At 44.8% G+C, this 144,179-nt stretch overlaps 2 protein-coding genes and 1 pseudogene across 2 annotated transcripts in view; 2 read left to right on the forward strand and 1 right to left on the reverse strand.

Moving 5' to 3' along the window:
• Positions 1-54,803: 54,803 nt before the first annotated feature.
• Positions 54,804-54,888, reverse strand: LOC141146438 (U2 spliceosomal RNA; annotated as a pseudogene).
• A 4,492-nt stretch (positions 54,889-59,380) lies between these two features.
• On the forward strand, positions 59,381-116,393 carry MTDH (metadherin). Its single transcript, XM_073632016.1, has 12 exons — positions 59,381-59,967; positions 84,076-84,177; positions 86,579-86,663; positions 96,095-96,244; positions 96,902-97,117; positions 97,325-97,414; positions 100,697-100,795; positions 103,398-103,522; positions 105,626-105,745; positions 109,999-110,109; positions 114,925-115,078; positions 115,976-116,393. Exons 1-12 carry the CDS (start codon positions 59,602-59,604, stop codon positions 116,044-116,046), a joined length of 1,689 nt encoding a protein of 562 aa, XP_073488117.1. The 5' UTR covers positions 59,381-59,601; the 3' UTR covers positions 116,047-116,393.
• Positions 116,394-141,962: 25,569 nt separating this feature from the next.
• Positions 141,963-144,179, forward strand: part of LOC141146148 (uncharacterized) — a 2,404-nt gene continuing 187 nt past the window's right edge. The window contains exons 1-4 of the mRNA XM_073632897.1: positions 141,963-142,373; positions 142,530-142,653; positions 143,620-143,969; positions 144,137-144,179. The exon at positions 144,137-144,179 is cut by the window's right edge and continues 187 nt beyond it. Of these exons, the coding sequence (XP_073488998.1) occupies positions 142,074-142,373; positions 142,530-142,653; positions 143,620-143,969; positions 144,137-144,179 (817 nt within the window). The 5' untranslated portion in view covers positions 141,963-142,073. The remainder of the gene's footprint in view (positions 142,374-142,529; positions 142,654-143,619; positions 143,970-144,136) is intronic.

Here is a 144,179-nt window from a genome sequence, read left to right on the forward strand (position 1 = left end):
AAGACATCTCCAACAGATCTCTTCATTGTCAGTATTGAATTTGTACATACCGTATATACTCGAGTATAAGTCGAATTTTTCAGCACATTTTTTTGTGCTGAAAGTGCCCCCCTCGACTTATACTCGAGTCAAGCACTTTTCTGCAGCAAAAAAATTCATTTTCCGAACCGACTTTGGGGCCCTAGCACTAAGTGGCCCCGAGATACGGGGCCCCAAATTCGGTTCAGAAAATGTCGTTCTCTGCTGCAGAAAACTGCTTGACATTTTCTGAACCGACTTTGGGGCCCCATATCTCAGGGCCACTTGGTGCTAGGAACCCCAAATTTGGTGTGCAAACCCAGTGGAACTGGTACCATAACATATCCAAAGGTGGGGTTTCTAGCACTAAGTGGCTCCGAGATATGGGGCCCCAAATTCGGTCAACTGTGTCCATCTGCAGCAATGTCATTTCGGGGACCCTTTGGGTTCAGAGACCCCAAATTTTGGCTGCAGCTAGGGGGCATCTAGGAACCCTTAACTACCGAGTTTGAAGTTTGGGGGACCTATGGCTGCAAAAGGGCACAGTGAGGCTGCAAATGGGCATTGTTGACCCTCTTTTTCCACTTACAGTAGCTGTGCATTTCTCACCCTCGTCTTATACTCGGGTCAATAAGTTTTTCCCAGTTTTTTGTGGTAAATTAGGGCCTCGACTTATACTCGGATCGACTTATACTCGAGTATATAAGGTAACTACCGGGCATCGGTACCATCTAACAATAAATAAGTATTTTCTTTCTTGATGTTTAGGTGATCATTTGATACCTGAGATAATTTGTGTTAAAAAAAAAAAAAAAAAAGATTTTTCCCAGTCCGACTGAGAAATTAACATTTCTAGTTAATTTTCCCATTAAGTTAAAGCGGAGTTCCCCTCAAAAGTGGAACTTCTGCTTATCTGTCTCCTCCCCCAGATTTGGCACCTTTCAGGGGGGAGGGGGGAACGGGTACCAATTAGAAAGCACAGCACGTTTCACACATGCGCAGTAGGGAGCCGGCTGTGAAGCCGAAAGAAATGGCAGCGGCTGGACCCGACAGCCGATCTGAAGATCAGCTTGGGGGGGCCAACATCGCGGGCTCCCTGGATAGATAAGTGTCCACATATAATACAAGTCAGCAGCTGCAGTATTTGTAGCTGCTGACTTTTAATTTTTCGTGTGGGGGGGCTTTGATCCCCTTATCGGTATTTCCACCATATCTGTCTTTTAGGGGTGGTTGTGTACACTTTTTTCTGTGTTCAGCTTTGTATAGCTTAATAAACTTTTTTGTAGTTTACTCTGTTTGGTGTGCCTTGGTCATTTAGTTTTTTATTTTTCATTTTTCCTTTATACATTTTTTTGATCACACCCCCTTTAATATATGTGGTGAGTACTACTATATTTCTATTCTGACGGGATTCCCATTCTTTCATATTTTTCGGGGGCTGGATCTCGCCGTTAACTAATCCCGAAAGGATTTGCCCCCTTAATGACCAGGCCATTTTCTTGCTATACGGCACTGCGTCGCTTTAACTGACAATTGCGCAGTCGTGCGATGTTGTACCCAAACAAAATTTATGTCCTTTTTTTTCCCACAAATAGAGCTTTCTTTTGGTTGTATTTGCGTTTTTTATAGTTTGCGCTATAAACAAAAAAAAAGACCGACAATTTTGAAAAAAAACAATATTTTTTACTTTTTGCTAGAATACATATCCAAAATAAAAAAAGAAAAAGAAAAAAAACCAAAAACACATTTTTTCATCAGTTTAGGCCAATATGTATTCTTCTACATATTTTTTGGGGAAAAAAAATCGCAATAAGTGTATATTGATTGGTTTACGCAAAGGTTATAGCGTCTACAAAATAGGGGATAGATTTATGACATTTTTATTTTTTTTTACTAGTAATGGCGACGATCTGCAATTTTTATCGGGACCTCGACATTGCGGCAGACAGATCTGACACTTTTGACACTTTTTTTTGGCACCAGTGACATTTATACAGTGATCAGAGCTAAAAATAGCCAATTACTGTATAAATGTCATTGGCAGGGAAGGGGTTAACACTAGGGGGCGATCAAGGAGTTAAGTGTGTCCTAGGGAAGTGTGTAACTGTGGGGGCAGTGTGCTGACTGGGAGCAGAGAGACATCGCTGTTCCTAATCACTAGGAATATGCAGATCTCTCTCCTCTCCCTGTCAGAAGGGAGATCTGTCCTGTCTCTCTCAGGAGCGATCGCGGGTGCCCGGCGGACATTGCGGACGCCGGCCACTCACATCGGCTCCTACGTCACACGAAGGCTATTTAAAGAGCCAGCTACGGAGATTTGCGCAGGAGAGCCAACCTGCCGCCGTATAACAATGGCGGCTGGTCGGCTAGTGGTTAAATATGTTAATTCTACGTGGCGATTCTTAGGCATCAAATATTTTTATACACTAGATAGGACATGGGTTGGTCTTTGCTCCTGTAATATTAGACAATCAAATTCTGTTAAAGGTCTATCCAGTGGAGTCATGTAACAAGGAGTGAATATGTGTATAAGTTGATGATATTGCAACCATTTGGATCCAAACTCGGGACCCCAAAAGGGCCAATGGGGGGGAGTTTGTCATCTACCAGAGTCTGGACAATTCTTACATCCTCATAACTATGCCATTTAAGAAAAAACGAGGCTTCTGCTGCCGGTGGAAATTCTGGATTCGAAAATAAAAAGGTGTCATAGGCGCAATCTGAGTCGATAGAAACTTTTATTTTCAGTAGCAGGTCCCACACTTTCAATGTTAACCACTTGCTGCCCGCCATATAGCAAAATGACTGCGGCAAAGTGGTTGTGATATCCTGACCGGACGTCATATGACATGATCAGGATAACACAGCTGGCGCTTGCCCGTGGGGGCACGCAGCATGGCGATTGGAGGTGCTGTGTGTCAGTCTGATACACTACAACTCTGATCGTGGTATGGAGCCTCTGAACCAGGCTTTCCTCGGTTCACGCTGACAGGGAGAGCCGATCAGCGGCTCTCCCTTTCAGTGGAGGGGTCTGTGATGATAATCAGCACATTGATTATCAGCACAGCCCCCATCAAAAGGTGCCCATCAGCTGCCAATCAGTGCCCAACACCTGCCAGCCTGTCCCCATAAAAAACACCTGTCAGTGCCCACAACAGTGCCAATCATTGCCCAAAAAAGTGCCAATCAGTGCCCCATCAGTAATGCTTGTCAGTGCCCCATCAAAGTGCCAATCAGTGCCACTCGGTAATGCCTGTCAATAGCTCCTCATCAGAGCCGCCTATCAGTGCCCATCAGTTTTTTTTTGTTTTTGTTTTTTTAATTGTCGGCCTTTTTTTGTTTATAGCGCAAAATGCTCAAATTACCACCACCACCAACTACCACCCTCAAATATGGATTTCTTCAGAATAACAAAAGACATCTCCTGATTTGGTGATTCTGCTACATTTTCTGACGTAAAATGATACTGGGAGATCGGTTTGGATATCCTGATCTGGAGGATTGACTGGATGAGCCATTAAGGGATACCACGCTAGGCTATCTGTGAATCTGCGGGAGGATCTAAACCCCGGTTATCTATCTATGCCATTTACCCCTCTAGGGGTAATAGGAGCTGGTGAGTGGGGACCCTTAAGAGGGAGCACAAGAGTCACCTGATCTTCTGAGCACTGTGGTCACTTTGGAGTCCTTGGCAACTTGTACAGCAACTTTGCACATGACTTATGCGGGACTATTATTATGGCTATTTTTTTTCTGCTGGTTTTTATACACACACACACACACACACACACACACACACACATATAATATTTTTGGTTGACATTTTGGTTTACATTGTTATCTTCTGAGTTTATGGTGTTTTTCGCAGATGGGATTTTATTATCCCTTGGACATTAATGCCGCGTCGGAATGAACTGATGGTTTTTTCGACGGAGTTCCTCTGAAACGGACTTGCCTACACATGATCACACCAAAGTCCGATCGTTTAGAACGCGATGACGTACGACGGGACTAGAAAAAGGAAGTTCAATAGCCAGTAGCCAATAGCTGCCCTTGCGTCGTTTTTGGTCCCTCGGAATAGCATACAGACGAACGGTTTTCCCAATAGGGATTGATTCCGTCGGAAAGATTTAAAACGTGTTCTATTTCTAGGTCCGTCAGAATTTTCGAAAGAGAAAGTCCGATGAAGCCCACACACGATCGGAATGTCCGATGGGCCCACACACGATCGGAATGTCCGATGGAGTGATTCCGTCGGACCTTTTCTACCGGAAAGTCCGGTCGTGTGTACGCGGCATCAGGGTTAATCATATAACCGTTGTTTTTTTTTTGGTGTGGGCACTATTGCACTTTACATGCTATATTATCATATGTGATTCTAACTACAATTAATATCACTTGTAGAGCACATTAGTTTTTGGGTGGTACACCACTGTTGAATATATAGAAAGTGGTTAAATTATTATCCCTCTCTAATCTAGGGTAGCGCCACTCACCCCGTTTCTTTTTATTACTTTTTAGGTTTGCCGTTGTGTCTTTCCATTTTCGGATGATGGATTGAACAGTGCTCTGTGAGATGTTCAAAGCTCGGATTTTTTTTTTTAACCTAACCCTGCTTTAAACTTCTTCACAAATTTATCCCTGATCTGTCTGGTGTGTTCATTGGCCTTCATGATACGGTCTGTTCACTATGTTTTTCTAACAAACCATTGAGGGCTTCACAAGACTAATTAGGTGACTTCTGAAGGCAATTGGTTCCACTAGATTTTAGTTAGGGGTATCTGAGTAAAGGGGGCTGAATACAAATGCACGCCACACTTTTCACATATTTATTTGTAAAACATTTTGAAAAACTTTTATCGTTTTTCTTCCACTTCGCAATTATGTGCCACTTTGTGTTGGTCTATCACATAAAATCCCAATTAAATACATTTATGTTTTTTGATTGCAACATGACAAAATGTGGAAAATTTCAAGGGGTGTGAATACTTTTTCAAGGCACTGTAGTTCCTGAAGTTTAGTCAAATCTCATGGGATACATAGTTGCCAACAGTCCCGATTTTCCGGGACAATCCCGATTTTGGGACCCTCGTCCCGATTGGAGAGTGTCCCGAATCGGGATTTTCCATAAGGAAAATCGGGAATGTTGTTTTTTTTTTGTTTTTTTGGAGCAGCGGGCTCCAGCAAAATGGCGGCCGGCGCCGCCGCTCTATCTGCCTCTAGTGTTGAGTGGAGAGGGGAAGGGGGCTCGATCCGTGCAGCCAATGAAGCGGCTTCTTTGGCTGCACGGCCCCTCCCCTCTCCACTGAAGCGAGCAGAAGACACGGCGCCGGCGCCGTGTCTTCCTGAAAGTTCCCCAGCCCCGTACTGCGCAAGTGCTGCGCCTGCGCAGTACAGGGGGTCCGCCATTGCCGAGGGGAACTTTCTCGGCAGAACAACGGCCGCTCCTCCACTGAGCGGGGGCCGGGCTGCATTGAGGGGGGGAGGCTGCACTAACTGAGGGGGAGCTGCACTGAGGGGGGCTGCAATAACTGAGGGGGGGCTGCACTGAGGGGGGCTGCACTAACTGAGGGGGGCTGCACTGAGGGGGGGCTGCACTAACTGAGGGGGGGCTGCACTGAGGGGGAGGCTGCACTAACTGAGGGGAGGCTGCACTGAGGGGGGCTGCACTAACTGAGGGGGGGCTGCACTGAGGGGGGGAGGCTGCACTAACTGAGGGGGGCTGCACTGAGGGGGGCTGCACTAACTGAAGGGGGGCTGCACTGAGGGGGGCTGCATTAACTGAGGGGGGGCTGCATTAACTGAGGGGGGCTGCACTGAGGGGGGCTGCACTAACTGAGGGGGGCTGCACTAACTGAGGGGGGGCTGCACTAACTGAGGGGGGGCTGCACTGAGGGGGTGGAGGCTGCACTAACTGAGGGGGGGCTGCACTGGCGGGGGCACCTGATGCAAGGACAGACTCTGGCGGGGGCACCTGATGCAAGGACAGACTCTGGCGGGGGCACCTGATGCAAGGACAGACTCTGGCGGGGGCACCTGATGCAAGGACAGACTCTGGCGGGGGCACCTGATGCAAGGACAGACTCTGCTGGGGGCACCTGATGCAAGGACAGACTCTGCTGGTGGCAGGCGACGTGGCTAGTGACACACTCATGGATCCCACTGATTCGGCATTATGGTGAGTTGAATGATTTAATTTTATATTACAATGTAATAATAGAAATAATGCGCTTCAATCATCCTGACACCATAACAACCATGGTGCCAGGATGATTGAAGCGTTAACACCAGGTGTTTGGAGTATCTTTATCTGCTGATTGTTAAACTTTCTAGAATACACATATTTCTATTGTTGTGTAGGATCTGGGGCTGCTGTCCCGTCATTCCTCTCTCCCCCTCTCCCTCTCCCCCTTTCCCTCTCCCTCTCCATCCCTCATTCATCTCAGACTCTAACCACACCCTCTTGAGCCACGCCAATTTAAGCCACGTCCACTTTCATGCAAGCCACACCCACTTTTCGTGCAAGCCACGCCCACTTTTCATGCAAGCCACTCCCACTTTCCACGTAAGCCACGCCCATTTTTCGCCGCGGCGCGCTTCACGTGCCGCAACTATTATTTTTTACTAGACCACACCTACAAACGAATGCCCCGCCTCCTAATTATTGATCGGCTCCGCCTACAGCCAAAAAAGTGTCCCACATATTTTTTTTTCAATGTTGGCAACTATGGGGATATATCCCTAAATATTTAATGGCTGCTTTTTGCCATCTTAAAGAAACATCTTTTAAAGAAGATATTGAGTTTTAATTGGTAATGAAATATTTAAAGCTTCAGATTTATCATAATTAACTTTAAAATGACTCACTGCTCCAAAACAGTTACATTCTAGAATAAGGTTTGTTATGGTCACTACTGGGTTAGTAATATACAACAGCAAGTCGTCAACGTAGATTGAAATTTTATATTCTTTTTCCTTATCCCGGATCCCTTTAATATCCATATTATTACGAACGACTGAGGTCAAATGTTCTATTACTAACACATACTGTACAACAAAGGGAATAAAGGACATCCCTGTCAGGTACCATTTCAAATCATTATAGGGTCTGAAAGAATTCAATTTTTAAGTACTCTAGCTCTCAGGTTATAGTAAAAAGCCATAATTTTCTGAAGTTGAAGGCCTATTCCCAATTGCTTCAGGGTCTCTTCAAGAAAACACCATCCCACCCTGTTAAATACCTTTTTGGCATCTATCGAAAGAAGACAGGATGGGATGGAGTGTTTCTGAGCATATTCCATTAATATCCATTCAACGTATTATCTATAGCCTCTCAACTCATTGTAAAACCTACTTGATCTAAATGAATATGGCAAAATAGGCTTAAGTCTATTTGCAATCATTTTGGATTTCTAGATATTAGGTATTTTCCAGTACTGTGCTCTCCGTCCAAAGGTTGTTAGTCACAGATGATAAAAAAAAAGAATCCCAAAAAATAAATTACTTCATTGACCTAACAGAAATTAACTATATCTGTATCAGTTGAAAGGTTACCATTCTAACAAACTTTCAAACCAGGGTTTCTAAACCAGGGTTCCTCCAGAGGTTGTTAGGGGTTCCTTGAGCAATGAGAAATTTCTGGCTCTCAGATAAGTTCCCACTGACACCATTGATCTTTTTAGCTATCTGTAAGGGGGTCATTCTTCCCAATGACCACATGCGTAAGAAACATTTTCCCACTGACCATCACACTAATGTATCATGAGTTGTAGATATTGTCATTTTTAGCAGGGGTTCCCTGAGACTTTCCTGAGTGAAGGCAAAGCATTCTTTGATTGGATGAGATGGAGGCAGTGACATCATGATCTCCACCTTGTTGATTCAGAGAACACTTTGCATTAATTGAGAAAATACAAAGTGTTCCCTGAATGGCTCCCATTGCAAGTTAGCGACCTCCTGTATTCAGTAAGCAGTAGGACAGCTGTTCGGCACTGAGCCCAGAAGCTACCGGCAATCACCGTAGGAGCAGTGCGTACTACAGTGATTTCTAGTCTCCACAAGGATCCCATAGGCAGCGTTGGGACAAGGAATGGGCAAGAGGGACAGCCCCACATCCCTGCTCCAACATGCCCACTTTCCGCCCCATCCACCCTTGGACACAAAAACACGTGGTGCTTGTGCAACTATCTTTTAGCTGGTAGAAAGCAGGCAATTGGCCACACATGTGCAGTGCAAATTCCATGCCAACCATGGACAGCTGGAGCAAGGGGGCAGAGAATAGGTGCATGGCCGTAACCCATTCTACAACATGTATTAGGAGAAGGGGAAGGGGTGCATTCTTCCCTAAACACTGGATGAACCTGTCCCGCACTGCCCACAGGTATGGTTCTTACATACTTACATTAGTCCAAGCTGGACATATGTAACAATGAAAACATTGCCATACCTAACCTTCGATTTATGTGCAAATTTGTATAAGTAGCAAATGACAGCTGGAATCTGATTGGTTCCCATGCACAATATAGACACCAGTTGGGTCCAGTGCCCATAAAATTATATAAAAATTCATTGGGTTAGTTCACCATTACAAAAAAACTTCCTATGTGGATAAGGAGTGTCTGTAGATAAAAACAAATTGTACAGCTCTGACCAAAATTGAATAATTCCCTTGCTATAGGTGTAGGCCATTTACTGTACATACCTCATGAAGCCTGACTGGAAAACTCCCTCGATGTTGCTAAAGGAGGCCTAGCTATTACTATTCACCTCCACCATCATAGGCGTGAGCTCTCAAACTCTGAGCTCAGAGCTACTACATCAGAGGAGAGGAAGTGTATGTGAAGGGGTATGAATCAGACAAAGAGCTCACGCCTCTGATGTGAAGATGAACAGTCATAGACGTGGTTTTATACGTTTGACATGTGAGCGCAACTTTTCATTTTTATTGAATCTTTACTATCTTACAATATCACACTATTTGGAGCATCTTTTCCATTTTATGTCCGGTTTTGGCTTTCGTTTGAGGACAAGCTTTACAAATATAAGGGAGCTGATCACTTGTGGATGGATTTGATACTACTGCCCGTGGTGGTGCGGTTTTGTTTACCTTTCTTGAAGGATCATTCCTGTCTTTGTGATGCCGGGTCTGCTATGTTAAAGGAAGCACTTGTAGATCACTCTTATTAGGGGGTCACATCTGTTCCGGTAAGCAGAACATGAGAGTGGATGGTGTCACCTTGGCTATCTTGAAGATTCTTACTTCCGTCACGGCTTGTGGGACTATAAATCTTTATTTTCGTCCTATATATTTGGGCTGTTTCAGTTATTTTTTGGTCACACATTTATAACCTTTTATGCAGTTTAGTATACTGATGTTTATTTTAACCACTTCATCTCCAGAAGGTTTACTCCTTCATGACCAGGCCATTTTTTGGCATACAGCACTGCATTATTTAACCGCTTCGGTCCCGGAAGATTTTACCCCCTTCCTAAACAGAGCACTTTTTGCAATTCGCACTGCGTCGCTTTAACTGACAATTGCGCGCCCTGTGCCTGGGGATTGATCGGTTTTGGATCGAATCCGATCGCCACGCGCAGTATAGCTACGATGCTTCGCGCAGCCAGTATAACTGCAGCGGTTGGTCCAGAACTGGTTAAACTGACAATTGCGCAGTTGTGCGACGTTGCTCCCAAACAAAATTGATGTCCTTTTTTTTCCACAAATAGAGCTTTCTTTTGGTGGTATTTGATCACCTCTGCGGTTTTTATTTTTTGTGCTATAAACAAAAAAAAGAGTGACAATTTTGAAAAAAAAACGCAATATTTTTTACTTTTCGCTATAATAAAATATCCCTCAAAAATGTATTTAAAAAAACTATTTTTTCCCTCAGTTTAGGCCGATATGTATTCTTCTACATATTTTTGGTTAAAAAAAAAAAAATCTTAATAAGCGTATATTGGTTTGCGCAAAAGTTATCAAGTCTACAAAATTGAGAATAGATTTATGGCATTTTTATTATTAATTTTTTTATTAATAATGCCAGCGATCTGCGATTTTTAATTGGGACTGCGACATTATGGCGGACACATCGGACACTTTTGACACTATTTTGGGACCATTGTCATTTATACAGCGATCAGTGCTATATAAGTGTACTGATTACTGTGTAAATGACACTGGCAGGGAAGGGGTTAACCACCAGGGGGCGATGAAGGGGTTAAGTGTGTCCTAGTATCCTAGGGAGTGATTCTAACTGTGGGGGGTGTGGGCTTCAACTCACATGACAGCGATCACTGCTCTCGATGACAGGGAGCAGAGATCTCTGTCATGACACAAGCCAGAACGGGGAAATGCCTTGTTTACATAGGCACTTTCCCTTTCTGCAGCTCTGTGACACAATCGCCGGGAGACCGGCGGACATCGCACCAAGGAGAGCCCAGGCCCACACCAACAACAAGCTTATTATTACCTCATTCAAGGTAATCGCCTTCTGGCATCCATACAAACGTGTATTGAGGGGATACCAGTGGTATATCAGAGTGACTTGACGTTGTTCCTCTGGCCCCCCTCCCCTATTTTCATTTTATTATAGGCCTGATATTCTGCCTTTTGGTGTTGTTGGAGTCTCTTATTGAAGCTAGTGGTTTGTTACCACTATTAGGCACTTTCCATGTCCTTGAACTTCATGAGATTAGTTGGGTAGGGATATTTTCCGATTTCTACTCATATAAAGATATAGCCTATTTTTGGGGGGCTGACCCCTACAGATTTGGTTCCTATACTAGATCAAGTGTGTTTTTTTTTTTCCTTTTCTCTACAGCGATATCAATCGCTCTGGGATATACGTGGGGACGTTTGAGGGGCCGTTTTGGGGCGCCCTTTGTGAGTGACATCCTGTTGGGTTTTTGATGTGCTTCACGTGCAGTCTTCTCTCCCTGGACCGAAAAGCTGGAGCAACCTCCCCCATTCTCCGTAAAAATGCCTACCTACAAGCAGCTTCCTAGGTAAATTCCTTTGGGAGGCTGTTTGTGTTTCCATCAGGCAAGTTCGGAGGATGAACCTACAACAAAACCTTGTCATCTTGGAGAGTAAATGTCATCCAGAAAACCTACAGTGCGGTCAGGTACACACCGCTCCTAAAGTGCTACAAAGATGCTGCTTGCAGGACTTTTTTTGCCGTCCTGCCAGCGCAGCGCTCCAGTGTGAAAGCACTCGGGCTTTCACCCTGGGACCGCAGATGAGACATTTTTCAGGCGCTTTACAGGTGCTATTTTTAGCGCTAAAGCGACTGAAAAACGTCTCCAGTGTGAAAGGGGTCTTATTGAAAATTAGATTACAGGGCCATTAAGTGGTGGATGCATGGATTATTGTTCAAGAATGAGAAGGTTGTTTAGTGCCACTTTTAGAATCATGCTTGTGCAGTATTTGCAAATAAACCAAATATAAATTGTGCCAGCTCAGGGTACAGTCATGTGGATTTTAAACCACACTGATTTCCTCTTGAGCTGTCAATGAGGAAGTCAACAGATTTAGGCTCGGTTCACACCTATGCGTTTTTAATGCTTTTTTACAGAAACACACTGCAGTTCATTTAACATGCTTTCCTATGGGACACGTTCACATCTAAACAGTGATTTTTTTTGCTTTTTTGGTTCAATACATGTCAGTGGACAACCTGCAGAAAAGCATGTAGTGTGTCTTTGCCACGATTTAAGTTTAGTTTCACATCTATGCGGCTGTGATTGATGCTTTTTTTCCAGCACGTTTTTTGGTGCCTTTTTAAACATGGCATTTGTTTTTGCATGCAGTTTTCATGCATTTTGTGTTTTGCTGTTTTGTTTTTTTCTCTTTAACACACTGTGTATAGCTGGTTGCTAAGGAGCAGGCCGGGAATCTGGCCGTTGCATCGTTAACAACCGATGAGTCATCAGCTGTCAGCGGGAGTGAATGTAAAAAATATTGGGAAAAAAAATGGCATGGGGTCCCTCCAAAATCCATACCAGACTCTTATCCAAGCATGCAGCCTGGCAGGTCAGGAAAGGGAGGGGATGAGTGAGTCACACCAGGCCCATACCCTCAACATGGGGCAGGTGCTTTGGGGCAGGGAGGGCCCCAAAGCACCTTGTCCCCATGTTGATGGGGACAAGGGCCTCTTCCCCACAACCCTGGGCTGTAATTGTGGGGCTCTACAGGCGGGTGCTTATCAGAATCCGGAAGCCCCCTTTAACAAGGAGGCCCCCAGATCCCAGCCCCCCCTATGTAAATGAGTATGGGGTACGTAGTACCCCTACCCATTCACCAAAAAAGTGTAAAAGAAAATAAAGACAGTACAGGAGTTTTTGACAAGCCCTTATTTAAAAAAAAAAAAACTATGTCCCCCGATGTAGATCCATCATCAATGACGACATACGCCACCACTGCCAGTGTTCCTTCAGATATGGCGACCCGTCAGAATGTGTAACAGAAGTGACATTCTTTTATAATTCAACATGTAAACAGTCCGATGGATTTCCAAATACTGTATTTTACCATATATGCTCCATTTCCTTTTAAAAATAACTGAAATGCTAAACTCCGGTGGGTGTAACAAAATGTCCGCTTGCCCCCTTCTCGTTGTATCGTTACTGTGGAGGAGTGCGGGGTGTAGCAAGATGGCGGCGATGGAACATCACTTCCGTTGCCAATTCAGATAGTCCTACCCCATTTGATTGAGCTTATCCTGCACTTACCATCGGCCTTCAGACGGCTCCCCTATTGGGTGGAGGTTCCATGTTTTCTGGAGAGCTATGCGAATCCCGGAACTTCAGCTCGATTCCTACTGCTGAGGAATGGAGCTACCCCGTTTGGAGTGACCATCTTCCTGCCAACCCTTAATCCTGAGGCGTTCAGCCTATACAAGCCTGACTGACCCACTACCGCTGGTAAGTGGGTCCACCCTATTCGGTAAGAGTACCCATCTACATTCTTTTGACAGAAGATTTCCCTATTTCAACAGCCTCACAGCCAGATTTTTTGTTCGTATCATCACCAAATTTTATTGAGGACTCACAAGTCACGTATTAGATGGACACACTTCCTTAGGAGTTTTATGTTTATCTGAATTTCACATTCACCGATTCATCCTGCTCACACATGTGAACATTGGACTTACATTCTGCATGGTTATAATACATGTTTATATGTTTTCACATATTTATTGTTTCAGTTTATTGCTGTCATATTGTTAGACTTAGCGCTACACTTTGGTTTTTTCACAATTCTGATGAGTCGCCTAATCTGACAGAAAACACTGGACCTGCCACCGCCGGAAATCACGGAGCTGGTTATAATAACTTCCAGGACTCTCCTTGCATGCTTAAGCCTGTTCTGACATTTGTTGCTTACAAGTTAAAATCCGTATTTTTTGCTAGAAAATTACTTAGAACCCCCCAAACTATATATTATATACATATTTTTAGAAGAGACCCTAGAGAATAAAATGGTGATTGTTGCAATACTTTTATGTCACATGGTATTTGCGCAGTGGTCTTTCAAACGCACTTTTTGGGGAAAAAAAGATACTTTCATGAATAAAAAGAAAACGAAACAGTAAAGTTGGCCCAATTTTTTTGTATAATGTAAAAGATGATGTTACACTGAGTAAATAGATACCTAACATGTCATGCTTTGAGATCGTGCACGCTCGTGGAATGGTGACAAACTATGTTACCTAAATATCTCCATAGGCGACACTTTAAAAAAATGTAACAGTTACCAGGTTAAAGTTACAGAGGAGGTCTTTTGCTAGAATTATTGCTCTCACTCTAACGATCATGGCCAAACCTCACATGTGTGATTTGAACACCGTTTACATATGCAGGCGTGACTTATGTATGCGGTTTCTTTGCTGCGGGGCGCTTTAAAAAACATTTTTTTCTTTTTTTTTATATTGTCACTTTAAAAAAAAAAATTCTGATCAATTTTATTGCTATCACAAGGAATGTAAACATAGCAAGACAGCATGGATCTCTCCGTATACAGCACAATTCATGAGTCTCTCTGTATACAGCACAATTAATTAATCTCCCTGTATACAGTACATGGATCTCTTTACAACACAGTACAGTGCAGTCATCTATCTATATACAATGCATGACTCTCTATATACACCCTCTATAGCTGGTGGTATTCTGCATTGTTACTGTATTGCTGGGATTTATAGTCCTCTTTAAAGTTTCTATTTCCACCTCTCGTTAAATGCACACATTTTCTGCTAAATCTCAGCATATAAACAAGTAAAAATAAAACCTTCCAAATTGTGCTTTCCCCCAATGGGATATTAGGGTTAGTCACTCCTTGATTTCTACCTCCCTGAACTGCATAGCAGAGCTCACCACTCATCTCTCTGCACACCACCCAAAGAGATTCTATGGCTGCCCCACACAGCAGGGAGCTATGATGGAAATTCAGTCACAGTGACCCCTGTGGTGGGATGACTATTGCACAACACAGTTGAACCAGAACTTGCAGCAGACTTGCAGAATGTTTGCAAAGAAAGTTGATCTGGAGTCATGCAATGCAGACTTGCTGAAATTGTGCAACAAACTTGTGAAGCCTGGCAAGTCTAGCAAGAGCTTAGCAAGTCGTTATCAAACTTTGCAGCTCAATTACTTGCTATCTGGGAGGTGGTGACAGGTACTCTTTATGGAGGGATCGGGGGTCTAAAAGACCCCAAATCCCTCCTTTGCAATTCAAAGTATTCAGATCAGATTCTGAATACTGTATTTTTTTTTTTCAATCGGCACCAATGGCAAACCGGAAGTGACATTGTGACGTAGGAGATTAGAACAAAGCCATTTCCAGCTTCGTTCCAGTCTTAGCCTAGCTGGGGGAAGTGCCGGAGCATGGATCAGGTCTCCCGGTGGGACGGGCAGGTGGGATGGGAAGGTGGCAAGAGAGGGGGTTCCCTTCCCGCTCCTTTAGAAAACCAGCTGAGCAGCTTTTAGCCACATCGGTTGTTATCCCTAAAGAGCCGACCGCCCACTCTGAAAAATGGTACTGGGTGATGCCAGCAGCTACAGGCATTGCCCTGTTTTAACCCCTTCAAGCCGAGGCTGCATATATGCATACGGTCGGCGCTAAGGGGTTAAGATGGCCACTGCACTACATCCGGCAGCAGCATTGATTGGCTGAGTGCACATGGCTGTTAAAGAGATATATATTGGCATGCACGCCAGTACCACATGACCCATTGATAACGTCCCATTGGACGAAACACATCGCGGTGAAGATTTTGGTGCTGACGTCATGCCGCTGCACAATTCCGGGTTGGCAGTGACTTTTTATGTGATTTTATTGATTCACTTACTTATATTTGTTACATGTTCCTTTTAACATTAAATACTTCACCATTGGAATATTTCTCCGGCTCGCGGTGAGCTTTATTCATTCATAGTTGGAGGCTTTCTAAAGGAGAAGTCTTTGGAGTCCAGATGTTGCAATGTTCCTTTTTTGATCATCATGTTTTGGGTGTTTATGCTGCTGTGATGGCAGCTACTTGCTTTGGAGAGTTTGCAATTCACTTCTCTCATCGGTGGTGGGAGATAACTGAAGCACTCCTAAGAAGAACTGCCTCATGAGCACTGGTGCTATTGTTTTACATTTGTCACATTATTGGACACTATAATGGGATTTCACCCTTATATTTTGGACTTTAATTGTCATTCATTATATGTTTCTGATTTACATGATGTATATGTAACTTTTGAGGCCCTGCACTTTTATTTTAGACATTTCCACAAAGGCACAGATATACTGCTTTTTTTGTGTAAGCAACCTTACCAGGTTTATTTTTTCACAGCTCAGATATCACTTTGTACATTCATTTCAATGGAATGCCCTGCCTGTCTTTTCCAAAAAAAAAAAAAAAAAAGGTGCATGCACCTTTTCAAGAATGTGACCGCAGGGAAATCACATGGTCTTTTTCACCATGCAATTTCTCTGCTGTTCCTGCACCTGCTCTGCAATTTTATATGCGTAGGGGGTGCCATTCTGAATGAATGGCAACCCACCCCTGTGCGTTTCCGCAGAGCAATGGGTTTTCGGGTGTCGGGGAATCCCTGCACACAGAAGTGTGAACCTAGGGTATACCGTATTTATCGGCGTATAACACACACTTTTTTCCCCTTAAAATCAGGGGAAAGTCGCAGGTGCGTGTTATACGCCGATCCCCTGCGATCCCGAACCTACTCGGCTAGGTTCGGATAGCTCCGCTCGGGACTACGAGTGGAGCCGAAAGTGAACGAGAGCCGCCTGAAAGAGCCGAGGACCGGCTCGGTGTATTTCGGCGCCGGCGGCGCCATTTTCAAATCGCGGTCGGCGATTTTAAAGCTCAGGACAGGGGATCGAAGGCTGCACTGGGAAAGGCTGCACTGGGGAAGGCTGCACTGGGGAAGGCTGCACTGACATGGCTGCACTGACATGGCTGTACTGACAAGGCTGCACTAACAAGGCTGCACTGAGAAGGCTGCACTGACATGGCTGCACTAACAAGGCTGCACTGGGGAAGGCTGCACTGACATGGCTGCACTGAGAAGGCTGCAATGATGGGCATTTAAATGTAAGTTTTTTTTCCTTCAACTTCCCTCCTAAAATTTTTTTTTTCCTTAAAATTCCCTCCTAAATTGGGGTGCGTGTTATACGCCGGTGCGTGTTATACGCCGATAAATACGGTATTTACAGGAACCTACAGTAGTCTGCTAGCCTAGTATACTCCAAATTGCTCTTTTCATTTGAAGGGAATAGAACTCTTTGGCATGTATTTCCCTATGGTGGGAGGATTCTTGAAAACAAGATCCCGCACATGAGGGAATGGAGCTATCTATTTAAAAGGGGAATACCAGATGCAGAACAATCTTTGATAGCGAATGGGCAAAGCTGATAGTTTCTGACGCCCACAAAGAAATAAAACCTTTCATCAATGTTCATGATTTTTTGTGCAACTGTCACAAAGCAGCCCTTATACAGTAGTACCGATGGAACTGTTGGCCCTACCTGTGCTACAAATACTGTAGCTGCTGACTTCAAATAAAAGGGCACTTACCTGCCCAGGGATCCAGTGCTGTCCTCACCCGTGTTGGTTCTTCGCCAGTCTTAGGGTCCCCGGCATTGCTATATGCAGTGGGAAGCCGACTGTAAAGCCAGAAAGAGTCACAATCGGCTTCCCACTGCGCATGCGTGAGTCACGCTGCATTGTGTGAATGGCCCCACAGTCTTCTGGGACCTGTGACATGTCCCAAAACACCCATGGGGCAGGGAGGAGGGAGCTGAACTTCTGCTTGGATCGCCTAGGCAGGTACCTGCTCCCAAAAAAAAAAAATATCCAAAAGTTGAAAAGGAGGGCAGGAGGAAGTACAAAAGTGGAGCTTCCCCTTTTGGGTGAAAATCCACTTTAACCTGAAGAATCGCACCTCAAAGTTTATGATACACCGATGGAAATTCAGCCAGTCCCACTTCCGGCAGCCTGTCACAATCTATGAGAGGCTGACAGCTGCTGTGTCTGGATGGAGCTGGACGGTGCACCCAGCAGTATTTACACTAAGAGCCGTTTCCCACTGCTAGCACTCGGGCATCGGCCGCAAAGCGCCGCTATTTTTAGCGTAGTTTTTGCAGCGCTTTTCGGATGCTAGCGGGGTGATTTTAACCCCCGCTAGTGGCCGAATAAAGGGTTAAAAGGTTCGGCGGCACTGCCTATTGATTTCAATGGGCAGGGGCGCTTAGTAGCGGTGTATACACCGCTCCTAAAGCACCTCAAAGAAGCTGCTTGCAGGACTTTTTTTGACATCCTGCCAGCGCAGTGCCCCAGCGTGGAAGCACTCGGGCTTTCATACTGGAATTGCAGATGAGGCTTTTTTCAGGCGCTATTTTTAGCGCTAAAGCGACAGTGTGAAAGTGCCCTAAGGGCAGCATGCGCCCAGGGATGAATGGTTAGAATGCAGACAGTTTGTATTCTGAGCATCCGTCTCTAAGTACCACTGGATGCTCCATCCAGTCCCAGCAGCTGTCAGCATCCCATAGAGTTTGATAGGCAGAGGGGCTGTGCTGCATTAACACGCGCACGTTATGTCGTATAGTAACAACTCCCTCTCTTCCATTCATTTCTATGGACTGCCAAAGCACCAAAAGAATCCAATAATCGGACATGCCCCAGTGTTTCCAGTGTAGCACACCACTACACCCAGTACTGTACATGGAAAGGTGCATTGTCCTGCCATTGAAAATGAAAGCATGTAAGTTGGTAAACACTGGTTTATACTATTTATCCCAAGATACATCACTTATACATTGCCTGTAACTTCACATATCTCCCTCTTATGCAACCCTGGTTTTTGGCACGGCTGAAATATTCAATGTTTTATTCTATAATTCAAAATAAATGAAAAAGATTTAATTAAAAAAAAAATCATTAAGGGCCACACTGATGCACTTAAAAAAGCAGTTTGTGTGTTTGCAAAATGCATATCGCATTTCTAGTGTGTTTGCAACGTGTTTTTTCATGTGTTTTCTGGATTTATGACTCCCAGCATGCACCTGAAACATGGACATGTATTTGGACAGGTGTATTTTTGGTGGGTTCCCATTGAAATACAGTGGAAGGTGCCCTATTATGGGCTTTTCAAAAGCACACCAAAGATGCTGCACACTGATGTTTAGAGTTACATGGGGTTTAAAAGGGATTACTTTCCATGCGTTTTTGTCACGCTGGAAGCCAGGGTGTGTTTAAGCCCGGAAGTGTGAAAGGACCCTAAGGGCTTGCGCCTATATCGGTAATGTGTGTTACTACATAAGCATTTAATGAGCATTAAAAATGCTCCCCCAAACGCCTTATGCACATTTACAGCGTGGTTGACAAGTGTTTTTGTCATGGTAAAACCGTACCACAAAAGCCTAAAATAGCTGGTTGTTAAGGAGCGAGCCAGAAAGCTGGCCACTGCGTCCTTAACAACCAATGAGTCTTCAGCTGTCAGCAAGGTTCCTCACTGACAGCTGAATGTCAAAAAAAAAAAATTTGCTAGCAATAAAAAAAATGGGGGGGGAATGGCGTGGGGTTCCCCCCATGCCAAATTTGTTTTTAAATGCCGTGGGGGTCCCCCCAAAATCCATACCAGACCCTTATCTGAGGGTCAGGAGAGAGAGGGAATGAGAGCGCACCCCCCCAAACCATACCAGGCCACACGCCCTCAAAATGAGGGTCCTTTGGGGCAGGGGGCCCCACCCCAAAGCACCTTGTCTCCATGTTCATAGGGACAAGGTTCTCTTCCCCACAACCCTGGCTGGTGTTTGTGGGGATCTGCAGGCTTATCGGAATCTTTAACAAGGTGATCCTGGTCCCCCACCTATATGAATGAGTACTCATTCACCAAAAGATATTCACCTTGCATGCAGCCGCTGACGTCAGAGGTGCATGTGCAGTGAAGGTCCGGCGAAGGTCTGCAGACATCTCAACTCTCCTGCGAGTTGTGGGAGTCTCCCAAATTTGGGTGCAGGAGCGCCGGGCGATCTCACGGCTGAGCCTGTCACTCAGCCACAGACAGAGCAGCCCGAGCAGCCAAATGAAGTACGGCCGCTCGGGCTGCTCTGTCTGTGGCTGAGTGACAGGAGGACAGAGCCGAGAGGAGGGGTGGGCGGGGTCTTGTCAGGAGGAGGGGGGGTGTTGGCCCCTATGCTCATTACATGCTGAAGATCTGGCTGTCACAGCGCTCCATGCCCGACACTCGACACCCGACATGGGTGGAGCTGGCAGAGAAAGTTCATCACTCTGCACACAGCAGCACCAATCACCTCCAGCCCATCAGGAACCAGAACTCTCCCCAGGCCAGCCCAAATGCTCTTAAAGGGGTTGTAAAGGTAAAAATTTTTCACCTTAATGCATTCTATGCATTAAGGTGAAAAAACTACTAACAATACCGCCGTCCCCAGCCCCCCCGTTTTACTTACCTGACCCCTCGAAATTCGGCTGCTCGTTCACGTCCTCGATTCCGCTGCTCAGCCTGGCCGCTGATTGGCTACAGTGGATGGATTTGAAGCAGCGCAGCCATTGGCTCGCGCTGCTGTCAATCACATCCAATGAAGCGGCGCGCTGGGGGGCGGGGCCGAGTGATACAGCGAGCGGCTATAGCCGCCGGCTGTATCACGGGAGCGCGCCCGCAATAACTAACCACCATGCGAGGGAGCTCGCATTAAGGTGGTTAATTATTGCGGGGAGGAGCTGAGACAGCCGCCGAGGGACCCCAGAAGAGCAGGTCCGGGGCCACTCTGTGCAGAACGAGCTGCACAGTGAAGGTAAGTATAACATGTTTTTTATTTTTAAAAAATAAAAAAAATACCTTTACAACCCCTTTAAATTAATGCCATGGCAGTTGCCATTAAGGTGCATTGCGAAAATGTATTTGTAGAACAAGCTGGATTAGTGCCAGCAATACTAGATTTGTGAAACTTCCTGTCTGTGTCAGACTGTCCAGCAACTCTGATGAGAACGCAGACCACAATGACTTCTCTGGTTTCCAGGATCATTAGAAATCTTTATTGGACATTTACTGAGGGCTAGGTGTTTGCTTGCCTGTGAGGTTAGGGTCTGCTTGAATTCATTTCAAAGCCTATGATCAGTTGCACTTTTTCTTTAATGTCAATTAGAAATGTCTAAAAATCTCTGCAGTGACTCAGTATAAACATGTTTTTTGGACATCTCTTTATAGCTGCTAATATGTTACAAGAAATCTGTATTTTAGGCTGGCTATGAAACAAACTTTAGCCCCAGAGCGACCCTCTTCCCCTCATAGTAACCATTCCTCCTTCAAAGCCCCTTATTATTTTTATTTATTACTTATATAGTGCTGTCAATTTACACAGCACTTTACATACCCTGTTTCCCCGAAAATAAGACCTAGCGTGATTGTCGTTGATGGCTGCAATATAAGCCCTACCCCCCAAATAAGCCCTAGTTAAAGTCCTTGTAGGTCTTGTTTTCAGGGTAGGGCTTATTTTCGGGGAAACAGGGTATACAGTCCCTGTCCTCAAGGAGCTTACAATCTAATGTCCCTAACTCCAATACTAGGTCCAATTTAGACAGAAGACAATTAACCTTCCAGCATGTCTTTGGATTGTGTGCGAGGAACCCAGAGTACCTGGAGGAAACCCATGCAGGTACAGGGAGAACATGCAAACTCCAAGCAGGTAGTGCCGTAGTTGGGATTGGGATGTCTGACATGCGTACAGATGTAAAACTCAGAACGCAGTCCATATTTGGGGGTTTTAGGTTTGTATGAATGTGCAGGTTTACACAGTTACCGGTGTACATCCTGCAGCTGTATGCAGCACCTGTGGCTCCCGGGTGGGGAAATACACCCAAATGTTCCATTCTATGGCCCTAGGTGGTGGGGTGCTTGAGCCCTCAGTCAACAGAAAGGCAAAACGAACAGTTAGAAAAGATCAGTTTGATGTTTGTAATGTCATCAGAGTTGTGTTATTGCTTTACAAACATTTTTTTTTTTTTTTTGTATTATTTATTTATTTTAAAGGTGGAGTTGGGCTATAAGAAGCAAAGTAGAATGATTGTGAATGGACTGTTTGCTCCCTCTAGTGGATAATCTACAAACAGCTATATTTAAAGTGGTTCTAACAGCAGGAGGTTTTTTTTATTACCACTTGCCTACAGGGCACTTTTACCCCCTTCCTGCCCAGGCCAATTTTAGCTTCCAGCGCTGTCACTCTTTGAATGACAATTGCGTGGTCATGCAACACTGTACCCAAATGAAATTTTTATCATTTTTTTTCACACAAATAGAGCTTTCTTTTGGTGATATTTAATTACTACTGGGTTTTTTATTTTTTGCTAAAAAAAGAAAACGAAAAAAGACAGAAAATTGTGAAAAAACACCATTTCATAGCTTGTTATAAAATTTTGCAAAAGGGTAATTCTCCTTCATTGATGTGCGCTGATGAGGCTGCATTGATGAGACAGCACTGATGGGCACTAATAGGTGGCACTGATGGGCACTGATGAGGCGGCACTGATGGGCACTGATGGGTGGTACTGATAGGTAGCACTCAAGGGCACTGATAGGTAGCACTGGTGGACACTGATAGACACTGGTAGGTGACACTGATAGGCAGCACTGGTAGGTGACACTGATGATGAGGCACTGATTGGCAGCGCTGGTGGGCACTGATAGGTGGCACTGGTGGGCACTGATAGGCAGCACTTATATGCACTGGTAGGTGGCACTGGTGGGCACTGGCAGGTGGCACTGGTGGGCTCTGTTTTGCAGCAGTGGATGTCCGTTTTGCGGAACTGATGTCCCTCTGACAGAAGCCGGTAATCAGATTTTCTCCATACGCTGTCAGAGTGAGGAAAAAAAAAAGCCGTTCTACGACCTTCTGTTTACATCATGTGATCAGCTGTCATTGGCTGACAGCTGATCACATGGTAAGGGGCCAGGATCAGCCCCTTACTCTGATCTGTGATCAGCTGAGTGTCATTGACTCGCTGATCACAGGGCGCGCAGGCAGCTCATGCACAGGAGGACGTACATGGACGCCCTTCCGGCAATTTAGGCCCACGTTGTAGCCGTCTTTCGGCTATAGCACGGGAAGGAAGAGGTTAAAGTGGTTGTAAAGGCTCCAGTTTTTTACCTTCATGCATTATATGCATGAAGGTAAAAAACCTTCTCTGTGCAGCAGCACCCCCCTAATACCTGAGCCCCATTGCGAATCCAGCGATGTGCACGAGAGCCTTGGCTGTCTGGGGACTCTCCCTCATTGGCTGAGACAGCAGCGGGAGCCATTGGCCAATGAGGAGAGCGAGAGGGGGTGGGGCTGTGCCTCCTTGGGTGCCTCCATTCGAAGCTGCTTGCTCAGGGGGCATTTGGCAGAAGGGAGGGGCCAGGAGTGCTGGCGGGGGACCCGAGAAGAGGAGGATCTGGGCTGCTCTATGTAAAACCATTACACAGAGCAGGTAAGTATAACATGTTTGTTAAGTTTATTTTTTTATTTTTAAAATGCCTTTAATATCACTTTAATGCATTCTCATTAAAGTAAAAAACCTTCTGTGCGTACCTCCCTGCATACCTACCTGAGCCCGATTATGCATGTCCCGTTTAGGACAGCCTATTCATTTCAACGGGCTGCCCTATGCGCAAAAAGCATGCGCATGACCTTATTTTTGGTTGTAATGACTGAAGGTTTTTTACCTTCATGCATTCTATGCATGAAGGTAAAAAAAAACTTAAGTGTGCAGCGCCGCCCCCCCCCCCCCCAATACTTACCTAACCCCAATCTCGATCCAGTGATATGCACGAGACCCGAGGCTCTGCCGGGTCTCGCCTGCCTGATTGGCTGAGATGCAGCAGCAAGAGCCAATGCTCCCACTGCTGAGTCGTGCTCTCTGTGTCTTATGGACTCAGAGAGCTGGCTTGGGAGCAAGCACGCAGAGTTCCCCCACAACAAGCACTTTGCTATAGGGGCACTCAGCAAGGGGGAAGGGCCCAGAGCGCCGGCGGGGGGGCCCGGAGAAGAGAAGGATCGGGGCTACTCTGTGCAAAAGTATAACATGTTTGTTATTTTTTTAACCTTTTCTATACAGGGCACTTATACCCCCTTTCTGCCCAGACCAATTTTCTGCTTTCAGTGCTCTCACACTTTGAATGCCAGCACCGTACCCAAACAAAATTTTTAATTTTTTTTCACACTAATAGAGCTGGGTTTTTTATTTGTTGCGATATAAGTGAAAAAAGAGCAAACATTTAAAAAAACACACTTTTTTTTTAGTTTCTATTATAAAACTTTGCAAATAAGTAATTTTTATTCATAAATTTGGGCCAAAATTTATACTGCTACATATCTTTGGTAAAAATAACCCAAATTAGTGGATATTATTTAGTCTGTGTGAAAGTTATAAAGTCTACAAGCTATGGTGCCAGTCATTGAAAATTGATCACACCTGATGCACTGATGGCCTATCTCATTTCTCGAGGCCCTGAAATGTCAGGAAAGTACAAATCACCCCTTTTTGGAAAGTAGACATTGGGAAGAATAGGAAAATTAATTGTATTTATTTTTTTACACAAAATTGCCATAATAACAAGTTGTTTCTCACACACAGCATATGCATACTTCAAATTACACCCCAAAATACATTTTGATACTCCTACCGAGTATGGGGATACCACATGTGGGAGACTTTTTAACAGCCTGGCCACATATAGAGGCCCAACATGCAGGGAGCACTGTCAGGCGTTTTGGGAGCATAAATACACATATAATTTCCTAACGACCTATCACAGTTTTGAAGGCCCTGAAGCACCAGGACTAGGGATGAGCTTCGTGTTCGAGTCGAACCCATGTTCGACTCGAACATCGTCTGTTCGCCCGTTCGCCGAATTGCGAACGATATGGGCCGTTCGCGCCAAATTGATGATTGGCCAAGTATGCACTATGACCCGCATGCTTGGCCAATCACAGCGCCGCCTGAACAGAGAGCCGTAATTGGCCAAAGCCAAGGAGGCTTTGGCCAATTATGGCTCAGGGGATTTAGTACACGCCCCACACTATATAAGGCCGCCTGCACGGCGGCCCTGTGTAGTGTGTGTTCCGGCGTTCACTGAGAGAGAGAGAGAGACAGACAGTGACATTTGATTTGAGTTAGATAGAATAGGCAGAACAGTCAGTCAGTTAGCTGCACTTACAGTGTATTGTGTATTTATATGCATCCCAGGTGTTGCATATATATATATATATACACTGTATTCAGTTTAGCTAGATACGTTCCTGTTATCTTCCTACTGACAGGCAGGCTTGTCTTGTTACAGTATTTACAGCTACCTGAAGAAAATTACTGGTGTTCTTTTGATCCTATTAGTACCACAGTCAGGCAGCTAGACTATTTACAGTTAGTGCAGTGCGTCCTGCTCACAGTGTTCAGCTAGATCCATTCCTGTTATCTTCTTACTGACAGGCAGGCTTGTCTTGTTACAGTATATACAGCTACCTGAAGAAAATTGCTGGTGTTCTTTTGATCCTATTAGTACCACAGTCAGGCAGCTAGACTATTTACAGTTAGTGCAGTGCGTCCTGCTCACAGTGTTCAGCTAGATCCGTTCCTGTTATCTTCTTACTGACAGGCAGGCTTGTCTTGTTACAGTATATACAGCAACCTGAAGAAAATTGCTGATGTTCTTTTGATCCTATTAGTACCACAGTCAGGCAGCTAGACTATTTACAGTTAGTGCAGTGCGTCCTGCTCACAGTGTTCAGCTAAACCTACAAGTTAGTGGGGTGCGTCCTGCTCACAGTGTTCAGCTAAACCTACAAGTTAGTGCAGTGCATCCTGCTCACAGTGTTCAGCTAGATCCGTTCCTGTTATCTTCTTACTGACAGGCAGGCTTGTCTTGTTACAGTATATACAGCAACCTGAAGAAAATTGCTGGTGTTCTTTTGATCCTATTAGTACCACAGTCAGGCAGCTAGACTATTTACAGTTAGTGCAGTGCGTCCTGCTCACAGTGTTCAGCTAAACCTACAAGTTAGTGGGGTGCGTCCTACTCACAGTGTTCAGCTAAACCTACAAGTTAGTGCAGTGCATCCTGCTCACAGTGTTCAGCTAGATCCGTTCCTGTTATCTTCTTACTGACAGGCAGGCTTGTCTTGTTACAGTATATACAGCAACCTGAAGAAAATTGCTGGTGTTCTTTTGATCCTATTAGTACCACAGTCAGGCAGCTAGACTATTTACAGTTAGTGCAGTGCGTCCTGCTCACAGTGTTCAGCTAAACCTACAAGTTAGTGCAGTGCGTCCTGCTCACAGTGTTCAGCTAAACCTACAAGTTAGTGCAGTGCGTCCTGCTCACAGTGTTCAGCTAGATCCGTTCCTGTTATCTTCTTACTGACAGGCAGGCTTGTCTTGTTACAGTATATACAGCTACCTGAAGAAAATTACTGGTGTTTTTTTGATCCTATTAGTACCACAGTCAGGCAGCTAGACTATTTACAGTTAGTGCAGTGCGTCCTGCTCACAGTGTTCAGCTAAACCTACAAGTTAGTGGGGTGCGTCCACCTCACAGTGTTCAGCTAAACCTACAAGTTAGTGCAGTGCGTCCTGCTCACAGTGTTCAGCTAGATACGTTCCTGTTATCTTCTTACTGACAGGCAGGCTTGTCTTGTTACAGTATATACAGCTACCTGAAGAAAATTACTGGTGTTTTTTTGATCCTATTAGTGCCACAGTCAGGCAGCTAGACTATTTACAGTTAGTGCAGTGCGTCCTGTTCACAGTGTTCAGCTAAACCTGCAAGTTAGTGGGGTGCGTCCTGTTCACAGTGTTCAGCTAAACCTACAAGTTAGTGGGGTGCGTCCACCTCACAGTGTTCAGCTAAAGCTACCTGTAGAAGGTTGGTGGTGTTCTCATACTACAGGCAGGCAGTTGATTTTGCTAGCTACAGTATCAGTACATATATATATATATATATATATATATATCCCAGCTTAGTGCAGCTACAGGCCATTAGTATGTCTGGAAGGCCAAGAAGGAGAGGTAGACAGTCACAAGCCAATAAGAGAGGGCAAGCAGGCTCTGTGTCTAGTGCTGGTTAGGGATGAGCCGAACACCCCCCGGTTCGGTTCGCACCAGAACCCGCGAACGGACCGAAAGTTCGCACGAACGTTAGAACCCCATTGACGTCTATGGGACTCGAACGTTCGAAATCAAAAGTGCTCATTTTAAAGGGCTAATTTGCATGGTATTGTCCTAAAAAGGGTTTGGGGACCCGGGTCCTACCCCAGGGGACATGTATCAATGCAAAAAAAATTTTTAAAAACGGCCGTTTTTTCGGGAGCAGTGATTTTAATGATGCTTAAAGTAAAAAAAAAAAAGTGAAATATTCCTTTAAATATCGTACCTGGGGGGTGTCTATAGTATGCCTGTAAAGTGACGCGTGTTTCCCATGTTTAGAACAGTCCCTGCACCAAATGTCATTTTTAAAGGAAAAAATCTCATTTAAAACTGCTTGCGGGTTTAATCTCATGTCGGGTCATGGCAATATGGATGAAAATCAGTGAGACAAACGGCATGGGTACCCCCCAGTCCATTACCAGGCCCTTTGGGTCTTGTATGGATATTAAGGGGAACCCCGCACCCAAATTAAAATAAGGAAAGGTGTGGGGCCACCAGGCCCTATATACTCTGAACAGCAGTATACAGGCGGTGCAAACAAGACAGGGACTGTAGGTTTGTTGTTAAGTAGAATCTGTTTGTAATTTTGAACATTTTTAACGTGTTTAGCTCCAGCCAAAAAATCTTTTCTAAGCTTTTTGGAAAACATAGGGAAGGGTTATCACCCCTGTGACATTTGTTTTGCTGTCTTTCCTCCTCTTCAGAAGATTTCACCTCACTTTTTTGTCCCAATGAAAAATGTTTTTTGAAAATTTGGGTTTTTTTGTGGAACAAGGATTGGAAAGCATCAGTGGAAAGGAGAAATTGTTTTCCCATATTAACTCTTACAGGAGAGAATTTCCCTTCCTAGGGGTAGATTTCATCTCACTTCCTGTTGTCTCCTTCCGTTTGCAAGTAGGAGTCGTTTGTAAGTTAGATGTTTGAAAGTAGGGTCCTGCCCTATATACTCAGCAGAAATTTGGGCCTTAGGTGTTGCTGTGACCACAACACTGTAAGCCCTCACAGGGCCCTGCTGTGAAATATTAGATCAAGAATTGTAATTACATGCCCCTGTTGAACAGGAGCTGAAAAATTAGGCCTTAGGCACTGGTGCTGGTGCCACAACACTGCAACCCCTCACAGACACTCTAGTTGGAACGCAGGAACGAGCCCTGCTGCAAAGTATTGCTTCAAAAATTGTAATTACACGCCCCTGTTAGACAGGGGCAGAAAAATTGGGCCTTAGGCACTGGTGCTGGTGCCACAACACTGCAACCCCTCACAGACACTCTAGTTGGAACGCAGGAACGAGCCCTGCTGCAAAGTATTGCATCAAAAATTGTAATTACACGCCCCTGTTAGACAGGGGCAGAAAAATTGGGCCTTAGGCACTGGTGCTGGTGCCACAACACTGCAACCCCTCACAGACACTCTAGTTGGAACGCAGGAACGAGCCCTGCTGCAAAGTATTGCATCAAAAATTGTAATTACACGCCCCTGTTAGACAGGGGCAGAAAAATTGGGCCTTAGGCACTGGTGCTGGTGCCACAACACTGCAACCCCTCACAGACACTCTAGTTGGAATGCAGGAACGAGCCCTGCTGCAAAGTATTACATCAAAAATTGTAATTACACGCCCCTGTTAGACAGGGGCAGAAAAATTGGGCCTTAGGCACTGGTGGTGGCGCCCAGAACCAAAAATGTTCTTACAAGCTATCAGCGTGATGATTGAGGAGGAAGAGGATAATTACTCAGGGATAGTCACTCAGCATCAGCATAGGCAGTCTTTGAAGGATCTGAGATTTCAAAAAAAATTATTCGGTTACATCAGCATCAGGTGCTTGGTAGCTGGTGGTGATCCAAGACTCATTCATTTTTATGAAGGTCAGCCGATCGACCGAGTCGGTGGACAGACGCACCCTGTGATCGGTTACCACGCCTCCAGCAGCACTGAATGTGCATTCCGAAAGAACGCTGGATGCAGGACAGGCCAGTAGCTCAATTGCATACTGTGCAAGCTCTGGCCAGTGATCCATCCTCAAGACCCAGTAACCCAGAGGATTTTCGGTGGGAAAGGTGTCCAAGTCTGATCTTGCCCCTAGGTATTCCTGCACCATGTAAAACAGACGCTGGCGATGGTTGCTGGAACCGATCATACCTTGGGGCTGCGGACCAAAAAATTGTCTGAACGCATCGGTCAGACAGCCACCTTCTCCACCGCTCCTTCTTTGACTGACCGAAGCCTCAGCAACACGTTGTCCAGAAACAGGAGTTTGTAACCTCCCAGTCTCTGGGAACGTGTTGCACAGACCTTTCTGCAAGGCCTCCCGAAGATGTTTCATCCTCTGCTCCCTCTGCGCTGGCAAGATAAGGTCCGCAACCTTACCCTTGTAACGTGGATCAAGGAGGGTTGCCAGCCAGTATTGGTCCTTCTCCTTGATTCTCCTTCGACATGATACCACAAATACGAGGATCCTTACGCAGGCTTTGCAGGATCAGGGAGGCCATGCAGCGTAGGTTTGCTGAGGCATTCGGTCCGGAGTCCTCTGGGTCACTAAGGACGACATGGTCCGCAGCCACCTCCTCCCAGCCACGTACAAGTCCATGTGTTTCTTGGGACTGATCCCTTAAAGACTGCTGCTGATGCTGAGTGCCAGGCTCCACCTCCATACTGACACAATCTTCCTCCTCCTCTTCCTCCTCCTCCTCGTCCTCTTCCTGTGTGATCGGCGGGCACGCAGGAACACTGTCTGGATAAAGGGGGCCTTGAGAGCTAAGGAAGTCCTCCTCTTCCTGCCTCTGTTCTGCCTCAAGTGCCCTGTCCATTATTCCACGCAGCGTGTGCTCCAACAGGTGGACAAGGGGGACAGTGTCACTGATGCATGCACTGTCACTGCTCACCATCCTCGTGGCCTCCTCGAATGGTGACAGGACAGTGCATGCATCCCTGATCATGGCCCACTGGCGTGGGGAAAAAAAAACAAGCTCCCCTGACCCTGTCCTGGTGCCATAGTCGCACAGGTACTCATTGATGGCCCTCTGCTGCGTGTGCAGCCGCTGCAGCATGGCCAACGTTGAGTTCCACCTGGTGGGCATGTCACAGATTAGGCGGTTCTTGGGCAGGTTAAACTCCTTTTGGAGGTCCGTCAGCCGAGCACTGGCATTATATGACCGGCGGAAATGCACACAGACTTTCCTGGCCTGCCTCAGGACATCCTGTAAGCCCGGGTACCTGCCCAAGAACCGCTGCACCACCAAGTTAAGGACGTGAGCCAAACAGGGCACATGGGTCATTTGTCCCTGTCGGAGGGCAGAGAGGAGGTTGGTGCCATTGTCGCAAACCACCATTCCTGCCTTAAGTTGGCGTGGCGTCAACCACCTCTGAACCTGCCCCTGCAGAGCTGACAGAACCTCTGCCCCAGTGTGGCTCCTGTCCCCCAAGCACACCAGCTCAAGCACCGCATGGCATCTTTTGGCCTGCGTACTTGCGTAGCCCCTTGAACGCCTACGGAGCACCGCTGGTTCCGAGGAAGAGGCCATGGAGGAAGAAGAAGAGGAGGGGGTGGAGGAGAGAGGTGTGTCACAATCAGCATTTTGGAGGCGTGGTGGCGGAACAACCTCCAACACTACTGCACCTTGTCCTGCATCCTTCCCAGCTGCCAGCAGAGTTACCCAATGCGCCGTGAAACTTAGGTAGCGTCCCTGTCCATGCCTGCTGGACCATGAGTCAGCGGTAATATGCACCTTACCGCTGACCGCCCTGTCCAGCGAGGCATGGACATTGCCTTCCACATGCCGGTAGAGAGCCGGAATCGCCTTCCGTGAGAAAAAGTGGCGTTTGGGTACCTGCCACTGAGGAACCGCACATTCCACAAACTCACGGAAGGGGGCAGAGTCTACCAACTGAAAAGGCAGCAGTTGAAGTGCTAGCAATTTTGCCAAGCTAGCATTCAACCGCTGGGCATGTGGATGGCTGGGAGCAAACTTCTTTCGGCGGTGCAGCAGCTGAGGCAGGGAAATTTGCCTGGTACAATCTGACGTCGGTGTACCAAAAGCAGATTGCCCACAAGTACTTGGCTGTGACACACCTAATTCTACACCTTCATTCCTCTCACTGCAGGTCTCAGAGAGGACTGAAGGTCTAGTGGGGTTGGAAATCTCAGCTGATGAGGAGCAAGGAGAGATCCTCTTTGTTCTTTGGTGTGGGTCTTTTAGATACGCTTGCCAACGAACTGCATGGCAGGTCAACATATGTCTGGTCAAGCATGTGGTACCCAAGCGGGAGATGTTTTGGCCACGCGAGATACGCTTGAGACATATGTTGCAAATAGCAGCGGTGCGATCTGATGCACTCGTCTCAAAAAAGGCCCACACCAAAGAACTTTTTGAATAACGCGCAGAGACTGCAGCGCCCTGCACATGTGGAGCTTTGGGGTGTGATGCAGTCAATGTGCTGCCCTTAGGCTGGCCCCTGGAGGGCATCCTGCCTCGTTGGTGATGTGCCGCCGCCTCCTCCTCCTCCTCCTCCTCCTCCTCCTCTCTCCTATCAGGCACCCACGTTGAGTCAGTGACCTCATCATCCCCTCCCTCCTCATCACTGGAGCAAACCTGGCAGTATGCTGCAGCAGGGGGAGCATGACTGCCAGATTGCTGTCCTTCTTGGGCACCCCCTCTGTCCGTGCTCATGTTACTGCCTTCATCGAGCTCAGTATCGTCATCAGAGCCTTCCAAACGCTGGGCATCCTCCTGGAGCATGTACCCAACACTGTGGTCAAACAGTTCGAGGGAATCCTCATGAGGACATGGTGGAGCTAGGGAAGGAGTCACTGATGACATTGAGCTGAGGGAAGAGGCCGCTGCTTTGCCAGACAAAGCACCCTGGGCATGGGTGAGAGAGGATGAGGAGGATGAGGACGGCTTGGTCATCCACTCGACCAAGTCTTCCGCATGTTGCGGCTCAACACGGCCAGCTGCCGAAAAAAAGGCCAAGCGTGTCCCATGGCCACGTGCTGATGAGGATGCACCGTCTCCACGACCAGCACTAGACACAGAGCCTGCTTGCCCTCTCTTATTGGCTTGTGACTGTCTGCCTCTCCTTCTTGGCCTTCCAGACATACTAATGGCCTGTAGCTGCACTAAGCTGGGATAGAACACCTGTAATTTTCTTCAGGTAGCTTTATATACTGTAACCAGACAAGCCTGCCTGTCAGTAGGAAGATAACAGGAACGGATCTAGCTGAACACTGTGAGCAGGACGCACTGTACTAAATGTAAATAGTCTAGCTGCCAGACCGTGGTACTAATAGGATCAAATAGAACACCTGTAATTTTCTTCAGGTAGCTTTATATACTGTAACCAGACAAGCCTGCCTGTCAGTAGGAAGATAACAGGAACGGATCTAGCTGTACACTGTGAGCAGGACGCACTGTACTAAATGTAAATAGTCTAGCTGCCTGACCGTGGTACTAATAGGATCAAATAGAACACCTGTAATTTTCTTCAGGTAGCTTTATATACTGTAACCAGACAAGCCTGCCTGTCAGTAGGAAGATAACAGGAACGGATCTAGCTGAACACTGTGAGCAGGACGCACTGCACTAAATGTAAATAGTCTAGAAGATAACAGGAACGGATCTAGCTGAACACTGTGAGCAGGACGCACTGCACTAAATGTAAATAGCAGGAACGGATCTAGCTGAACACTGTGAGCAGGACGCACTGCACTAAATGTAAATAGCAGGAACGGATCTAGCTGAACACTGTGAGCAGGACGCACTGCACTAAATGTAAATAGCAGGAACGGATCTAGCTGAACACTGTGAGCAGGACGCACTGCACTAAATGTAAATAACAGGAACGGATCTAGCTGAACACTGTGAGCAGGACGCACTGCACTAAATGTAAATAGCAGGAACGGATCTAGCTGAACACTGTGAGCAGGACGCACTGCACTAAATGTAAATAGTCTAGAAGATAACAGGAACGGATCTAGCTGAACACTGTGAGCAGGACGCACTGCACTAAATGTAAATAGCAGGAACGGATCTAGCTGAACACTGTGAGCAGGACGCACTGCATTAAATGTAAATAGTCTAGATAGAAGATAACAGGAACGGATCTAGCTAAACTGAATACAGTGTATATATATATATATGCAACACCTGGGATGCATATATATACACAATACACTGTAAGTGCAGCTAACTGACTGACTGTTCTGCCTAATCTATTTAACTCAAATCAAATGACACTGTCTCTCTCTCTCTCTATCTCTCAGCACACCGGAACACACACTACACAGGGCCGCCGTGCAGGCGGCCTTATATAGTGTGGGGTGTGTACTAAATCCCCTGAGCCATAATTGGCCAAAGCCACCCTGGCTTTGGCCAATTACAGCTCTCTCTACTGACGGCGCTGTGATTGGCCAAGCAGGCGGGTCATAGTGCATGCTTGGCCAATCATCAGCCAGCAATGCACTGCGATGCCGCAGTGAATTATGGGCCGTGACGCGCCACACGAATTTAGCGCGAACGGCCCATAACGTTCGCAATTCGGCGAACGATCGAACAGCCGATGTTCGAGTCGAACATGGGTTCGACTCGAACACGAAGCTCATCCCTAGTGCTGGTCGTGGAGACGGTGCATCCTCATCAGCACGTGGCCGTGGGACACGATTGGCCTTTTTTTTCGGCAGCTGGCCGTGTTGAGCCGCAACATGCGGAAGACTTGGTCGAGTGGATGACCAAGCCGTCCTCATCCTCCTCATCCTCTCTCACCCATGCCCAGGGTACTTTGTCTGGCAAAGCAGCGGCCTCTTCCCTCGGCTCAATGTCATCAGTGACTCCTTCCCTAGCCCCACCATGTCCTCCTGAGGAGTCCCTCGAACTGTTTGACCACAGTGTTGGGTACATGCTCCAGGAGGATGCCCAGCGTTTGGAAGGCTCTGATGATGATACTGAGCTCGATGAAGGCAGTAACATGAGCACGGACAGAGGGGGTGCCCAAGAAGGACAGCAATCTGGCAGTCATGCTCCCGCTGCTGCAGCATACTGCCAGGTTTGCTCCAGTGATGAGGAGGGAGGGGATGATGAGGTCACTGACTCAACGTGGGTGCCTGATAGGAGAGAGGAGGAGGAGGAGGAGGTGGCACATCATAAGGGCAGCACATTGACTGCATCACACCCCAAAGCTCCACATGTGCAGGGCGCTGCAGTCTCTGCGCGTTATTCAAAAAGTTCTTTGGTGTGGGCCTTTTTTGAGACGAGTGCATCAGATCGCACCGCTGCTATTTGCAACATATGTCTCAAGCGTATCTCGCGTGGCCAAAACATCTCCCGCTTGGGTACCACATGCTTGACCAGACATATGTTGACCTGCCATGCAGTTCGTTGGCAAGCGTATCTAAAAGACCCACACCAAAGAACAAAGAGGACCTCTCCTTGCTCCTCATCAGCTGAGATTTCCAACCCCACTATACCTTCCGTCCTCTCTGAGACCTGCACTGAGAGGAATGCAGGTGTAGAATTAGGTGTGTCACAGCCAAGTACTTGTGGGCAATCTGCTTTTGGTACACCGACGTCAGATTGTACCAGGCAAATTTCCCTGCCCCAGCTGCTGCACCGCCGAAAGAAGTTTGCTCCCAGCCATCCACATGCCCAGCGGTTGAATGCTAGCTTGGCAAAATTGCTAGCACTTCAACTGCTGCCTTTTCAGTTGGTAGACTCTGCCCCCTTCCGTGAGTTTGTGGAATGTGCGGTTCCTCAGTGGCAGGTACCCAAACGCCACTTTTTCTCACGGAAGGCGATTCCGGCTCTCTACCGGCATGTGGAAGGCAATGTCCATGCCTCGCTGGACAGGGCGGTCAGCGGTAAGGTGCATATTACCGCTGACTCATGGTCCAGCAGGCATGGACAGGGACGTTACCTAAGTTTCACCGCGCATTGGGTGACTCTGCTGGCAGCTGGGAAGGATGCAGGACAAGGTGCAGTAGTGTTGGAGGTTGTTCCGCCACCACGCCTCCAAAATGCTAATGATTGTGACACACCTCTCTCCTCCACCCCCTCCTCTTCTTCTTCCTCCATGGCCTCTTCCTGTGCTTTGTCCTTGGAACCAGCGGTGCTCCGTAGCCGTTCAAGGGGCTACGCAAGTACGCAGGCCAAAAGATGCCATGCGGTGCTTGAGCTGGTGTGCTTGGGGGACAGGAGCCACACTGGGGCAGAGGTTCTGTCAGCTCTGCAGGGGCAGGTTCAGAGGTGGTTGACGCCACACCAACTTAAGGCTGGAATGGTGGTTTGCGACAATGGCACCAACCTCCTCTCTGCCCTCCGACAGGGACAAATGACCCATGTGCCCTGTTTGGCTCACGTCCTTAACTTGGTGGTGCAGCGGTTCTTGGGCAGGTACCCAGGCTTACAGGATGTCCTGAGGCAGGCCAGGAAAGTCTGTGTGCATTTCCGCCGGTCATATAATGCCAGTGCTCGGCTAACGGACCTCCAAAAAGGAGTTTAACCTGCCCAAGAACCGTCTAATCTGTGACATGCCCACCAGGTGGAACTCAACGTTGGCCATGCTGCAGCGGCTGCACACGCAGCAGAGGGCCATCAATGAGTACCTGTGCGACTATGGCACCAGGACAGGGTCAGGGGAGCTTGGTTTTTTTTCCCCACGCCAGTGGGCCATGATCAGGGATGCATGCACTGTCCTGTCACCATTTGAGGAGGCCACGAGGATGGTGAGCAGTGACAGTGCATGCATCAGTGACACTGTCCCCCTTGTCCACCTGTTGGAGCACACGCTGCGTGGAATAATGGACAGGGCACTTGAGGCAGAACAGAGGCAGGAAGAGGAGGACTTCCTTAGCTCTCAAGGCCCCCTTTATCCAGACAGTGTTCCTGCGTGCCCGCCGATCACACAGGAAGAGGACGAGGAGGAGGAGGAAGAGGAGGAGGAAGATTGTGTCAGTATGGAGGTGGAGCCTGGCACTCAGCATCAGCAGCAGTCTTTAAGGGATCAGTCCCAAGAAACACATGGACTTGTACGTGGCTGGGAGGAGGTGGCTGCGGACCATGTCGTCCTTAGTGACCCAGAGGACTCCGGACCGAATGCCTCAGCAAACCTACGCTGCATGGCCTCCCTGATCCTGCAAAGCCTGCGTAAGGATCCTCGTATTTGTGGTATCATGTCGAAGGAGAATCAAGGAGAAGGACCAATACTGGCTGGCAACCCTCCTTGATCCACGTTACAAGGGTAAGGTTGCGGACCTTATCTTGCCAGCGCAGAGGGAGCAGAGGATGAAACATCTTCGGGAGGCCTTGCAGAAAGGTCTGTGCAACGCGTTCCCAGAGACTGGGAGGTTACAAATTCCTGTTTCTGGACAACGTGTTGCTGAGGCTTCGGTCAGTCAAAGAAGGAGCGGTGGAGAAGGTGGCCGTCTGACTGATGCGTTCAGACAATTTTTTGGTCCGCAGCGCCAAGGTATGATCGGTTCCAGCAACCATAGCCAGCGTCTCTTTTACATGGTGCAGGAATACCTAGGGGCAAGATCAGACTTGGACACCTTTCCCACCGAAAATCCTCTGGGTTACTGGGTCTTGAGGATGGATCACTGGCCAGAGCTTGCACAGTATGCAATTGAGCTACTGGCCTGTCCTGCATCCAGCGTTCTTTCGGAACGCACATTCAGTGCTGCTGGAGGCGTGGTAACCGATCACAGGGTGCGTCTGTCCACCGACTCGGTCGATCGACTGACCTTCATAAAAATGAATGAGTCTTGGATCACCACCAGCTACCAAGCACCTGATGCTGATGTAACCGAATAATTTTTTTTGAAATCTCAGATCCCTTCAAAGACTGCCTATGCTGATGCTGAGTGACTATCCCTGAGTAATTATCCTCTTCCTCCTCAATCATCACGCTGATAGCTTGTAAGAACATTTTTGGTTCTGGGCGCCACCACCAGTGCCTAAGGCACAATTTTTCTGCCCCTGTTTCACAGGGGCGTGTAATTACAATTTTTGATGCAATACTTTGCAGCAGGGCTCGTTCCTGCGTTCCAACTAGAGTGTCTGTGAGGGGTTGCAGTGTTGTGGCACCAGCACCAGTGCCTAAGGCCCAATTTTTCTGCCCCTGTTTAACAGGGGCGTGTAATTACAATTTTTGATGCAATACTTTGCAGCAGGGCTCCTTCCTGCGTTCCAACTAAAGTGTCTGTGAGGGGTTGCAGTGTTGTGGCACCAGCACCACCACCACCACCACCACAGGCCCAATTTTTCTGCCCCTGTTCAACGGGGGCATGTAATTACAATTCTTGATCTAATATTTCACAGCAGGGCCCATTTCTGCACCCACCAAGAGCGAGTGAGGACTTACAGTGTTGTGGCACCAGCACCACCACCACCACCACCAAAGGCCCAGTTTTTCTGCCCCTGTTCAACAGGGGCATGTAATTACAATTCTTTATCTAATATTTCACAGCAGGGCCCTGTGAGGGCTTACGTTGTTGTGGCCACAACAACACCTAAGGCCCACATTTCTGCTGAGTATATAGGGCAGGCCCCTACTTTCAAACATCTAACTTACAAACGACTCCTACTTGCAAACAGAAGGAGACAACAGGAAGTGAGATGAAATCTACCCCTAGGAAGGGAAATTCTCTCCTGTAAGAGTTAAGATGGGAAAAACATTTCTCCTTTCCACTGATGCTTTCCAATCCTTGTTCCACAAAAAAACCCAAATTCTCAAAAAACATTTGTCATTGGGGACAAAAAGTGAGGTGAAATCTTCTAAAGAGGAGGAAAGACAGAAAAACAAATGTCACAGGGGTGATAACCCTTCCCTATGTTTTCCAAAAAGCTTAAAAAAGATATTTTGGCTGGAGCTAAACACGTTAAAAATGTACCCGTTCAAAATGACAAACAGATTCTACTTAACAACAAACCTACAGTCCCTGTCTTGTTTGCACCGCCTATATACTGCTGTTCAGAGTATATAGGGCCTGGTGGCCCCACACCTTTCCTCATTTTAATTTGGGTGCGGGGTTCCCCTTAATATCCATACAAGACCCAAAGGGCCTGGTAATGGACTGGGGGGTACCGTTTGTCTCACTGATTTTCATCCATATTGCCAGGACCCGACATTACATTAAACCCGCAAGCAGTTTTAAATGAGATTTTTTCCTTTAAAAATGACATTTGGTGCAGGGACTGTTCTAAACACGGGAAACACGCGCCACTTTACAGGCATACTATAGACACCCCCCAGGTACGATATTTAAAGGAATATTTCACTTTTTTTTTTTTTTTTTACTTTAAGCATCATTAAAATCACTGCTCCCGAAAAAACGGCCGATTTTAAAAGTTTTTTTTGCATTGATACATTCCCCTGGGGTAGGACCCGGGTCCCCAAACCCTTTTTAGGACAATACCATGCAAATTAGCCTTTAAAGTGAGCACTTTTGATTTCGAACGTTCGAGTCCCATAGACGTCAATGGGGTTCTAACATTCGTGCGAACTTTCGGTCCGTTCGCAGGTTCTGGTGCGAACCGAACCGGGGGGTGTTCGGCTCATCCCTAACCAGGACAATGAAAATGCCGACAAAATGACCCAATTTTGGAAAGCAAACACCCGACGTATATTCTATGAGGCATAATGAGTCTTTGGAACATGTCATTTTGTTTCACAAGTTTTTGGAAAATGTGGAAAGAAAATGAAAACTTATTTTTTTTTACACAAAGTTGTCAATTAATAAGATATTTCTAACACATAGCATGTATATAGCAAAAATTACACCCCAAAATACATTCTGCTACTTGTCCCAAGTATGGCGATACCTCATGTGTGAGACGTTTACACATCCTGGCCACATACAGAGGTCCAACATGCAGGGAGCACCATCAGGTGTTCTAGGAGCAGAAATTACATATCTAATTTCCTGACAACCTATCACACTTTTGAAGGTCCTGGAGCACCAGGACAGTGAAATTACCCACAAAATGACCCCATTTTGGAACGCAAACACCCCAACATATATATTCTATGAGGCATGGGCTGGGTTACTCAGATGGGTTGGTGACGGGTACCCTGATGGGCTGGTGACAGGTCCTCTTTACTACTGGGAGCAATCAGTGTGTATTGGTATGTACTGTAGGCAGTAACTAGCTGTTACCACAACCTTCTCCTCACACACGATCGGTGTGCGAGAAGGAGAACCCGGTAACAGCTAGTTACTGTGGCTTGTTTACATTCTGTGACCGGCTGTGATTGGACACATCTGGTCATGTGGTAAAGAGACAATTTCACTGGCTATTTACCCCGATCGGGGATGGGCTGTGTCAGCGTGACATGCCTTATCCCCGATTGCTACTCTGCGTGCCCCTGGGAGCGTGCATGAGCAGATGCATGAAGACAGTGCATGTGACCGGCTTTGATTGGACACAGCCGGTCATGTGGTAAAGAGCCATTATTACTTGCTCTTTACACTGATCAGGGATGGGCTATGTCCAGAGGGACACGCCTCATCCCCGATCGCCGCACTGCACGCCCCCGGGGGCGTGCGAGAGCGGGCGGACGTCATATGACAATAAACAAGGACATAGAACATAAACAGCGTCCGGACGCAAATTAAATTGGTGTCAGCCTTGTCGTCCACCATGGAAATAAATCGGCAGATGCTGGATAAGGCTCCAAGGCTGACATCAATCCGTGAGGTGAATGAGTGGAGCTCTAGGGAGGGGGATGGAGGACTGGGAATAGCAGGAAAAGGTTGTGAAGTAATCACAGGGTGTCCGGGGGGGCTCAGAGTAGGCACCAGCTGGTGGAGGTGCCTTACCGGTGTCTGCAGACTATCGGAACCGGACAGCACAAAGTGAAGGGTAAAATTAGCAAAGTTCAGTGCTGTGTGAATGTATATCACCAATACAGCAATATTGCAAGAAGTAGCCTGTGGTCCGGAATGTCCTGAGCTGAGCGTATTCTCAGAGAGCCGGAAACGGTGAGCTGTCTGTAAAGTGCACAACTGGCATGAAAAAATAATTGTATCAAAAAGTGAAAACAGCCATGGTACATTACCACCCCCGGTAATAGATGGATGCCGTTATCTGCTTCTAAAGCTGGCATCTTCCTGTGTCAATGTCCTGCCGTCATGAAGTCACAACACTATAGGGCGGTATCTGAAGAGGAAGCACTACATGTGGAGTGCAGGTGGGCTGACATGTATGAGGAAGCATGTATCGATCAGCCATCCAGGTATAGAGCCTCGTCTGTGTCCTTCTCTGATCTCCCTGAGTGCCGAGCACTCCAGTTCAGATGAAGCTACACACCCCCAAATGTGAAACGCGTTGACGTCATGTCCGCCCGGACGCCACGCTTAGACGCTATTCCCTATTGGTGTTTGTGAGCTCGTCACTCCATGGGAGGAGGTTGATCACATGACCGTTCGGCACTCACCATTCCCGGCTCTCTGAGAATACGCTCAGCTCAGGACATTCCGGACCACAGGCTACTCCTTGCAATATTGCTGTATTGGTGATATACATTCACACAGCACTGAACTTTGCTAATTTTGCCCCTCACTTTGTGCTGTCCGGTTCCGATAGTCTGCAGACACCGGTAAGGCACCCCCACCAGCTGGTGCCGACTCTGAGCCCCCCCAGACACCCTGTGATTACTTCACGACCTTTTCCTGCTGTTCCCAGTCCTCCATCCCCCTCCCTCGAGCTCCACTCATTCACCTCAGGGATTGATGTCAGCCTTGGAGCCTCATCCAGCATCTGCTGATTTATTTCCATGGTGGACGACAAGGCTGACACCAATTTAATTTGGGTCTGGATGCTGTTTATGTTCTATGTCCTTGTTTATTGTTGTTTTGTTCCCCCTGTTGTCTGTGGTCGCGACAGACCAGCCTCTTTAGGTGGTCGGCGACATTTTACTAGGAACAGTACTATATTGGGTCTCTACCCTTTTACCTGTAATTTGTGTTTATGCCAATAAATTTTCACTTTTGATATATACACCTGTATTTTGTCCTTCCGTTAGCCCCTCTTTTCTCAGTCCCCTCCTGTTTGGGATACTTTTTGCATGGTCTTTTTTGGGGTTGAAGCGCAATTACTGCGACTTATTTAGGCATATACCACCCACATAGGAGACAAGCCTCTTTTTTCTTATGTATTTTTGTAAAGGACGTCATATGACGCCTGTCCAGGGAAAGACAGTGTTCCCGCCAGCGTCATTTTACTATGACCCAGTAAGTAGGTGGTTAAATTTAGAATCACTTTGACTTTGTTACCATGCATTGTGGTACATGAAAAACAGGTAAGTTAGCAAAGTATGTTAGGGTGTAATTAAGATTTAATGACACTGCCGTGTGCAGAAAGTTTTTTGTGCGTTGCAGGAACACGCGTGATTTTGTACACATTCCCACAAATGGGAACCCAGCTTTGGACAACTTCACTGCTTCTATAGAAAACCCTATAGTAAGGATGAATTGCTCCACATTAGCTGGTAACTACATCGATCAGTGGGAAGTTATTTACTGCTTGTTAGGAATATTAAAGCTTATCTAAACCCAAAAGCAAACATTTTATATTTTGCAACTTAAAATGGTTATAAAGGCCTAAGGTTTTATACCTTAATGCATTCTCTGCATTAGGGTGAATAACTTTCTGTGTTCAGGGCCCCTCCCCCAATCTCAATCCAGCGCTGTGCATGAGAGCAGCGTTTCTCTCCTCTCTCTCCTTCCTCAGAACATGGAGGCAGCTCCTGCTGCTGTCAGTCAAAACCTGGTAGGAGAGAGCAGGGGATGGGTCTGAGCCGCATTGTGTGTGTCAATGGACACACAGAGCCCCGCTCTGGGTCAAGCCTGCATGAGTTCCCCCTATAGCAAGTGGCTTGCTATCAGGACACTTGGAAGGGGGCAAAATAGCCAGAAGCGCCTTGGGGGTCCCCAGAAGTAAAGGATCGGGGCTACTCTGTGCAATACCATTGTACAGAGCAGGTAAGTATGACATGTTTGTTTACAATCACTTTACAAGTCCTTAGATGTGGTTGCTGCACAGGGACTGTGCAGAGATTTTTGTCTACATCACTGCTTGTTGCTTTAGGGATGGAGGTTTATGGACTGGGTTGGCAGTGTTCCCCTGCCACCCGAGTGGGAATTTTCACAGTAACCGGGAGGGTGATGTGCCACGTCTGGTTCCTGTGTGTTTTTTCTGGATGCATGGTTTTGCTGCGCATGTGACCATGCAGCACAGCGGCGCGGTGTCACCGTTTTGGGAATATGATGTGGACCTTTTTGTTGGTCCCGGGCCATTTTTGTGTCTGACACCCGGGAGCTGCGATGCACTCTGGGTGTCCCCTCACTTCCCCCCTCCTCCTGTTTGCCCTGTTTGGGACAGGGGGAGTGCACTGTTAGGTGGGGTGGGCGGGCACCCACGGCGCATCGGCGCCACACTCCCTGCCTCATGTTTGACGTCCTATGTGGCGTCATGACACTGAGACAGGAGTTTTTTCCATCTTAGCCGGTCAGGTGGGGAATAGGGGCGTTCCTAACAGACGGCGTCTGCCAGCTGTGTCTGAGCCCCACCCCTTGTCGTGCTTGTTGTGACGCTGGTTGGGGGTTTGGCGTGCACGTGTGTGGGCTGTATATATATTGACCCCCCTGCCACAGTCTGGGCTGTTATGGACAAGATATGCTACACTTCATTACAGCGCTCCCTTTGGGGCACATGTAAGTCATGATTAGGTAATTTTTCTTTTTGCTAGCCAGTTTCCCCCCTTCTTACTTGTTTTACCTTAGCAAATGGAATTGTCTCTGCAGTTATGTACATATATTTTTTACACCAGACTTTACCATGTTTTGAGTGTGATTATACTTCCACTCTAACTTTTTGCTATCTGCACAGACGTCCATTTTGCAACATTGTTTTAGTTAGAGATCCACTCCTCTTCTCCTTTTTCTTTCATTTATTTTATTCAGTATATATTTATCTATTTACCTTTTCTTTTTTTTTTTTTTTTCTAGCATGACTGACATATTTATTATGTCCTTTTCATTCATGGCAGTAATTACTGGCGCATTATTATCTTTTTTACCATGAATATCAGCAGCCTGGGCTTTGGGACCAGGGGTGGCTTATGTGCATTCCACCTGCACGCTACCCCAGAAATACCTCAGCTCCCGGGTCAGACATCCTCCTGGACCCTGGTACCACACTCGCCATACTTTTTATTACATGTAATGCCCCGTACACACGGTCGGATTTTCCGATGGACAATGTCCGATCGGAGCGTGTTGTCGGAAATTCCGACCGTGTGTGGGCGCCATCGGACATTTTCCATCGGATTTTCCTACACACAAAGTTGGACAGCAGGAGATAAAATTTTCCGACAACAAAATCCGATCGCGTCAATTCCGACCGTGTGTGGCCTGTTCCGACGCACAAAGTGCCACGCATGCTCAGAAGAAATTCCGACACGGGACAGCTCGTTCTGGTAAACTTAGCGTTCGTAATGGATACAGCACTTTCGTCACGCTGCAATGTTCAAAATGGTTTAATACAGCGCACTTTCTTCTTCTTTATAATGTGACAAGAATTCAGTCGTTTTGATGCTCATATTCACACACACTTCTCACAAACTTTTTTCGTTACTATTTATCGGGATTCCCTCAATATATTTTGATTTCTCACATCTGACAACATATTTTTTTTTTTTTGTTTTTTTACTTTAATGTAGAATCTTTTTTTGTGTTTCTCTTTTTATTTTTTGGTGATTTTGATTTGTACTCCCGAAAATGTTTGTGTGTTTTTTGTGACAAGTTCCCACAACACCATTGATATGTTGTTCTATTTAATCTGTAGGAGGAGATTGTTTGGTGTTGTTGTCCCTTGTTAATTTCACATTGTACTTTAGAAATGTACCTGAATCGTCACCAACAAACTGTCCTTTTTGGATGAAAACACACACAGGAGAGTAGAATTTACCGAAAAATATTTTATTAAGGGGTCACAACTATAAACAAAGAGGGAGGCAACGCTGGAGAAACTGCAGAAGTGGGCGAAGCCTTGGACCCCCGGGGCAGACATCAATTATTTAAAAGCAAAATTGGTGGCCTGAGGAGTCCTTATCTAAGGGAGTGCAGTGTGGTCCAGAAGTCCCAGAGATCCGGAAAGCAGCAGATGACATCTGTGTCCCCAGGCTGTGGTCATACAAGAGACTGCAGCTTTTGTCAGACCAGACTGAACCCAGGGCCATCACTCTTTGGTCTTCCTTCCACGCTTCCTTACAGGCTTTGGCTGTGGTGGTGGAGTTGTGGCAGCAGGAGGAGGAGGAGGAGGAGGATCGTCCCTCTCCATGACATCCGTCTTGTGTGTCAGTTCCCCACTCTCCCCCTTACGTAGGACTTTATAAATCAGGTCCTCAGAAATCTTGCGTTGGCCCTCCTGCATGCCCTGCAATTTGGTGGCAGCCATGCAGGCAAAGGCCTCTTCAGGACTGGGGAAGGCTCTGAGGGACGCCGAAGCCTCCTGGATCAGCCTGTACGCTGAATCCTGCACAGGACTGGGAGTGGCCTTCCTGGCCCTTTTATATGGCAGGTGGAGGGGAGGGACCTGAGACTCAGTCAGGCTGCGACTGGTCCCTGGCTTCTCTTGGCTGACACTTAGCCCCGCCTCCTCCTGGCTGCCACTAATCCCCGCCTCCTCCTGGCTGACACTAATAATCCCCGCCTCCTCCTGGCTGCCACATTCCACAGCCTCCTCCTGGCTGAGGTCTTCCTGTGTATGAAAAAGGGACATAGTTTTAGTATTGTTTTCATCAATCACACACAATTTTCACCTCCTGACTGCTGCAAATTCAATGTTAACAAATATAACAGACTATCCTTCTGAGCTCAGCATTTTGCATTCTTGTCCCAATTTTGGGTGCCCACTACTGTCTATTGATATGTAAAACACTTTTTTCAAGCAGCAATTAGTGTTCAATAATAACATCTAGTAAACATCATTTATTTATTGACCAGAAATCTGTAGAAGAATGCTATACCTGACTCAAGCTGGGCTCCTCCACTTCTTCCTGGCTGGAAGGCCCAGGTTGGACATCGGAAACCTCAGCTGGTATGGAAGGAAGTGTGGAAGGAAGATCCGCAGTCTCTCATAGTACCACAGTCTGGGGACATAAACGTCATCTGCTGCAGCTCCGGACCTCTGGGAATCTGTGACCTTCTTGCGCTCCCTAAGATAAGTGCTCCTCAGGCCACCAATTTTAGCTTTCAAATAGGGGATGGTTGCTGTGGGGACCACCGGCTTCACCAACTCCAGCAGTTTCTCCAGCGCTGCCTGCCTCTTCTGTTTGTGATTATAGTGGGGGTGTCTGACCTGCCACAGACAGGGCAGCTCTCTGTACATGTCAATAAACAGGGGCAGGAAATTGTGGTCGTTGAACCCATCCATTTTCTCTGCAAGACACAACACAAGACAAACCCTAATGTCAGGCCAAACTCCCCTAATCTTGTTACAATATAGGCTTCCATTTCGAAGCAGTATAGGCCCAAGTTTAGCTCCTACCTTCGTTAGCACGATCGGCGTCTCCGATGCTCCTTCCTCCGCTCACAGATCGTACGTAAGACGCGCGCGTTACGATTTATACACACTGCGCATGCGTATAACTCCGCCCGCCCCTGACGTTCTTTCTATTCTATTCCCCGCCCCTTTTCGTTCGGCGCAGTGGAGGAAGAGCACATGGCGGATAGACAGCAGGATCGTGCTAATTACAGCAACGAGGAGGAGGAGGAAAGGCCGGAGCCTGAAACGTCCCGATCCAGAAGGAGATTAAAGGACTCAAATATGTCCTTTGGGGAGATGTTGGAGATGGTGGACATCCTGAAGAAGGCCGACTATGATGGAAAGTATGGGCCTTACCCCAACCCCAATGTCCGAAAGGCCAAGATCATGGCGAAAGTGGTCAGGAGTCTGCACCGGAAATTCGGGGTACGACGATCGAAAGATCAGCTCAGGAAGCGGTGGTCGGACCTGAAATTACGAGAACATGAGCAGTACAGAAAGATCCGGAGAGTGCTGCAAAAAAGTAAGTAGTTGTGCTGTGTTCCTATTGTTCTTGTGTTTATTACGTTCGTGCTGCTCCATGTGCTTTTAGGAACTGTTGTACAGTTTAAAATGGCAACTTTCATGTTCATGGGCACATTATTCGTTCGGATCACACATTTTTTTTTCGGACTATAAAATACCATTGTTTAGCCCATATGCATTTGGCCACCATTTTGAGGCCCTATACTTGTCTTCAAAGAATTGGGTTGTGTAGATGGCTTTGTTACTAGAATGAAATGCAAACTAGATTGTGTGTAAGGAGAGGACACTCAGCAGCTGTTTTCACATCTGGACACTGGAGCACTAGTGTGGGACCCCAGAACACCATTTTTATTAGGGGGGCCACACAGGTGCTCCAGTGTATACTATAGGGGGGTCTCCATCTGTGAAGCTTGTACCAAACAGGTAAAGTATTGCAGCTTGACAAAGGACAATAAAAAATATACATCTTGGAACTCTGCTAAAATAGATAATTGTACCCCACTTCCAAGCAATGTTTCATCTTTCTAGTTCTGCCATCAAATATCTGTGTGCTAATTATACCATTTTTGTTTTACATAGGGGAGAAAAGACTCGGAGGACACCCCTCATCCGAGGAGACCACAGACCCCCCTCTGGAAGAAGGGGAAATCCCCCCAACACAAGATGAGCAGGAGGAAGAAGACGTGGTGGAAGTAGTCACCACAACAGGTGAGTGTCTGCGACCACAGGCTCAGATAAGAGATGGATGGCGGCATTTTTTTTAGACATAATTTATTTTGTGTTTCCTCTCTTTTTAGGTGATCGTGAGGTTGTGGATGAAGATCCTTTCACATCAGAAAGTGCCCAGATCCTGATCGGGGAGATCATGGGGTGTAATTTACAATTGGTAATCATCAAGCAAAACATCAATGATGTTATTCCCAAATATAAAAACATCATTGATGTTTTGGGGCGAGTTTAAAGCCCCTCCAAATCACTTTCTTCTTTTGTGTGCTACAATGTGCGAAATGTTTTTGTGATTTTGCACAAAGCCAAATTTGGAGGATGCACACAGTGTGTCAACATGTGCTATCTGCCATCACGGGAGATCAATGGACGTGTTTTGGGGGTGCAACCCCTTCCTCAATTATAAAGTAGCGGTGAGGAAGGGCTTTCTCCCCCAAAACACGTCCCTTGATCCCCCCTGATGGCAGATAGCACATGTTGACATTGGGAAATTTGTGTGCATCTTCCAAATTTGGCTTTTCCAGGGGTGATTTCCCCCCATCTGAACGCAATATCAAACACAGTTCCTAAATACTCATGTCTGATATTGCCTTCCAGTTCTACCAAATGTGAACTTTGTAAGATCAAGATTTGTGTCTTTCTTGTGGGTTTTACACAGGCCTGTTTTCTATAAAATGGACATTTTGATTTTGGATAATGACACCACAAAAATTGTTATACAACAAACATGTTGGTTTGTCAGAAAAACCTTTGGTAAATGCACATGTGATTGTGCAGGTATTAAAAAGATTGTTCATCAAGAATGTGTGGATTATTGTCTCAACGCTACAACACTTTTGGGGTGATGTAATTGTTGTTTTATGAGAAAATGGGGGTAATTTCCTAAGGGGAAATCCACTTTGCACTACAAGTGCAGTTTCAGTGCAGTTGCAAGAGCACTTGTAGTGAAAAGTGTCTTTGCATTTAGTAAATAACAGCCAACAGTGCTTTGTATAAGGTTACACAATCACGACATTTTCTGGACTCCACACATTTCTGTCAGGGTCAGCTCAAACAAACACAAGCAGTAAATGTCCACAAAGAAGAGCCTGGGGGGAGATGCCTGTCGAGAACTTGAGGTCCTGCAGACTTCTCCCTGTGGCCAAATACCGCAAGGTAGCGACCAACCTCTGCTCCGGAGTGATGACTTGCCTCATGCAGGTATCCTGACTGCTGATATAGGGGGTCAGCGAAGCCAACAAACGGTGAAATACGGGGTCCGTCATCCGGAGAAAGTTCCTGAAATCATCAGGATTATTCTCACGGATCTCACAGAGCAAAGGCATATGAGAGAACTGGTCACGCTGAAGCAACCAATTCTTGGTCCATGAACTCCTCCCCACCCTGTTCATGGACTGGACTTGTGTCAAGGTCAGGACCCCAACACCAAGCCCCCGCACAGCACGAACTCCACGAGGAGTACGCATACGAAACATGGCTAGAAAACGGTCGGCTGCTCAGAACGAAGTAACAGAACGCACTGAAGAACAGCAAGGCCTGTGAAGAGCGACCTGAAAAACAGCAACAAGCGGACAAGATCGCACAGAAAACTCCGATACGAACTGACTGCACGCACTGAAGAGCAAATCCAAACCCACAAGCACAAACTGAACGGCAGAAAACGATCTGAAAGCCACGAGTCTGAAAAAGCGCGAATCGTCTCTCACCAAACTTTTACTAACACGAGATTAGCAAAAGGAGCCCAAAGGGTGCCGCGCTTGGTTCTGAACAGGCCTTTTCTAGTCTCGTCGTACGTGGTGTACGTGACCGCGTGGTTGTCGATCGGAAATTCCGACAACTTTGTGCGACCGTGTGTAGGCAAAACAAGTTTGAGCCAACATCCGTCGGAAAAAATCCGAGGATTTTGTTGTCGGAATGTCCGAACAAAGTCCGACCGTGTGTATGGGGCATAAGTACTCAGGGTGGGCTTTTCTGCCCTCCCCTAGTATGACTAGATTTACCCAGACTAATTGCACCTTATGATTTTTTCTAGATGTCCCTGTGTTATCGCCCCTGATGAGTGTCCTTCACACGAAACGCGTCGGGCATTGTGGGATGCATATTTATGTTCTTTGTATACCTCCACTCCAGAACCATTCCAATTGTAGTATGATTGTACTGTCACACCTTATTCCCGGTGAAAGTGCTGCTGTAACATCACATGTACATATATGAAATTTTCTGTTTTGTCTGTACAATTTATTAATGGCTACCACTATATGGCACCAAGTGGGTATATATTTGATGTACTCTTGATGTCTGTATTACGTTTGCACATACATATGTGCTTGTAAATACTTTATGGAATGATATTTATTGCAATGTCTTTTATATATGTGGTTTATACCGATATGATTGTGCATTTCATTACGATCAATCAATAAATATGTTTTTATCCAGTCATTTCCACAGTGTCCATAACCTCATTTTAAAGTCCCAACTTTCCCATTTTTAGTCTCGAATTTAGGGATGGAGGCACACCACATATGTGCCTCATTTAAAGTCCCAATCCCCCCCCCCCCGCTACATCACTAAAGGAGCATTTTGCCTTACCCTACAGGTAGCCTCCTCCTGAGCCCTTCACATAGCATCCTCCTGAGCCCTTTATGTAGCATCCTCCTGAACGTCACAGCCAGCAGTAGCTACAGTGAGCTCCGTCCCTACACAGACATGCAAAGTTTTGCTTTTGGAACTTAGAGAGCGTCCAGCTTGACCTTATATCCCTATGGAGATACCAGGCTTAGTTGACTCTTTATTGCGGTGAGTGCATCACCAAAGGGGTGTTCACGTGGTGGATCGTGATGGTATTCAGGATAAGAATGCTTTAAATGGGACATCGCACTGTACACTTATTTAAGGACTTTTGCATAGAATTTTATTTCACTCATTCATTTGTGTTTGATGTTTTTAGCCCACTGAATGCTATCATATTGCACGGAATGTCTTTGGATATTTTGCTAGCGCTGTTAATGCTGCTATTTTTATGCATATTTCTTTTTTATATGTTGTACTTTTATAATAGCTGCTATAGTGCTTCATTCTTAAATCCTTGGAGCGCTGGGATCAGTTACACTTATTGTTACTGATAATAATAAAATGTAAAATATGTACATCAAGTGTACATTTTATTATTATTATATATAGGGGGTTTCACCACTATTTGCACATTGCAGTTCTGTGATATTTCTTACCTTTTGCAGGGAGGGTGACACCATCACTACTATGTTCTAATACACAGGTTGATTTGCGTCTCTGTTATTATTTTTGTATGTAAGGGGTTTTACCATTATTTGCTTTGCAAATTCTCAAAATATTTTTGCAGAGGGGGTGACACCATCACTACTATTATGTAATACATTGGTTGATTTGAACTGGATATTCATTTATAGGTTTTACCATTGCACTTATAAGTCCATGTGTAGAATTGTATAAAGGAAGTGTAGGGTTGTGCTGCATTTTTTGGCTTTTTATTGGTATAAAGAGGCCAGGACATACTGATCACCATTGTGTGCCATGAAGAAACCGCCACTTGCTGGCCACTCCCACAGGTGTGCAGTAGCGCGCCGCATTAGAACCCTCACTTGTACCTCAAGCACCACCATAGCACCCAAAAAAACATTGTCTGGAGCCGCCCCTGCCTGGATTGGATTTGAATCTTGGGGCCTCATACTGCCCTCCAAGTTTTTTCTCTGTCTTCTGTTCATAACATTTGGTAGTCATATCCCAAAAATTTCTAAGAAGTATCTTTTTTTTTTTTTTTAATCTCATGGACGAAATGTGAGAAATAATATATATATACAATCATACCATAAACACATAGCACATGGTTATAAAATAGTTTACCGTTTTCCAATTGAAAAATAAATAAATATTTCCCTGGATTTCATTTTAAAACTCTGGTCACCTTATATTAGACCCTGGATGTCTCCTCTGTACTCCACTGCAGCTGATGGAACACACATCATGTTCCATCAGCCACTTCCCTGGACACTAATCTCGGAGAATGACAGCGCCGGTCCAGGAATGACAGCACTGGTGACGTGTCATACATGTCACTTCCTGGTCTGGGCACAGGAGGGGGGCTCAGTGGACGGATGTTTGTTGAGCTTCTGCCGCCCTTGCCAGCGACATCTTTCCGGTGCCTGCAGGTGGAACAGCGGAACGCAGTAAACATGACGAGGTCTGATGGGGGCTGGGTTTTTCTCCATCCCTGGGGCTGCGATGTGCGTCAGTCCGTTCCTCCCCCTCATTTGACGTGGGGGCGGGGTCCGGCCTCCTGCGCCACTGATGTCTCCGACGCTCTATTTCCATCTGTGGCTGTGGGCGGGACAGATGAAAGCACGCTGTATGGCGGCTCCACTGTGTGCAGTGGGGCTCTCTCTTCCCGCCTCCCTCATGCTGTATGGCCAATCAGGCATGACGTTGATGGGGCCCCGCCTCGGACGGGGAGTACAATGTGACCTGGGATGTTTGGTGGTTCATTTGCTTGCTTCATTCACAAGACAGCACATGTAGACCTGAGCGGGCTTACACATAACATGTATAGAACCACAGTGGGGCTATTTCTTCTTCCATTTACATTCTACCGTGAGTTCTGTTTTTTGGCACATTTTATTTTGGTTTCATCACACATTCACTCTCATGTTATCCCCCTGTGGGAATACATAGAGACATTTTTACACTCTTATACTTCCACACCTTCACTAACCAACACCTTATCATTGATATTCTCCCACTTATTTCTCACAGATCACGATGCATGTTACCTGCACACAGACCACATTGGATCATGCTATGACCACCTTGTGGTCCCTTGTCTGCTTTCCCCGGTCCTTGGGGGGTTCCATGTCTCAGCCCCAGGGGAGATATCCCACCCAATATCCCCACTCTCCTGTGCAGACATCGGGTCCAGCCTTGAGGCTGTGCAGTAAGTTATTAACTTATTCTTTTGTCCCTATTTCATTGAAGTATATATTGCTGAAATCTTCTTTTTCCAGAGGACATCTTTAACTATCAATATCTACGTTTCTTTATAGTATATTACATCATTACACTCCTGATGAATGGCTGAAATGCCAAGAAATGCGTTGAGTGATACCAGATGTCAAGCGATATTTGGTTATATTATTCATATTAATATTTTTTCATGTATATTGTTTATACCTATTGTATTGTATGTTATAAGCAGTATTTTTTAGTGTAAAGCAGGCCATACATGGTCGAATTTCGAACAAATTTTCCTTTTCAAAATCAGAAAGTTCGTTTTTTTTGTGATCTGATGGTGCCACCATTGATTTTCGAAATTCGGCCGACCAAGTCTTCAATTTCACCTCATGTTGCTACAGAAAAGAATTTTCGTGGCTGGGAATCTTCTTTTCTCTTCATAAATTTTCTTTGCTTATTACATTTCTCGCACGATTCTCCCATCATTGATTAGAGAATCGTTCTTTTTCAAAAAATTTCCAACATGTCCGATTCCTCAAATTTGATTGCGGCACAAAAAATCGGCCCTTGCTGCAGCCCACTAATGGTGCGAAATTTGTACGAAAATTCTTTGATACGATTTTCCAAAGAAAATTCTTTAGAAATTTGAACAGTGTATGGCCGGCATAAGTCATGTGACTACCTATATACTTGATATAATGTTTCTCTTTAGAATGTGACATGAACTTGTATGTGCAACAATAAATCTTGCATTGTAATTTTTTTCATGTATTGATCCTATTTTGACATGGCATGCCTCATATAAAGTCCCAGCTTGCTTTCCTTTCCCACATGACGAGGGAGCGGCAGATTGGCAGTTGTGGAAGTGATCGGCGGCTTCAAAGTCGCTTGTATCACTTCCACATTGAAAGCTGACAGTTGGCTTTACAAAAGTACACACACTTCCGGCTGGGAGTGTGTTAAAAAACACATGTCTGCAGCACAGTTAAAAATCTGAATTCCAAGAAAAATGTACTGCCCCCCCCTTTTCCTATCATTGTGTCCTGAGGTGGCTGCCTAAGAGGCCCTATGGTGGTGCTGGCCCTGGATGTAGGAGAGCTTACAGGTTCAGGTCTGGTCACTGGCCTGCACTATTCAATAGAAATAAGATAAACCTGTGGTCAAATCCAAATCCATTATATATATAGGTATATATATCTATAGAGATATATATATATATATATAGATATAGATATATATACATATATATCTATAGATATATATATCTATAGATATATATACCTATATATAGAGATATATATATACCGTATTTATCGGCGTATAACACGCACTTTTTTCCCCTTAAAATCAGGGGAAAGTCGCAGGTGCGTGTTATACGATCCCCTGCGATCCCGTGGTGTCAAAACTTCAAAATCGCCAACCGCGATTTGAAAATGGCGCCGCCGGCGCCGAAATACACAGAGCCGGTCCTCGGCTCTTTCCGGCGGCTCTCGTTCATTTTCGGCTCCACTCGTAGTCCCGAGCGGAGCTATCCGAACCTACTCGGCTAGGTTCGGATAGCTCCGCTCGAGACTACGAGTGGAGCCGAAAATGACGAGAGCCGCCGGAAAGAGCCGAGGACCGGCTCTGTGTATTTCGGCGCCGGCGGCGCCATTTTCAAATCGCGGTCGGCGATTTTGAAGCCCAATATGGCAGGGACAGGGGATCGACGGCTGCAATGGGGGAAGGCTGCACTGGGGAAGACTGCACTGACAAGGCTGCACTGGGGAAGGCTGCACTGACAAGGCTGCACTGGGGAAGGCTGCACTGACAAGGCTGCACTGGGGAAGTCTGCACTGACAAGGCTGCACTGGGGAAGGCTGCACTGGGGAAGGCTGCACTGACATGGCTGCACTGACATGGCTGCACTGACAAGGCTGCACTGACAAGGCTGCACTGACATGGCTGCACTGACATGGCTGCACTGGGGCAAGGCTGCACTGAGAAGGCTGCAATGATGGGCATTTAAATGTAAGTTTTTTTCCCTTCAACTGCACAGAGCCCATGGTGGTGGAACACAAGAATTCAGCATCTCTGAGTTGGCTGGCCGGCCATCAGACTCTCCTGTACACCTCCCCGCCTGCTGCTATCTAGCCCATAGAACACAGGATTGGTCAGTGGAGTGCCCAGGGCAATCGTTGCCCAGCATGCATACAGGTAGGTGGCCAACTTTTTTTTTTTTTTTTTTTTTTTTTTAGCCTATGGCGTGCAAAACACACCCCAAAAACTTCACCCGGTGCATAAAAAATGTGCACACACATAAAGAGTGCTCACAAAAAAGTGCCACGGGTACACAGACGTGCCAATTCCCTGATCCCCCGGGGCGTTAGGCTCCTGCGGGGACAAAGGTACTTACAATGGTCTATCTGGCCGAAACCAGACAGACCCCGTTCTCTGGAGGGCCTGCCGAAACAGGACCCACCCAAGTACTAGGTGGGGCTCCCCCGAAGGGAGACCCCATGAGAGAGGGCGAACTAAGCCAAAAGGCCATGTCCACCCCTTCCCAAGACTTTCAGGGCTGGCCCGAGGACCCGCATCCTTACTCGTCACACAGTGAGACAAACGTGACATAAACAAGACGTGACCAGACTACATAGGTTTAAAATAAATAAAAAGTGGGGGAAAAGGATAGTGGAGGAGAGTGAGAAGAAGTGGCCATTGTGTAACACAATGACCAGGCCCTCCGGCCAGGAATAAAAAATTCCTCTGGTCCTAGCCAAAAGGCCCGGCCCAAGAGGCAGGTGCTTAAAAAGCGTGTTATGGTGCAGTGACCTTGGTGCCCAAAATCAAAGTGTCTGCCACACACAGTGATTCTATGGCACCCCTGGCCTGCCACTCCAGGGGCACTACTCCATAGGCTTTCAAGTTCAACCCCGACCCACAGCCCAGACCACAGCAGCCCCCACCACAGGCAGAAAGGCGTGGAGATCCAGAAGCTTGGTGAGAGCCCTTTACCATCAGGCTCCACCGTCGCTCCCATCACTCCTACCTAATTACATTCGGGAAATACTAGCCACTCCCCCCCCCCCTCAAAGGGGTAGTAAGCATTCTCTCCCGAATAACTGTCCGTAGCTAGAGCTACCACAATCCAGGCCAGAAGGCCAGGGACCCGACCCTCCGGCCAGACCCATGTGCAGCACCCATCCTCACCAGGAGGTCCTTTCTAGACTGGTTGGGTAGGCCCACTGAAGCCCCCATGGGCAACAGGTGATGACTTTCCCTCAACCGTCTGTCCAGGTCCAATTACACCATCGGATTTGCATGCGCCCTTCCCACTATTGGTCGGGCCAACATCGCCTCCTCTGGAAACTGATAAGAACAGATCCTACACTTGATCTTAGCCAAAAGGCCGAGAAGCGATGGCCATCCATCCAGTGCTCTATCCCGGGCTGCTGATAAGAGAGGACCCCTGGGCTGGGGGGGGGGGCATAAAGGTCATCGGGAGAGCCGGGGAGACTAACTGGAGGGACTATTTTTTCTATTTCTGCTCCTATGCGGATTTACACTGGCCGCATTTGCTGATAGTAAGTTTAAAGTCCCGGCTCTCTCAGCCCATGTGCTGCTGGCGGAGGAGTGAATCGGCTCACACACTGCCTGCCTCCTTCAGCAAGTAAGTGCTGAGGGAATCGGCAGGAGAAGAAGAACAGTGGCAGGCTCAGATCCGTGCAGCAGTCCATGTCCTCCATCCATCTCCCTGTGACAGACTCGGCAGCCAGCAGTGCACACAGACGGATCCCTGGAAACACACAGAGAAGGTACCGTACATGCAGGGCCAGGACTGGGGGGAGGAAGGGGCACCTGCTATGCTATTGTTACTGTCCTCTAACTTTACTTCCCCCTCTCTCCATGTAATAGAAGTCTGTACACCTTCCCAATCACACCGATCATCCCCTCTCCCCACTCCTTCACTTTCTGCCGTTTGCTCTCCCCTCACATACAGACATCTCAAGTCTCCCGCAATTCGCAGGATACTCCCGCATTTGACGGCAGGCTCACGGACACCCGCGAGTGTGGCACAATCTCCCGGCTGAGCCTGCACTGCCACTCTGCCTGGAGCAGGGCCGGGTACCACAGGATATGGACTATATCAGCTACCTGTCATCATACAGGACTTAGCACCATGTCACAGCTCAGAAATAAAACTAATATGGACTCAAACAGGCTTCCATCCACCAGAAACCTCCTAGCGATGGTAACCAGGCAGTAGAAAGCGCCGCATTGGTCCAAAGTCAGACCAGAGGACCGGCCTGAACGCTAATTGGGTGAGCGGAAGGCATTGGGCTTGCCCCTGTACCCGGAAATCGCCGACAGTCGCTGAGCCGCTCTCGGGTTGTTGGTGTGGAGGAGAAAGGTACAGGGGCGGGACATGTGACATCATGTATTTATACTCATGGCTTGTGTGCGACACACTAATTCACAGGAGCTGTGTCTGTGAATGAATATTTGTACCCACACGTGTGGGCTCTGGGTGTATACATGGATTGATCACTATTATATATAAGACTCATTACATAATTGTTTTATTATTAGATTAGTAGGAGTATGCCCAGCCATTGGGTGAATTTCTTCAATTGTCCTGGTGGTGTGAATGTGTACACAGTGTACAGGGTCAGCAGTGTGGGGGATATGAGGCAAGTAGTGGTGTGCATGGTACAACACTGTGTGCTACAATACATTGTGTGCAATGAGATTGGTGGTGGGGGCAGTGAGGCTGCAGATGGGCACAGTGTAGGGTGACCACATTTCCAAACAGCCATTCAGGTATACACCGCTCCTAAACCGCTCCTGCCCATTGATCTAAATGGGAACCGCCGGCAAAGCGCGCTGAGGCACTCAGTCGGGCGGCTACCCACGCGTGTCCATCGGCTGGTGGCTCCCTGTCCAGAAGACATTTGTCTGTCTAAATTACCATTCCCCTCCACAAAACTAAAATCAGGTTTCTACAGGTTACGGTGCACTGTGCAGTGCTCTGACAGGCAAGCAGTAATATGTAGACAGCATTATTCCATAACAACCAATCAGGAACCATCTTCCCCTCCCCTGACTCTGGTATTGAGTAATCTGGTTGCTATGGGTGACCCCACATCACCATGGTATCAGAACAGGAAGTAATGTTGTCACTGACTGCTACCAGGCAACTTTCATCTCCATAAAAGTGAGGCCATGACACATGTTGCTATGGATACTATTGACACTCTGTGTCTCAGTTTTTAGAAGTGAACGGTGGTGAGTGTGACACCTACAACGCCAACCTGGTAAGGGCCCCCGCAGCTGACTGCTCCCCCAGAGAGGGTAAAGAGGACCTGTACTGTGATCATGGCAGCCACCTAGCTGGTACTGTACTGGTCTGGCTGGTATATATGGGACCTGTTGGCCATGTTACTAATAGGATAGAGATCTCAAGAGTGGGATTTTTTGCCTGCAAAGAGACACAGGGGCCACCATTGGTAAAAATACCAGTTCCCTGGCTGTTTTTGGCTTCAATACTCAGTCACTGCCCTAGAACAAGCATGCAGCAAGTGAAGTCAAAACATATAACTCCGTATGTGTATAAAATATACAAATATAAATATATAAGGGGGCTCACTGTCGCTGGTGTTCCTGTTCACGGCCCGCTAGACGTTACCAGAGCTTCTCTAGCAGGACTTCCGCTTCGGATTGGTCGCCTCCAGCAGACCCTCCAGCCATTGGAATAAGGGGGCCCCGGCGAAGCTGTACAGCACCAGGCAGGTGATCAGGCAGAGGTGAGGGAAGAGGGTCCAGAAGAGGTGGTCACATCTCTGCTGGCAGTGGCTCTTCTGGGACATGATGCAGCGGAGAGGATCAAGAGAGGAATGACAGTTAGGATAAGAGGAGATCATCAGCAGGAAACCCCCCCCTCCGCTGCTCATCCAATCTGCACAATGTAGCTCCGAGTGGAAACACACCAGCGTTAACTGCTCCATTACTGTCTACTGATCCAAGGAGTGGAATGAGGAAGGGGGCTCGGATTGCGGCCCTCGTGGGCGGGAGGAGGCTCAGGAGGAGAGAAGTCAGGCTGCTGGCAATGGCAATGCGCTGCAGGCAGCGGGAGTAGTCGGCCCCCGGACTGGCACTGGGCACAGGCTGCTGTGGATTCTGGCTTACCAGCACTGCAGAATGGACTGTCAGGACTCAGGAGGAGGAGATAACAGAAGACGCTCTGGCTGCTCTCTCCCTCTGCTGCTGCGGCCGGAGGCGAAGAAGGAGAGGAGGTGGGTGGACTCCGAGCACTGCTCAGTGCAGGGCAGCTCTGGGTAAGCCTCGCTCAGCCGATGTCACTGGTTGCTAGACGCGAGGTGGGGCGGCCCTAGCAACCAGTTCGGCAATGTTTATCAGGGTGGCGGTGTGTTTTTTTTTCATTTCATACACACTGTATTGTCCCGGAATGAAGGTGCCCGGGACACAAATATAAATTAAGGGACAATCCCGGGCAATCCGGGACATGTGGGCACTCTAACACAGTGAGGCTGTAGTGTTGGCACTGATGAGGCTGCAAATGGGCACAGTGAGGCTGCATTGTTGTCACTGATGAGGCTGCATTGTTGTCACTGATGAGGCTGCATTGATGGGCACTGACGAGGCTGCAGATGGGCACAGTGTGACACAACATTATCTTTTAAAGTATTATTTTATTATGGCATTATATTATTAATTATCTTTAAAGTATTATTTTATTATAGTATATTACTATGAATGGGAGGGGGGGGTTGTCAGTACTAAGCGTGACCTCCCTTAGAGCTTCGTTCTAAGGTATTTCATAATCTGGTTCGAATCCCAACCACGACACTACCTGCCTGGAGTTTGCATGTTCTCCCTGTGCCTGCGTGGGTTTTCTCTGGGTACTCTGGTTTCCTCCCACACTCCAAAGACATGCTGGTAGGTTAATTGGATCCTGTCTAAATTGTCCCTAGTATGTATGAATGTGAATTAGGGACCTTAGATTGTAAGCTCCTTGAGGGTTAGGGACTGATGTGAATGTACAATATATATGTAAAGCGCTGCGTAAATTGACGGCGCTATATAAGTATCTGAAATAAATAAATAAAATAAATAATCAGGTAGTATGTGGTGCATTCTAGCTCATTATCCCTTTGCCTTACAGGGTTTTTTTGGGCATACAACCGCTTTAACAACCAGCTAAAATTCACACTGGGCAAAATGTACTAACGCGCTGCAACCGCACTGCAAACGCGCCGGTTACCATGCGATGCTAACACTTCATGTTTTGATATTATGAACAGCAATGTGCGCTGTCCATTGTATTATTTGTGTTAAAAATGCCCCTCAAACACCCACTTTCAATGTCAATGTGAACTTAGCCTTAGGATTTTTAACTTATTGTGACAGAAAACGAATGTGTCCACAAATACTTATTTCAATAAAGTTTATTTGAAATTAAAAAAAAAAAAAAAAAGACAGACGTCCACGCAAGCCTTTTGCGCAGGCGCAGTACTTTGGGCACATATAAAGACGCCTGTGTCTAGTCGGCCATGTTACATACTGGCAGTTTAAAATGTTTTTCACAAGCTAGATAAAGTTACAAGCAGCCCTCGGCGGCGTATTACACACGTTCACGCTTATACTTTTGTAGTGATCGTTGACATTTGATTCCGGGGGACTTCCTTCCCTCACATAGCGCCGAGCTGAGTCCACGTCAGCAGTTGAGCAAAATCACGTGACCGGACCCCCTCCCTGCAGGCCCCAGCCTTCTGTTCGTAGACGTTCACCTTCCAAGCTGCTCTGCCCGGAAGGCGGAACCTCACGTGATCTCAGCTCTTGTTCCCATTGGGGAACGTTCCCCGTACCGTCCAATCAGTACAGGGCGGTGTTGCCATGCGCCTTGCCCTGTAGGCAGAGCTGCCTGGCAGGCGTCGCGGGTCTCCCCCTTCCCCTGGATGTGGTCCGGAGTGATGACGTTGCGAAGTTAGGCCCTGGGCGGAGCCGGCTTTTCTCCAGTCGTTCTCCCCTCCCCGGCTCTCATTCTCCGCTGCTGACACTCGCAGGAGTTCCAGGGGCCGGGCAGGAAGGAAGGGAAGGCTGCTCCTCACCCACCATGGTGTCCGGCTGGCAGGAGGCGGCGGCCCAGCATGCCGAGGAGGTGTCGGCCCGTCTGAGGCAGTTGCTGACCTCGGGCCTGGGCCTCCTCCGCACCGAGCTGGGAGTGGAGCTCGGCCTGCAGCCCCAACTCTACCCGTCCTGGGTGTTCCTGGCCGTGCCGGCCTTCCTGGCTTTGCTGCTCCTCCTCCTGCTGCTACACTGCGCCTCGTCCCGTGGCTCCCCCACCAGGAGAGCGGCCACAGCGGAGGACACCGAGCCGGCCATCCACCTCACCAAGGCCGCCCCTCCTCTGCCCAGCAAGACCGGACGGCTGGAGGAGACCAAGAAGAAGAGCAAGAAGAAGGCGGCCGACAAGGCCAAGGTGAGGGCCCTGTGTACACAGACATCCCCCGATCTGTAGACCTAGACCCCCCCGATCTGTAGACCTAGATCCCCCCCCCGATCTGTAGACCTAGACCCCCCCCCCCCCCCGATATCTGTAGACCTAGACCCCCCCCTTGATCTGTAGACCTAGACCCCCCCTGATATCTGTAGACCTAGGACCCCCCCCCCCATATCTGTAGACCTAGATCCCCCCCCCCCCCCCCCCGATCTGTAGACCTAGACCCCCCCCCCCCCGATCTGTAGACCTAGATCCCCCCCCCCCCCGATCTGTAGACCTAGATCCCCCCCCCCCGATCTGTAGACCTAGACCCCCCCCCCCCCCCGATCTGTAGACCTAGACCCCCCCCCCGATCTGTAGACCTAGATCCCCCCCCCCCCCCCCCGATCTGTAGACCTAGATCCCCCCCCCCCCCGATCTGTAGACCTAGATCCCCCCCCCCCCGATCTGTAGACCTAGATCCCCCCCCCCCGATCTGTAGACCTAGATCCCCCCCCCCCGATCTGTAGACCTAGATCCCCCCCCCCCCGATCTGTAGACCTAGATCCCCCCCCCCCCCCCCCCCCCCGATCTGTAGACCTAGATCCCCCCTCCCGTTCTGTAGACCTAGATCCCCCCCCCCCCCCCGATCTGTAGACCTAGATCCCCCCCCCCCCGATCTGTAGACCTAGATCCCCCCCCCCCGATCTGTAGACCTAGATCCCCCCCCCGATCTGTAGACCTAGATCCCCCCCCCGATCTGTAGACCTAGATCCCCCCCCCCCCGATCTGTAGACCTAGATCCCCCCCCCCCCCCGATCTGTAGACCTAGATCCCCCCCCCCCCCGATCTGTAGACCTAGATCCCCCCCCCCCCGATCTGTAGACCTAGATCCCCCCCCCCCCGATCTGTAGACCTAGATCCCCCCCCCCGATCTGTAGACCTAGATCCCCCCCCCCCCGATCTGTAGACCTAGATCCCCCCCCCCGATCTGTAGACCTAGATCCCCCCCCCCCCCCGATCTGTAGACCTAGATCCCCCCCCCCCCGATCTGTAGACCTAGATCCCCCCCCCCCCCCGATCTGTAGACCTAGATCCCCCCCCCCCCGATCTGTAGACCTAGATCCCCCCCCCCCCCCGATCTGTAGACCTAGATCCCCCCCCCCCCCCCGATCTGTAGACCTAGATCCCCCCCCCCCCCGATCTGTAGACCTAGATCCCCCCCCCCCCGATCTGTAGACCTAGATCCCCCCCCCCCCCCCGATCTGTAGACCTAGATCCCCCCCCCCCGATCTGTAGACCTAGATCCCCCCCCCCCCCCCCCCCCGATCTGTAGACCTAGATTCCCCCCCCCCCCCCCCGATCTGTAGACCTAGATCCCCCCCCCCGATCTGTAGACCTAGATCCCCCCCCCCCCGATCTGTAGACCTAGATCCCCCCCCCCCCCGATCTGTAGACCTAGATCCCCCCCCCCCCGATCTGTAGACCTAGATCCCCCCCCCCCCCCCCGATCTGTAGACCTAGATCCCCCCCCCCCGATCTGTAGACCTAGATCCCCCCCCCCCCCGATCTGTAGACCTAGATCCCCCCCCCCCCCATCTGTAGACCTAGATCCCCCCCCCCCCCCCCGATCTGTAGACCTAGATACCCCCCCCCCCCCGATATCTATCTGTAGACCTAGATATACACCCCCCCCCCAGATCTGTACAGCCCAACAGGCTTTTCTATTACACAGGTGTGGGGAGATCTAAAGCAGAGTGTAAAATGTGTGGGGATCAACCTCCATCTGTTATAGAACTACAAGTCCCATCATGCCTCTGCCTTTGGGAGTCATGCTTGTAACTGTCAGTGGCGTGCAATGCATCATGGGACTTGTAGTTCTGCAAAAACTGAAGGACCACAGGTTGTGCACCCACACCTTAGCTAGTTGTTGTCATATTAAAGCAGATTGTACGATCAGACTGTTTATATCAATGGTCTGCCTAAAAGCTGGCCATACACTGTACAATCACCTTCATGGAGAACCATGTCACCTGTTCCCTCGAGGCAATCTGCATCCCATGTGGCAGACCCATACATTACACCGACGTGGGGAGATCTACAGGTGCTCCCCCATTAGGGCTCATTTACACAAGCAGCTGGGGGGGAATACAAATTGACGAGTGAATCATCTTAGCCTGGGTTCACACTAGTGCGTCGTTCGACATCGCATGTGATTCGCACCACACTGCAGATCACATGTGATGTCTGTGCCATTCAAATTCAGCCATACAAACTGGCTGAAGTTGCATCAGATTTGCTCCAGAATGGTCCGCACTGGAATCGGATCACATGGGTGTTCACACCTATACAATCTGATTGCTGCACCATTTGACAAGTTTGTACTGTGATCTGCAAGCCGGTCTGGGGGTGTCGTTCACTTTCTTTTGACACCTGCAGCGTGAACCACCGGTGAGTTCTATGCGATCTGGGAAAGCGCACAGGAATCGCACTGGTGTGAACCGAGCCTTAACCAGTTCAGCCCCGGACCATTTGCTGGCCAAAGACCAGAGCACTTTTTGCGATTCAGCACTGCATCGCTTTAACTGACAATTGCGCGGTCGTGCGACACTGTACCCAAACAAAATTGATGTCCTTTTTTCCCCCACAAATAGAGCTTTCTTTTGGTGGTATTTGATTGCCTCTGCAGTTTTTATTTATAAACAAAAAAGAGCGACAATTTTGGAAAAAAAAGCAATATCTTTTACTTTTTGTTATAATAAATATCCCCCCCCCCAAAAAATATATAAAAAAACATTTTTTTTCTCAGTTTAGGCCGCTACGTATTCTACATATTTTTGGTAAAAAAAATCGCAATAAGCGTTTGGTTTGCGCAAAAGTTATAGCATCTACAAAATAGGGGATAGATTTATGGCATTTTTATTAATAATTTTTTTCTGCTAGTAATGGTGGTGATTGATCAGCGTTTTTGTTTTTTTTTTTTTTTTTTTTTTATATCGTGACTGCAACATTGTGACTGACAGATCGGACACTTTTGGCGCTATTTTGGTACCATTTACATTTATACAGCAGTCAATGCGATTAAAAATGCATTGATTACTGTGTAAATGTGACTGGCAGTGAAGAGGTTAACCAGGAGGGGGCGCTGTAGGGGTTAAGTGTGCCTAGGGAGTGATTCTAACTGTGTGGGGGGAGGGGCTATGTGTGACACATCACTGATCACCGCTACCCCGATTACAGGGATCTGTGATCAGTGTCCTGTCATTAGGCAGAACGGGGAAATCCTTGTTTACATCAGCATCTCCCCGTTCTTCAGCTCTGTGAGACGATCGCGGGTATCTCCGCAGATATCGAGTCCACGGGACCCACAATCACACTCACACGGTGACAAATTCAAAGGGACTTGCAAGTACGCCCATTTGCGCAGCCAAGCCTTTCTGCCGATGTACATGTGGCGGTCGGCAAGTGGTTAAGGGCTGAATATCAGGTGGTATCAGCCGGTTCCATAGAAACCAGCTGACATTCGGCCCGTGTGAACTGCAAAAGCTGGCTGAATGTCCGGCTTCTGTCAAAGGGGCATGACCCCAAAACCCCCCCCCCCCCCCCCCCCAGAACACAATAACTCAGCAGGGGAGATCACTGTACTAACATCAGATTAACAGTGTGTACCAGGCTAGGGTTAAGGTAGTGACGATAGAGGGCAGTACTTGGTTAAACCATGATTTTACCATCCCTCAGCCCTTCCCCCTTTAGCAGGAAAGGCAGCAGCTGGAGGTATACATGTGCAGTGGTTCTAAAGGCTGGATATTTTATACTTTAATACATTCTATGCATCAGGGTAAATGTTAAGCGTGCTGCTCCCCTAATACATACCTTGATCCAGCGATGTGCATGAGATCATTGGCTCCCGCCGCTGTCAGTCACAGCCAATAAGGAGGGGGGTGGGGCCGAGCCGGGACTCCACGTCTGAATGGACACAGAGCAGCGACTCGAGGGCACGCCTGCTTGGATGCCACCATTGCAAGCTGCTTGCTTTGGGGCACTTGACAAGAGAATGGGGCCAGGAGCTCTGGTGAGGGACCCAAGAGGAGGTAAGGCTCTGCTCTGTGCAGATAGGAATAACATCATGATGCTGTACTTTGCTATGAATGAAGCGTAGGTTTTGTACACTTCATACATTTTTTCATACATTTGCCAGTTTAGCAGGGACCGGCCAAGATTTCATCCATGTAAAAATCCATCCATCAACTTGGGTACAAGCAGCCTGTCAGAGTATTTATGTGATCATTGCCAGCAGCTAAAGCCTCTAGCAATTAACACACTGGGGTTGGTTCACTAAAACTGGAGAGTGCAAAATCAGGTGCAGCTTCCAGATTTGTTTTTTTTTTTTTTTTTTTTTTTTTTTTTGTCAAAACTTATTGAACAAGCTGAAGTTAGAGGCTGTTTGGCTACCATGCAGAGCTGCACCAGATTTTGTGCACTTCAGTTTTAGTAAATCAATCCTTGTGTGTGTCGTCCCCCCCCCCCGCCCCTCCGCCAGGAGAACACAGTAGCTCCTCGGGAGGGATTCCCCCATCAACAGTGTCAGTGTTGATGGGGAAATCAAGCAATTTTCTTTTCACCAACCTGTAGTTGAGGAAAGAAAATCGCACCATCTAAGGCCAGCTTAAGATCCCCTAAGATTTGTCAGCACTATTTGATATTTTCAGGAGGCCTCCTCATTGATCTCTGTGGAGATCTGTAGCTAAAACAAAGCTGCAGGCTGACAATTCAGACAGGCCAATGAGGGCAGATAGGCTGCTGCGTTTAGATTATTATATAGGATTTATATAACGCCAACAGTTTGCACAGCACTTTATAAAATTTGTACAATTCAACACAAGAGGGATCAGAGGGCCCCACTCATTGGAGCTTACAGCTAAATGCCACCTCTAGACTCAGCAGTGCTATGACCCCAAACAAACTGTCCATATAGTGCTTCCAAATGCTGTCCCTGGAAGTAAACTGTCTGCACCCAGGGTCAGTCAGAGCCGTAATCACTGAGCTCAGCGGTTACATGCAAACAGTGGCAGCACCAGCCATTCATTTCTACAGGGTATCGGCCTTCTTGTGTCGCAGCCATTCACACACCGTGCATGCAGCTAGTTTCTTCACCAGCAAGAATTGCTCATTCTCACTGCAGTTGCTTGCATGAGTGAAACCTACGGCAGGCCAGGCCATAGATGATATGATTTTGGTTGCAGGAAAGAAGATCCCTCAATTTCCCCATCAACACAGTCAGTTACAGTAGGGGAATCCCAAAGACCCATTGTATCCTCCTGGGGGGTATTCAGAGAGCCGTCCCTGCTGAGAAAACCGTGATTATTGCTAGCTGCTATAGCTGCTGGCAGTAATAGCATGCTGGAAATCCAATCAATTTAGATACATTCAGCCTGCCCATAGATGGATCGAATCTCAGCCAGTCCCTGCTGAACTGGCTGAGATTTGAACTGTTTATTAGATGCATGCACTTTTTTGAAAATGATGTGGCCGCAGGAAAACCGCATCTTCTTTTTGACCATGTGGTTTCCCTGCAGTTCCCGCCCCCACGATTGTGCTGGGGCTGAGATGCGTGGAAGTGCCATTCAGAATGAATGGAAGCCCCACACATCTTACAAGAGCAGCGCGATTCAGCTACGGGTGGTTGCTGGAATCAATGTGATTCCTGCGACTGTAATGCACAGACCACACTAGTGTGAACTGAGCCCCTGTGTAAAAAATAACTGGCGAGCTGATATGTCAGTCGCATTTATAGAAATGTAGTGTTAGTGTTGAGCTCCAGTCAGGATTTAAGGGACCCGTAATTCAGATTTTTTTTTTTTTTTTTTTTGTGTAAACCTCCTATATTATGAAGTGTAATGTACAGTATCTGACAAAGTGAGTACACCCCTCACATTTTTGTAAATATTTTATTATATCTTTTAATGTGACAACACTGAAGAAATGACACTTTGCTACAATGTAAAGTATTGAGTGTACAGCTTGTATAACAGTGTACATTTGCTGTCCCCTCAAAATAACTCAACACACAGCCATTAATGTCTAAACCGCTGGCAACAAAAGTGAGTACACCCCTAAGTGAAAATGTTCAAATTTGGCCCAAAGTGTCAATATATTGTGAGGCTACCATTATTTTCCAGCACTGCCTTAACCCTCTTGGGCATGGAGTTCACCAGAGCTTCACAGGTTGCCACTGGAGTCCTCTTCCACTCCTCCATGATGACATCACAGAGCTGGTGGATGTTAGAGACCTTGCGCTCCTCCACCTTCCGTTTGAGGATGCCCCACAGATGTTCAATAGGGTTTAGGTCCAGAGACATGTTTGGCCAGTCCATCACCTTTACCCTAAGCTTCTTTAGCAAGGCAGTGGTCGTCTTGGAGGTGTGTTTGGGGTCGTTATCATGTTGGAATACTGCCCTGCGGCTCAGTCTCTGAATGGAGGATTTCATGCTCTGCTTCAGCATGTCACAGTACATGTTGGCATTCAAAGTTCCCTCAATGAACTGTAGCTCCCCAGTGCCGCCAGCACTCATGCAGTCCCAGACCATGACACTCCCACCACCATGCTTGACTGTAGGCAAGACACACTTGTCTTTGTACTTCTCACCTGGTTGCCGCCACACACGCTTGACACCATCTGAACCAAATAAGTTTCTTTGTCTCATCAGACCACAGGACATGGTTCCAGTAATCCATGTGCTTAGTCTGCTTGTCTTCAGCAAACTGTTTGCGGGCTTTCTTGTGCATCATCCCCTTCTGGGACGACAGCCATGCAGACCAATTTGATGCAGTGTGCGGCGTATGGTCTGAGCACTGACAGGCTGACCCCCCCACCCCTTCAACCTCTGCAGCAATGCTGGCAGCACTTGTACATCTATTTCCCAAAGACAACCTCTGGATATCATGCTGAGCATGTGCGCACAACTTTGGTTGACCATGGCGAGGCCTGTTCTGAGTGGAACCTGTCCTGTTAAACCGCTGTATGATCTTGGCCACCGTGCTGCAGCTCAGTCTTCTTATAGCCTAGGCCATCTTTATGTAGAGCAACAATTCTTTTTTTCACATCCTCAGAGTTCTTTGCCATGAGGTGCCATGTTGAACTTCCAGTGACCAGTATGACAGAGTGAGAGTGATAGCACTAAATTTAACACACCTGCTCCCCATTCACACCTGAGACCTTGTAACACTAACGAGTCACATGACACTGGGGAGGGAAAATGGCTAATTGGGCCCAATGAATTCATTTTCACTTAGGGGTGTACTCACTTTTGTTGCCAGTGGTTTAGACATTAATGGCTGTGTGTTGAGTTATTTGAGAGGACAGCAAATTGACACGGTTATACAAGCTGTACACTCACTACTTTACATTGTAACAAAGTGTAATTTCTTCAGTGTTGTCGCATGAAAAGATATAATAAAATATTTACATGAATGTGAGGGGTGTACTCACTTTTGTGAGATACTGTATTTCTAATATTTTAACAAAAAATCGGTCCACAAGTCTCTACATGGTGTATAAAACCTCTCTGGCCTTTAGTATGACAGCCATGTGCAACAATTTGTCATTATCCAGATGGCTTTCTGCTGCAATCTGGTTGCTGTCCATTCCTTTGATCTGATTGCTGTGTACATAGCCCTGTGGTCAGAACTCTGCACTGCTCTGTACATTGTGTCCTGTATACATCTACAGGGGAGGCTCTTCATTAACATTAGTTTATTGGATGGAACTTCTAAACTGCCTGGTTCAGAGGAGGCATCAGAGTATTTCATAAAGTTTCTGAAGGGCTGAACTATTTAGTTCTATTGGTTGAACTAGAGAGAGTTGAGTGTTTTTTCAGCCTATCGCTGTAAAGCCCTTTTCACACGATAAGCCCACTCGGATCTCCCTGTCCGTTTTTCAGGCGGTTCCGAGCAGGCCATCCATTGACTCCTATGGGCAGGCGGATGTCAGCGGAGATGTGTCCGCTGACACTCGCCTGCCATTCGATCCACTCAAGACAGACCTATGCCTCTCCATCCCTGTGATAAAGGGAATACCCTTGAATGGTTGCCAGCCAATCAGAGCTTTTGAACCAGGTCTCTGAAATTCCCACAAAATCCAAATCCTCCTCGTACAACAGTATCTCTAGTTCACCCATCTTGTCTTGTCTCCTGGCTTTGGTGAATATGCCATGTAGTTTAGTCCGTCCGAATACTATCCTTATTGGGTGTTCCGAGATTGCAGCTAGGACTTGTTACTATACTTACCTTGAGTTTACGTGCTTTAGTTAAACTACCACTAATGCCCCAGTACTACCCTTTGGACTATGTTTCGGGCTGACTATCTCTGCCTCTGGACCAACCCCCCCCCCCCCCCACCACCAGGGACGCCTAGTTTTAAAAACCCCTCTAACTTTTTGGCCATCTTTACTCCCAGCAGATCTGTACCCTTCTCATTTAGGTGCAGTCCGTTCCTTCTATAGTACTGGTGACCGACTGAGAAGTCAGCCCAGACCTCCAGGAACCCAAACCCCTCCACCAAGTATGGCTCTCTGCAGCCAAAAACTGAGAGCTTCTCACACACTAAACCAGAGTGTTTAGCATATGGGCAATTCTGACAGCTCTGAAAGTTAATGGATCTTCTATTCTGTACACAGAGGAAAGTGAAGTGAGGCATTGCCCACATGGCAAGCCATTTGTTAGCTGCTGTGCTGACCACTCATGTCCTATTGACCCCGAGTGAGACCCTCCCACCCCCCACCCCCAGTTATCTGCCAGACTAATCATGGTTAACTCCCTGGTGACTGATCACTGGCTTTTAGCCCAGGTTCACACTGAGCTGTGGGAATGAAGCCGTGCGAGTTCAGCTGAACTCGCACGATTTCACTCCTGCATGTCAGTCCTGATTTCAGCTGCAATTTCAGACATCTGTGCAGGTTTCTGCACAGATGTCAATGTAAATTGCAGTACAGAAACTACTTTTTGAAATCGGTGCAGTGCCGCAAATGCAGGGTCACGCCAATTTGACATGTCAAATTGTACCAATGTGAACCAGGACAATGTGACCCATAGATTAACACCAGAGACTTGACTGAAAGTCCTCATGCCCACGGACGTTTTTACAGCCGCTTTTAGGAGCGTTTTTCACAGCTTAAAAATGCCTCCCCAATGGTAGCCTATGGCCTCATGCCCACCAAGGCGTTTAGGTGTTTTTAAGCCCCAGTATCAGCGTGTTCTGAGGCTCCAGCACTAGAGCTGTAAAAACGCCACATAACGGTAAAAGGTGTTCAACGCGATTTAACCGGTTCAATACAGGGCATTTTCACCCCATTCCTTCCCAGACCAATTTTTAGTTTTCAGCACTGTCGCACTTTAAACGACAATTGCGCGGTTGTGCGCGCTGTACCCAAACAAAATTGACGTCCTTTTTTCCCCACAAATAGAGCTTTCTTTTGGTTGTATTTGATCACCTCTGCGGTTTTTATTTTTTGCGCTATAAACAAAAGAAGAGTGACAATTTTGAAAAAAACACAATAATTTATACTTTGTTCTATAATAAATATCCCAATTTTTGGAAAAAAAAACAGTTTAGGCCGATACGTATTCTTCTACATATGTTTGGTAAAAAAATCACAATAAGCGTATATTGATTGGTTTGCGCAAAAGTTATATTGTCTACAAAATACGGGATAGATTTATGGCATTTTTTAAAAAATTTTATTTATTTATTTTTTTTACTAGTAATGGCGGCTATCTGCGTTTTTTTTTTTTTTTTTTTTTTTTTTTTTTTTTTTTTTTTTTCGTGACTGTGACATTATGGTGGACACATCGGACACTTTTGACACATTTTTGGGACCATTCACATTTGTACAGCGATCAATTCTATAAAATTGCATTGATTACTGTATAAATGTGACCGGCAGGGAAGGGGTTAACCACTGGGGGGGCACGAGGGGTTAAATGTTTCCTAGGGGAGTGATTCTAACTGTAGGGGGTGGGGACTCACAAGGGGAGGAGACCGATCGGTGTTCATCTGTACTGGGAACATAGATCGGTCTCCTCTCACCTGACAGGACGTGAATCTGTGTGTTTACACACACAGATCCTCGGTCCTGCTCGGTTAACGTGCAATCGCGAGTGCCCGACGGCGGACATCGCGGCCGCCGAGCACACACACACCGGGTCCCGAGTGACGCGGCTAGCGCGCGTGCCCCCTAGACAGCCGGGAAGCCCGAGACGTCATATGATGGCCACCCAGGATGGGAGATCCCATCTGTGGCCGTCATTTGACTATGGGCCGGTGTTGAAGTGGTTAAAGAGGCTTAACGCTGTATACACAGTGTTAAGCCTTGTCCGCATGCAACACAACAGGTCAGGGGAGGGACAAGCGAGCCCCCCCCTCTCCTGGACCATACCAGGCCACATGCCCTCAACATGGGGGGTGGGTGCTTCAGGCAGGGGGACCCTGCGCCACCCACCCCAAAGCACCTTGTCCCCATGTTGATGAGGACAAGGGCCTCCTCCCGACATCCCTTGCCCGGTGGTTGTCGGGATCTGCGGGCGGGAACTTATCGGAGTCTGGAGGCCCCCTTTAACAAGGGGGCCCCCAGATCCCAGCCCCCACCCTATGTGAATGAGTATGGGGTACATCGTACCCCTACCCATTCACCAAAGAAAAAAAGTGTCAAAAATAAACACTGCAGTTTTTTAAAGTCTTTTATTAAGGCAGCTCCGACTCTTCTGGCAATGTCTTCTCCCTCTGCCGTTCCTTCTCCCCTCTCCGCTGTTCTCTCTCTCCGCTAGCTTCTTGCTCTTTTGCTGGGTCTTCTCCCTCTGTTCTTCTTCCGATTTTGACTCGATGCGATCTCCCGGTGTAATGCTGGGTCTGCCGTGTGCAATGACTTATATTGGCATGGGGCGGGGCCACCCGATGACGCAAGTTGAAGGCCATGCCCGTTCTGACGTCACCGCCCCATCATGCCCCGGGCGGTGACGTCACAAGGGGCTTGGCCTCCAACTTGTGTTATAGGGTGGCCCCGCCCCATGCCAATATAAGTCATTGCACACAGAGGACCCAGCATTACACCGGGAGATCGTGTCGAGTCAACACTGGAAGAAGAACAGAGGGAGAAGACCCAGCAAAAGAGCAAGAAGATAGCGGAGGGGGAAGGACCGGCAGAGGGAAAAGAGCTGAAGCTGCCTTAATTAAAAAAAAAAAAAAAAAAAAAGACTTTAAAAAACTGTGTAGTGTGTTTTTATTTTTGACGCTTTTTTTTTTTTTTTTTCACCTAGGGTGGGGGCCGGGATCTGGTGCCCCCCTTGTTAAAGGGGGCTTCCAGATTCAATTCCGATAAGTCCCCGCCTGCAGACTCCGACAACCACCGGGCAAGGGTTGGCGGGAAGAGGCCCTTGTCTTCAACAACATGGGGACAAGGTGCTTTGCCCCCCCCCCCGCCCCGAAGCACCCACCACCCATGTTGAGAGCATGTGGCTTGGTATGGTCCAGGAGTGGGGGGGGGTACTCGCTCATCCACCCCCCCCTTTTCTGACTGCGTGCTCGGATAAGGGTCTGGTATGGATCTTTGAGGGGAGGGACCTTGCGCAAAATTTTGCCAGGGTTCCCCTTCAAGATTCTTGACACACAAGTTGCACCGCAAGTCGGCTCCTCTTGATCTGACTTCTGGTGCGACTTCTGTTCAAATCAATGGGCTTCCATAGGGAACCATTGATTTTGAATAGAGACAGAGAAGCGCGGCTAAACGTGCATTGACGCCAATGCAAAACGTGGATAAAATCGCGTTTTTAATGCCGCTTTTTTTTCCTGGCGTTGGTACTAGCTTTACAGCTTGTTTTTTAAAATGCCCGTGGGCATGAGGCCTAAATGCCTAGAAAAGGGTCCCAGCAGACAGTGGTCGGGTAGAGTTGTGGTCAGCAGCTGATATTTTATTTCTCTTTTTGTTTGCTTTGCCGCTTTTACTTGAAATGATGCAGCTGCCTGACCTCTGCACCTTTCCCACTGCATTTTTTGGCTTAGAAAAATATAGCAATAAAAAACTTTTTTTTACTGTAACTGCTGCAGATAGAAGTGCGACCGCTTCTTGTTTTTGATGTCCAGTCTTTCTAGATAGACATGTTTATTGCCTTGGCTTCAGAAAGAACCAAAGTCCTGATCTTAATCAGAGAATAATTATGTGTAAAGAGTTTGTCGGTAGTATAAAAAAAATTGCAGTACACCTCTGCTATACCTGCACGTTCCCTGTGTTTTATCCCTTTAAAGGATACGTTCACCTTTTGGAACATACTCCAGCAGCTTCAGATCTCCCCCCCTGCCCAGTGACGGTGAGCGGGCACCTTCTCTGGGCGCCCGCTGTCACTACTTTACCCACTTGTCGCCTGCGCTATAGTCGAATGACTGCTGCAGCGCGGTCTTCTAGTTCTGTAACCCCATCATATGAAGGCATCCCTGATCGCGCCCACTGCTGGGCATGGGTGGCGGGCTCTGTGATCGTTGTGTCCTCCGGACACTACTGATCACAGATTTGAGGTAAGGAGCCAGTCAGCAGGTCTTTACCACGTGATCAGCTATGTCCAATCACAGCTGCTCGTGGAGTTAAACAGATGCCAGTTATCTGCAATCCTTTCCTCATGCAGACTGCATGAGGAGAAGAGAGCCGATAATCGGCTTCTCTAAAAGGGACATGTACACTGATAACCAGGGCACTGATAATTCAGTGCAGTCCCACCAGTGTCACCTCTCTGTTCCGCATATCAGTGCAGCTGCCTCAGTGCACATTAGTGAAAGAGAGAAAATTACCTATAACCAACTATTTTTTTTTTTAGCAAGAGATAAAAGACCAGCTTCAGTGATTAAATACCACTAAAATAAGTCTCCATTTGTGTGAAATGATAAAAATTTCATTTGGGTACAGTGTTGCATTACTGCGTAATTGTCATTCAAAGTGCGACAGCGCTGATAATTTGCCTGAGCAGGAATGGGTGAAAGTGCTTATTATTAGGCAAGTGATTAAAATAATGTGGCTGTACGGGGTTTTGTCTGCCCAGCCAAGTCATTCATTCAGAGTTCTGTGATTGATAAACTACAAGTACTGACAGTTAGGCAGCCCATACATTAAGCTTTTTTTTTCCCCAACTAGCGTGATGGACAACAAAAAAATTGATCTGACTCCCCCATTGAATCCATCACGCTGTGGTATTGTATACTGATAGTGGGGAGCCTTCCCTGCCACCAGAATGCAGTGATTAGTGTTGCTGGCTATAGCCAGCGGCACTGATTATTTGGGAAAAACCTGACAGGCTGGTTGTACACAAGTCTATCGATAGATCAAGGAATGTACAACCAGCTTGCCCATACATAGATCGAAATTCAGCCAGTCCCTGCTGAACTGGCCATATTTTGATGCATGTATAGCCAGCCGCCTTTAAGCCAGCCATAGACTGTTTAAAACTCGTCCGGTTAAGCAGGAATTGGCCGAGATTTGAGCCATATATGGGCAGGCTAAATGTACCCAAGTTAATCGATCAACTTGGGTACAACCAGCCTGACGGATTTCACATGCGATCATCACAAGCGGCTGTTATGGCCGCTAGCAATAATCACTGTTTTACTGGCGCCGATGGCTTCCCACGTTGGGAGAACACAATGGCATGGCAGGAGGGATTCCCCCCAACAACGTTAGCTGTGTTGATGGAGGAATCGAGCGAATTTCTTTCACTATGTCTTATGGCTGGCCTTAGTCTGTGCATTCAAGAATCGGGTGAGTGAAGTTCCACTTTAATATTATTTCATGGAGTTGCCGGATTGTAGCACCATTGCTTTGTGATTTTATTGGTAATCAGTGTGATGAGGAGAGATTTTCTTTCACTAAAAGAGTTGCTGTTGTAAATGTGACAGTCAGTTGTGAGATTTTGTTTGGACAGATTACAATCAGGAATCTGTCCAAACAAACTGGATCACTGCGATCGAATAGTGACTTGCAGTGATCAGTAACTGACAATATAATATGCTGCTATGGACGTCACTTTGATTTTTACTTTTATAACGAAGACTGAATGTTTCTAATGGAGAATTGAAACATATTCCTAAATAATAATTCTCTAATAATAAATACTAAAGGCGAGAATGTGAGTTTTATACAAGCACGAGATGGAAAAATACTTAGCCGTATTCTGAAGTCCAGCCTCTGTAGCATTTCTACACATGGCTGAAGTTCAAACTTGCCTCCTACAGAATGAATGTGCCTGAGATGTCCTTGTAGCAGCTGAGAATTCTTGGTAGTGACATGCATGGCTGCTTGGTGTGTCAGCCTTTTCTGCTAGAAGAGACTGGATTGTCATGGGGGGTCAGAGGTCTGATGCCAGAGGTTTGCCGTTTTTAGGTACTTGGAAATTTGTGTACTGCTAATTCTTTGTATGTACTTTTATCATTTTAAAGAGAACATACATCTGACAAATTTAAAATTCTCTTAGCTTAATATCACTAATGGTGACTGTAATGGAAATTTGTAAGTTCTGTATATAATTGTATTGTATTTTGTATGTATTGCACACTGCCCTCACTGTGCAACAGCACTAATAATGTTTTCAGTAAATGTTTACATTCTTTCGAGTCCTGATTAGAATTAGCCTGCCTATGTAACGCCCCTTGTTACCATAAATGTACAATTGTAATATTAATGTGATACCTACGTAATCATGTGCATAAAAACCTTCAATTGCGTCATAATAAAGCAGAACAGTAATTTGGAAAGATGCTGAGCGTATCTTTTGTGTCTGTTCCCTACTGCAGTAGTTATTAATTTGGAACCACTAATCAATATGAGGATAGGAGTTGCCTATCATCAATTCAACTGAGTCGGCATGGCGAGCTTTGCCTTAGGAGGGGATTCCAGGTGACCCTGAGTATCCGAAACGAGGAGCTTGAGACGATCCGGGAATTTCTGATAATCAGCCGACTGAGGTAAGCCTTTTGCTTACATTTGAGTTATCAGACTTCCTTGATCGGTAAGGCATTTTCGGGACAAAGGGTACCTATTTTACTCCCCTTAATCGAACTGTATTGATTGGTGGTTATATGTTATGTTGTCCCTGTCTATTGTCCATCGGAGTGTTATAGATAAGAAAGGGAAGAATAGTGCTGTTCACAGGTATATGTAGTAAATCTGCTAGATAAAGTAGTTTAGAGGCAAGAGGGTATAGGCACAAGTAGAGAAGAGAGAAGACTGGCCAGTCATTATGGGCATCGAATTAAGGGAATGAAGGGTAAGAGACCCTCAAAAATGCCCAGCGCAAGAGGAGCGCTATATATGAACCAAAGGTGCGGTTCCGCCTATACTGAGCCCCTAGATTAATGGTTAGAGTGGACAGGGATCCACAATGGGTAACTGGGTTACCAAGGTCCACAGGGACTAAGAATCATGCAGAGTAAACAGCTAGAGAAACAGCTATCTATGTGAGCCGGATGGATCAAGGGTGACATTAACACTAGACAGAAAGGGACATTTTCATGTTAAGTTGTGGGATGAATTTGGGGTCAGGCACTACAACTATTAGAGTCAGAAACAGAGAAATGAGAGGTAAAACAGAATACTTTATATGTTGTCAGAGAGGGAAGATGGGATGAGCACTGTGGCTCCCCATCTGATCATAGAATCATAGAAGCTAGATATAAAAGTTATTTAAACAAAATAAAGAAAGTAGAATTTAGACAGGAAAATATTAATGAGAGTTAAAAGAAAGTGAGAGAATGATATGCATGTGTTGTGTACAAATGGGAAAAATGTAAGCGATTTTAGAGAGATATTGGTGTATGTGTGTGTGAATGCTGGGACCTTTAGTTCTATTGCTTGTGTGTGTCATGTACGCAGATGTGACCTCCTCCTTTGTGCTCTCCTGAAAGAATGTGGTCAGTGATAAGCTGGAAGGACACCATGCCAATTTCTGTTTTTTAGACAAAACATTTATAACAAAATGTGCCGTGTTAACGAATCTAATGGTAAACAATGTGATCACAATTATTTTGAATCTGTTTTCCAAACATGGTAAAATGAAGGTTACATTTAACCGTGTATTACACAAATTGAATATCCTTTGATAGTGGAAACAGTGCATTTAAAAAAGGGAAATTAAGTAAAATTAAGTAATAATGAGTATTCATTTCTAATATGAGTTTAACAATTATATTAATAATATAGATATATTGAAACTGGTTTAGACAACCTTTGGTTGGAAATGAAATCCAGGTTATTGGGGAAATTTGTAATGAATGAGATTAGTTTAGATTAAGATAACAATTTTGTAATTTTACATTTATACAATAAGCCCTTATTGAGAGGAAAAAAGATTAAGATGAGGTTGTTATTTTGAATAAAGCTGCCATAATATTTAACAAAGCCAAGATGGATGGAATACATAAGAAGTTCTTCTACAAAAATGATATTGTAAGGTTTTTGATGAAAACTTGATGTGCGGTCCATGATGTAAGAGTAATAATAAATAAAATTAAAATATAACAGACCCATCACATCAAGTCCACACACCCTGTTAGGATAGATGCCGCCTGCAGCCAGTTGTTTTATAGTTTGATACTTTCTGGTCCATCATACAGATTGGTCCTTTTGTTTTTATTTATTTTTTATTTTTGAAATCCAAAGCAGAATGTGTGGATTGTGAAATGATGTGCCCCTTTTTCTTGTAAGTACAGTGGTATAAGCAGAAGAATATTTTGGATTTATGGACATCTCTCCATGACCGCAGGGTATTGTTATCATTTATTATAATATTGCCAGGAAGAAGTTGTCTTTTGAAACATGAAACTGGAGTTCTTACACAAACAGCGTGATAGAAAACAAGCCATTGTAATATATTTATGCAAGCTGGACCCAGTAATGAATGGTTCATCCCGATATATCAGAGCTGTAGCTCTTATGCAAAGGTGCTATTAGACAAAGTTAGATATTGTTTTGGTTAATGGTCCGACATTCTATGCAGCAAATATACAGCTAACTAAATGTTTGTTTAATGAAAGGTTTAAAATACGAGTTTGTTTATGTACAAATCTAGCAATGAAAAATGCGTACATTTGAATCCAGCCACCTTATTGCCTCTATTGGAGGCCGGAGAGAAAGGAAAAGACACATGTGTTAAATTGATGGTGTAGGAATCAGCTGCTGTGAGCCCAGTGCGGGACACACTCCCTGAAGACCCAGATATTTAATTTTTTGTAGATTTGAGTATGCAGTTTATCACCCAGAAGGATACTCTGTATTCAAAGTCATTGGATCCTTTTTGCCCAGCTCAAGAAGCAGAGCTCCATGTTTTAGCAAAGCCTGTGAGCTGTAAAAAGAGTGTATATTTATATAGATAGTCGAGATATAGAGAGCTTTTGGTTCCATTTGAAGGGCCAGAAGTTTGTTTTTACTTCGGCAGGTAAACCAACCAAGCATGCCAAGTTAATTTGATCGGCTGTTTTCAGCCTTCCAGCTTCTTGCTGAGGTAGCCATATTAACTTTCACACATGGAAGCAGACCAGGTGACTAAGGATGCTGCATTTACAGCCCCGGACACTTGATGGGTCTGTGCAACCCACAGATTCCACCCTAGTTCTGGCCCAGTATAGCTGGGATTAATAATTCAACTTTAAGGACCCCAGAACGAGAAGAACAAGTGGTCCACAGGGGGCAACTTCTTATGAAACAGGACTTTGGAAAAGGTGATCATTTATGTCTGCCAGCCACTCTTTTCCCTTCAGCTTGACACATGGACCGTGTCATCAGTCACAAGAAGTTATGGCTGCCTTAGTAAATGAGCATGGGATAGAGCCAGGGTTCTCCACAGTTGTTTTTATAACATACCACTTCTTGTTTTACCTGTTACCAAAGGTGTTACCAAAAGCTGAACATCCCTCCCAGAGATTATAAAAAGATATATCCAGATGCCCAAGTTAGGATCTTACGAGTATGCATTTTGTCTGTATGGACATGTTTTTTGGATGTCCAGTGGCAAATGCTACTGCAAAGGCCACAGTAAAAAGTGTTATCAGAAGTAGTTTGTAAGTACAGAGTGCCAGGGAGTACAGAGAGTAACAGAGGAAATCATTTTTTATAGGAGAGTCCTTACTAGAAGTTTTGAGGTTTTATTTTTACACCCCCTACTATCTACAATATAGCGGACAAAGTAGAGTAAGAAACTAGAAAACTTTTGCCTGAATGTTTTCTTATATTTTATCAAGCCCCTAAGGGGGATGTTGGACTCTCTCCCTATGAGATTTGGTTTGGGAGTGTGTTACTCACTTGCTTATATTTTGTCTCAGCAGCTGAAGTCCTCCATTCGGATCTCACAGAGAATGTTGCTGATCTTTTAAGGTTTTTGACAAACTCATTTATGTGTTTTCTCCCCAATTCCAGATCCTAAAAGTTTGGAAGGATCTAAAACTAAAGCCAGGTGACTTGTGGATTGTTAAGAGACATTTATATATAAGGAAAAGTTTGGAGACTCAATACAGCATCTATTTCATGTACAGTTTTTGCAAAACGTGAAGAAAAAGTCACCTGGGTCCACACCACACACTGCAAAAATGACTAAATTAAAGAAATCTCTGTGTTTGATTTGTTTCCCTCTTGTGATCACAGTCTAGGGTACTTTTTGATTCAATTACTTTAATTGTAAGGGATATATATATTTGAAAAATAGTTCAGCCAAGTTGAAGTCATATTTGTCTTTTGTGCGTCTTCCATTTCATGTAGAATTGTCTGTGTTTACATGTGCTGATAAGTCAGCATGCCAACAATTAAGCTAGAAGGCCATTCTGGCCACAGGAGTGTACAGCCAGTACTCTGTAAATATGTCTTATCAATCATTTGTTTTTCACAATGAAAAGTCATTTTGGTAATGAAAAAGTTGCTTAGCTATTATTTTCTCCACAATGGAGTTTTTTGCTTCTTTGGCCAGGACTACCTCCACCTAAGTGTGTGGAGGTTCCAGGTTAAAGGTGATAGCAGGTATGGTTAGTGATCAAAATATTGATCAAAAGAGGGGAGACTGTAATGGAAATTTGTAAGTTCTGTATATAATTGTATTGTATTTTGTATGTATTGCACACTGCCCTCACTGTGCAACAGCACTAATAATGTTTTCAGTAAATGTTTACATTCTTTCGAGTCCTGATTAGAATTAGCCTGCCTATGTAACGCCCCTTGTTACCATAAATGTACAATTGTAATATTAATGTGATACCTACGTAATCATGTGCATAAAAACCTTCAATTGCGTCATAATAAAGCAGAACAGTAATTTGGAAAGATGCTGAGCGTATCTTTTGTGTCTGTTCCCTACTGCAGTAGTTATTAATTTGGAACCACTAATCAATATGAGGATAGGAGTTGCCTATCATCAATTCAACTGAGTCAGTGACCATACATGCTTTGACTTTTTTTTTTTAATATAACCTTTTTACAATTCAATCAAAACCGTCTATACTGCAAAAAATCAAATAGCCAGAACTTCTGATCTATTTAGATTCAGTTTTGATCAAACTGCGTCAATCAGGCAGGGCAGAGAATTAAACGGATGTGTTTGTTGACTTTTGATAGGAAATTACGATTATATCTTTACTATTGATGTAATGTGGAGCTCCACCTAATAGGGGAAGCTCCGCTTGTTTGCTCCCCCCCCCCCCGTCCATTTGCCACCTTTTTAGGGGGGAAGGGGGAGCAGATACCTGTCAAAACCAGGTACCCATTCCCGGGTAAGATCGCTGCAATCGTTGTGTGGCGATCTACAAGACTTCTGGCTCCTCCTCCCTCTTTTATTTAAAGCTGATATTCACTGCATCTGAGCACCAGAAACGCTATTTAATTCATTTTTAATATTCAAACTCCCCCATCCATCCGTGTCTCCATGCTTTATTTTGTGGAGAAATCACTTTGAAAAACACCCTCCTATCATTTGTCTGTGCCCATCTTGAGTAAGGGCAGATGATTCATGTAGTATTTACTTTCTGGAATCCATTTGCCCTTAGCTCAGGCATGCAGACAGAAGGGTGTCCTTAGCAGAGAAAACCCCTCCTGGATACTCCTGGGATGTATGACCTCTTTTACATAAGCGAGGAAGCCACTAATGAAATGTAAAAATAAAAAATTATAAACCGGTAAATATGATATATATAAATATCCTAATACTGGCAGCATAAGGACTGAAAATAATTAACGCTGAGTGGTACAGGTTTAGGAGATAATAATTTTACCTACAGGTATGCCTTTTTATAGGCTTACCTGTAGGTAAAAGGTGGGGAGGTGTGTGTGTGTGTGGGGGGGGGGGGGGGGGGGGGGGCGCGCTGTGGAGAGAATGTGTGGGTTTTGTTTTGTTTTTTCCCCCCATTAAGTGGGACTGTGCCCGCACTGCATTGGTCAATTGGTTTGTTTTTTTTTTCTGGGGGGTGCGCACGAAGTCTATACTTACCTGATCTGCTGATCCTCTGGGAAAACTGCGCTCCCCCACCGTCCAGCGGTGGACTGTTCCTATTTTTGGAACATGCTGATGTCGGGAACAGTCCAATTTCAAGAACGCAGGCGTGTCTTGTGCAGGGAAGTTCAGCGGGTCAAGTAAGTATATCTCCGCTGTTCTCTTCTCCAGAGCAAAATGAACAGTGTAGCTCATGTAAAGAGGGGGAAAAATTTGCACGGAGTTCTGCTTTAAAGTGGGAGGCTTTAGAGGGTAAGCGTGAATAAACATACCTATCGGCTGTAATTATGCAGATCTTGCAGTGCTCATTTCCCAAGGGTCTGGGGTCATAAAGCCAGCCTTAGGTCACCTGATCAATAGCCGATCTGGATTGTGTATTCATTCACAGCGACTGAAGATGCTGTTAATGTCAACAACACCACATCCGCTTTAGGTCTTGTGACACGGAAACTTGGTGTTTACGCTAAAAAAAAATATTGATCTCGTTCCTTTAATGCATAAATAACAGCACAGTGCTGCCATTTGGCCCTTTTTTATCTCCTGAAGTACCCGGCTGATCCTGCCTGGCTATGCCGCCCCCCCCCCCCCCCCTGTAAACTGACCACGATATATCTACTGTGGTCAGTTTATGTGCCCCCTTCGTCTGCAGCTCTCCCACTTCTTCTCTGTGCTCCTCCCCCTCCCTGCCTGTTGGCGCGTGCCAGTACCCGCCCCCCTCCCCTCCTGCTGCTGAAGTTACATTAAAAGTTTCATACCATCCTCTCTGTTTACAGAATAATTTATTAATCCCACAGGGAAATTGTTAATAATCCTGTATGCCCCTGTGTCTATGCCTGATTTCAGAGAGCTGCTAGGCGCTCACGTGACCGGCCGCCTCTCTCCTTCTCTCCTCCCACCATCAGAGGGGGTTTCTGGGCCTTGCCTGCTGCTGCTGTCAGATGGGGAGAGCAGAGAGTCGGCCGATCACATGAGCGGCGCTCTGAAATCAGGTATAGAACGGCTTGTTTTTATAGGACACGGGCACACAGGATTATTAAACAGAGAGGATGATCTAAATTGAATATAGTGGCTTAACAACCACTTTAAGCTCAGGATTAGTTACAGAGGTAACAGGTGTACTTTTCTATACACTCTAATAGGGCTGAAACAACTAATCGATTACTATTTTCATTATCGATTAATCGGCCAGTAACATAATGGGGTTAAAAATAATAAAATAAGCCCTTTATAGTACAAAAAGAGCAAATAATCGCTACTGTAAATATTACTTTCACAGTTCTACAGTTAAAAAATGAACCACTTACAGTAGCGATTATTTGCTTTTTTTTGTACTATAAAGGGCTCATTTTAGGTTTTTTTTAACCCCGTTATGTTACTAAACGTCTTAGACCTGGTTCACATCTTTGTGTTTTTTTGGTGCTTTTTGTAGAAACGCACTACAGTTCATATAACATGGTTTTCTATGGGACACGTTCACATCTATGCTTTTTTTCAGCCGCTGTGTATTTGGAAAGGGTCAAGGACTTTTTTTTTTTTTTTAACGCAAAACTGTGCTTTTTTGGTTCCATATACTTCAATGGAGAAGCTGCAGAAAAGCATGTAATGCGTTTTTGCAGCATTTTGTATTTTTTAATGTGCCCAACAACAAATTGGACAAAAAACTGTATTTCTCTTCTAATAGTTTATACAGTATATCTCTTCTTCCTGTTATTCTCAGAGTGGATTCAATATTTTGCTCCCTAACCATACAGTTGGTTGTTTATATTTACCACTGCATAGAGATATATAAGAATAAATTGCTTTTTTTAAAAAAAAACTTTACATATTAACTAAATTATATACCACACTTTTTTTTTTTTTTAAGGTTATTAATCGAAACAATAATCGACCAACTAATCGATTATGAAAATAATCGTTAGTTGCAGCCCTACACTCTAACTATACCACCTTATGCAATCCTGTTTTTATCATTGCATTCCTTAGTGGATTCCCTTATCCCTTAAGACCACTAGAGCTAAATAAGTTTGTTAGTAATGCACAAATTGGTTACCAGGGAACATGTTGCCATTGACCACCATAGAAAGTCTGTGTTGGTGTAAATTTTTCCCTACGTTTGTAAATATCACCAATGCTGCCCTATACGACATGGGGAATGGAATGCATGCCTTCACCAGTAAACTGAAAAGTGTGGGGTTACCTTGCTGAGCTGCAGGGCTTGCAAGCAAATCCAGGATTAAGTAAGGCAGAGCGATCATTTATCCAATGCAGGTTGTAGACGGGACTTTACTACTCCAACTCGAACCGATCCTGTGGGCGGGGGGGCCCATGGAACCCAGAATACCTTGGAGAGGTTGGGAAACCCTTGCTTGAGCTCCTCATGCACCTCCTATGTCTGTCACCTGTGTCTCTAATAGGGGCATAGGGTGACCGAGAACCCCAGTCTGATCTGTACTAATTAGGCTCGCTGTACAACCACACTGGAATGCTGTGTGTGTGTGTGTGTGTGTGTGCGTGTGTGTGTGTGTGTGTGTGCGTATATATATTTATATTTTTTATTTTATTTTCTCATACTATTGTGTGCTCTGTGTTGGGGCGTGGCTGTATTCCATTTTCTATTGCGTCTGTCTGCCTTGGGTATTATGGGATGTGTAATGTAGATTAGTGTGGGGGGGGGGGGGGGGGTTCTCCAACAGCTCTCCCTGCTGATTGGACAGTCTACCTTGCCCTTGACCTCCTGTATTCCTGTGTTTCGATAAACCGTTTTATGTTTAGCATCCAAAACGAGTACTGTCTAGTTATTGGTTGTTAACGGTTTGGAATATCTGATATCTGTATTCAGACTGGGAGGAAGCGGTATATGACTAAGCGTGGGACGTTTCATTACAGGTCCCACACTGATTTCTTTTAAATAGCAAAGCCTTTTCTTCTTGTGTTGCCTCCACCAACTAGGACTATAAGTTAATGTAAACCAGACCAATGGAGTCCAACTGGACTGCTGCTAGACTTGTTCTTATTTAATCCCTGTCAACAGTATGTATTGTGTGAACAGCATTATACAGTATGCTGATGGCTGTGCCTGGAAGTTAACGGGGCCTAATGGTGCGCCAAATGGTACTTGCACTTAGGGCAGTTTGCACCCAGACAAATGCTTGGGACGCAGGTGCATCTGGGCATTCATCTTTGGGTGCTTATTGCTCTAAATGCAAGTACTGTGGACCACCCAGCTACAGCAGCTGACTGCCTCTCATAGACTTTTACGGACAGCTAGTAGCAGGGTTAGATGGTGCGCCTGTACCTTCCACCCGCACCTAAACGCTGGAACCTCATGTACTTTGGCTACACTCCCAGTGTACAGGAGGCCCAATCCGTGCAATGAGCCAGAAAAAAAGGCTGTCCATGTAACAAGCAAAATTAGCAACGGCAGAGTAGAAATATAAAAAAATTATTATTTTTAGGGTTTTGGGGGCTTTTTTTCTGTCTTGGTTTATTGCCAAAAACTTGGGTTGCACTTTCCATTTTTTTTTTTTTTTTTTTTTTTTTTTTTGCAAATCTAACAGTCTTGACTTATAATCTTTTAATTAGTCTTTCATCATTTTGTTTTTCTTTTTGCAGCCTAACGGTCGCCCAGTAGAGCTTGCCGAGGAAGAGGTGATTGTTCCAGTCAAAAAAGAAAGTCCAAAGCAGCCTCTTGATGCTGACAAGAAGAATGAAAAGGTGACTATGTACAAGTGTTACAAATTTATTTGGGTAAAACAAAATGTGCACAAAATATTGCAGAATACAAACACATTCCTTGTAAGTATTTTAATGAGCAGTTCAGTCCCTTTGATGTGCTTGCTGCAGCCCGCTGTGCTGTTTTGTAAATAAAATTACCATTTATTTGCATGCCCATTTGTAGCAGACTTGGCACTAAATGAGGAAAGGTTTAATGACTGATTTTCAAAGGCTTAACTGTTACAGGGATGTGGAATGCAATTTTCTGATTTTCAGCGAACCTATGCTATATCATTGTAAAGCCTGTCCCCTCTAATCTTTCTTTCAGCTGGCTCACAGACTAATAATTGGTGCTTCTGGTGTGGGGGAGCAATAACTGCCTGTAAGCTCTAAGGCTAAACAGGAGCTTATACAGCTGGATAAAATTAGCTAGGGGGGTTGGCATTTTAATAAACCTGTTGGGTGAAGCACAGGTTACCTTTAGGATGTTGGCAATAAACATATAACATTTGTGTGTGCAATAGAAATATTTATTTACAAAGAAAATTATGCAGCCTAAGGACCCTTTCTTTATAGCTCAGCCTTGTGTTAAAGTGTTACTAAACCCAGAATCTTCATTCACTATAGCTGGTCTCCCACAACAGGGAAATGCAATTATTGTAGTAAATTTAAACCGCTAAATACCTTTTTCTCACCGGCAGTATATAGCAGCGATCAGTAGTAAAGCTTGTAGGAGGAGTTTTCATTCTCCCCTGATCCTCTGTCTGGACAGTGCTGATTGTCCCTGTGCTGATCACATGCACCCTCCCAAGAACAAAAAAAAAAAAAACTCTCTAGCAATACACACCAAACTGAGCATGTGCAGCCTGTCCCCTGGCTCTGAAAATATCAGACTATTTTTTGGAGACATTGGAAAAAGAGGGGAATCAGAGAAGACAGGATCAACCAGCCTTTATACACAATGCAGAGGATTAACCCCTTAGGTTTCTCAGTGAGTATAACAAGCATGCTTTATTGCATATACAGACTGATTTTACTGTTGTGGGTTTAGTAACACTTTATGGCAGTCCATAAATTCTAAATGGACTCACAATTCACCACAATGTAAGAGACCTGGCCTGCAGCAAACATTTAAATGCAATTAAAGTGGATGTAAAACCGAAATTTTTTTTTGTCATAATATACAGTATAAGATTTCCTATCATTTGAGCCCAGTCTTGCTACAAAGAGTTAATCCAGCTCTGTGCAATCCTCTTTTATTGTTCAGTGAGATAAATCTTGACAAATGGAGAAAAACTTTGTCAAATACTCCCCCTTGTTGTGAGTGACAGGTGATTTACATATCTCGTGCACTAGCCTAAGACATGCATTATTTTTTAATTCCCTCCCCCCACTCCTTTCTTCAGCAGCTCTGCAAGGATTGGCTGTTCCACACCTCAGCATGATTGGGCATGCTGAAGTCATGTGGCTACTTTCCTGTCTTTTCACTGGAAGTTAGAGATCATAGCAGAAGTTCAGTTAGAAATACACAGGAGAAAATGCATATTGACAAGGGGAGTGTAGAGGTGGGCGGGGAGTCTACTGACATCACGACTCCACCCCCCCCGAGCTCCAGACAACAGACCCACCCACAGAATCTGCAGTTTTTCGGGTCTAATAACAGACAGAGGGGAGACATTTGACAGGTAAAGATACATGCAGGAGGCATGTATATCCTTATAGATAACCCCTATGGCAGTAGTTTAGAAAGGATGACATTGGGTTTACATCCACTTTAAGTGTGTGTGTGTGTGTGTGTGCAAAGCACTGCAATGTAGTTTTGTCAGCCCTTAATATATTCTGTGTTGAGGTGCTATTTGAAAAGAACGACGATGCACCACGCAGATTAGCATACATGAACACTATGCAGAGGTGTGAAGCCAGCCTAATGCCTGGTACACATGATGAGATGAACGATCGTCCGTTTTTGTTTTTCTTTTTTTTTCTTTTTTATGCTAGTCTCATATCGATAATGAAGAGTTTACTAAAGTTATGAAAATTCTCGTATGACTGAGTAAAAATTCAGAAGTGATGTAATGTGTTGTGTATTTGTATTGTATTTTCGAACGACAACTGTACTGATGAAACAAAAATCGTACGATCTGGTATCGTACGAGAAAAATTGATTGTCCCATTGGATAATTCCGCATGAATTGTGATCGGCTCTCGAAAGCTCTGTACTAATGATCAGATTATCGTACGATCGCTCTGAAAGCGGTATTTTCCGAACGATTTCTGATCTTGTGTACGGGCCATAACAGCGATTGGAATGGAACTTGGTGACTACGTACACAAATGGTAAACAATGGCTTTCTATTGGATGCGTACATGGTTATTGAAGGTCCCCACTTTATTTTATTAGGTGAAGAAGAATAAAAAGAAACCAAAGGCTGATATAAAACAAACTCAGCAGTCGCCCAACCAGGATAAAAAGGAAGCAGAAGAAGGTAAACAATTCTACTCTCATATTTCTGTCACTTGAATAAGTATTATCTAGATATTAAAGAGTTCACCCAAAATGTCCCTGTAATGATCATTTGTTTGCACAGGAGCAAATGCTGCAGAGATGCCTGGAAAAAAAGGATTTTTTTTTTTTTACTGGCTCAGACTATGGGGAATGGAAGAAAAAGTCTGGACTTTTTAGCTGTCAGAAATAGTACCACTTTACTTTTGTATACACGTACCAGCATAATCTACTTGGGTTGGCTTTAATGTTAAAGAAAAATATTAAATTACTGAGTATGACTGTAGTATGTGTGTAGATAGAAAGATAGGTTCTATCCATCTTTTTGAAGACCCCCTCGTGTGTGTGTGTGTGTGTGTGTATACAGTCACCGGCCACTTTATTAGGTATACCTGTTCAGTTGCTTGGTAACACAAATTGCTAATCGGCCAATGACATGGCATCTAGACGTGGTGAAGATGACTTGCTGAAGTTCAAACAGAGGATCAGAATGGAGAAGAAAGGGAATTTAAGTGACTTTGAACGTGGCGTGGTTGTTGGTGCCAGATGGGCTGATTTGAGTATTTAAAAAACTGCTGATCTACTGGGGTTTTTACACACAACCATCTCTAGAGTTTACAGAGAATGGTCCGAAAAAGAGAAAATATCCAGTGAGCGGCAGTTGTGTGGAAGAAAATGCCTTGTTGATGTCAGAGGAGAATGTGCAGACTGGTTCCAGATGATAGAAAGACAACAGTAACTCAAATAACCACTCGTTTCAACCAAGGTATGCAGAATACCATCTCTGAATGCACAACACATCGAACCTTGAAGCAGATGGACTACAGCAGCAGAAGACCACACCGGGTGCCACTCCTGTCAGCTTAGAACAGGAAACTGAAGCTACAATTCACACAGGATCACCACATTTGGACAATAGAAGATTGGAAAAACGTTGCCTGGTTTCATGAGTGTCAATTTCAGCTGCAACATTCAGATAGTAGGATCAGAATTTGGCATAAACAAAAGCATGGATCCATCCTGCCTTGTATCAATGGTTCAGGCTGGTGGTAGGGGTATATATTGGTGTGGAGGATATTTTCTTGGCACAAATTGTGCTGGTTCATACCAATTGAGCATCATTTAAACGCTACGGCCTACCTAAGTATTGTTGCTGACCATGTCCATCCCTTTATGACTACAGTGTACCCATCTTCTGATGGTTTCATCCAGCAGGATAATGCACCATGTCACAGAGCTCAGATCATCTCACCACTGGTTTCTTGAACATGACAATGAGGTCACTGTACTCCAATGGCCTCCACAGTCACCAGGTCTCCATCCAATAGAGCTTTGGGATGTGCTGGAATAAGAGATTTGCATCATGGATGTCCAGCTGACAAATCTGCAGCAACTGTGTAATGCTATCATGTCAATATGGACCAAAATCTCAGAGGAATGTTTCCAACACCTTGTTTAATCTATGCCACGAAGAATATAGGCAGTTCTGAAGGCAAAAAGGGGTACAAGCAAGGTGTACCTAAATAAAGTGTGTATAATATATTTTTTTTTCACAAAAGTGAGTACACCCCTCTAATTTTTGTAAATAATTTATTATCTTTTCATGTGACAACACTGAAGAAATTACACTTTGTTACAATGTAAAGTAGTGAGTGTACAGCTTGTATAACAGTGTAAATTTGCTGTCCCCTCAAAATAACTCCACACAGCCATTAATGTCTAAACCGCTGGCAACAAAAGTGAGTACACCCCTAAGTGAAAATGTCCAAATTGGGCCCAATTAGACATTTTCCCTCCCCGGTGTCATGTGACTCGTTAGTGTTACAAGGTCTCAGGTTTGAATGGGGAGCAGATGTGTTAAATTTGGTGTTATCGCTCTCACTCTCTCATACTGGTCACTGGAAGTTCAACATGGCACCTCATGGCAAAGAACTCTGTGAGGATCTGAAAAAAAGAATTGTTGCTCTACATAAAGATGGCATAGGCTATAAGAAGATTGCCAAGACCCTGAAACTGAGCTGCAGCACAGTGGCCAAGACCATACAGCGGTTTAACAGGACAGGTTCCACTCAGAACAGGTCTCACCATGGTCGACCAGAGAAGTTGAGTGCATGTGCCCAGCGTCATATCCAGAGGTTGTCTTTGGGAAATAGACATATGAGTGCTGCCAGCATTGCTGCAGAGGTTGAAGGGTGGAGGGTCAGCCTGTCAGTGCTCAGACTAGGGCTGAAACAACTAATCGATTATGAAATTAATGGATTACTATTTTCATAATCGATTAATCGGCCAGTAACATAATGGGGTTAACAAAAACGAACCGAGCCCTTTATAGTACAAAAAGAGCAAATAATCGCTACTGTAGATGTTACTTTCACAGTTCTACAGTAAAAAAATGAACCCCTTTATAGTAGTGATTATCTGCTTTTTTTTTTTTTTTGTACTTTAAAGGGCTAATTTTAGTTTTTTTTTTAACCCCATTATGTTACTAAACGTCTTAAACCTGGTTCACATATTTGTGTTTTTTGGTGCTTTTTTGCAGAAGCGCACTGCAGTTCCCATAGGACACGTTCACATCTATGCTTTTTTCAGCCGCTGCGTGTTCGGAAAGGGTCAGGGACTTTTTTTTAACGTTTTGTTATTCTGCCCAACAACAAATTGGCCAAAAAAAAAGCAAAACCGCAAATCGCTGTAGAATCACGTGCGCAAAAATCAAAACACACTGTAGAAACAGATCAAAAGCAAACTGCATAGGTGTGTAGCAAGCCTTATTCTGGTCACACGGATCAATTTTCAGACGAGAATATTCAGACAAAAAATCTTTGTACATTCGCTGAATGAAAGAATGTTGTTTGAAATTCTCACTTGTTTTTAACGTTCTGTTTTTAAAATGAATGTAATTTCCTAACGAAAACCACATACACTGTCTGAAAATTCCTTTGGCCAAGAAGTTTTCTATCTCCAAATTTTGCTGTCCCTGTGGTTGAAAATGAACGTCGACTTGACCCCCGCACTAACGATTAGAAAATCGAACGAACATTCTTAAAATTACATTTTTTTTTTGAAGGAAGACATTTGATCTCTAAGTCTGATAATGTTTATCAGATTCACCCTTTAATACTATGTACAGTATATCTCTTTAACAGTTTATACAGTATATATCTCCTCTAATAGTATATACAGTATATCTCTTCTGTTATTCTCAGAGTGGATTAGAGATTGTGCTCCCTAACCATATAGTTGGTTATTTATATTTACCGCTGCATAGAGATATTTAAGAATAAATTGCCTTTTTTTTTTTTTTTTTTTAATTTTACATATTAACTAAATTATACGCCACACTTTTGTTTTTTTGTTTTTTTACGGTTATTAACCGATTAATCGAAACAATAATCGGCCAACTAATCGATTATGAAAATAATCGTTAGTTGCAGCGCTAGCTCAGACCATACGCTGCACACTACATCAAATTGGTCTGCATGGCTGTTGTCCCAGAAGGAAGCGAAGCGTGATGCAGAAGACAAGCAGACTAAGGACATGGATTACTGGAACCATGTCCTGTGGTCTGATGAGACCAAGATACATTTATTTGGTTGAGATGGTCTCAAGCATGTGTGGTGGCAACCATGTTCCACGATGGGGATGGTGTGTTCAGGGTGGTGTGCAGTGTTAGGCTGGCCATACATGGTCGAATTTCGAAAGAATTTTCTTTTGAAAATCAGAAATTTTGTGCGTTTTCTGATCTGATGATGCCACCATTTATTTTGAAATTCAACCAACCAGCCTTCAATTTCACCTCCTGTTGCTACAGTAAAGAATTTTCGTGGCTGGGAATCTTCTTTTTTCTTTCCGGGAATTTTCTTTTCTTGCACATTTCTTTTTCGATTACGTTTCTGGTATGGTTCACGATTTCCTACATGCCCAATCACTCAAATTCGATGGCCGCACGAAAATCGGCTGTTGCTGCAGCCCTCTAATGGTGCGAAACTGGAACGGAAATTCTTAGATAAGGTATTCAAAAGAAAATTCTTTTGAAATTCGACGCATGTATGGCCTGCCTTAGTTTTCCACCACACAAAGCGTTTTGCTTTTAGGTCAAAAAGTAAAATTTTGGTCTCATCTGACCAGAGCACCTTCTTCCACATGTTTGCTGCGTCCTCCACATGACTTCTCACAAACAGGACTTCTTATGGCTTTCTTTCAACAGTGTTTTCTTTTTGCCACTCTACCATAAAGACCAGATTTGTGGAGTGCTCGACTAATATTTGTCCTGTGGACAGATTCTCCCAACTGAGCTGTGGATCTCTGCAGCTCCTCCAGAGTTACCATGGGCCTCTTGGCTGCTTCTCTGATTAATGCTTTCCTTGCCGGCCTGTCAGTTTAGGTGGACGGCCATGTCTTGGTAGGTTTGCAGTTGTGCCATATACTTTCCATTTTCGGATGATGGACTGAACAGTAATTCCTCCGTTAGATGTTCAAAGCTTGGGATATATATATATTTTTTTAATAACCTAACCCTGCTTTAATCTTCTCCAAATTTTATCCTTGACCTGTCTGGTGTGTTCCTTAGTATTCATGATGATGTTTGTTCACTAAGGTTCTCTAACAAACCTTTGAGGGCTTCACAGAACAGCTGTATTTATACTGAGATTAAATTGCATGCAGGTGGACTCTATTTACTAATTGGGTGACTTCTGAAGGCAATTGGTTCTATTAGATTTTAGTTTAGGCGTAAAGGGGGCTGAATACAAATGCACTCCACACTTTTCACATATTTGTAAAAAAAAATTAAAACCATTTATCATTTTCCTTCCACTTCACAATTTATGTGGCACTTTGTGTTGGTCTATCACATAAAATCCCAATAAAACACATTTTACGTTTTTGGTTGTAACATGACAAAATGTAGAAAATTTCAAGGGGTATGAATACTTTTTCAAGACACTATAACTAATCCGTCAGTAAGTGCCTGTGAATGTGAGGAGCAATGCCTCATGGGACATGTAGTTCTGGGCAGGAGAAGGAAGTGAGTGATTTCGGCAGAAGGTGTGTTGTGTTTTTTTTGTTTTTTTTTTTTATACCTTATCTATATCTGGGCTGCTCTGTGCAAAACTATTACACAGAGCAGGTAAGTATCACATGTTTGTTTAAAATAAATAAATAACTTTAAAGACTGTGCAGGGAAGATCGACATCTGAACCCAGAGAAGGTGGAGGCTGATAGACTGGGGGTAATATAAGGCATTACAATTACATTTAAAGTAAACTTTTACCAGTATTGTGCTTTATATTAATTGGAGCTTTTATACCTTTTTAGAACATGTTTGATGCAGGTCACGTGATCGCTTTGCTGTCTTTAGTGCACCACAGACCTGCAGGTGGCCTTCACCACTTCTGATTCATTTAGAAGATGCTGCAGTTTGACAGCAAGGCCAGGGATTGAAGGCACAATCAATCAAGATGGGTGGGGGCACGGCTACGACTGACTACGGAAGGGACAGACGCTCTCGTATAGCCTGCCTGTAACTGTAAATGAGAGGGGGGAAAACTGAACACTCTAGCACGGATAGAGTGGTCAGTTTACAACCAGGAAGAGAGGAACTGGCAGATCAACCAGATATTACATAACTAGTTCAAGAAAAAATATATATTATATGAGAAAAACTATTTACAGCCTTAGACAGATTGTAACCTTAAAAACCATTTCATAAACACTTTTATCATCCTGGTAAATACCCTTTTTTTTTTTTTTTTTTTTTTTGGGATGAAAATATGAGACAGCCTTTGAAATCAGATTTATTAAATAAGAGTTTGTTATTGTTTCTATAGTGACATTTAAAAAAAAAAAAAAAAAAAAAAACGATTTCCTGCAAGCCAGTGCAATGTTTGCAGATGCTGACAAGTTGCTCAAACAAGTCTCAAGGGTGGGAAAGCTAGGATACAATGCTAAAACCCTTACAACAGAACTTGGTTATTTCTAAACCCTCATGTGAAAACCAGTGTGCCTGTCACTTATTCTCCTGAACAAGCTTGATAAAGGGTATTTTCAGTCGGTGATTATTTGATCTTTCCTGCAAACCTCAGGAACTCTGGTCTTAAATCCTGTCTGGGGCTTTAGCAGTGCAGGTATAGTCATGGCCATGTGCACTGCTGGCCTCGGACCACACATTCCATAAATACGTTCACCAGCTTTCAGCAGGAATTGGCATGCATAATAAATGGGGGAGGCTGTATGTGTCCCCACTTCTCAGTAAATGGAGGGGGCTTTATGTGCCCCCACTTAGATCCCCCTCCATTTACTATGTGCCTCCACTTCTCAGTAAATGGTGGGTGCTGTATGTGCCACACTTCTCTGTGAATGGGGGAGGCTATATGTGCCACCACTTCTCTGTGAATGGGGACGCTGTATGTGCCGCCACTGGCTTCATCGGCACATAGTTTTGTAACATGCTGAGGAGGGACCTATATTGAGACCATGTAGTTTATTATAATAAACTTATACATGCAGGTGCAGCCATGACTATTCAAATATATTTCTATGTGTGTGGGATAAGGTAGGGTAAGCTATATTTTATTTTATTACAGTTTAGTGATCCTTTGAGTGCCTATGTTTTCATACAGCAGTGCTAGAGAAATCTCAGGAGCCAAGTTACCAATGCTCTTTGGTCTCTTGGGGGAAGTGGTTTCAGTAAAAAGTTGTGTTTTTATTTAGAAGTCGGGTCCACTGTGAGTTTACCTGTATTGACACGGCTTGTTATAACTAACTAGCTAACTCATTGGAGGCAGTTGTATGCTCCTTTTAATTGGCAGTTTCAGCCTAGGATAAGGGCTCTTGCACACAAGTGTACGGTTTGTTGCATACAGATCTTTAACTTGTATGGATCTGATCGCAACAGTATTGTATGCTATGGACCTATGCAGTTATTCAGCATCAGCTGAGGTTATTCTGCGCATGCATTGCTTCATGAATGACTCGTTTTAGGGGAAATGTAAACCTTAAAAATGTGTAAGCGGTGGCACTGCCTGGCTACACATTAATATTTACATGTTAGCCCTGACATATACCTAATGCTTACTGTAGCACAAAAAAAAAACTACCTGCCTCATATTTTTTTTTTTTTTTTTCTGCATCTCTACTGCCACAATAGAAAACGAGGCTTTTTGTGTTGTCCATGCTTTGGGACCATGCATTTTAGGTAAAAGGATTTCCTTATACTACAAGGACCTTCCAGTATGTGGATGTTCCTTATATACAAAGCTCACCTTTTTGCTTGAGTCCAGCATTTGGCAAAGCATCTCTTCTTTTCCCCAGTGCCACCTCTACCCAAAAGTGTGCTGAGAGGGTGCTGGCAGTTGCATGTAGCTTTGACTCAAACTATGGTTTCTGAAAACTTCTAATACACTGCCTCAGGCTACCCTTACCTACCGGTATAGTGGTCTGCAAAACTGTGATTGCCACATTTTAAAGTGTTGCTAAAGTCCTTTTTTTTTTTTTTTTTTTTTTTTTTTATTGTGCAATGGTCTTGCACAGAGCTGCCCCAATCCTTCTTTTCTCAGGTCCCCCACTGGCTCCACCTCTTCATGTGTCCCCATAGCCAGCAGTTTTCTTTGGAGGCACATGGTGCCTGCTCGCTCCAAACACACATAGAGGACCACACAAAGGGGCTCCACTTCCACCTCAACTGCTTTTGATTGACAGCAGCAGTAGTCAATGGCTCCTGTTTGCATCTGTGTGAAGAGGGAGAGCAGATGCAGCCGTGCGCAGTGCTGAATCTTCTTCCCTCTTCCCCTTCGCACGAGGAAGGGAGGAGGACAGAGAAATATAAAACCTTGCATTAAGGTAAAATCACTTTAAAGGATATGTTCACCTTTTATAAAAAAATAAATGCACATCTTTTTGCAGGTAAAACTACTATATAGATATATATAATTATTTGTTACACTGGATCCTGTAAAGAATTGCACCCACAATCAGCAGATCAAAGGTGCAGTGCCAGTATCCTGCAGACTCTCAGTACACTGTCTGCCTGACCCTTCTTACAGGCAGGTAGTTACTGAATTGCAGGAAGAATCAGTCAGCTAAGGGGGCGCTCGCTAGCGCCCTGGCAGTTAAATGAGAACTACAAGCCGCTGGCCACGGTGACCGACGGTACTTTTAGTTCATTCATCCACAGAACCCTGAATGAATGACGTGGACATGTGGGCAGAGCCCCACACGACCATGCTGTTTTTATATTGTGACAGTTTGTGCAGGGCGAGGCTATCCCTTCCACTGTCACAGGGAGGCGGTGATTGGGGGGGGTGGAGTGGAGGCAGGAGCTGGAACATGTAGCTTGGTCCACCATAAATAAGCAGTGATAAAATTTTTCCTCTTGCATCCTATAGGGAAACTTTTATACTAAGAAAAATATCGGTTGGTATTGCAGAACTCTCCTAAAAATGCTTGTTGCCTGGAGCTTTGGATGATCCAGTGGTTTCAGTACTTGCCTTGCTGAACTGGAACAAGTACTCACATCTGACTTTGCCTGTGCACACACCCAGACAGAGCGTGTGTGGTGACAGGCAGGCACATAATATAGTATGTAGTAGGTCAGCAATGGCAGCTTCTTGTTTACTTTGGGCCGGACACCGTCCATTGTATAACTCCTGGCATTCAAGATGAAGTTTGATAGTTCTGTCCTCCGCAGCAAGTCTTCATTCCCAAATGGTGTCATGCGGAGGTAGGGGAAGCCTGCATGAACGAGTACAAACATTTGGAGGAAACCTGAGTTGCCTGCCAGCAGATGGGAGCTGCAGGGAGTGTGGAAAATGTAAACAGAAGTTGTTTAGTGTCCCTACTGTAAAGGATCACTTTAAAGTAGGACAGGCCAATATAACTGAGGTTTCAAACATTTCCTAACCACTGCTCATATACATGCTGCATTCTGTTTGTAAAATATTTTGGTATAAATACTGGATTTAATCTTCTTCAAATCAGTCACGTTATCACTAAACTCTAGTTCTTTTGTCACTGAGCAGCTCAACAGACTGAATTCAGACCCGCGATGTTACCCACCGGCTTCTACTGCTCCCGACCCCCCCCCCCCCCATTATTGGCATTGTCTCTCACCAACTACAGCAGCTGTGCAATGACAGAAGGCAGCATTTTAAACCTGAGTTATATTAACCTTTCCTATTCTTTTAAGAACAGTTGCTATTTTTGTTGGCTAGTATGCGCAGTTCATTGATTTTCCTTGCCCCTGGTATTGCACTTTAGATACCTAGGAGTGATCAGAAATCTAACACATGAAGTGGAAGAGCATTTCAGGCATCTGCTTTTTTTCTTTTACGCTCTGATCCCTTAATTACTCTGTTTAAATGGTGCACTTAAGGCCATATGTTCTCTCTAACAATTGGATTATATTTTCTTTTTGTATAGGAAACTGGGAAACTAAGATCAGCAACAAAGAAAAGAGACAGCAGCGCAAACGTGACAAAGGAACCGACTCGGACATAACTGAGAACACTACAGTCACTGAGTCCTTCACAATGGTGTCATCTCAACCAACAAACCTCAGAAAATCTAAGGGTATGTTCATACAAATCTTTCATCTGCATGGCTTCTTTTCTGAGTGCTTACTTCTCCAGAGGGAGAGAGCACCTGAAAACAATGACCCTGCAACATTCCAAAGACTTACAGTAATTAAAGGATAAGTTCACCCCCTCTCTGACAGCAGGCATCTTCATTATTCTCTGAATGGAAAACTACAAGTCCCGACAGTCTTAGTGGCTCTTGGCTTGTAGTTCTTAATGAACTACCATGGTGCTGTGTGCTCTGTGGTAGTTCATTGATTCTTACTGTCAGTGTATTGGCTTGCCAATATGCAGTACGACCTAGCGGATATACTGACATGTCTGCATTGGTATCAGCGATCTGATCACTGATTCGTTGCTTTACAGGCTGCTACAATAATAAATTCACATTTTTCTGCAAGAAAAAATGTGCATTTATTATTTTTTGTAAAAAGTGAACTTGTCATTTAATTAACCTGTGCCATGTGTTCCTAAAGGTTTTAATGAGGAACTCTGCTCTAAAAGGTATTGTATTATAGCTGTACTGCTTGTAAGAGCTTTTGAAATCTGTACATGCAGCTTTTAGTGGATTTTTGTTTTATTTATAAGTATGCAGGTTAATATGCAGTCCTTTATTTTTTTTTTTTTTTCCATCTTCCTTGTAAATACCTAGGCCCAACTGAGGTGTCTGCAGTAAATGGAGGTGGCTGGAATGAAAAACCTACCAAAATAATTCCCTCCCAAGTCGTAGAGGATAAGTGGGTTTCCCCGGCCACTACAGCTGGCAAGAAGAAAGCAGAGCCTTGTACATGGAACCAGGATGCAGTGGATACTAATGGAAAGGACTGGAGTGCCCCATGGAGTGAGCGTTCAATCTTCCCTGGCATAGGTACTGCACTGAAATATCTATATTTGCTCTGTATACTGTTTGTATCATCACTTTCTGTAGACCTGTTTCATGTAACATATTAGTTTGCAGTAATGAACATTTGGGGAATTCCATTATCTGTTGCCAATTCCTGTAGCTTCTTGAACTCTGTCTCTAGTGAGTTGCGTCTTTTATAGATATTATATGTTCTGTTTGGCTCTATTTTAGCTCCCTGGACAACGGTGGAAGCGAGGATCTCTTCATCAGAATCGAGGCCACCCCCTTTCTCTACCATTGGTTTAAACAATTCTGTGTCTGGTATGTGGTGACCAAGAATCTCTGGTTATAGCCTTTTAGTCGTAATGGGGGAGATTTATTTAAACTGGTGCACACAGAATCTGGTGCAGCTGTGCATTGTAACCAATCGACTTCTAACTTCAGCTTGTTCAGTGAAGCTTTGACAATAAAACCTAGAAGCTGGTTGGCTACCATGCACAGCTGCACCAGTTTTAGTAAATCTCCCCCATTGTGGTTGAATGTGTACCTCCACATGGATGTATTCAGTGTTTTCATTGATTTTTGTATTGCTGGTCTTTTGTCATATGTGTAAGGGCGTACACATCAGCAGCTCTGTTAATAGATAATAGAAGGAACTATCTTGCTTTACAGGAAAACACTCAGAAAATGTGGAAGCAAAAAATGTATCCCCGAACATAACCTTTATTGTGTTGCGGCTCTCTGGGTTGCATTCGTCACAAATTATGCATAGTCTGGTTTGCGGAAGTGAAAATAATATCACCGCTCCATAAACTAAAAGTGAAAAGCATCTCTCCTGCGCAGAATTCACCTTGTTTCACTTCACAGAAATTGTAACTTGACCCAAAAGCCTTTTGTTCTGTTTTTTTTTCTTTATACTCTCTTACTATTTTCTGTTCTCTTGTACTGCTCTGCATATATGGTGCGTGCACCTACAGGTCTGTTATTATAGTGGACATGCATAATTGGTAATTGAAGTGGAACTTCACCCAAAGGGGAAGCTCTGCTTGTTTGCATCATTGCTCTCCACTGCCATATTTGGCACTTTTTTTGGGGGGGGAGGTCAGATTTCCTGGGCAATCTATGTAGAAATTCGGCCCCTCCTCACCAGGCAAGTGCCCTTATATTAAGACAGCAGCTACAGTATTTGTAGCTACTGACTGACTTTTTTGGGGAGACTGGGTCTCCTCTTTAAAGTTACCTGGCTGACGTTCTCTATATACAGCTGGCAGTATGTGCTGAAAGACAATTCACTTGATTACAGCCTAGATAATGAAAAGGATTTCGCAACAGAACTGTAATGCTGTCTGTTAGTTTTATGGTCATTTTGGAAGGCTTCAGTAGTCGTTCAAGCATAACAAACCACCACCTGCTGTTTTAAGTGTTTCAGTTTCAAGGAACCATGTAATTGTGGTGGAAATTGATGTTGCCTTTTGACTGGCACTGGAGAGGTTATTTGTCATCTATATCTACCCTTAAAACTATTTGGTCACATGAAACCCACAGGTGGCAGATTGCTGTAGACTGTTCAGTTTTGCAATCACGCTTTCAATTAAGGTGCATGTAAAATGCAACAATGAACTTACTTGTTCCCTTTTGGTCTGTACAATATACCACTAAAGTGTTTTGTGATATGTTCAATAGGTGCGAAAAATAACAGTGGATCCTGCTAAAAAAAAAAAAAAAAAAAAAAAAATCCTGTGAGCTGATAACTTCCTTCTCTCTCCCTCTACACTGTTATTGGTTACATTGTTTCCAACTATCTTTGTACTGCAGTATCCCCCCACATATTCTGGAGAACAAGAGAAGGGGATTACGTAGTATTTCCTTTTCCTATGGTTACAATATTGCTCCTTGATGGATACCATGTGCAAGTGCGTGTTGTCATCCTAGGACAGAGTGTCTCCTGCTAACAGGATCACTATGTAAAAATAAAGAGGGGGGGGAAGTCTGGCAGATGAATGAAGCCACATCTACAGCTGCTAAGCTCAAATATATTCGTTTTGGAAACACTTTAAGCTGATAGGAGGCTTCCAAAGTTGTCCAGTGAATGGCCAATGGGAATTCAAGCCAAGGAATATTATCTAAAATTACCCATTTAGCTGTTGAATCACTGCAAAACTTGTATGTGATGTCCTTATTTAACCACTTCCCTCCCAGCCTATAGCAAAATGACGGCCGTCCGGTGGTTCAGTTATCCTAACTGAACGTCATATGATGTCCAGCAGGATAAGCCACAATCATGTGCAGCACAGCGATCTTGTCAGTCTGACACACACGATCTCTGTAAGGAGCCTCTGACAGAGGCTCTTTACCACGTGATCAGCCGTGTCCAATCACAGCTGATCACAGTGTAAACAGAAAGAGCCATCTATCGGCTTTTCCTCACTCATGTCTGAGAGTAGAGCCGATCGGCAGCTCTCTGGACAGGAGGTCTGTGCTGACTGTTTATCAATGCAACAACCCCCCGCATGCCCACACTGGACCGCCAGGACCACCAGGGATGTCCATCAAACATTGAGCAGGTATGCCCCATATGACCACCATGTATGCCACGCAGTCCCCTAAAAGATGCCAATCAGTGCCTACAAATGGTGCCAGTCAGTGCCCACTATGAATGCCTGCCAGATGTCTCCTCCTCAGTGATTCCCAGCAGTGCGGTCCATCAGTGCCCATCCGTGCCACCCATAAGTACCCATCCATGCAGCCCGTCAGTGTCGCCTATGAGTGCCCGTCAGTGCAGCCTCATCAGAGCCTGTCAGTGAAGGAGAAAACGCACTCATTTACAAAATTTTATAAATGTGTTTTTGTTTTTTTTTTATTATTTTTATTTGTTGCACAAAAAATAAAAACCCCAGCAGTGCTCAAATACCACCAAAAGAAAGCTCTATTTGTGGGAACAAAATGATAAAAAATCAGTTTGGGTACAGTGTAGCATGACCGCACAATTGTCATTCAAAGTGGGACCGCTCTGAAAGCTAAAAATTGGCTTGGGCAGGAAGGGGCGAAAGTGCCTGGTATTGAAGTGGTTAAGGCCTTGTCCACACCATGTCCATTGAGCTACATTTTTTTTATTTTATTTTTTTATTTCTGCCTACCATCACATGTATGATGTAAGCAGGGCATGTAGATAACAGTTGTTTTCCATGTGCTTTGTTCACTTCTTACATGTGTGTTTGGTGTGCAGAAATATGCAGCAAAAAAACATGGTGTGAGCAAGACCTCTGTGCATATTGTCTTGTTGAGTAAGCTATAGCATGTTTGCCATAACAGTCTTTAGTGTCAGTTTTCATTGGTTGCTGAAGATAACAATTGTCATAGCTCCGGTGCCTTGTATAGTATCTTGTTTTATACCGGCTATAGTAGCCAGTCCAATTTTTAAACTTACACTAAAAATGTCTGCTGGGAATTAAGTTTGAATGTAATCGTTCTTAGGTCCAGATTCTAATAAAAAGACCAGATGTTTCTATAAGCTGTATGTTGAACAAGATTATAATAGACAGCTTATTATTTACATTATAATTGCTTATCTGGCAGTGCTGAATTCTTTTCTTTCTTTTTCAGCTTCTGTTGGTGATCCAGTTGCTCAACCCAGTGCATCTGACAGTCAGTGGGAGGCCACACCAACTGAGCCCAACATTGATGATGAGTGGTCTGGTCTAAGTATGTATGGACTTTATTGTTCCTCCCCTATTTAAATGAAAGCATTCAGTAATAATTGTTGCCTGCACTCAATGTAGTCTGAAAAACAAAGTGAAATAATTGTTGTGCTGCCTAAAAATTACTTAAAGTGGTTGTAAACCCTCACATATAGTGACAGGCCTCAGGTGAAATACAGAGTTAAAACAAATCTGCCTACAAAAGCTGTACCTGTTTATCTGCAGTCTTCTCTTCACCATCTGCTTTTTGTCTAGAATTTTATAAAGCTTGTCTGAGCTGTTGGAAAACGGGGTGGAAACTGAGATCTCTGACAGCTAATTGGAGGGAAGAGACAACCCCTTCACACAGGAACAGAACTTAGGCTGTCAATCAAATTTTTTTTTTTTAACTAGTAATGGCGGCGATATGCGCATGTGTGTTGTGTTTTTTTTTTTTTTTTTTTAATTATATCAGGAGTGCGACATAGCGCTGGACAGATTGGACACTTTTGACACTATTTTGGGACCATTGACATTTATACAGGGATCAGTGCTAAAAATAGCCATTGATTACTGTATAAATGACACTGGCGGGTAACACTAAGGGGCGATCAAGGGGTTAACTGTGTTCCCTAGGTGTGTTCTAACTGTAGAGGGGATGAGAATGACTAGGAGGAGAGAAAAATTGGTGTTCATACTTACTATGAACGCACGAATTGTCTACTCACTCCCTGACAGAACCGGAATTTGTGTGTTCACACACACACACACACACATCCTGGTTCTCGCTGAGATCGTGAGCTATCGTGGGTGCCCGGCGGTCATCGTGCCTGCCAGGCACGCACATCGGCTCCGGGGACATGTGGCGGCGCGCTCCTGCTGTGTTGTCTTAAAGGAGCGACGTACAGCTACGGCGATTTGCCCAGCCGCCTATAACTGCGGCGGCTGGTTGGCTAGTGGTTAATTCTACTTTAACAGCCAGCTCCATCTTTTGCACAGTGTTACACCTGTATTTAGGTCTTGATCTCCATGTTTATGCCCTGCTGTGTGTGAAAAATGTTGGGAACGTGGCTTTGGGTGGGAGTGAGCAATGTGCTGCCATTGCAGTAAACCTTGGCTTGAGTTGAACTTTTTTAGTGTGCAGCCCATTATTTGGATGATGGTGCAAATGCCACACCATTGTATATACACAAAGTAGGTTGCCAGTTGGAGTTTTAAATGTGCAGCCTATGATTTCACTGGTGACTCCACAACATATCTAGTCCTTATAGAAGTAACATATAAACTGTGGCTGCATCAACTGAAAGGCTTTTCCCACTTGATCTAATCCCACAGATGCTCTTTTAAGTGTTTACTCTGAATTTGGATGTAGAAGTTTCCAGTACAATTACTTTTTTTTGGGGCTGGGTTCTGTGTACAATTTGACCGTCATTCCTAGTAGGTGTGTCTAAACTTTTCCAGGATGCTTGGAATGGATGAGAACTACCTGCAAAATTAATGCTGCTGTGTGAACAACGGACCCGGATTGTTCTCTATTGCTATTCATTATAAACCAGGCTTCAAAGTATCCATATGAAGCCCCCCTGAAGTTTAAAAGAAGCCCTCTTACCCCTCTCCTCTTTGATGACCAGCTGGTCTCTTAAGAGAGCCCTCTAGTGTTGGGAAGGGAGGGGGGCAAGCTTCTTTTGCATCAGAACAGGACGTGTAGTTACACCGATAGGCTGCAGTGTGTCAAACACGCCTGACACTTCCAGGTTTGCCATACCATTTGCTTTTTAATGCAATCTTGAGGAACAGTAACAGTTTCTATTTTGTAAGAACAGTAATCCAAAAGATAACCTCATATCGTACAGCTTTACTAAAAAGTCTGCAATGATAGCCGCAAGTTTCTATCATCACAGGTTATCTTCGTATTCTTGGTTTTTAATTTGCTGTGTATGCAGAGTTCTCAAAACTGCAAGAATTTCAGCTCTGCTTTTAACATATTCATCAGTGTCTGAACACTGCATCTCTAGGGAATAGCTGCAAATTAGCGCCTAGAAGGCTGTGGAAATATTTGAAGACTTTTTTTTTTTAAACAGTACATTTTTCTCAGTGTGCAGGGCCTGGCAACTCCAGAAATGTTTGTTTTAGCTGATGGATAATAAAGTGTCTATACCCCCCAAAAAATGTAAATATACTGTATATGTTAATATTACAGCTTGCAAGTCTTCCTACTTTTTACTTTCACCTAGTGCTTCTCTCAGTAATACACTTCTGTCTTAGGTGACAACGCTCATTCACTTTACTGTATCTGTGGAAGAGCCTAGTACAGGAATTGTTGGGTCCAAAGAACCCCTCTCCTCATCTCCAATACCTTATGACAGGCAGGCTTCTGTAGTCCACAGACTAACAGGGCAGGGCTGATAACACTGCTAAAGGCACATAAATTTACCAGCTCTTACTGGATTCCTGGCAGGATTGGCCAGCCTTCATTTTGTGCAGATATAACAAAACGATTTCAGTAGTTTATGTACAAAACAAGAAAGCAAATAAGTTCATCATTAAAATTTAGGTACACCTATTCTTGTTTAAATTTGCTTAGATGTAGAAGAGTGGTTTTATTATAATTCTGTGCATTTTTATAGATGGTCCAAGTTCAGCTGACCCTAGCTCTGACTGGAATGCACCGGCAGAGGAATGGGGGAACTATGGAGAAGAGGAGCCAGTGCTCCCACCACAAATCGAAGAAACTGAGCAAGAGGTTCCAAAGGTAAATTTTAATCACAGCTTCACTCAGTGTGTAGGAGGTATGAATGGTGTGTGTGTGTGTGTGTATATATGTATGTATGCATGCATATATGTGTGTGTGTGTGTGTGTGTGTGTGTATATATATATATATATATATATATATATATATATATATATATATATAATATTATTTATAATTTCACACCATGTGCGGTGACCTGTGTTAAATATTTACAGATTAATGTAAGTTTATTGCTAGGCCACAGAGAAAACAGTTGTTTTCTCTGTGCCCTGTTCACACCACGACTGCCTTAATGTTTTACCAAAAGCCTAGCGATAAAAATGGGCACACGGAACATTACTTATCTTTAGTGAGATGTGTTCCTTTTACTGCTCCATGTTTTTTGATTAACTATACCTCTTCCAATCTTAGTTAATAAAACTAAGAGCCTGTGACAGGCTGTCATCAAGAGCGCTCACTTTTTCTGCCAGCTACTGTATTCATAAAACCATTACTACAGTTTCCATGAATGAAACAGGATCTATGAATGATAGGTGGATGATTGATAGGTCATGTTTCATTCATACAAGCTGTAGTAACAGCTTGTATGAATACAGCAGCTGGCAGAAAAAGTGGGGTCTCTTGATGACAGCCTGTCGCAGTCAATTTAATTAACCCCCGCCACAACAGAATATTATGGCGTAAGGATTGGAAGAGGTATATTTATTCAAAAGGAGGACATGTAGAAGCAGGGCGGAATGGGCAATCGTAGTCCAGCACTCTTGATGAATGCAAATGACAGCTCTTTCAGTTCTTTTAAACTCCGCCACATCAGAAGTTTACAGCAGCAGAGGTGGGGGCAAGGCATTGTAGGAAGAAGATTTTGGCGAAAGGAGGACACCTAAGCACAAGGACTCATCTCGCAGAGTAAGCAATGTCCCTTGTGCTGATTTTCATACATTGAGCTGCAGTGCGTTGGATAAAAAAAAAATGCAATCAAGCTGTATTTTTCAACAGTACACTAGAACTCTCCTCATGGCACACCGGGCACAGTACTGCGGTTTTTATTTATTTTTAATTAATGAATGAGGTTTGTGATCTTTCAATTACCGTATTTATCGGCGTATAACACGCACCCCAAGTTTAGGAGGGAATTTTAAGGAAAAAAAACTTACATTTAAATGCCCATCAATGCAGCGTTATCGTGTCCATCTGCAGCCTTGCCCCCAGTGCCGCCGACATACACAAGTTTAGTGTGCATTTTTAAATATGGCGCCGCGGAGTTCGAAGGGACTCGGCGGCGCTCGTTCAGCTGAACGAGCGCCGCCGAGAACAGTGACTGGGCAGAGCCAAGATACACATAGCCGAGGGTTCTCGGCTCTTCTCTGCGCCATTCACAGTCACGGCCAGTCCCTATGATGGACATAAGAGGTCCAATGGCGGGACTGTGAACGGCGCCGAGAAGAGCCGAGAACCCTTGGCTATGTGTATCTCGGCTCCGCCCAGTCACTGTGTTCTCGGCTGCGCTCGTTCAGCTGAACGAGCGCCGCCGAGTCCCTCCGAACTCCGCGGCGCCATATTTAAAAAAACACGCTATGTGAATGTCGGCGGCGATCGCTCCGATAGATCACAAAATAGCGGGGATCGGCGTATAACACGCACCCACGATTTTCCCCTGATTTTAAGGGGGAAAAAGTGCGTGTTATACGCCGATAAAAACGGTAAGTAAAAAAAATTGTATAAACGGGGCCTTGCATTGTAACAACCCAAGTCACCACCCCTCGCCTCTTGTACACAACAGACACCACCTTTTTTTTAGCATGCGAGGTGGTGTTAATGGGCCCTTACAGTGCCACTGTATGAGAGGTTGTTTGTAAATGTTGTTGATGTTCACTGAGTTGTAGGTTATAGCTCAAGCATGAGGCAGGGCAATGTCAAAGTCCCTGTCTATCCACTTGTGATGATCAGCCATATGGTAGAAGTGAGTGAATCACCAGAGTGTATGTATTATTATTTTACAAATCATTGGACAGATTAACAGGCCCCATATTAATTAGAAATGTATTTTACTGTTTTGTTTCCTTTTTAGTTTCAGAGACTTTAGCAGCTTGTTTCTGTTTCAGGTTTCTGATGATGAAAAAGAGAAGGAGGAAAATGCTGCCCAAACATCTGCTAGCAGCAAAACCAAGAAGAAGAAGAAAAAGAAGAAGAAGCAGGGAGACGAGTCTGGCTCTCCTACCCAGGTATTTGCTGCAAGAATCCTAGACACAGCTGGAAAAGTTAAACAGTTTAGGCAGAACTAAGCCCACCAATTCTATATTAACTAATTTTAAATCCCTAAGAAAGTTGAAGTTAGAAATGTTCAATAAATGTTCTAGAATCTGTAATCAAAGATAACAATGTTTTCTGCAGTGATGTGTTTTTTGCAATCTGCCTGCTAATGCGTGCTCCATGTATGCTACATTCATGGCATGCCTCTGGTGATAAACTGCTGCAGCCATGACACATGGCTGATGTCATAGCTGGTCACATGTTCTTATAGTAGTAAGACATGCATTAGTAAGGGGGCGAAAAAACTATTCCTTTGTTTTGTTTGTTTTTTCAATCTTTAGGTTTTATTAAAAAAAAGGGGGTGTAAAATACACTTTTTTTTTTTTTTTTTTTTTTTTTTTTTTCCTCCGCCCTCACCTGTGATCATGTTAAAGAGTTGCTGTAAGAGTTACATTTTTTTCTGTGATTCATCCTATTTTTATTATGAGGGTTTTCAAGTGTTACAATGCTATTTTCAAATGACATTAAAGCAGAACTCCATTTAAAATTAAAAGCCTAGTAACAGCAAATCGCTGTCATTCTGGAGCCATCTCTCAGAATAATTCCTTTCTACCACTAGTTGTCACTTGTTTTCTGTGTTGATTGAGAGCCACCATCATTTAACCTACTTCCTCTGAGCTCAGTCAGTAATGGATGTCCCTGGGGGGGCATAGCTAACTTAGTGATCACATGACCAATTGTCAGCAAGGGACCGAGCTACCGCTTACAGCCGGTATGAGAGGGAATTACTCAACACAATTCTTTGGCCCACTGGACTTTGAGGCACGTTACTGAATAAATAAGTGAAAAACTGAAACTACAGTCCTGACTTTAGTGAAACTGTGTACACTTCAATCCATTCATATATGCAAGGCAAAATTCTGTGCGGTTTGTGTGTGTTTGTTTTATTTTTTTTCCCATTTCCAAAAAAAAAAAAAAGTCAGAACTGTAGTTTCACTCTACACAAGCTCAACGGAACAGTAGAAACTCTAGGATTCCCATATGGATATCCAAATTATGCCAGCTGCATGTGGCCATTTGGTACAGAAGCTACGGTAACAAGCAAATACAATTGTGGTTCCATTAATTTGCCTAAGATGATGTTTATTTTTTTATCTTATTTTTTGTCTGTATATGATAAAGAGCCCAGTAGCTGAGAACATGCAGACAAGATACCCTGCCTATAGCATCCAATAAAATGTGTGTGTGTGTGTGTATATATATATATATATATATATATATATATATATATATATATGTGTGTATGTATATGTGTGTGTGTGTGTGTGTGTATGTATGTATGTGTGTATGTGTGTATATATATATATAATATATATTTTGACACATAATGGAATACAATAAACTCAGCTGCTTATTTGTTTAATAAACATGCCTTTTACTTACCTGCTCTGTGCAATGGTTTTGCACAGAGCAGCCCCAATGCTCCTCTCCTGGGGTCCCCTGCCGGTGCTCCAGGCCCCTCCTCTTCATCGGGTGCCCCCACAGAATTCCGCTTTCCATGGGCATCTATTGATACAGACAGCAGTACTCTGTCCCGCTCTCGTGTTCCAGCCAAAGGCTCCTGCTACTATCAGTCTGTCCAGTGAGGAGAGGGACAACAGCTGGAGCTGCTGCGCTTGTGCACATCATTGGATCGGGCTCAGGTAAGAAAAAGGGGCGGTCTAGGGGGAGCTGCAGCACAGGTATTTCACCTTTTAATGCATTTAGGTGAAAAACCTTAAGGCCTTTTAACCACTTTAGCCCTTGAAGGTTTTACCCCCTTAATGACCAGGCCATTGTTTGTGATACAGCACTGCTTTACTTTAACTGACAATTGCGTGGCATGCGACGTTGTATCTAAATAAAGTCGATGTCCTTTTTTTTTTTTTTCCTCACAAATAGAGCTTTCTTTTGGTGGTATTTGATCACCTCCGGTTTTTATTTTTTGCGCTATAAAGAAAAAGACTGACAATTTTGAAGAAAAAAATCAAAATTTTTTACTTTCTGCTATAGAACACATCCAATATAAAAAGTGTAAAAAATCTAATTTCATCAATTTTAGGCCAATATGTATTCTGCTTCTGCTAGCAGGATTGCAGCAGACGAATTGGACTTTTTTTTTTTTTTTTTTTTTTTTTTTTTTTTTGGGAACCAGTGACATTATTACAGTGAACAGTGCTAAAAATATGCACTTACTGTACCAATGACACTGGCATGGAAGGGGTTAACACCAGGGGCAATCACAGGGTTAGGTGTGTCCCTAGGAGGTGCTTACTGTGTGGAGGATGGTCTGACTCTGTGAAAAGAGTTCTGTGTTCCTGCTTTAGCAGGAACAGAAGTTCTGTGTCCTTCCCTGTCAGAACGGCAATCTGCCTTGTTTATATAGGCAGATCACTGTTCTGCCTCTCTGGAGCAATTGCGGGTGGCGGGCGGCCATCGCATCCTCCGGACCCACTGATTGGCTTTCTCTCTGCCCAATCGGCTGTCTTTTGAACTAAATGACTTACAGGTATGTTGTTTCGCACAATAGAGCCAACCTGCCTCAATATATGTACTGTGACCAGTCGGCAAGTGGTTAAAGTCCCGTGGACCAATGAATTTTGTTTTGTATATGTGGACTTGGGGATGAAGGCTCACGTCTTATGTGCACCGGATCACAGCCCAATTTTTGGCCAGTATGAGAGGTAGCAACGTCTATTAATGTTTCCTCAGCATGGAGCATTCTGTAGGGGAAACGATAGTCTACAGATTGACTACAGGGTGGGGGTGGTTAACTCTCGCAAGAGTAGAGGAGCCCTGTATCCTGCTATTGTATCTTAAAGTAGAATTATAGGCAACACAAGGGAGAGTTATAACCTCTGTCAGATTTATTTTTCGCCATCAGTGTCCTATTGTGGAGATTTCCCTTCACTTCCTGTCCCATAGCCAACCAGGAAGTGAGAGGAAATCCCTGAAAATTAAGAGAATTCCTTGGGGGTACCCAGGTCGCCAGAACTAGTGTCCCCATTGGAAGATTTCCCCTCTATTTACTTTTCTGGGGACAATCCAAAATGTGGGATTTTCTTTTACTTTCAATGATAATGGTAAACAGAACACATATGGTGAATCTCCCTAACGGGGCACAGACCGCAATAACAGTTGAGAATCGTTCAAATCTTTCTGTACTCTATCCAAAACTTTAAAAAAGTTTTGCCCTTTAGTTATACTATAAAGTGGAGTTCCACCCATTTTAAAAGTCTTTTAATAATCAGACGCTTACCTGTCCCACGGTCCAGCGATGCGGCCGCCCAAAGCCTCGCTCCTCTCCCCCTCCTCTCCGGGGCGCCGGCATTCTAACTGTGTGGGCACCCAGCTGTGGCTTCACAGCTGAGCGCTCACTGCGCATGCGCAAGCTGCACTGTGAATGGCCAGGCAATCTTCTGGGACCTGTGATATGTCCCAGAAGATTGCAGTGAGGAAGGGGGGAGAGGTAAACTTCCGGCGCCAGGCGAGGAAGTGGGAACTGCATGCCTCTAAACCCCCCCCCCCTCCCAAAAAATGACATGCCAAATGTGGTATGTCGGGGTCACCAGCACTTAAAGCGGAAGTTCCATTTTTGGGTGGAACTCCACTTTAGGGCTAGGTGCTAGGGAAAATTACAAAACTACCTTTGCAGTATTGATTCTTGCAGCAGTCCTGCAATGTAAGTAAGGATGGTGAGGGCCTGCCCATAACCCACAGCATTGGAGGGTAGAGCGGAGCGCCGGCTGCCAGGGGAACAAGGGAAAAGGTAACTAATATGTGTTTTAATGGTACCCTAGGCAAGAGAGAACCTTGGTAGTGTGGGAAAAGCCTCACTGCCAGGGTAGTTTTGAATTCGCTTTAAGCTTGATGTTTAGTGTAGGAAACAGAGGGGACCAATGGATCGTAGTTTACACAGGATTCAATGACCTGTGGCATGTCGGCACCTGGGCACTGGCAGAATGTGCCACGTGCAAAAAACAAACGCATGTAATGTAGAACCTGTTGGCAGTGTTTTCCAGTTCATGTCTCTCTCTTATGGTTATTACAAAACTTGGTATTTCAGTACTTTCTTGTTTTATTCTGTGCATGCTGGTGGGCTGAGGTGGTTTCCATGACAACCGGCCCTTTTGTGTTTACCAGTCTTAGCTAGGCTTGCTGAACTCATTACACTTTAATCTTTTAGGAAACAGAAGGCACAAGGGAGGCCTTGGATGATTATAAAGAGGATTCTACCCCTTCTCCACCACCTGTAATTATCCCATCAATCATTGGAAAAAGTCATGAACCGAAAGAGGTAAATTCATAATTAGTGAAGGCTCTGATATGGTTAAAGGAATTTCCTTTTTCATGCGAGTGGAAGTCACTCTTGGCACTGGGTTGCTTTCATTGGAGCTGCATTGTGCTGAGACACTGAGGACCACATCAGCCTCAGATCTGTTACTTTACACGGGGGTTCAGCTGATTAGCAGCACCCTGAGCAGGGAGGCGCCTGCCAGATCGCATCAGCGTTCAGGGGTTTTTAATTTTAACCACTAGGCGTCCACGCTATAGCCGAAAGACGGCTACAGCGCGGACTCCAATTGCCGGGAGGGCGTCCCTGGACGTCCTCCCTTTTACTTCCGCGTTGCGCGCTCCCGTGGGCGCGCATCGGGGAAGTTTTGTGCTGGCCGTGTCCCTCGGACACAGCCAGTCACAGATCGCCGTAAACGGCCAATGACAGCGGCCGTTTACAGTGCGATCGCTCTGCCAATGAGAGAGGATCTCGTATGTAAACATATGAGATCATCTCTCATCGCCGGCTCCCCCTCCTCACAAAGAGACAGCGTGTGAGGAGGGAGAGCGGAACCGCTGCGGCGGTGAGTAAACAGAAAAAAAAAAACGAAAAAAAAAGTGTCAGCACAGTTATCTGCCCCAGCCATCTGTCCCCAGTGCCATCTGCTCCTGCCATCTGTCCCCAGTGCCATCTGTCCCCACTGCCACGTATAAATGCCATCTGTCATCAGTGCCACGTATTAGTGCCATCTGTCATCAGTGCCATTTGTCATCATCGCCACGTGTCATCAGTGCCATGTATCAGTGCCATCTGTCATCGCCACGTCAGTGTCACATGTCATTGTCCTGGTTCTCCAGGGCCTTCAAAAGTGTAATAGGTAGTCAACAAATTCGATGTGTAATTTATGCTCCTAGAACACGTGATGGCGCTCCTTGCATGTTGGGCCTCTCTATGTGGCCAGGCAGTGAAAAAGTCCCACACATGTGGTATCGTAATACTCAGGAGGAGTAGCAGAATGTATTTTGGGGTGTCATTTGTGGTATATACATGCCATGTGAGAGAAATAACCTATTACAATGACAATTTTGTGGGGGGGGGAGGAATCTTCATTTTGCAAAGAATTTTGGGAAAAAATGACAACATCAAAAAACTCACCATGCATCTTACTAAATACCTTGGAATGTCTACTTTCAAAAAAGGGGTCCTTTGGGGGGTATTTGTACTTTCCTGACTTGTTCGGGTCACAAGAAATGAGATAGGCCGTCAGTACTTCAGGTGTGATCAATTTTTTATGATTTGCACCATAACTTGTAGACTCTCTAACTTTCACAAAGACCAAATAATATCCACTAATTTGGGTTATTTTTACCAAAGATATGTAGCATTATAAATTGTGGCCAAAATTTATGAAGAAAAATTACTAATTTGCAAAATTTTATCACAGAAACAAAGAAAAATGCGTTTTTTTTTTTTCAAAATTTTCGGTCTTTTTTCATTTATAGCGCAAAAAATAAAAAACCCAGAGGTGATCAAATACCACCAAAAGAAAGCTCTATTTGTATGAAACAAAGGACAAAAAATTCATTTGGGTACAGTATTACATGACGGAGTAATTGTCATTCAAAGTGTGAGAGCACTGAAAGCTGAAAATTGGTCTGGTCACGAGGGAGGTTTAAGTGCCCAGTTGTCAAGTGGTTAATAGGCATACATGACATGCTGGGACAAGATATTTTACCAGAGATGAGATTTAGGAGATCCATTTTTCAAGATTGTTTTTCCTCTCTAACCACCAAGTGAAGGCACTTTCACCCCCTTCCTGCCCAGGCCATTTTTTTAAGTTTTCAGCGCTGTTGCACTTTGAATGACAATTGCTCAGTCATGCAACACTGTACCCAAGTGAATTTTTCATCATTTTCTTCACACAAATAGAGATTTCTTTTGGTGGTATTTAACCACTGCTGGGTTTTTTATTTTTTACAAAAAAAAGAAAAAAGCCCGACAATTCTGAAGAAAAAAAGGTTTTTCTTTCTGTCAGTAAATTTTTCTCCTTCACTGATGTGCGCTGATGAGGCGGCACTGGTGGGCATTAAAAGGCAGCACTGACTGGCACCAGTAATGGGCACTGATTTGTGGCACTGATTGGCGTCACTGATGGGCACTGATCGGTGTCACTTCTGGCCAGTAATCGGGGTACTGATCTGGAATGCAGAGATTGCTAACTGTCACATTTGCTTGTGTCCTCAACCAAACTGTCACCCATCAAATGGCTGATGTCGTAAATGATCACGTGTGCAGCACCATGGCAGTTGCAGATCAAACTGAAGTAGCTTTCTTGGCTGTAAAAGATAAGGGTGGGGGTTTAATTCTGCTTTAAAGCAGATCAGCAGTGCATAAAAATGGATAGCGACTGAGCATGTGCAGAGCAGGGTGAGACAGTGTAATCCTGGATTTTAAACAGTATAGACAATTATTTTTAATGTTTTACATAGCTATACCTGAAAAAACTAAGGTATAGCTTGGCTTCCCTAGGTTTAGGAAGGACAAGAATAAAAGAAAAAATCATAAATGCAAACAAACTTTTGTTGCAGAGAAGAGCTTGGAAATTTCTCCTGCTTCTAACATGGGGGGTGTTATTCCCTCCCATGTTGGGTCCTTTTGCTACACTCAGTAGTTCCTACTTCTGGCCTCTGTGTCACTGCAGGAGATGGCAGGGACATAGTCGCCAGTGGATGAAACCACAGAGAGCAACAGGGAACCAGGAATCCAACATATGTGTAATGCCTAGTACACATGAGAAAATCGGATGACGTAAATTGCGATCGTATGATAATCTGATCGTTGGTGCACAGCTTTCGAAAGCCGACCACGACATTTCATCCAACAATATCCAAAGGGACCAGCATGAAAATTTTTCTCAGGTTATAGCAGAGCAAACGATTTTCCTTTTTAATCAGTACAGTATTCGTCTGGGAAAAAAAAATCTGAAAATCAAGAACTTGCATGCTCGGAAACTATACAATACATTACAACACATTACGTCACTTCCCAAGTTGTATTCTGTCATACGAGAATTTTCATAACTTTAGTAACCTCTTCATTTTTGGTATGAGATTAGCATGCAACAAAAAATGGATGATCATTCATCCGATAATTTCATTGTCTGTACATGGCATATGAATCAAAATCTTGGAGAATCTTCAGCCAGCAACTTCTCTACTGCAGAGATTGGCAAATACAGTAAGAATAACAAAAAACACTGCGCTAACTGGTGAAAGGGAGCCGCTACATACAGTGTGACAAACGGCAATATGAACTCAATAGGAAAAATGTAGCGCATAAAAAGACAAAAAATGGTGATAAAATGTAGTCAGACACCGCAAGTCTTACGACCGGATGTAGTGAATACAACAAATAATGATAAAAAGTCAATAAGCCATAGGGAAAAAATTTGAAAAATAAATCTCCGAATGAGTGTGCACATGGAAAAAGTCACTGGCAATGAAGAATGTTCCAAGCGTTGGCAGGAGACTTGGTTAATCGGTACATGAGAACCACATCCACCAACAACGGCATCAAATCGGAGAATGGTAGGCATAAACTCTTACCAGATCCAGTGGACTCCCCTGTCAGCGTCATGAAGACAATGTGCCACCCAGGGTGTGTGGAACGATATCCGGACTGTCAGAACTCCCAGGTAAAACTTCACAGGGTCATCAGATGAGTGCTCCCGGTGGATATAGATGGAATTCTGCCAGCTGTGATGTACTGCATATGATGGAGGTTGGGCATTCACTTCTTTACTGATGTTATGTGAAAAGTAAAGCTTCCCCATGGTGCAAATAAAAAAAAAGGTATCTTTTATTGCTAAAAAAAGATACATTAAAATAAAGTGATCACAATAAAAGTCAAGGGCAACATGAATGATGGTAAGGAAGCCCAACCTTGGGCTTCCTTAACGGTCCGGATATCGTTCCACACGCCCTGGGTGGCACATTGTCTTCATGACTCCATGTCGCTGACAGGGGAGTCCACTGGATCTGGTAAGAGTTTATGCCTACCATTTTCTGATTTGATGCCGTTGTTGGTGGATGTGGTTCTCATGTACTGATTAACCAAGTCTTCTGCCAACGCTTGGAACATTCTTCATTGCCAGTGACTTTTTCCATGTGCACATTCATTCGGAGATTTATTTTTCAAATTTTTTTCTCTATGGCTTATTGACTTTTTATCATTATTTGTTGTATTCACTACATCCGGTCGTAAGACTTGCAGTGTCTGTGACTACATTTTATCACCATTTTTTGTCTTTTTATGCTTTACATTTTTCCTATTGAGAAAAATACAGTAAGGCCCTTTTCACACTGCCGTGACTTGAAAGTTGTGCGATTGTTGGGTTTTTTTTTTTGTTTTTTTGTTTTTTTTTCACAATTTCAGGGAATGCCTGTGTAAACTTAGTCTATGGACCTCAATTCCCATCAACGTAGGACCAAAGTAGTACAAGTACTACTTGGAAGTTGGTGCAACTTGAAGTCTCAGATATGAATGGTACTAATTGGAAATCATTGGGGAGGGACTTGTTATGCAATTTTGCAGTCCTAAGTCGCAGGACAAGTCGCACAAGCGTGAAAGGGGCCTAAAGGGCAAAATCTTCTGTGGATTAAGTTTTCCCTGCAAACCTCCTTCACTCATAGAATCTGTGGACTTCATTTATGTTGGCAATCTGCTTGTTTTCTCTGCCAAGAAAGATGTTTTTAGTAAATTGAAGTATTTGTTTAAAAATATTACTGAAGATTTGTATTGGGTATAACAGTGGTCTCTCTCATATTCCGTACACAGACTTTGAAGGAGAAGCATGTGCATACAGTGTTAACTGAGTCTTCAATATCTACCGCACATAACGTTTCTGAGAAGAGCCCATCTCTAGCGCAGCAGCCACAAGAGGCCAGCACTGCCGCTACCAAGCAGAACATTGTGCCCCCACCATCGCAAGGTAATAATGCTGTGGATAGGTAATGTTGATATATGGGAACCACTTTGATGAGCTTAACTGTGCACAAGGTAGTGTTCTTGTTTAAAGTGACCTAAAGCTGAACACCAGCCTTACACTTAGGTCGCTGCACACTTGAGTTTCACAGTGTACATTAGAAGCTGCAGCAAGTCAGAGCCCACCTCATTTCCTGGCTGGTGGACGTTCAGCGCCATTAAACCTTTCTTCCCCAACCTGACCCAATCCTTTTTATGTATCAGATTTAATTCCTTTCTATTTATGGAGGCTCAGCATCTGTTACCTAGGACGATGTGCATGTGAATCCCCATTTCTTCAGACTGACATTGCCCATCAAGGCATTTTGATGTTTGCATGGCTCCTCATGAGCCTGTCTGCTACATGGTTTAGGGCTGAGGGTTTACAAGAGAAGAACCGAGGCAAGGTGCTGTGATGGTTTCAGGAAACCAATTACAGCGTCGTCCTGTCGCTTACCACCACCCGTGATCTTTCTGAGCTGTAGAGACCCCCAGTGATATGACTGGGCCTAATATAAAATTTGTAATGGGGGGGAAAAAAAAAAAAGATGATGTAGATAGATATTATATATATATATATATATATATAATCGATCGATATAGAAATATATTATCTATATAGATTTTTACATATATATAACATTTTTTTGTTTTCACTCACACTCTCTCGCTCATTCAAATTACTAAATCCTTCTATCCGGCAGCATTCACTTATTATTTAGTGCAGTCCCTATCCCCTGAGATGCTTCATTTAACACAGCTAGCTTGTTTCTTTTTGATTTTGAAACCATGACTTCATGTGAAAGAGACAGCAAAGTTTTTGAAATGATTTGTTTTCTAACAAAACTAAAATGTGTGTTTTCAGCGAAGTCTGAAGAGAGCTGGGAATCCCCTAAGCAGGTGAAAAAGAAGAAAAAAGCCAGAAGAGAAACGTGATGCCCTTTCATCACTGGAACACCTGTTCAGACGCTCTTGAAGGTGATGCTGTTTATGCAATAATTTGTGAACTTGTACAGAATTTTATAAAGAGAATTCTGAATTTTTAAAGCAACTACTGTCAACGTGACCTCCCTGAAGACAGGTGGAAAAACACAAGGAACTCTAGGTTCACACACAAGATCAAGAACGTGGAGCAGCAAAGAAAAAAGAAAAAAAAAAGAAAAGAAAAAAACACTGAAGATCCCGCATTTGCCAACTGAGAACGTTCATTTGATATACTGAAACACAAGACTTTAATTCCTGATTTTACAAAACAGTGATCTGTTTACATTCATTTTGTGCCCCACCTGGCCTCTGAGATGAACAAGCTGGGTGATTTTTTTTTTTTTTTTTTTTTTTTGTGACGTAACATTTCTGCTATATCATCATGGAAACATCTTTTTATCTTCTTGTGTCATTTTAATATCATAGGCTATTGTTATACAGTAGCGCAGCGCATTACCCCATCATGTGCAGTGCAAAAGAGTCATGTAATGTTTGTGTGAACCTTTAAGCACTGATCAGAAGAATGGATTGTGAACTGGTGAATGTATGAATCATTGTCATTTACATCAGGATGTCTGCTCCACTAGCATTGTCGTCCATTTTTGTATTTAGGATGTATTTTTTTAAAGAAAAGAATCCTTGTCGCCTTTGCAGGGGGCAGCTGTTTTGTTGATGGATGTAGTAATCGGGGGATCATAGCCTATGGATCCATCACAAGGCAGATGACCGATTTGATTGGCTGACTTAGTGCAACACACACACATATGGCTGTTTCTGACCTGCGTGCGACAGGTACTCTTTAAGGCGTGGCATTATGTGATTTGTTTGTCACTTCTTATACTGTGTTCTGTTCCTAATGAATTTTTAATACTTGCACTCTAGCCGTAGTGTGGCTAATCAGTCGTGTTTCATGTGAGGGCCATCAGTCACAAATCCTCCTTGACTTGGCCCTAAAAAGTTGATTATGCAGCCATTTTTAATTAACATGAATTTTTTTTTGGATGGTCATGGTGGCTTCAGACAGCTTTAATTGATGTTGAGACCTTCAATAATCAGGAATCCTTTTTTTTTTTTTTTTTCCCCCCCTGCCTTAAACTCTAGTATTTAGACTTCGTGACCGAAGTTAGTGTTTTTATAATAAAAAAACATCTGTAGTTGTAAGAAGTATTGCCAGCTTCAGACTATGTTGATTTAAAAAAAAAAAAAAAAGCGTGTGGTTTTATCACCATTTGCAGGCAATGTTATTTCATTTTATTAAACTTACAGTTAACTTTGTATCTATTCCTTCTTCTGCATGGTAAGTCAGACTTTGTAAATAGCCTTACCAAATGTTCTTTGAAAAATCAGCATCAATTTAGGTAAGTGTGGACAAAAAAAGCCATGTAATATTGTTGGTCTCTTTACTGTATCTGACGATAGGATACAGTTGTATGCAAAAGTTTAGGAACCCCTGACAATTTCCATGATTGTCGCTTATAAATATTTGGGTGTTTGGATCAGCAATTTCTTTTTCATCTATCAAATAACCGAAGGACACAGTAATATTTTGGTAGTGAAATGAGGTTTATTGGATAAGAGAAATCGCGCAATATGCATCAAAACAAAATTAGACAGGTGCATAAATTTGGGCACCCCAACAGAAAAATCACATCAATATTTAGTAGAGCCTCCTTTAGCAGAAATAACAGCCTCTAGACGCTTCCTATAGCCTGTAATGAGTGTCTGGAATCTGGATGAATGTATTTTGGAGCATTCCTCCTTTCAAAACATCTCCAGTTCAGTTAGGTTTGATGATTGCTGAGCACGGACAGCCCGCTTCAAATCACCCCACAGATGTTTTAATGATATTCTGGTTCCTGGGACTGGGATGGCCATTCCAGAACATTGTACTTGTTCCTCTGTATAAATGCCAGAGTAGATTTTGAGCAGTGTTTTGGTTCGTTGTCTTGTTGAAATATCCAGCCCCGGCCTAACTTCAACTTTGTGACTGATTCCTCAACATTATTCTCAAGAATCTGCGGATATTGAGTGGAATCCATGCGACCTTCCACCTTAACCAGATTTCCAGTACCGGCACTGGCTACACAGCCCCACAGCATGATGGAACCTCCACCAAATTTTACTGTGGGTAGCAAGTGTTTTTCTTGGAATGCTGTGTTCTTTTATCGCCATGCATAACGCCCCTTGTTATGACCAAATAACTCAATCTTTGTTTCATCAGACCACAGCACCTTATTCCAAAATGAAGCTGGCTTGTCCAAATGTGCGTTTGCATACCTCAAGCGACTCCGTTTGTGGCGTGTGCAGAAAAAGCTTCTTTCGCATCACACTCCCATACAGCTTCTCCCTGTGCAAAGTGCGCTGAATTGTTGAAGGATGCACAGTGACACCATCTGCAGCAAGTTGATGTTGTAGGTCTTTGAAGGTGGTCCGTGGGCTGTTTTTGACCGTTCTCACCATCCTTTGCCTCTCCAATATTTTATGTGGCCTGCCACTTCTGGCCTTAACAAGAACTGTGCCTGTGGTCTTCCATTTCCTCACTATGTTCATCACAGTGCACACTGACAGCTTATATCTCTGCGATAACTTTTTGTAGCCTTCCCCTAAACCATAATGTAGAACAATCTTTGTTTTCAGGTCATTTGAGAGTTGTTTTGAGGCCCCCATGTTGCCACTCTTCAGAGGAGAGTCAGAGAACAACTTGCAATTGGCCACCTTAAATACCTTTTCTCATGATTGAATGCACCTGTCTATGAAGTTCAAGTCCTAATGAGCTCACCAAACCAATTGTGTGTTCCAATTAATCAGTGCTAAGTAGTTACAGGTATTCAAAATGACAAGGGTGCCCAAATTTATGCACCTGTCTAATTTCGTTTTGATGCATATTGCGCATTTTCTGTCAATCCATAAAACCTCATTTCACTGCTGAAATATTAGTGGGTCCTTCAGTTATTAGATCAAAATGAAATTGCTGATCCAAACACCCAAATATTTATAAATGACAATCATGGAAATTCTCAGGAGTTCCTAAACTTTTGCATACAACTGTATAACATGCTCTGTAACGGTTATAACCAGTGGTACTGATCAGTGGCCTAATACCAGTCTCCCTTTTTTTTTTTTTTTTCTTTTCTAAATTGAACTTTCCCCTTTCTAAGGTCCATCAATATTTTTGGGGGATATTCTGGACCTAAAAAGGTTTACCCATTAAAATATTGAGTGGGGATGGGTAAAATAAGCCCTTTTTAAAACGACCCTGTCACCACTGGCAACAATAAAAACACAGTTGCCCTGTAAAAGGAGGTTACTATTCCCAGGTTCCCAAGGTTCATATTCCTCCCTTCCTTTTTTTTTTTTTTTCCTCTTAATCAAGCCATCACGTAACCCTCCACAGTGCCTCTATTGGGAGTGGAGACCAGCGAACCAACAATGCAGTCTGGGCGTGCCTCTGACCTGTCTTGCTGCCCTCCCCTCTGTGACATCACACCACTGTAGGTCCTATCAAGTCAGAGAGGGCTCCACCAATGAAAGTGTCTGTCTACATTGCCCAGGCAGCCATGTGACTTCCTGTAAAGACCCTCTCCACTCTGCAGTAAAGTTAAAAAAAGACAAGTATTTGGGACTCCTAGTTTGTTTTTTTAATTGTGCCTGGGACCTGAGAAGTCAGATAGCAGCGGCGCCCAGAGCTCTTCAAGAGTGAAAATTTAATGCACTACAAGCTGGAATAAGTATAACCCAACTTTTTACATGGTTGGCTGCATTTAACTTTAGGTGGCAACAAGATCGCTTTAATGTTGAGCCTTCGCCAAAGAACAATGTGAGCTGCCATTTTCTGGAACAAACCCAACAATCACAAGGTGGAGACTATTATCTGGAGTTAAAGATGTGTTGCTCATGGTAATAAAAAAAATTTGCTTTTCATTTCTAACTTGCACTAGAAATAAAAGGCATCTGGAATCTGGTGGTTATGAGGAAGCAACTCCAGTGTTTACCCCTGAGTATTATTCAGTACTGTTTACAGATCTACCAGAGGCTTGATGGGTTTAATGTGAGTTTATACCTATCGAATGCCAGTGTTCATTGTGTGCTGGGTACAAGTCCGCTGTATTTTTTTGGGGGGTGGGGGGGGAGATTTCCTGATTTAAATACTAATTTTTACACAGATGTATTAAAACAAAAAAATAGAGATTTTCAAGAACATGACAAGTAAGTTTTTACATGTTCAGAATTTTTTTTTTTGTTTAATTCAGTGATATTTCTAAAGTTGATTTTGTTTAAATAAATCTTGCAAATTAAGCATGTGTCCACAGATTCATTCTGGCAACAGGGAATTTATTTTAAATTATTATTATATATAGCACCAACTGTTTGCGCAGTGCTTTACAACAATGAGGGCAGACAGTAATGTTACAATACAAGAGAAATCGGAGGACCCTGCTCATTAGAGCTTGCATTCTAAAGCCCCATACACACTATTAGATTTTCTGCAGATTTTCTTCTTCAGATTTACCAAAACCATGGTTTATTATATAGAGGCTTGATGCCCACAGCATTTTAGAGGTTGGATGCCCAAAACGTTTTTTTACAGACCATGGATTATACCAAATAAATGAATTTTGGTCACTTGACCTGCGTTTGTGTTGCTGTGTGCTTCATTTAAAGTCCCACTTCTCTTTTTTTCTTTTTAACCAATGACCGGGATGGAGGCGAGCATCCCTTTGGTGCTAGCCTCATTTAAAGTCCCCAAATTTTCCTTTTTTGAATTTACCAAAACCATATAATATGAGGTCAAACCTTAAGAGTTTTTAAATTTGTATGCAATCAGGCAGGCCCTTGCACTACACTGGTTTTGGTAAATCTGAAGACAAAAATCTGCAGAAAATCTAATAGTGTGTATGGGGCTTAAGAGAGAGGGCCAAGTGAGGTAAAAAAGGTAATAACTGTGGGGAATGGGCTGATGGAGATAGTGGAAATACAAATACAGCTGTTAGGTGGAGGCGGGATAGGCTTCTCTGAGGAGAAGGGTTTTCAGGGATCGCCTAAAAGTGGACAGAGTAGGAGATAGTCAGACAGATTGGGGGTAGGGCATGCCATAGGATGGGAGAGGCTCAGGAGAAGTCCTGAAGGCGAGCATGGGAAGAGACTACGAAGGAACTAGAGAGCAGGTCTTGTGATCAATTTGAGACTAGGTTGGTGATGTAGCTGGGGAAACAGTTGTGTATGCCTTTGTAAGAGTTTGTTAGTATATTTAATTTGTTGGGTGAGTGGCAGTCAATGAAATGGCTGAGCGGTTTGTAAGGTGGATGAGTCTGGCAGCAGTATTCATGGTGGACTGAAGGGGGGGGGGGGGTTGTGGTAGCCAATGTAAAGGTAAGCCAATGAGGGAGTTTCGGTAGTCGAGGCAGAAGAAAACCATTGCGTGAATTAGGAGCTTAGTGGTGGTGTTGGTTAGGAAGGGGCATATTTTGGATATGTTGCAGAGGTTGAGGCAGCACATGATTGGATGTGGATTGAGTTTGGGGAGGGAGGGAGGGAAAGCGTTCTCAGCAGTCCTAGGAAAACTCCAGGACTAAATTGCTGCACGAGCTCTTTTTTTTTTTTTTTTTATTTAAAGTGTTATTAACCACTTGCTGACCAGCTGTCATTATACTGCGGCAGGTGGACCCGATCCCGCGAACCGTCTTAGCTGTACATCAGCTCCTTTAAGCAGGATAACAGGCTCCCGTGCCAATGCTCGTGACTGGCGGTTGTGATGACCGCCGGCCATGCACGATCGCAGGCACGAGAGGCAGAACAGTGATGTGAGGGTGTGTGTAAACACACAAATCCCCTGTTGTGTGAGGAGATGCAGATCATGAGTGCCTAATAGCTAGTAACCATGATCTGTCATCTCCTATAGTCCCCTCCCCCTACAGTTAGAACACACATTAGGGAACACGGTTAACCCCTTGAGTGCCCTCTAGTGTTAACCCCTTCCCTACCAGTGACATTTATACAGTAATCAGTGTATAATTGTCAAATGTGTCCGCCATAATGTCGCAGTCTCGATAAAAATCGCAAATCGCTGCCATTACTAGTAAATTAATAATGATGCCATAAATCTATCCCCTATTTTGTAGACGCTATAACTTTTGCGCAAACCAATCAATATAGGCTTATTGTGATTTTTATTACCAAAAATATGTAGAATACATATCGGCCTAAACTGAGAAAAAAATAGCTTTTTTTTAAAAAAAATTGGGGATATTTATTATGGCAAAGTACAAAATATATATATATTTTTTTTTTTTTCAAAATTGTCACTTTTTTTTGTTTGTAGCGCAAAAAATAAAAACCAAAGAGATGATCAAATACCACCAAAAGAAAGCTCTATTTTTGGGAAAAAGAGGACGTCAATTTTGTTGGGGTACAGCGTCGCACGACCGCGCAATTGTCGGTTAAAGCGACATAGTGCCATATCGCAAAAAATGGCCTGGTCATTGAGCAGCCAAATCTTCTGGGGCTAAAGTGGTTAAACCCACAACAGTAAAATCAGTCTGTATATGCAGTAAAGCATGTCCGTTATACTCACTGTGGAACCTAAGGAGTTAATCCTTTGCATTGTGTAAAAAAGCTGTTTGATCCTGTCTTCTCTGATCCTCCCCTTTTGCCATTCTCAATCTATCTCCTGATAGTACAGAGCCTTGGGGTCACTCTGCACATGCTCAATTTGATGTGTTTTACTAGAGAATGCAGCCGCATAGGAAAGTCAGAGGGGGATGAAAACTCCTACAAGCTTTAATCCGACACTAATAGAAGTCACAAGACTGCTATATACTGCTGATGAGAAAAGGTATTTAGCAGTTTATATTTTCTAAAACTGTTGCATTTCCATGTCCTGTGTACTATGGGAGACAATTTATATTGAATGCAGGGTCCTGGGTTTAGTAGCACTTTAATGCTGTAAAAGTAATGGCACACTTCCATTTCCTCCCCACAGCAGACCCCAAGAATTATAGAGCACATACTTTAGGGATAACAGCAGATGGCACTTTCCTTCCAAAAAGCAAGATTCTAAGTCTTATCTAGACTATAATCTTGTACACTATATACTAAAAGAAAAGTTTTAGCTTTCTCTTAATTCCTTGCATAGGTGTATAAGAAAAAAGCTTAAGCACAGATCATACAAAGGGCTTCAGAAAAATGTGTGGTGCATTGTTGTATGGAGTTATGTTGGGAAGGCTTTGGATGGGTATGGAGTGACAATGTTAGAATAAAACTGCTCTACCCCTACAGACATCTTTGATGAGCTGACTGCTAACATTACCATATTGCCGGAGCTTATATGTTGCTGTCCAGGTGTGCACATGAGCAGATATCTCAATGATTATGAAGTCAATTTGGCACCAAAACTTAGCTGTGTGATGATGCAAAAACATGTCACGCTTTGACCCCTTTACTTCCATATGTCAAGTGTCTTTTTACCTTTTCTGCCTCCTCAGCATTGTTCAAACTAATGTTCATCTTTTTGCAACTTTGATTGAATCAATGTAATGCAAAATTGCTCCACCATAATCCAAAGTACCAAAAACATTCTCATTGTTTGTTTTACAGTTCTTTTGCCAGTCTCCAATCGATTCTGTCCAAAAAAAAAAAAAGATACAACTGTAGGAAAAACAGTTTGCACATTACACAAAAGAATCCTGTCCTCATGAATAGGCAAAAAGGTGATTTTTAAAGGAAGGTCCTGGATTTCTAGCAGAGGTAATTGCTACCAAGAAATTTTATATTTAGAGTAATAAGTGTAATAATCAGAGGAATTTTAAAGAAAGTTATTCAATGGAACAAAATGGTACTTTAAAGTGGAGTTCCACTGTTTCTTTTTTTTTTTTTTTTGTGCAGCTGCTGACTTTTAAAATATGGACACTTACCTGTCCAGGGCGCCCGCAATGTCAGCTCCCGAAGCCGATCTGTCCCTTGCGGCTTCACTTCCTGGTTCCCTACTGTGCATGCATGACTCGCGCTGTGCGTTCCTACTGGTCCCTGCTGTCTCCTGGGACCCGTGTGTCTCCCAGAAGACAGCGGGGGGGAGGGGGAAGTGGCGTAGATACTCATCGGTGGTGCGGGTATCTATGCCTGGAAGTGGGAGCAAGATATCTGTATTAGACCAGTATCTGCTCCCCCCCTGAAAGGTGCCAAATGTGACATCGGAGGGGGGAGGATTCCGAAAAGCGGAAGTTCCATTTTTGTGTGGAACTCCGCTTTAAGCCTGCATGTTTACTGAAGGCATGTGCCAGGTCCTTGTCTCCAGAAATGACTTGGCTTTCCTGAATGTCCATTATTTTTACGGATTTAATTTATCAACATACACTATATTACCTAAAGTATTGGGACGCCTGCCTTTACACGCACATGAACTTTAATGGCATCCCAGTCTTAGTCAGTAGGGTTCAATATTGAGTTGGCCCACCCTTTGCAGCTATAACAGCTTCAACTCTTCTGGGAAGGCTGTCCACAAGGTTTAGGAGTGTGTCTATGGGAATGTTTGACCATTCTTCCAGAAGCCCATTTGTGAGGTCAGGCACTGATGTTGACTGAGAGAGCCGGCTCGCAGTCTCTGCTCTAATTCATCCCAAAGGTGTTTTATCGGGTTGAGGTCAGGACTCTGTGCAGGCCAGTCAAGTTCCTTCACCCCAAACTCGCTCATCCAAGTCTTTATGGACCTTGCTTTGTGGCAGGCGTCCCACTACTTTTGGTAATATAGTGTACCTGAATCCAGCTCTGTAGTATAACAGCAGTTGCCAACCAGACATGCAGTTTACTCCAGCACTGGCCACCCCTGATGAGGTACTGCCATAGTTAACCTTTTGCCGGGCATACACTATGGGGAAAATCTCCGAAATTTAGTCATTTAGATAGCTTGTTTGTTTTTTGGCCAGTTAATGGGCACAAATTGGTTATCAGATGGGATGTTTTTAAGCCGAAAAACTAAGGACAAGTTTGGAAATGTGTTTCGCCTCCACACTGTTTGCACTAGGTAAATGTGAAAAACAAACAAAAATTGATTCATTTATGTCCATTGAGCGATTTATCGGTCATTACATGACGGCACTGTCGTTTGCTCTCACGGCCATATGTTCGTTTTTCGAAAATGGGTTCAAACGATTTTTCGTATAGTGTATGGCCAGCATAACACTGGACGGAAGAAGTGTATTGGCTGTACCCAAGTTGCAAAAAGGATTCCAGTCCATAAGTCCAAAAAACAACCATAGGTCCTCTGTATTCAGGAAACAGAATGGCATCCTCTTTAACCTCTAGCTATTTTCATTAAGACCCAACTGAATCTGCTAAGAGCCCACTGGTGCATCAAAACAAAAACAATACCGCTTCTCAGATGTGTTTCGCCCTGCCCACTTAATCCTAGAGGCCTCTATAATTAAGCCCTGGTGAGCAGGGTGAAAAGCACCAGGAGGCATGGTCTGAGGAGCAGTATTAACTGAGGCTTCCACATACCGGTACACACATCCTAACTAGGATTGACTTAGGTGAGCTGCCGTTTCTTGCTCCACTCATCCCGGGAAGAGTTCCTCTTCATGTCGACACTCCCAATAATCTGGAGTTCCAACTAGGACTTTACACCTCAGCTTGGAGCTGCACCACTAAGTAAAGCCGGGCTTATTTTGATTACATCCTAGTCTTAAAAGAACATGTCCTTTGTGGGTTTTTTGTGTTTTTTTTTTTTTTTTTAAACCCTAAACATTTTAATAGATCTCTGCTCATGGATCTTATATGAGCGGGTTAGCATTAAGAGCTTAGTTGGGTAGCGATAAAGTCTGCTATAATGAGTTGTGTAAAGGCTTGTGTTGCTGACCATTGAAAAGCCAGCAAAATGAAAAGACACTAAGCAGGCATATATTGAGATGTTTTCACTGTGTTCAGGTAAAGATCAGGTTAGATGTTACAGGGTGCCAAATTACACAGCACAAGCACCGTGCTGTATAACATGCTTTAAGGGAACAGGGTCAATCATTTTTTTCTTTTTAGTAAACCTGTAGCTTTCTTCTTAGAATCTGGCAAAAGGACTAATGCAGTCCCTTCCTGATGCCTCTCTTGTTTAAATAGGGCTCTGCTACTATGAGAATCAAACGGGCTTTGTCACATCAAACAGAGACCACCACTCTCATGGCTGCACTAAAGTCAACTCCATTGCTCTTGTCTTCCTATTGGTTGCAGAGTGCCAGGGATAGCCTTACTGGTCAGTAGGGAGTTAAAGAACACAGGAGAGGGCAGACTAGTTTGCAACCATTAACCTGTTTTAAAGCACCAAAGGATTTGTTAACACTGGGGTAATATTTGAGTAAGGGAAGGGTACGTCCAGTCACCAAGATCTTCCTGCAACTATCCTGCCACCACGTTACTTTGGATGAGAAGGCCAAAGGTTTTCTTTAACACAAACCTGATACTGGGAGTCACCTCTAGTGTGGCCTGCAAATCTCTGTACCAGCTGTTATGCAGGCTCTGTAAAATGTGTGACACAGCAGTGCCTACTACTCACAGGATCTAGGGAGTACATTTCACAATATGTGTGTGGATCTTTGCAAAGTAAGTTTACAAACTTCAAGATCTATTAGATCAGGTGTGCCCCACTGCTGGCCCACAGCGCCCTCTGATGTGGCCGCCCACCTCTTGTTCTGGGATGGCCGGTCGGCAAGCCTGGATCGCGGACTCCTGACCCGCCGCCATCCCCGAGCATCAGTGTGAAGAACGGAGCCAATGCTGCCTGTATAGGGCCGTACCCTGTCACAGGCAGAGTGCTACCAAATGTAATCCTATTGTGACAGGAGTGATACAGGAAGCAGCGGCTCTGCTCTCTACTGCTGCATGCTTGTGGTTCCTGTCACACTGAACCAGCCAGCAGTACCAGCCCTGGAGGACAGCCAGCAGCAGCAGCCATACCCGTCTGGCGTCAGCAGCAGCCAGCGATACCTGCAGGAATCCTAAGGAAAAAGTGAAGATTGAGGTGCAGGTAAACCGCAGTGCAGCCTTAGGACCCTTTCACATGATTGGGTCTGCCTGTCCGTTTTTCAGGCGGACCCTCCATTCACCTCTATAGCGTGGCAGATGTAAACTGACTTGTGTCCGTTTACAACGCTTATCTCCAATCTGATCCTTCTGTCTGGGCGGATCGGAGGGCCCATAGAGTAGAGTGGGCTGTGTCTGTCCTGCATATGCAGAGTGGACGTGGACCTGTCATCTGTCCGCTTCGCGCATTGTGACCGGTTACCAAGTCGCTAAAGTGGCCCTCACTCCTCAAAAGGTTAGGAACACCCATTTTGGATTAATAGACGCTGGCTAGAAATAATTGCATTGCAATGTGGAAATGAATATATGATTTTACATTTTATAATGAATCATTTGATACAATTTTTACATTTTGATCATGGATATGTTTTTAGATAACGGCACCGCTCTATAACAAAAAAGGTTACATTTTGCTACAATAAATACATGTAGTGTGTTCATATTTATTATCCACAGGAATAATTTTACCAAGAGGACCAAGAAACCAGGACAAGGCTAAAGCAGATTACTCCCTTAATCCCCAGACAGTTTAAATCAGACATGGCATGTTATTGGATTAGAGTTGTTTATAGACAAGATCACAGAATGCAGGCAATGAGGTAGTTTACATTCTGTGAGATGATGTCATAAAGTACTCCTCAATTATTAAGGTGCTGGGTGAAAACAAAAAAAGTTTTTTTGCACAGCAACTAATCACATCCTTTCAAATCTTAACTTGGAAAAAAAAGGACAATGAAAATGTGGCTGCTATGGGTAACTCAGACAATATTCCTACATACAGTGTGATACTAAAAATCATCCACATTCAGGCTGGGTTCACACTGTAACCCGCTGCACAGGAGCGCTGTGCGTCCCTGTTCCCCGTTTCAGGGATGAATCAGGGCCGAATCTATGCCTGAATTCGGCCCTGAAACTGAGCCAAAGACGCACAGCGTTTTTGTGCAGTGCGCTCTATATGTTATTCGGTGTTGGCTCTCCGCATATGTACCGGAGGTTTTGTCTCTGCATATCTCCGCAACGGAGATATGTGAACCGGCTCCATAGAGAGCCAGTCACATTCTCCTGCTATGCGAATTAGATGTGGGTTTCCCCGCATCCAATAAATATATATATATAGATATGGGAAACCCACATCTAATTCGCATAGGTGTGAACCCGGCCTAAGGCAAGTGCAAGCTGCTCTGTATCTGAATTTTTTTATGATGTGCTCAAGTAAAAACCCCAGGTTTAAATTATTTTTTTTTTTGGGGGGGGGGGGGGGGGTTGTGTTTTGATCTTTTTATATGCAGTCTGTGTATGTGATTGCAACTAACAGAGTACTGTACAGACACACAGTAAATGCATCCATGTGTAATGGGGGTTGTGGGATATTTAACTCACTGCTTGGAGACAAACTGTTTAGATCAGATGCATTTGAGTAAGGCTGGGTTCACACTATTACAAATTGTATGTGGGTTTCTCCACATCCAATTCACATGTCAGGAGATTGTGACGGGCTCTCTATGGAGCTGGTGTGATTGGCACAGGAGTCCTGTGCGTCTTCTGTTCTGTTTCAGGTCCGAATTTAGCCAAAAATTCGGGCTGAAATCAGACCTGAAACGGTGAACAGAGATGCACCGAACCCCTGCTGTGAGCCGCTCTGTGCTATGATGTGAACCCAGCCTAAAGCACGTAGGAACGATATGTAAGCATTTTGGAACAATACATGTTACTGAATGCATTGACATGCTTCCAAAAAAGTGTGTGTGCTGAACTTGAATTGAAATGGCTAAAGTAGAACTCCAAGCAAACAGCTAAATACTGTACATGAGTGAACTACAACTATGTTTACTGTATGCTTGCCAAATGGTTTGTAATGCTGACTTGCTACTGGCTGGCTACACCCACCTCTACTGGTCAAGAAGATCACTTTACCCTGACCCAGTAAGTAGCAATGGTAAAGAAGGTCCAGTTAGTTCCACTGTAAATAGACCGAATCAGGCACATTTGTAAAATATGGTGGGTGGCCGTCTGCTTAGGGTGACTGCGGGGCATTTAGTAGCACACATGCGTATGTCAGTGTACAGCCGTGGCCAAAACTTTTGAGAATGACACAAATCTAAATTTTCACAGTCTGCTGCCTCAGTTTTTTATGATGGCAATTTGCATATACCTGCAAATGACAAATGTCAATGTAAAAAAGAGAGAGACAAAAAAAGGTTTTGTGCTGCCCTAGGCCTGACTAAACTCATGCACTCCCCCTAATTTAGATATGACCCACCCCTTGCTGCTGAGGCCACACCCCTTCCTGTTTCAGACCCACCCTATCATCTGTAAACCACACCCCTTCCTCTTTAGGCTCATTTGGCACCTTTCAGGGGGGGAGGGGGGGAACCTGCTTTTGACAGGTACCCTTCCCAACTCCCTGGAGACTGCGCTGCCCCCTCTGAAGTTCAGCCCCCCTCCTCCTTCCTCCACTGGGGCATTCAGAAAGTGCAACGCGCTTCGCACACGTGCAGTAGTGAACCGTCCGGTTTCCCTTACCATGAATGATGGTGGCAAAACCCGAGAGCCAATCCAAAAATCGGCTGAGGTGTCGACATTGCGGGATCCCTGGACAGGTAAGTGTCCTAATATTAAAAGTCAGCAGCTACAGTATTTGTAGCTGCTGAGTTTTAATGTTTTCACGGGGTGGGGGCGGAACTCCTCTTTAATGAGTTTGCATTGATGGAGCACTTTATTGCAATATCATGATCTGCATATTAATGCACTTCCATTAAATGTGGACTGTTTAAAGGGTTTGCATTGATTTTAGCATGCATGGAGCACTTTACACATGCCAGTGGCGGCTGGTGCTCAAAATTTTTGGGGGGGGGTGCAAACAAACTAAAAAATTCAGAAAAAAAGACATTAATTGCAGCCTCACTGTGCCCCATCAAGCACAGCCACTGTTCCATTAAACGCAGCCACTGTGCCCACCAAACGCAGCCACCGTGCCCCATCAAACGCAGCCACCGTGCCCACCAAACGCAGCCACCGTGCCCACCAAACGCAGCCACTCTGCCCACCAAACGCAGCCACTCTGCCCACCAAACGCAGCCACTGTGCCCCATCAAACGCAGCCACTGTGCCCACCAAATGCAGCCACTGTGCCCATCAAACACAGCCACTGTGCCCATCAATCGCAGCCACCGTGCCCCATCAATCGCAGCCACCGTGCCCCATCAATCGCAGCCACCGTGCCCCATCAATCGCAGCCACCGTGCCCCATCAATCGCAGCCACCGTGCCCCATCAATCGCAGCCACCGTGCCCCATCAATCGCAGCCACTGTGCCCTGAAACGCTGTCACTGTGCCCATCAATTGTAGCCACTGTGCCATCAAATGCCAACACTGTTCCCATAACACTGATGTAATTTATTAAATGATTTTACCTGCTGTCCTGGGGGGTTCCCTTGTGTTTCTCTCTCTCTCTCTCCTCCTGACGTCACTGCCAGACCCCGCCCTAGTGCCGAGTAGAAGAGTTAAGGAAAGCAGTGCGGAGGAGGGTAGGCGGAGCATAAGGCTCCACCTCCGCCAGTCACTGGCCACTTATTGGGGCATGAGTCACACGCCGCCCCCCCGCATGAGAGAAAGTCCCCCCCACCCGATTCCCACCCCCCGCACACATGCAGCCCACGGCGGCCGCCTTGCTGTAGCGGACGGCGCTGCTGTGTATGGGCGTGCTTGGCAGAGGGTGGAGGGGTGTGAACCCTGCTAAGCATGCCCCCATACACACTCCCCTCCTCCCTCTGCCAAGCACGCCCATACACAGCACCCCCGTGGGCTGCATGTGTGTGGGGGGCGGCCGCGGGAGCCGGGAATCGGGTGGGGGACTTTCTCTCATGCAGGGGGGTGGCTTCTTTTGCCGCCCCCCGCAAAGTGCCGCCCTAGGCCTAGGCCTTATCGGCCTAGGCCAAAACACAGCCCTGGCGTGAGTGAGATAAAAAATCATCCCTGCCGACATAGGAAACACCAAGGCCCACGAGGATCGACCACAGATGTGGGGACGAGTCTAGCACATGTGAGTATATGTGAGTGTAGGTGCGTCGCGATGTCCTGCAAGTGCACACAGGGGGCGCAACAAACAGTCATAAAGGGTATCATAACAGGGGCACACCATTGGAATCAAAATGTAAGTTATTCCTGCGCTACCTTGGAAGAAAGATGTAAACGTGGACAGCTGCAGACACCGAATGGGATCAAACAAGGCCCATGAGCGGTACAAAGCATAAAAAGTGGGTGCTGCGCTAACCTGATATAATAAGGGGATATGATACCCTATGGCAGTATAAAATAAATGTAATGAAGCTGTGGGATCATATGTACATAAACAATAGTGGAAACTCATACGTCGTATCTAATTAGAAAAAGTGCAAACAGTGTGTAATCAATAAATCACTAGCCCGTGCTGTAATCATCAACATGTGTAAAATGTGGCAACACTATGCATGCAGGGAGCAAAAGTAAATAATCCTCATATATGCATAATGTTATAGCAGCATGTGCAAAAACTTAATGTGCTAATGTGCAACCCGTAAATACATATAGAATGCTCTATATATTCATCTACATGTGCAAACAAAAACTGCAAAATTGCAGGGACCATACAAACAATTCCTTCTGCATATAATACCAAAAATGACGTATATAATATTACATATAGTGCAAATGAGCAAAATTGTGCAAACCAAAAAAATATATTTTAAATTGTGCAAACAACACATAAAGTGCAAAGCGGTATTTTGTTAAAAGGCATTGTCTCACATGAAGTAAAGAGTAGGAGATGTATGTGTTGTGCATTTACTTCATGTGAGTACATGCCTTTTAACTTTTAATAAAACACCGCTTTGCTTGAAACTACTACACTATCTGGTACCCCTCTGTTCTTTCATGTGTGTGCTCTGCTGGCACTGAGGGATCAAAGCACAGGGACCACCGCCTTCGGTCCAGGGACCCCAAAGAGAGACTACCTCCTCCAGCATTTACCTCTTATGCGATTTTCCCACTACCGCAAGGTAAGGGGCCATCTTTCACTTGTGTGTGTTTAATGCACGAAGAGGACATACACACCCTCTCTCTTTCGGCACCCCACTGGCTGTTTTTTTGCACATTGAACTTTTCAAAGGAGTGAAATCACTGTATTGTTTATCTCTGTGTTTTCACTGGCACACACGTCTGGTGTGTTTAAGGACATTTTTTGTATTTTATGGCATAGTGGCGATATTGTCTGCGAGGTGATCTACATATACTCCACACACCTATTTGCACTTTATGTGTTGATTGCACAATTTACAATATATTTTTTTGGTTTGCACAATTTTGCTCATTTGCACTATATGTAATATTATATATGTCATTTTTGGTATTATATGCAGAAGGAATTGTTTGTATGGTCCCTGCAATTTTGCAGTTTTTGTTTGCACATGTAGATGAATATATAGAGGATTCTATATGTCTTTACGGGTTGCACATTAGCACATAAGCACTTTAAGTTTTTGCACATGCTGCTATAACATTATGCATATATGAGGATTATTTGCTTTTGCTCCCTGCATGCATAGTGTTGCCACATTTTACACATGTTGATGATTACAGCACTGGCTAGTGATTAATTGATTACTCACTGTTTGCACTTTTTCTAATTAGATATGACCTATGAGTTTCCACTATTGTTTATTTACATATGATCCCACAGCTTCATTACATTTATTTTATACTGCCATAGGGTATCATATCCCCTTATTATATCAGGTTAGCGCAGCACCCACTTTTTATGCTTTGTAGGGGCACACCATTCCCAAAAGGTCAGGTGATCTGCACAGTAGGATATGCAGGAAGTGAGAGGGCAACAGGACATAAAATCCGTCATAGTACTTACTCACAATGGCCGTTTGGTATAGGTATCTCAAGCTTGGAGTGCCGTGCTGTCCAGTTTCTAATACAGTGCAGGCGGTGTACACAGTATATAAATACAGTGTGTACAGTTTCTAATACACTGGTGGTGTACACAGTATACAATACAGTGGAGGCGGTGTACACAGTATCTAATACAGTGTGTACAGTTTCTACTACACTTCTGGTGGTGTACACAATATACAATACAGTGCAGCCATTGTACAGTTTCTAATACAGTGCAGGTGGTGTACACAGTATCTAATACAGTGTGTACAGTTTATGCTACACTTCTGGTGGTGTACACAATATACAGTGCAGCCGTTGTACAGTTTCTAATACAGTGCAGGCGGTGTACACGGTATCTAATATAGTGTGTACAGTTTCTACTACATTTCTGGTGGTGTACACAGTATCTAATACAGTGTGTACAGTTTCTAATGCGCTTCAGGCGGTGTACACAGTATCTAATGCAGTGTAGTATGGTGTTGCAAAACAAAAAATACATCATGCATAGTTGCCAACAGTCCCGATTTTCCCGGGACAATCCCGAATTTGGGACCCTTGTCCCGATTTAAGACTGTCCCGATAATTTTCCCGGGGTTTTGAGTTTGTCCCGAGAAATTCGGGAATGTTTTTGCTAAAAAACAGCAGCGGCTACAAAAACATGGCCGCCGCCACGAGTGGTATTCCCCCTTGTGTTCAGTGCAGAGGAGAGGGGTAGCCAATCGGCTTCTCTCTTTAGTGTGCCTATTGGCTGCAGGGATTGGCGGCCCCTCCCCGCTCTCCACTGAACACAAGGAGGATGTTATCATCTGCCGCCGCCCCTCCGCCCCATGTGTCAGCTGCACAGACACTGCATGGGTGTCTGAGGATGAGGTACAGGGTGTCTGAGGTGTCTGAGGATGAGGTACAGGGAGAGATGGAGCTGGGTTCTGTTAGACCAGGCTCCGCTGGGGACTCCTGATGTGAGGGGGGGGTCAGCTGGGGACTCCTGATGTAAGGGGGGGTCCGCTGGGGACTCCTGATGTAAGGGGGGGTCCGCTGGGGACTCCTGATGTAAGGGGGGGTCCGCTGGGGACTCCTGATGTAAGGGGGGGTCCGCTGGGGACTCCTGATGTAAGGGGGGCTCCGCTGGGGACTCCTGGTGTGAGGGGGGCTCCGCTGGGGACTCCTGGTGTGAGAGGGGGCTCCGCTGGGGACTCCTGATGTGAGAAGGGGGCTCCGCTGGGGACTCCTGATGAGAGGGGGGGCTCCGCTGGGGACTCCGGATGTAAAGGAGGGCTCCGCTGGGGACTCCTGATGTGAAGGGGGTCCACTGGGGAATCCTGGTGTGAGGGGAGGGTCCGCTGGGGACGCCTGATGTGAGGGGGGGTCTGCTGGGGACTCCTGATGTGAGAGGGGGGTCCGCTGGGGACATCTGATGTAAGAGGGGCACAGCTGGAGACATCTGATGTAAGGGGGGGCTCTGCTAGTGGCACCTGATGCAAGGACGGACTCTGCTGGGGCACCTGATGCAAGGAAGGACTCTGCTGGTGGCAGGCGACGTGGCAGGTGACACGCTCAAGGATCCCACTGATTCGGCATTATGGTGAGTTGAATGATTTAATTTTATATTACAATGTAATAATAGAAATAATGGGCTTCAATCATCATGACACCATAACAATCATGGTGCCGGGATGATTGAAGTGCTAACACCAGGTGTTTGGAGTATCTTTATCTGCTGATTGTTAAACTTTCTAAAATACACATATTTCCATTGTTTTGTAGGATCTTTGGCTGCTGTCCCTCCATCCCTCCCCCCCCCTTTCCTTTTCCATCCCTCATTCATCTCAGACTCTAACCACACCCCCTTTGAGCCACGCCCATTTAAGACACGCCCACTATTTTGCGTAAACTTCGAGCGCCGCATTTTTTATTTCCCCCTGTGTCACGCCCACAAATGCATGCCCCAAAAAAACCCTGTAAGGCAAAGGCAATAATGAGCTAGAATGCACCACATACTACCTGATTATGAAATACTTACCTTAGAACGAAGCTCTAAGGAAGGTCACACTTAGTGCTGACAACCCCCCCCCCTCCCATTCATAGTAAAATACTATAATAAAATAATACTTTAAAGATAATTAATAATATAATGCCATAATAAAATAATACTTTAAAAGATAATGTTGTGTCACACTGTGCCCATCTGCAGCCTGGTCAGTGCCCATCAATGCAGCCTCATCAGTGACAACAATGCAGCCTCACTGTGCCCATTTGCAGCCTCATCAGTGCCAACACTGCAGCCTCACTGTGCTAGAGTGCCCACGTGTCCCGGATTGCCCGGGATTATCCCTTAATTTATATTTGTGTCCCGGGCACCTTCATTCCAGGACAATACAGTGTGTGTATGAAATGAAAAAAAAAGCACACCGCCACCCTGATAAACATTGCCGAACTGGTTGCTAGGGCCACCCCACCTCGCGTCTAGCAACCAGTGACATTGGCTGAGCGAGGCTTACCCAGAGCTGTCCTGCACTGAGCAACGCTCGGAGTCCACCCACCTCCTCTCCTTCTTCGCCTCCGGCCGCAGCAGCACAGGGAGAGAGCAGCCAGAGCGTCTTCTGTTATCTCCTCCTCCTGAGTCCTGACAGTCCATTCTGCAGTGCTGGTAAGCCAGAATCCACAGCAGCCTGTGCCCAGTGCCAGTCCCGGGGCCGACTACTCCCGCTGCCTGCAGCGCATTGCCATTGCCAGCAGCCTGACTTCTCTCCTCCTGAGCCTCCTCCCGCCCACGAGGGCCGCAACCCGAGCCCCCTTCCTCTTTCCACTCTGTGGATCAGTAGACAGTAATGGAGCAGTTAACGCTGGTGTGTTTCCACTCGGAGCTACATTGTGCAGATTTGATGAGCAGCGGAGGGAGGGGGGGGGTTTCCTGCTGATGATCTCCTCTTATCCTAACTGTCATTCCTCTCTTGATCCTCTCCGCTGCATCATGTCCCAGAAGAGCCGCTGCCAGCAGAGATGTGACCACCTCTTCTGGACCCTCTTCCCTCACCTCTGCCTGATCACCTGCCTGGTGCTGTACAGCTTCGCCGGGGCCCCCTTATTCCAATGGCTGGAGGGTCTGCTGGAGGCAACCAATCCGAAGCGGAAGTCCTGCTAGAGAAGCTCTGGTAACGTCTAGCGGGCCGTGAACAGGAACACCAGCGACAGTGAGCCCCCTTATATATTTATATTTGTATATTTTATACACATACGGAGTTATATGTTTTGACTTCACTTGCTGCATGCTTGTTCTAGGGCAGTGACTGAGTATTGAAGCCAAAAACAGCCAGGGAACTGGTATTTTTACCAATGGTGGCCCCTGTGTCTCTTTGCAGGCAAAAAAATCCCACTCTTGAGATCTCTATCCTATTAGTAACATGGCCAACAGGTCCCATATATACCAGCCAGACCAGTACAGTACCAGCTAGGTGGCTGCCATGATCACAGTACAGGACCTCTTTACCCTCTCTGGGGGAGCAGTCAGCTGCGGGGGCCCTTACCAGGTTGGCGTTGTAGGTGTCACACTCACCACCATTCACTTCTAAAAACTGAGACACAGAGTGTCAATAGTATCCATAGCAACATGTGTCATGGCCTCAATTTTATGGAGATGAAAGTTGCCTGGTAGCTGTCAGTGACAACATTACTTCCTGTTCTGATACCATGGTGATGTGGGGTCACCCATAGCAACCAGATTACTCAATACCAGAGTCAGGGGAGGGGAAGATGGTTCCTGATTGGTTGTTAAGGAATAATGCTCTCTACATATTTTTGCTTGTCTGTCAGAGCACTGCACAGTGCACCGTAACCTGATTTTAGTTTTGTGGAGGGGAATGGTAATTTAGACAGACAAATATCTTCTGGACAGGGAACCACCAGCCGATGGACACCTGTGGGTAGCCGCCCAAATGAGTGCCTCAGCGGCACTTTGCCGGCGGTTCCCATTCAGATCAATGGGCAGAAGCGGTTTAGGAGCGGTGTATACCTGAATGGCTGTTTGGAAATGTGGTCACCCTACACTGTGCCCATCTGCAGCCTCACTGCCCCCACCACCAATCTCATTGCACACAATGTATTGTAGCACACAGTGTTGTACCATGCACACCACTACTCGCCTCATATCCCCCACACTGCTGACCCTGTACACTGTGTACACATTCACACCACCAGGACAATTGAAGAAATTCACCCAAAGGCTGGGCACACTCCTACTAATCTAATAATAAAACAATTATGTAATGAGTCTTATATATAATAGTGATCAATCCATGTATACACCCAGAGCCCACACAGGTGGGTACAAATATTCATTCACAGACACAGCTCCTGTGAATTAGTGTGTCGCACACAAGCCATGAGTATAAATACATGATGTCACATGTCCTGCCCCTGTACCTTTCTCCTCCACACCAACAACCCGAGAGCGGCTCAGCGACTGACGGCGATTTCCAGGTACAGGGGCAAAGCCAATGCCTCCCGCTCACCCAATCAGCGTTCAGGCCGGGCCTCCGGTCTGACTTTGGACCAATTCGGTGCTTTCTACTGCCTGGTTACCATCTCTAGGAGGTTTCTGGCGGATGGAAGCCTGTTTGAGTCCATATTAGTTGTCTTTCTGAGCTGTGACATGGTGCTAAGTCCTGTATGATGACAGGTAGCTGATATAGTCCATATCCTGTGGTACCCGTCCCTGCTCCAGGCAGAGTGGCAGTGCAGGCTCAGCCGGGAGATTGTGCCACACTCGCGGGTGTCTGTGAGCCTGCCGTCAAATGCGGGAGTATCCTGCGAATTGCGGGAGACTTGAGATGTCTGTATGTGAGGGGAGAGCAAACGGCAGAAAGTGAAGGAGTGGGGAGAGGGGATGATCGGTGTGATTGGGAAGGTGTACAGACTTCCATTACATGGAGAGAGGGGGAAGTAAAGTTAGAGGACAGTAACAATAGCATAGCAGGTGCCCCTTCCTCCCCCCAGTCCTGGCCCTGCATGTACGGTACCTTCTCTGTGTGTTTCCAGGGATCCGTCTGTGTGCACTGCTGGCTGCCGAGTCTGTCACAGGGAGATGGATGGAGGACATGGACTGCTGCACTGACCTGAGCCTGCCACTGTTCTTCTTCTCCTGCCGATTCCCTCAGCACTTACTTGCTGAAGGAGGCAGGCAGTGTGTGAGCCAATTCACTCCTCCGCCAGCAGCACAGGGACTGAGAGAGCCGGGACTTTAAACTTACTATTGGCAAATGCAGCCAGTGTAAATCCGCATAGGAGCTGAAATAGAAAAAATAGTCCCTCCAGTTATAGTCTCCCCGGCTCTCCCGATGAACTTTATGCCCCCCCAGCCCAAGGGTCCCCCCTTATCAGCAGCCCTGGATAGAGCACTGGGTGGATGGCCAGTTGGTCACCTACCTGTATGCAGGCTGGGCAACGATTGCCCTGGGCACTCCACTGACCAATCCTGTGTTCTATGGGCTAGATAGCAGCAGGCGGGGAGGTGTACAGGAGTGTCTGATGGCCGGCCAGCCGACTCAGAGATGCTCAATCCTTGTGTTCCACCACCATGGGACCGGGTAAAGTTGACAAGCGAGACCGGAAGTGAAGCAGTTCAGCTAAAAGCCCCGCCCTATGTCCTCCACGGCTCCGCCAATCACAAAGAATAATTGTATAGTGGGAGTGTTGGGGCACACGGCTCTGTGCCCTGAGGAAATGCTAAAGGAAGCCAATCAAGCTTCCCAGCTGCAATCACATGATTGCAGAAACGTCATGATTCCCATAGACACCTGTGTGTACTACATCACACTGAGACCAAGCAATTTCATTGAGAAACTCTTCTCTTTAGTTCTGCCACTATTTTGGTAGTTTTATGATATTTATATTTTGATGTTTTTAGCAGCAATACATGTATTAAAACTAAAATCCAGGTATAATCTTAATTGCATATTTATATAGGTCCATCTTGGACCAATTAAAGTATGCATATTTCATACCTGACAGACTGCTGTGGAAGCTGACAATCTTTATAGTATCTGGCACGATTGCAGTGATAGTCACAATCTTCCGGGTCCTGTGTTGAGCAACTGCCTAATGCATACATTTACAGAACGTCTTGTATTTTTCTAACCAACCTTCCTTTCCACCTCCTCCAATCAGAGATCACCTTGTATTCATTAAAAAAAAAAAAAACAAGGCATTCTGTGAATGCTGCCATTAGGCTACAGCACCCATGTGAATGAGCCCCATGACCTCACTCACATACGCAGCTTTATCTTTCAGATTTAGCAGGGATTTTGTAAGTTATGTTGTGTTTGTGTCCACTAGTAACAATTTTATTGTAATTTTTATTTCTTTTTGGAAAAGGAAATTATGACAAAATAGTCAGAATATTCACAGGAAAAAAAGCAGCTAAATGCAATATGAGTTTAAAAAAACGGCCATAAAAATGCAGGTAAATGCAAGTGCTTCCATATGAGTTTTTATTGCATTTTGTATTCTCACAAGTGTGAACAGCCGTTAGGCATGTTTTGTATTCCAATAGACTTGTAAAGGAATACACCTCAAACAAACAAAATCCCATGGACACAGGCCCTTCATCTAGTGGTCAGAATATCTTTACAGGTCATTGATGAGCCTCAATTCACACAGTTTTAGCACAAAGATAAGACTCTCTATTTGTAAACTGCCATTTTCAAATCTAAAATGCAAATAACGGTTATTTTTTTAGAAAATAATAATCCTTTCATGTAACCCTCTTATCCCTAATTGTATTGCAACTGTAACTGTCTCCTTTTTATTTTGTAAGGCTCTGCGCAAACTGTTGCCATAAAAAAAAAAAAAAAACTGGTGCCATTAAAAAAAAAATAGAATTTTTTTTGCTATAATAATGTTAGTTGTGTGAACTGAGCCTATTCAAAATTTATATTTGAAAAATCTCTGTTAAACTAGAAAAAAAATGTTCATTTTTACAGTTTCATAAAGTTGGTTGAAAAAAAAAAAAAAAAAAAACTGTCAGTTGGAAAGTCCTCTGTGATGTCATCACCTGCAGGAATAAAAAAGCCAGCCAGTGCAGTGCTCATCAGATGCCTAGTAGGAGCCACACTGAAAGCATTGCTGAGGTGTTTGTCCTGCGATTTTCAGATTGTTATTGTCTTTAGTGAAATTATTCACATATATATATACATTAACATCAAATAGGCATCGACATCTAATATTACCAAGATGTCAAGAGAAAATAGAAGCTATTCACGACGCTACAACCGTGAAAGGCTATCAGAAAGGCAGAGATACCCATTTCCATATGGTAAGTCATGTGATCCATTTCAATATTATCATTTTCACTTATCAAAATGTACTTTTAATTCATTTTCTAATAGTAGTTTTTAGATTTGATGATTCCCAAAATGAAAATAGTTATTCTCATGAAATAGAAAGTCAGTAATGAGTTTTCAATCAGATCTAATTTATAGGAAATAGGAGTTTATATCTGTAAAACTAGTGGGAAGAATGGATTTCTTCAGAGGCTCATTTCACTCGCCTTTAACACAAGCAGAAGGAGATCTATTTTTAGACATGTAACGGTTTTTATTTTCAAATCTCACTGGATGGCTCAGCAGAAAATAACTGCCAATCCTTGGAAAACATCCTGGTGTGTTAGCTTTGTGAATGGAGCCTATGGCTAATGGAGCCACGTATTATGGATGTAATCTTTCATATAAGATATGCAGATCCTCATTACAGAGCAATCACATAGGTACAATAATTAATTATTTCATATTTTAAATCTGCAATTCTCAACATTTTTGCCCCAGATGAAGCCTTGAAATAACATTTAGATCTCAAGGAACCTCTGCTAACAATACAGATAAATACATCCTCCTAACATACCTCTCATATAGATAGAGATTCATATATATACATATTACTGGTGATCGTATTTATGATGGAAATCTGGTTAGAATTATAGAAGATTGGCACATGTGTGTTCTGTATTAGGCATTCTGCAGGATTGTCCCTACACTGGAGCTTCTCCTTTCACACTTCTATGGCAGCAGTTACAGAGGGGTTTTATTGGGGGGGGGGGGGGGTTATGCTCTGTTTTGGATATTAAATACATTGGGGGACATTTATCAAATAAATTAGGAACACAATTAGTCACAAATCAGGTTACATCTCTTTCAGCAAAGTCTCTGCGACTGGTTTACTGACTTGTGTGACTATATTCCTGGGCAGCCAAGTGCAACAGTTTGCAAAGTTCACGGATAGATTAATTACTGAAGATAAGACAGATTTTCACTAAAAATAGAGACAGAATTAAGAAGTGATCAGGGTCAGGATTACTGCAGTCGCAAGTGCAGCCAAAGAAGGAGTTTAGGATTTAGGCCCCTTTCACACGTGGCGGACTCCGTTTCTACGGAGCCTGCCTCGGTCCGCCGGCTCAGCGGGAGATCTGTCCGTTGATGTCCGCTGAGCCGGCGGATGACGGTCCCTCTCTGCTCACTGAGTGGGGAGGGGCTTGTCAGGCGCCGCTGCCGCCTATGGAGGGATCAGATGAAAACGGACATCATGTCCGTTTTAATCAGATCTCACCCGATCCGATCCGCCAGCGACGGACCTGGACGTAGGGCCATCCGTCTGCTTTTAGCGGATCGGACCGGGTTGGATGTCAGCGGACCTGAACGGTCTGATCATGTGAAAGGGGCCTTAGGCTCTAACCTTGTAATAAATCTCTTTCATGATTCATCTCACTGCTCCTGTTTATCACTGCTTTACCTTGCAACAGGATTGAAAAAAAAGAAGTTTAAAGAACATTATTTGGAATTTGTCTTTTAATTGTTATTATCTTGTTTATTGTTATTGCAGGGGAATATTCTCCAATACCTCAAAGGAGAAGATCAAGATCCCCACTGCGGGACAGAGAGACTGAAAATCGGTTTCACCGGAGATGTCACAATCGCATCATCCAGAGATACAGAACGCAGTCATCGAACATGACTGAAGATCAGCTGCGCCAGAGATATCAGGACCCTGACGTTCCAATGGAATATACGCCGCCTGAGGTCGATCGGAACCAGCCAGATCCGGGGAGCATCCAGAGCCCCCATCTTCATGATCAGCAGAGGGAGGAGCATCCTACTTGCAGAATCTGCCAACAGCAATTGGAAGAGGGAGCAGAGATCCGAAGACTATCCTGTTCCCACCAGTTTCATGCCCTTTGCATCTTCAGATGGGCACAAGAGAGGGATTCCACCTGTCCCATCTGCCAGGAAACGTTCCCTTGGTATATGACGGTAAGTGTCTTACATCTGTTTTTTTTCTCTCCCACATTTTAAAGGTGATTTTTTTTTTTATTAGCTGGATAAAATGATATAAACTTATTTAGTTGATTCAGAATTTTACCTTTGGGAAACTCTTAATAAATGTCATTTCTCTCTTTTCACATACAGCGTACAATTGTCATAGAGGATTATGGAACCCTGAAGTTGATGATCCCTGGCTCACTCTGGGCCAGCCGGGCCTCATTTTCCATTGGATTTGACAACAGAGAGCCAACTATACAAGGACTGCCAGGTAAAATATGAATACAATTTTTGTTGGGTTAGCGGGAAAAAAAGCCTTCTGCTGTGTGAAGGAAGCTTGGGTTGGTTACAAAATGAAGAATAGCTTTGTAATCATCCAGCAGGAACCGGCCGACATTCTGTCAGTGTGTACAGCAGTCTGTCCTACAGATCATTAGACTGGCTTTTTTCGAAGGGACATTCTGGAAAACCAGCATCCAATAGCCCTCACAGCCAATCAGCTGATCAGTGTATTCTGCCGGTGGGGGAGGTGGAGTCCTCATGTCAGAATACAATAGCACAGCGGGGAAGGTCGCCTCACCAATGTCGCTTGTGTTGGTACGGCAATCTGTCAGGTTTTTTTTTTTTTTTTTATTCAACCTGCTGGGTTGAATGAAAAAAAAAAAATTGTAGTACCGGGGCATAAGAATCATATCTGCTGCTTTATTCAAATTGTCTACTTAGCTGCCAGACAACATGCAGCTGTTAAAGGGCTAGTCCACACAAAATTGATATCTAAGTGAAGAGGAGTGAGTAGAATTCTCACTACTGGTTCCCCAAGAAGAAATAAAACGCCACACACATGGGGATCAATGCATCCTCTATATAGATATAAAAATGAGTATATCATCTGCTGATGAACATATTTATTATGAAAATTAGGTTAGAATTGCAGATAATTGTCCTGTGTTTGTCCTGCCCTGGAGTTCCTTGCTCTAAACATCTGTAGCAACAGTTACAGGGGGGGTATATTCTCCATATTGGATACAAAATATATTTAATAACATACAGAAAATAATAGAAGGACATTCTGCCTGGACATTCTCCTGCTACTGAGGATAATGTCCTAAGGTCACCGCTGTGACTTTACACAAATGAAAAAAAAGGTTAAATGTAAAGAAATAAGATTTAGAATGTGTCTTTAGCATTAGACAGGAGGGAAGCATCTCCAATTTACTAAACATCACTGTTTTTGCAGGCCAAGATTCTCCCATAAATCATATCAGAGAATCCAAAACTTTAATATGGGCCCGTTGGCCTGAAGAACAAGAGCTCCAGAGTTCCAGAAGCGTCCAGAACACTGACAGAAACAGCTCTACGGTGGACCAGAACCAGGCAGAACCGGGGAGTGCCCAGACTCCACCTCCTTGTAACCAGCACAGTGATGAGCTGCCTGAATGCAGCGTCTGTTTACTGGAAATAGAAGAGGAAGACAAATCTTCTAGACTACCCTGTTCCCACCAATTCCACAACGACTGCATCACCAGGTGGATGGAACAGAGCAGAACATGTCCACTCTGCCGGGACGGGGTCAATCATCATATATGGGTAAGTGTCATACATCGGTTAATCTCTTCTATCACTTATACTATTTCTGTGTACAAGTGATTGTTTTTTAATATCTGGCAAAAACATTTAGAAATGATTTTGTTCATTAAGAGCATTTTCTTTACGAAACCCTTTGATAAATCTAACTTTTCTTCTCTCACCTACAGTCCACGTTTGATCTACCAAATTATGGACGGATGGCGGTTATCA

The sequence above is a fragment of the Aquarana catesbeiana genome, linkage group LG05 (genome assembly GCF_042186555.1).
Source record: "Aquarana catesbeiana isolate 2022-GZ linkage group LG05, ASM4218655v1, whole genome shotgun sequence".
In the NCBI taxonomy this organism is placed as follows: domain Eukaryota; kingdom Metazoa; phylum Chordata; class Amphibia; order Anura; family Ranidae; genus Aquarana; species Aquarana catesbeiana.

What these genes read in the sequence shown, in the direction of transcription:
- MTDH (XM_073632016.1), top strand. Translation starts at nt 59,602, where the DNA reads ATGGTGTCCGGCTGGCAGGAGGCGGCGGCCCAGCATGCCGAGGAGGTG. An exon ending in TTTAAACAATTCTGTGTCTG is followed by an intron (nt 97,415 to 100,696) that starts GTATGTGGTGAC and finishes TTTCTTTTTCAG; the next exon opens with CTTCTGTTGGTGATCCAGTT. An exon ending in AAAGTCATGAACCGAAAGAG is followed by an intron (nt 110,110 to 114,924) that starts GTAAATTCATAA and finishes TTCCGTACACAG; the next exon opens with ACTTTGAAGGAGAAGCATGT.